Source organism: Ranitomeya imitator, chromosome 1, assembly GCF_032444005.1.
Source record: "Ranitomeya imitator isolate aRanImi1 chromosome 1, aRanImi1.pri, whole genome shotgun sequence".
Lineage (NCBI taxonomy): Eukaryota > Metazoa > Chordata > Amphibia > Anura > Dendrobatidae > Ranitomeya > Ranitomeya imitator.
In genome coordinates, this window is record NC_091282.1 from 614,707,009 (window position 1) to 614,851,187 (window position 144,179).

At 46.0% G+C, this 144,179-nt stretch overlaps 1 protein-coding gene across 1 annotated transcript; it reads left to right on the forward strand.

Annotated features, from left to right (window-relative positions):
- The first annotated feature begins 4,248 nt into the window (after positions 1 to 4,248).
- LOC138657967 (C-X-C chemokine receptor type 6-like) lies at positions 4,249 to 72,031 on the forward strand. The gene is made up of 2 exons (XM_069745552.1): positions 4,249 to 4,306; positions 70,885 to 72,031. The coding sequence occupies exon 2, from the start codon at positions 70,885 to 70,887 to the stop codon at positions 71,899 to 71,901; it is 1,017 nt and encodes a 338-aa protein (XP_069601653.1). The 5' UTR covers positions 4,249 to 4,306; the 3' UTR covers positions 71,902 to 72,031.
- The last annotated feature ends 72,148 nt before the right edge of the window (positions 72,032 to 144,179 follow it).

The window sequence follows — 144,179 nt, forward strand, 5'->3', positions numbered from 1 at the left end:
AGACATGGAGGGTTTATCTGCATCTCCAGAGATACAGCTTGGCTGCAAAAAATCCTTACACAAAGCTGGACAAGACAAAACAAGAAAATGCACAGAACTATTAAGCCCACAGCATGTGGACAGCAAAAACAAAGCCAGAACTTATCTTTGTTGAAAAGAACAGCAAAACAGGAGAGACCAGTCAGGGATATGAATCCTCCAAAAACAATGGACAACTGGCACTGACTAAAGGATCAAGCAAGACTAAATAGCCCAGCAATAAGTGGACACACCTGATAAATGCTGCGATCCAAAGACAGCAGCACTACCACTCATAACCACCGGAAGGAGCCCAAGAGCAGAATTCACAACATGGAGCTATGGCCGGCCTCAGCAATGTGCACTCAGTGGTGGGAGGGCAGTCCTGGCACACAACTGAAAAAAGAGGAGACTGCGTTACTTACAGCGCACGCAGCATCCTCTCTTATCTGTGTGCAGATTTCAGAATGTGACCGATCTGCCAGGACCTAGAGGGGGAGGATCATCAGTGTGCAGAGCGGCAGCACAGTAGGACAGCAGGACAAGATGAGCAAACTGCCCTGTGTGCCCACAGCCCTGCACACTCCAGGTCTCCAGCTGCCATCTCAGCTTTTGCTGTGCTGAGATAAGTAACAGGAAGGGGGGGCTGGGGGCATTTGACAAATGATAAATTAAACATGACAGGTTAGAGTATGTGTGTTTTCCTATGTGTGTGAGCTTGCGTTTGTGTGCAACTTTTGCAGTGTGTGTGTGAACATGCATGTGTGTGAGTGTGCTTGTGTGTGTGTCTTTTGCAGTGTGTGTGAACATGCATGTGTGTGTTTTGCAGTGTGGGTGAACGTGCATGTGTGTTTTCAAATATATGTGTAAGTGTAGGCAGCCCATAATTTTACTTTCAAATATCACATATTTAATGTATATATATCAGCCACAGCATATACCGTGTGGTAGATACACGTTGGCCCTTGCGTGTCCCATGTGGTGGGGACTCGTCGGCCCTGGTGTGTCCTGTGTGGCAGATACATGTCGGCCCTGGCGTGTCCCGTGTGGTGGGTACACGACGGCCCTGGTGTGTCCCATATGGCAGATATATATCGACCATGGCATGTCCCATTTGGTAGATACATGTCGGCCCTGGCGTGTCCCATGTGGTGGGTACACGTAGGCCCTGGCGTGTCCCATGTGGCAGATTCTGGTCAGCCCCAGTGTGTCACATGTGGCAGATTCTGTTCAGCCCCGGTGTGTCACGTGTGGTAGATTCTCATCAACCCTGGCGTGTCCCATGTAGCGGATACACGTCGGCCCTGGTGTGTCTTGTCTGGCAGATTCTTGTCAGCCCCGGCATGTCACGTGTGGTAGATTCTCATCAGCCCTGGCGTGTCCCGTGTGGCGGATACACGTTGGCCCCGGTGTGTCCCGTGTGATGTGTACACGTCGGCCCTTGCATGTCCTGTGTGGTGGGTACACATCGGCCCTGGTGTATCCTGTGTGACAGATTCTCATCAGCCCTGGCGTGTCCCGTGTGGCGGATACACGTTGGTCCCAGTGTGTCCCGTGTGGTGGGTACACGTCGGCCCCTGCATGTCCTGTGTGGTGGGTACACATCGGCCCTGGTGTGTCCCGTGTGGCAGATTCTCGTCAGTCCCGGCATGTCCATTGTGGCGGATACACGTTGGCCCCGGTGTGTCCCATGTGGTGGATACACGTCGGCCCTTGCGTGTCCCGTGTGGTGGGTACATGTCGGCCCTTGCGTGTCCCGTGTGGTGGATACACATCGGCCCCTGTGTGTCCCGTGTAGCAGATACACATCGACCCTGGCGTATCCCATGTGGTGGGTACACGTCGGCCCTGGCGTGTCCCGTGTGGCAGATTCTGGTCAGCCGTGGCGTGTCACATGTGGCAGATTCAGGTCAGCCCTGGAGTGTCCCATGTGGCAGATTCTGTTCAGCCCCGGCATGTCACATGTTGTAAATTCTCATAAGCCCTGGCGTGTCCCATGTGGCGGATACACGTCGGCCCCGGTGTGTCCCGTGTGGTGGGTACACTTCGACCCTGGTGTGTCTTGTCTGGCAGATTCTCATCAGCCTCGGCGTGTCATATGTGGTAGATTCTCATCAGCCCTGGCGTGTCCTGTGTGGCAGATACACGTCGGCCCCGTTGTGTCCTGTGTGGTGGGTACACGTTGACCCTGGCGTATCCTGTTTGGTGGATACACGTCGGCCCTGGCATGTCCCGTTTGGCGGATTCTCGTAAGCCCTGGCGTGTCACGTGTGGCAGATTCTCTTCAGCACCTGGCATGTCCCGTGTGGTGGATACATGTCAGCCCTGGTGTGTCCCGTGTAGGGGGTACACGTCGGCCCTGGTATGTCCCGTTATTATGTTTATTACTAATCATCGGGCTTGGTATTTATCTATCTATAGATATATCTATCTATTATCTATAGATCTATCTATCTAAATATCTATTATCTATCTATCATCTATCTATTGATATCTCTATCTATATCTATCTATAGATATATCTATCTATTATCTATCTATCTATCTATCTATAGATCTAAATATCTATCATCTATCTATCTATCTATCATCTAACTATAGATATATCTATCTATCTATAGATCTAAATATCTATCATCTATCAATTATCCATCTATCTGTGTGTGTAAACATTCTTCAATGGAGTATGCAAATGAAGAGGTTGGACAAGAAATTACATCACAATTCTTTTTTTTGTTCAATAATAGATCTTTATTTAGCTTTCAAAAACACATACAAATCCGCATGAAAATCCGCATAAAAAACGCGTGGATTTTTACCTGCGTTTTCTGCCAAGAGAGGAAGAATCTGCACAGAAAATTCCACAGGCAAATCCACAAATTGTGCACATACCCTAATGGTTTTTAGGGTTGATGTCAGCTGCATAATGTCAGCTGCCATTAATCCCTGGAGTAAGTAATGGAGAGGTGTCTATCAGACATCCCCACTACTAGCCCAGACCTGGCGAGACCCAGCGACTCTGAAGAGCGATGACGGTAGTAACAATACCGCTCTTCAGTCGCCGAGCTCAGCGCAAGACCCGGAATATCAGAAGAGTGGTGACGTTACTGAGATACTGATGTCACCGCTCTTCAGAGTCACCAGGTCTCGTGCTGCACAGCGGAACCAAAAGTGGCTGTAGGCAAAGTTTATGGAGCATCAGATTGAGGTTCTATAGCCTTTGGTCATCTCAATCTCTTCATTATCTACGAGATCTAGTTATGTAGGTAAAGTAGCTGCTTTTCTTGGTACTGCAACTAAAAGCCATAAATAGGACTGAGCTGAATTACTGGATACAGCTTTGATTATATGTTATATAGTCGTGTTACGGGTTGCGTTCGCTGTAAGCATGAGGGTCAGGTGACTACAGAGGTGAACTCTGGTGGATCAAGGCGTCCTCAACTTGTGTTGTTTTCTGGTGAGGTCCAGTGTTGAGGGTCCAGAGGCCCCTAATTGAAAGGGGGGTACTGTCACGATCCATTTTTGGATTTGTGGCAGCTCTGGTTCCACTCTGTTTAAAACCTTTTTTCCTTTTGGACCTTTGGGGGTTAATGTCAGTTTCTTTCCCCTGCTGGCAATCTGATGTTACTGCAGTGCTGCTATGTCAGCTGATGCAGGTGGTGACCACTCCCACCATCCTTTAAAAGGTAACCTCATGCATCAGCCAGTGCACTAGCCAGGGCTGTAATAGGTGACTACTAGGGATGAGGTATCCTGACAGTGGTGGAGGGAAGGACCCACACGGGGCATTAGGAGAGTGCCGGGACAGGCTCAGGTTTGAGCTCAAGTGGTGACCATCCTCCATTCCCTACAGGTAGGGTTTTCCTCTCACTTTTTCCATCCTGTTGTTTGTGAGTTGTGCCATCCGTTGACTGACCACCCGTTGGGTCGAGTCACACATGACATGCCCAGAATGGAGGCATTATTTAGGTGCTCAGTAAAAAAGGCATTAGTTAGGTGTCCAGTATGGAGGCATTATTTAGGTGTCCAGTATGGGGGTGTCCAGTTGGAAGGCATTATTTAGGTGCCCAGAATGGAGGCATTATTTACAGCTGCAGAACTCTAGAACACATCGTGTTTTTTTCTGCTATGACTTTTTTTTGCTAGTGGTGCTTTTCTAGGTGCAGGAAGTTGCTCATCATGGGTTCAAGTAAATAGGTGCTGAGAAGGGTAAAACACATCTAGACTGCAAATAAGCAGAAATACAGCTGAAGCGTCTGACTCGGCTCAAAAACATTCTCCAGCAGCGGTAAGTGGCAAATTATGATCCTTACATATTTCCTTCACACCTAGGTGCTCATTTCCAATTGAACCTACCATGCATCATTACTCTAAGCTTTCTAGCCTGAAGTCTGTATCACAACTAATCTACATGGATGGGGTACTGCTGAACAGGAGTATCTACGCATCTTGTGAGTGACACTGCTCGCTATAGTCTGTGTACCTAGATATTTCCCTAGATGGCTCTTAAATAGTGATGATTGAGTATACTTGTTGCTCGGGTGGTTTCTGAGTATTTGTTAGTGCTCGGAGATTTAGTTTTCGTTGTTGCAGCTGCACGATTTACGGCTGCTAGCCAGGCTGAATATATGTGAGGAATGCCTGTTTGTTAGGGAATTCCCATATGCATTCAGGCTGTCCAGCAGCCGTAAATCATTCAGCTGAGGCAAGGAAAATGAAATGTCTGAGCACCAACAAATACTCAGAGATCACCCGAGCAACAATGCTATTAGCTCATCACTAATCTTTAAATCTAAGCTCTAGCCAATCATTTTACTACTGGAGGTGACTTCAATAGCCAAGGACCTGGATGCAGAATTGTAGGAAACCAAAAGGGGAAGAGACACTAGTGATAATGATCCAATCAGTGTGTACAATCTGTTTTATCTATTCATGTCTCAAAAGGTGAGTAAATGAATAAGTGGAGTCATGGATCTGTCTGTAAATTAGCTATTGCCAGAGAGGAACAACCAAGACCAGGGCCGGACTGGCCATCTGGCAATTTTGGCAAATGCCAGAAGGGCCTATCTGGTTGTGCGCTGCCTTGTATGCTATGATGTTAACAGAATCGGTGTTTTCAAGACACCCATATTGTTAAAAGTTGTGACGGAGCACAAAGTCGCTGACTCCGTCACTTATCCCAGCAGGCCACCTGTATCATTAGAAATATTGGCCTTGTAGTAAATCTTGCTTTCTTCCATACCGGGTAATATTAGTAATATATCAACATCTGGTGCTCTGGGACGGGGATAACATGGGCCTGTGTGATTTTAAATGCCAGGGCTGAATTTCAGTCCCAGTCCGTACCTGACCAAGACTCACATAATTTGGTGCAATATCAAAAGGTATCCAAATGAAAATGCAAAGTTATCCAAATTATTATGAAAATGTATCTATCATTAGTTTGTTTCTTATAATATGCAAATTGCCTCTTCTGAGAAAAAGAGGACTTAACTCTATAGCGCCACCTGTTGGACAAGTCACAATCAACTCTTTAACGAGTCGTGCAATATGACTTAGGATAAAAGCCAAATTAGTATCTCAATTCGCAGACACGGTGTTTCGGGCTGTTGGCCCTCGTCAGTGCGAAGCATGAGAACTAATTTGGCTAGGTGAGAGGCTCTGGACGGGGGTCTAAGGGGTATCGTTTCTCCTTATGGAGAGTAACATACCAGCTGGCTTTTCAAGGTAAGGAAGCTTATTTGCCGTGCAATGCTCCCCTGGGAAATATAATATGCAAATTGCCTCTTCTGAGAAAAAGAGGACTTAAAGGGACACTGTCACCTGAATTTGGAGGGAACAATCTTCAGCCATGGAGGCGGGGTTTTTGGGTTTTTGAGTCACCCTTTCCTTACCCGCTGGCTGCATGCTGGCTGCAATATTGGATTGAAGTTCATTCTCTGTCCTCCATAGTACACGCCTGCGCTGTGCAAGATTACCTTGTGCAGGCATGTACTATGGAGGACAGAGAATCAACTTCAATCCAATATTGCAGCCAGCATGCAGCCAGCGGGTAAGGAAAGGGTGAATCAAAAACCCCAAAACCCCGCCTCCATGGCTGAAGATTGTTCCCTCCAAATTCAGGTGACAGTGTCCCTTTAAACTCTATAGCGCCACCTGTTGGAAGTAGCGATCCTACAAGTCACAATCAACTCTTTAACGAGTCGTGCAATATGACTTAGGATAAAGTTTGTTTCTTGTAATTTTTAAATCTAAATATAAACAATTCAATTTTAATCTACAAATAGTGATGGGCAAGCATTAAAATGTTCGGGTGCTTGTTGCTCCAGTAGAGCAAATTGGAATGCTCGGGTGCTCGACCTGAGCAGTGAGCCCAATGTAAATCTATAGGAAACCTGTGCATCTTTGCCGCTACCCCAGGGGTCTTTTTAGGGTCTAAAAACGTCTGAAATCGATGGGAACAGTGCTCAAATGACACGGGAACATCATGGGGAAGACCCCTGGAAGCATTTCTGACTCCCAGGTCACTGCTGTGAACAATGTTGTCAGAGTTTTACACCATTTTTCCGAGCGCACAATAAAACATACAAAAAATTTAACCAAACTTGATTTTTCTGGGAAATATGTTAAGGAACATCCTATCCAGGGTAATGATTTGTATGTAAGGCAAAATATATAACCCAAAACAAAAATGCTCCTCCACCACTTGGGCTATGCTCACCCACTTGGACTATGCTCACACGTAGCGTTTTTGATGTGTTTTTCAACTTTAGCATTGGATGAGGGCATTAAAAAAAAACGCATTACTGTCTATGGAAATGCATGCATACGCATGCGTTCTATGCGCTTGCGTACTTCGGACTGCGCATGTCCATGAACTCATTTAGACACGCCCATTGAGACACGCCCTCCTGGAAATATCAAACGCATGCGCATAAAAAGCGCAAATGCATGTAAAAACACATGCAAACGCTGTGTTTTTTTTGCCGGCATGCGTTTGCGGTTGCGGACGATACGCTGTGGACAGCAAATGTGAACCTAGCCTAAGCAAAGTAAGCTCACTATTTTCTTGTTGTAATCGGACTCACTCATCCCGAGATTGGCCCAAGACGCCCCCCTGAATAGGGATTTATACCTGGTCCAGCGATGTCACCACCATCCTGGTGTAAGGGGTTCAGAAACTGGTGTACTCCCTGCCCCTTTAAACATGTTCTGTGTATCTGTTTGTATATTGTTGTGTTTACTGTGCCATTGCAAGTGCTGCTGTGTGTTTATATATATATATATATATATATATATATATATATATATATATATATATATATATGCAAATGTGAAGAAAACAGCCGGACAGCACTACCGCCAAAGAATATAGTGGGAACCGCTCACCTGTGTCCTGAATGCCAAGATGTCCGGTCCTGGGTGCCGAGCTCCGCTGGATAAAGTCCACATGTGAATAACAGAGTAAAGAAATGGAGCGCACTTCCTGGACGTCCGGTGCAGGTAACTTTATTCAGACATAGTAAAAGACATCTTCACGACTGGGGGTGCTGACCCGTTGAAGCGCCAGTTAGGCGCGAAACGGCCGTCGTCTAGCTTCGCCGCACTCTTTGTACAGCACCCCCGGTCGTGAAGATGTCTTTTACTATGTCTGAATAAAGTTACCTGCACCGGACGTCCAGGAAGTGCGCTCCATTTCTTTACTCTGTTTTATATATATATATATATATATATATATATATATACTAGATTGTGGCCCGATTCTAACGCATCGGGTATTCTAGAATATACATGTCCCCGTAGTATATGGCCAATGATGATTTGTGCATATTTGTGTATGGTTGTCTGTTGTGCGACCTTTATGACATCATCGTCGCCATGGCAACCATTATGACATCATCGTCGCTGTGCTCGTCGCTGATTGGTCGAGGCCGCCAGGCCCGATTCTAACGCATCGGGTATTCTAGAATATGCATGTCCCCGTAGTATATGGACAATGATAATTCCAGAATTCGCGGCAGACTGTGCCCATCGCTGATTGGTCGAGGCAACCTTTATGACATCATCATCGCCATGGCAACCATTATGACATCATCGTCGCTGTGCCCGCTGCTGATTGGTCGAGGCCTGGCGGCCTAGACCAATCAGAGACGCGGGATTTCTACGTCGATGCTGTGCCGGTCTCTGATTGGTCGAGGCCGCCAGGCCTCGACCAATCAGAGACCAGGGATTTCCAGGACAGACAGACAGACAGACAGACAGACGGAAAAACCCTTAGACAATTATATATATAGATATATATATATATATATATATATATATATAAAGCTGAATGTGTGTGTGTATATGTGTATGTCCGGGATTGGCATCTGCACCGTCGCAGCTACAGCCACAAAATTTTGCACAGTCACACGTCTGGACCCCAAGAGCATCATAGGCTATGTTGTGAGGCGAAATTTTAACCCCGCGCGTTCCAATTCACCAAACAATTTTGCCCCTATCTACATAATGGGGAAAAAGTGAAAGGAAAAGTGTTGGAGGCAAATTGACAGCTGCCAGATGTGAACAAGGGGGACTTAAAGAGTGAGAGCGATGGCGCCAAAGAGTATATACTGTACAGTTGCTAAGGTGGGGCCCCGACATGGGATACTCACCACACACGGGGATATGAACACACACACAAAATGCGCCACACACTACCACGTGCTTGAACACATATTTCACCCTCAGCACACATTTCACCACACATACACCAACCTCGCCACATAAAAGTCGAAACCCAAAGTCGCCACTCAAAACTCGCCATGCGCAAAACTCGCCACATGCAAAACTAGGCTCACGCAAAACTCGCCACACGTGCAAAACTCACCTCATGGAAAACTTGCCACACGCAAAACTTGCACACGTGGAACATGCACAAAAGTTGCAACACATGCAAAAGTTGCCTCTCACAAAACTTGCACATACTCAAAACGCACCACACATAAAACTCGCCACGCGCAAATCTCGCCATGTGCAAAACTTGCTGCACACAACTTACTACACTAACCTGTCACATGAAACTCGACATAAAAAGTTGCTATATGCATGTCGCCACACAAAACTCATCTCACAAAAGTCGCTACTTGCATGTCACCACACACAACTCAACACACACAACTTGACACATGAAACTCGCCCTTAAACACACACAAGTCTGGTATTATCCTTCAAAAATAAAAATCTGATTAATAAGCAGACAAACTGTACCATAGGAAATACGGCAGCTGTCAGTCACATGACCTGTCTATTATGTGTATGTGTGAGCTAATATATACTGCCATATACTACAAGGCTACAAGGGGGGGAGGGCTTCCTGTTGGCTGGGGATTTATCAGGCTGCCAATTTAGCTTACAAATACTGAGGTAAAAATACTGACCAAATAACGTGTGAACGAGGTCTAATACAGGAGGAAATGACACACACATCTATATATATAAGAGGCATCGTGATTACTCGCTAATCCCGCCCCCTGCACAGTAGCTCTGCCCCCAACCACATCACCACACACAAGCCAGCCTCCACCCCATTACCACACACAATCCCGCCCCCACTACATCACCACACACAATCCCGCCCCCACCCCATCACCACACATAATCCCGCCTGCCCACCATATCACCACACATAATCCCACCCCCACCACATCACCACACATAATCCCGCCCCCCACCACATCACCACACATAATCCCGTCCCTCACCACATCACCACACATAATCCCGCCCCCCCACCAGATTAGCACACATAATCCCGCCCCCCACGTTACCACACATAATCCCGCCCCCCCAACACATCACCACACATAATCCCACCCCAACCACATTACCACACATAATCCCACCCCCCACCACATTACCACACATAATCCCGCCCCCCACCACATCACCACACATAATCCTGCCCCCCTTCACATCACCACACATAATCCCGCCCCCCAACACATCACCACACATAATCCCGCCCCCCCACCCCATTACCACACATAATCTCGCCCCCCACCACATCACCACACATAATACTGCCCCCAACACATCACCACACATAATCCCACCCCCCACCACATTACCACACATAATCCCACCCCCCCACCACACATAATCCCACCCCCCACCACATCACCACACATAATCCTGCCCCCCACCACATCAACACACATAATCCCGCCTCCACCACATTACCACAGATAATCCCGCCCCCCACCACATCACCACACAATCCCGCCCCCACCACACATAATAACACCCCCCACCCCATTACCACACACAATCCCACCCCCACCACACATAATCCCACCCCCACCACCACATAATCCTGCCCCCCACCACCACACATAATCCCGCCCCCCACCACATTACCACACATAATCCCGCCCCCTTACCACATCACCACACATAATCCTGCCCTCCACCACATCACCACACATAATTCCATCCCCCCACCCCATTACCACACATAATCCCACTCCCCATCCAATTACCACACATAATCCCATCCCCCGCCCCATCACCACACATAATCCCGCCCCCCAACACATCACCACACATAATCCCGCCCCCAACACATCACCACACATAATCCCGCCCCCACCCCATTACCACACATAATCCCGCCCCCCACCACATTACCACAGATAATCCCGCCCCCTCTCCACATCACCACACATAATCCTGCCCCCCAACACATCACCACACATTCCCGCCCCCCACCCCATTACCACACATAATCCCACCCCCCACCACATTACCACACATAATCCCGCCCCTAACACATCACCACACATAATCCCGCCCCCCACCCCATTACCACACATAATTCCGCCCCCCACCACATCACCACACATAATCCCGCCCCCCACCACATCACCACACATAATCCCACCCCCCACCCCATCACCACACATAATCCTGCCCCCCACCCCATCACCACACATAATCCTGCCCCCCACCCCATCACCACACATAATCCTGCCCCCCACCCCATCACCACACATAATCCCGCCCCCCACCCCATTACCATGTAATCCCACCCCCACCACACATAATCCCTCACCCCACCACATCACCACACATAATCCCTTCCCCCACCACATTACCACACATAATCCAGCCCCCCACCACATCACCACACATAATCCCGCCCCCCCAACACATCTCCACACAATCCCGCCCCTCCACCCCATTACCACACATAATCCCATCCCCCCACCACATCACCACACATAATCCTGCCCCCCCACCAGATTACCACACATAGTCCCATCCCCACCACATTGCCACACAAAATCCTGCCCCCCAACACATCACCACACATAATCCCACCCCCCAACACATCACTACACATAATCCCGCCCCCAACACATCACCACACATAATCCCGACCCCACCACATTACCACACATAATCCCGCCCCCCTCCACATTACCACACATAATCCCGCCCCTCCACCACATCACCACACATAATCCCGCCCCCAACACATCACCACACATAATCCCGCCCCCCACTCCATTACCACACATAATCCCACCCCCCACCACACATAATCCCGCCCCCACCACATCACCACATAATCCCGCCCCCCACCATATTACCACACAATCCCGCCCCCCACCACATTACCACACATAATCCTGCCCCACCAAATTACCACATATAATCCCGTCCCCCACCACATCACCACACATAATCCCGCCCCCACCCAATTACCACACATAATCTCGCCCCCCACCACATTACCACACAATCCCGCCCCCCACCACATTACCACACATAATCCTGCCCCACCACATTACCACATATAATCCCGTCCCCCACCACATCACCACACATAATCCCGCCCCCACCCAATTACCACACATAATCTCGCCCCCCACCACATCACCACACATAATCCCGCCCCTCCACCAGATCACCACACATAATCCTGCCCCCTACCAAATTACCACACATTCCCGCCCCCCACCCCATTACCACACATAATCCCGCCCCCAACCACACATAATCCCACCCCACCACATCACCACAAATAATCCCACCCCCCCACCACATTACCACACAATCCTGCCCCCCACCACATTACCACACATAATCCCACCCCACCACATCACCACACATAATCCCGCCCCCCACCATATTACCACACAATCCTACCCCCACCACATTACCACACATAACCCCACCCCCCTCCACATCACCACACATAATCCCGCCCCCACCACATCACCACACATAATCGCGTCCCCTCAACACATCACCACACATAATCCCACCCCCCACCACATTACCACACATAATCCCTCCCCCCACCACACATAATCCTGCCCCCACCACATCACCACACATAATCGCGTCCCCTCAACACATCACCACACATAATCCCACCCCCCTCCCCATCACCACACATAATCCCTCCCCCCACCACACATAATCCCTCCCCCCACCACACATAATCCCGCCCCCACCACATCACCACACATAATCGCGTCCCCTCAACACATCACCACACATAATCCCACCCCTCACCCCATTACCACACATAATCCCTCCCCCCACCACACATAATCCTGCCCCCACCACATCACCACACATAATCCCGCCCCCCACCACATTACCACACAATCCCGCCCCCCCACCACATTACCACACATAATCCCGCCCCCCCACCACATTACCACAAATATTCCCGTCCCCACCACATCACCACACATAATCCCGCTCCCAACACATCACACATAATCCCACCCCCAACACATCACCACACATAATCCCACCCCCACCACATCACCACACATAATCCCACCCCCCAACACATCACCACACATAATCCCACCCCCCAACACATCACCACACATAATCCTGCCCCCCACTCCATTACCACACATAATCCCGCCCCCACCACACAATCCTGCCCCCACCACATCACCACACATAATCCCGCCCCCACACCACATTACCACACATAATCCCGCCCCCCCACCACACCACCACACATAATCCCACCCCTCCACCACATCACCACACATAATCCCACCCCCCACCAAATTACCACACATTCCCACACATTCCCGCCCCCCACATTACCACAGATAATTCTGCCCCCACCACATTACCACACATAATCCCACCCCCCAACACATCACCACACATAATCCCACCCCCCAACACATCACCACACATAATCCTGCCCCCCACTCCATTACCACACATAATCCCGCCCCCACCACACAATCCTGCCCCCACCACATCACCACACATAATCCCGCCCCCACACCACATTACCACACATAATCCCGCCCCCCCAAAACACCACCACACATAATCCCGTCCCCCACCACATCACCACACATAATCCCACCCCTCCACCACATCACCACACATAATCCCGCCCCCCACCAAATTACCACACATTCCCACACATTCCCGCCCCCCACATTACCACAGATAATTCCGCCCCCACCACATTACCACACAAGGCTCCATCCCCACACATTACCACACGAGGCTCCGTCCCCACACATTACCACATGAGGCTCCGTCCCCACACATTACCACACGAGGCTCCGTCCTCACATATTACCATACAAAGCTCCGTCCTCACACATTACCACACAAGGCTCCTTCCCCACACATTACCACACGAGGCTCCATCCCCACACATTACCACACGAGGCTCCATCCCCACACATTACCACACGAGGCTCCATCCCCACACATTACCACACGAGGCTCCGTCCCCACACATTACCACACGAGGCTCCATCCCCACACATTACCACACCAGGCTCCATCCACACACATTAACACATGAGGCTCCGTCCTCACACATTACCACACGAGGCTCCGTCATCACACATCACCACACGAGGCTCCGTCCCCACACATTACCACATGAGGCTCCGCCCTCACACATCACCACACGAGGCTCCGTCCTCACACATTACCACACGAGGCTCCGTCCCCACACATTACCTCACGAGGCTCCGTCCCCCCACATTACCTCACGAGTCTCCGTCCCCACACATTACCACACGAGGCTCCGTCCCCACACATTACCACACAAGGCTCCGGCCCCGCACATTACCTCATGAGGCTCCGTACTCACACATGTGATTGTGTTTACAGAAAAATTTTAACTTAATTTACATTTCGTTATGAAATTTGTTTTGATGCTGGAATGAATAAAAAACACACACCGTGAATAAAATGTATTATTAGTATTATTCAGATTTTTAATGATTATTATTATTAACTTCATTTTAAGTTAATTTACCACCTGCGTAAGCGCTATTGAATGTTGTCATTGTTTACTTTAGTTTAATCACCAGCAGCGTTAATTAGATAGCAATGAGCGTGCCAAGCGTTAGCTGGCTGGAAACAGCTAGTATATACTATATTCAGGGGAGATGACACACAGGTCTATACTATATACAGGAGGAGATGACATACAGTTATATACTATATACAGGAGGAGATGGCACACATATATACTATATAAAGGGGAGATGGCACACAGGTATATACTATATACAGGAGGAGATGACACACTGGTAAATACTATATACAGGGGAGATGACATACAGGTACATACTATTTACAGGGTAGATGACACACAGGTATATACTATATACAGGGGAGATGACACACAGGTACAGTATATACTATATACAGGGGAGATGACACACAGGTATATACTATATACAGGAGGAGATGACACACAGGTACATACTATATACAGGGGAGATGACACACAGATATATACTATATACAGCGGAGATGACACACAGATATATACTATATACAGGAGGAGATGACACACAGGTATATACTATATACAGGAGGAGATGACACACAGGTATATATTATATACAGAGGAGATGACACACATATATACTATATACAGGAGGAGATGACGCACAGATATTTACTATATACAGGAGCAGATGACACACAGGTATATACTATATAAAGGAGGAGATGACACACAGATATATACTGTATACAGGAGATGACATACAGGTATATACTATATATAGGAGATGACATACAGGTATATAGTATATACAGAAGAGCTGACATACAGGTATATACTATATACAGGAGGAGATAACACATAGGTATATACAATATACAGGAGGAGATGACATGCAGCAGGTATATACTATTTTCAGGGGGGATGACATACAGGTATATACTGTACTATATACAGGAGATGACACACAGGTTTATACTATATATAAGGGAGATGACAAACATGTATATACTGAGGGGAAAATGAGAGGTGTGAGGTGAAAATGAGGGGTGTGAGGTGAAAATGAAAAGGTGTGAGTGCAAAATGAGAGGAGTGAGGGAACATAGTGGAGTGATCGGGAAATGACAGATGTGAGGTTGAAATGACAAGTGTTAGGGGGGAATGAGAGGAGTGAGGGGAAAATAAGAGGAGTGATGGGGAAAATGAGAGGTGTAAGGGAGAAAATGAGAGATGTGAGGGGGAAAATGAGAGGTGTGAGGGGGAAAATAAGAGAAGTGAGGTACTATAACTAACCACAGATATTTACTATGCCCAGGCAACACCGAGCTCTTCAGCTAATATATATATATTTATATATATATATATATATATATATATATATATATACTGTATATATATATATATATATATTACCTTCATGTATATGATGTTGTAGGGAAAGCGCAGTGCTAAATTTAGCCACTAAATGGGGGCACAGAGATTATTACACTACTGTCATAGCATTGTGCATAGTCATGATAGGAGGGGCCACTGTGGGATAAGATAGAGAGCTTCCAGTTTTTCAGTTCAGTGTAGCCTGGGAGCTGAACCGCTCAGGAGGGCCAGAGTGGGCTCGCAGTCCAGACAGGCTTAATGCCCAGGACAACATAGTGGCCACGTAACATTGCCAAGGGAGAAGCCTAGCCATCCAGGACCAGCAGCATTGACAGCGTTTAGTGAGAATTGGAGCTGCAGGAAAAGTTCACAGCAGCTATGAAATACTTGGATGTGCTAAGAAATGAAGATAGTCAGTTTAACCCCTTTCTGACATCGGACGTACTATCCCGTCCATGTGGGGTGGGCCCCTATGACCATGGACGGGATAGTACGTCCAGCGCGATCGGCGGCGCTCACGGGGGGAGCGCCGCCGATCGCGGCCGGGTGTCAGCTGTTTATCGCAGCTGACATCCGGCACTATGTGCCAGGAGTGGTCACGGACCGCCCCCGGCACATTAACCCCCGGCACACCGCGATCAAAGATGATCGCGATGTGCCGGCGGTACAGGGAAGCTTCCCGCAGGGAGGGGGCTCCCTGCGGGCTTCCCTGAGACCCCCGCAGCAACGCGATGTGATCGCGTTGCTGCGAGGGTCTCACCTCCCTCCCTGCTCCCTCCAGCCCCGGATCCAAGATGGCCTCGGATCCGGGTCCTGCAGGGAGGGAGGTGGCTTCACAGAGCCTGCTCAGAGCAGGCACTGTGAAGGCTGCAGCGCTGCATGTCAGATCAGTGATCTGACAGAGTGATGTGCAAACTGTCAGATCACTGATCTGTGATGTCCCCCCCTGGGACAAAGTAAAAAAGTTAAAAAAAAAAATTTCAAATGTGTAAAAAAAAAAAAAAAAAAAATTCCAAAATAATGAAAAAAAAAAAAAAATATTATTCCCCTAAATACATTTCCTTATCTAAATAAAAAAAAAAAAACAATAAAAGTACACATATTTAGTATCGCCGCGTCCGTAACGGCCCGACCTATAAAACTGGCCCACTAGTTAACCCCTTCAGTAAATACCGTAAGAAAAAAAAAAAAAAACGAGGCAAAAAACAACGCTTTATTATCATACCGCCGAACAAAAAGTGGAATAACACGCGATCAAAAAGACAGATATAAATTACCATGGTACCGCTGAAAACGTCATCTTGTCCCGCAAAAAACGAGCCACCATACAGCATCATCAGCAAAAAAATAAAAAAGTTAAAGTCCTGAGAATAAAGCGATGCCAAAATAATTATTTTTTCTATAAAATAGTTTTTATCATATAAAAGCGCCAAAACATAAAAAAATGATATAAATGAGGTGTCGCTGTAATCGTACTGACCCGAAGAATAAAACTGCTTTATCAATTTTACCAAACGCGGAACGGTATAAACGCCTCCCCCAAAAGAAATTCATGAATAGCTGGTTTTTGGTCATTCTGCCTCACAAAAATCGGAATAAAAAGCGATCAAAAAATGTCACGTGCCCGAAAATGTTACCAATAAAAACGTCAACTCGTCCCGCAAAAAACAAGACCTTACATGACTCTGTGGACCAAAATATAGAAAAATTATAGCTCTCAAAATGTGGTAACACAAAAAATATTTTTTGCAATAAAAAGCGTCTTTCAGTGTGTGACGGCTGCCAATCATAAAAATCCGCTAAAAAACCCGCTATAAAAGTAAATCAAACCCCCCTTCATCACCCCCTTAGTTAGGGAAAAATTAAAAAAATGTATTTATTTCCATTTTCCCATTAGGGCTAGGGTTAGGGTTAGGGCTAGGGTTAGGGCTAGGGTTAGGGCTAGGGCTAGGGTTAGGGCTAGGGTTAGGGTTAGGGCTAGGGCTAGGGTTAGGGCTAGGGTTAGGGTTAGGGCTAGGGCTAGGGCTAGGGTTAGGGTTAGGGCTAGGGTTAGGGCTAGGGTTAGGGCTAGGGTTAGGGCTAGGGTTAGGATTAGGGTTAGGGCTAGGGCTACAGTTTGGGTTGGGGCTAAAGTTACAGTTAGGGTTTAGATTACATTTACGGTTGGGAATAGGGTTGGGATTATGGTTAGGGGTGTGTCAGGGTTAGAGGTGTGGTTAGGGTTACTGTTGGGATTAGGGTTAGGGATGTGTTTGGATTAGGGTTTCAGTTATAATTGGGGGGTTTCCACTGTTTAGGCACATCAGGGGCTCTCCAAACGCGACATGGCGTCCGATCTCAATTCCAGCCAATTCTGCGTTGAAAAAGTAAAACAGTGCTTCTTCCCTTCCGAGCTCTCCCGTGTGCCCAAACAGGGGTTTACCCCAACATATGGGGTATCAGCGTACTCAGGACAAATAGGACAACAACTTTTGGGGTCCAATTTCTCCTGTTACCCTTGGGAAAATACAAAACTCGGGGCTAAAACATATTTTTTGTGGGAAAAAAAAGATTTTTTATTTTCACGGCTCTGCATTATAAACTGTAGTGAAACACTTGGGGGTTCAAAGTTCTCACAACACACCTAGATTAGTTCCCTGGGGGGTCTAGTTTCCAATATGGGGTCACTTGTGGGGGGTTTCTACTGTTTAGGTACATTAGGGGTTCTGCAAACGCAATGTGACGTCTGCAGACCATTCCATCTAAGTCTGCATTCCAAATGGCGCTCCTTCCCTTCCGAGCTCTGCCATGCGCTCAAACGGTGGTTTCCCCCAACATACGGGGTATCAGCGTACTCAGGACAAATTGGACAACAACTTTTGGGGTCGAATTTCTTCTCTTACCCTCGGGAAAATACAAAACTGGGGGCTAAAATATAATTTTGGGGGGAAAGATTTTTTTTTTTAATTTTCACGGCTCTGCGTTACAAACTGTAGTGAAACACTTGGGGGTTCAAAGCTCTCACAACACATCTAGATGAGTTCCTTAGGGGGTCTAGTTTCCAAAATGGTGTCACTTGTGGGAGGTTTCTACTGTTTAGGTACATTAGGGGCTCTGCAAATGCAATGTGACACCTGCAGACCATTCCATCTAAGTCCTCATTCCAAATGGAGCTCCTTCCCTTCCGAGCCCTCCCATGCGCCCAAACAGTGGTTCCCTCCCACATATGGGGTATCAGCGCACTCAGGACAAATTGGACAACAAATTGTGCAGTCGAATTTCTCCTGTTACCCTCGGGAAAATACAAAACTGGGGGCTAAAAAATAATTTTTGTGGGAAAAAATTTTTGTTTTATTTTTACGGCTCTCCATTATAAACTTCTGTGAAGCCCTTGGTGGGTCAAAGCGCTCAGCACACATCTAGATAAGTTCCTAAGGGGGTCTACTTTCCAAAATGGTGTCACTTGTGGGGGGTTTCTACTGTTTAGGTACATTAGGGGCTCTGCAAACGCAATGTGACACCTGCAGACCATTCCATCTAAGTCTGCATTCAAATGGCACTCCTGCCCTTCTGAGCCCTCCCATGTGCCCAAACAGTGGTCCCCCTCCACATATGGGGTATCATCGCACTCAGGACAAATTGGGCAACAAATTTTGGGGTCCAATTTCTCCTGTTACCCTCAGGAAAATACAAAACTGGGGGCTAAAAAAATAATTTTTGTGGGAAAAAAATTTTGTTTTATTTTTACGGCTCTGCATTATAAACTTCTGTGAAGCACTTGGTGGGTCAAAGTGCTCACCACACCTCTAGATAAGTTCCTTAAGGGGTCTACTTTCCAAAATGGTGTCATTTGTGGGGGGTTTCAATGTTTAGGCACATCAGTGGCTCTTCAAACGCAACATGGCGTCCCATCTCAATTCCTGTCAATTTTGCTTTGAAAAGTCAAACGGCGCTCCTTCCCTTCCGAGCTCTCCCATGCGCCCAAACAGTGGTTTACCCCCACATGTGGGGTATCAGCGTACTCAGGACAAATTGTACAACAACTTTTTGGGTCCAATTTCTTCTCTTACCCTTGGGAAAATAAAAAATTGGGGGCGAAAAGATAATTTTTGTGAAAAAATATGATTTTTTATTTTTACGGTTCTACATTATAAACTTCTGTGAAGCACTTGTTGGGTCAAAGTGCTCACCACACCTCTAGATAAGTTCCTTAGGGGGTCTACTTTCCAAAATGGTGTCACTTGTGGGGGGTTTCAATGTTTAGCCACATCAGGGGCTCTCCAAACGAAACATGGCGTCCCATCTCAATTCCAGTCAATTTTGCATTGAAAAGTCAAATGGCACTCCTTCGCTTCCGAGCTCTGCCATGCGCCCAAACAGTGGTTTACCCCCACATGTGGGGTATTGGCATACTCAGGACAAATTGTACAACAATGTTTGGGGTCCATTTTCTCCTGTTACCCTTGGTAAAATAAAACAAATTGGAGCTGAATTAAATTTTTTGTGAAAAAAAGTTAAATGTTCATTTTTATTTAAACATTCAAAAAATTCCTGTGAAGCACCAGAAGGGTTAATAAACTTCTTGAATATGGTTTTGAGCACCTTGAGGGGTGTAGTTTTTAGAATGCTGTCACACTTGGGTATTTTCTATCATACAGACCCCTCAAAATGACTTCAAATGAGATGTGGTCCCTAAAATAAAATGGTGTTGTAGAAATGAGAAATTGCTGGTCAACATTTAACCCTTATAACTCCCTAACAAAAAAAAATTTTGGTTCCAAAATTGTGCTGATGTAAAGTAGACATGTGGGAAATGTTACTTATTAAGTATTTTGTGTGACATATCTCTGTGATTTAATTGCATAAAAATTCAAAGTTGGAAAATTGCGAAATTTTCATAATTTTCGCCAAATTTCCGTTTTTTTCACAAATAAACGCAGGTACTATCAAAGAATTTTTACCATTGTCATGAAGTACAATATGTCACGAGAAAACGATGTCAGAATCACCAGGATCCATTGAAGCGTTCCAGAGTTATAACCTCATAAAGGGACAGTGGTCAGAATTGTAAAAATTGGCCCGGTCATTAACGTGCAAACCACCCTTGGGGGTAAAGGGGTTAAAGTTGGAATGGACTGCGTCTCAATTCTTGCAAAATCATCTGTAAACAGCCTTCAGTGGCGCAGAAAAGAACCTGACAATGTTTCTCCCCATAGGATAGAGGAGCAGTGTGGCCAAGTACGAACGGTCATAAGAACTTTTTTTTTGTGTATGTTTTGACCTTGAGGACTGTGAGCCTGGTGTTTATTTGAAGCATATAGAGTTTAAGTCCTCTTTTTCTAAGAAGAGGCAATTTGCATATTATATTTCCCAGAGGAGCATTGCACGGCGAATAAGCCTCCTTACCTTGACAAGTCAGTGCTGGTATGTCACTCTCCATAAGGAGAAACAATACCCCTTAGACCCCAGTCCAGAGCCTCTCACCTAGCCAAATTAGTTCTCATGCTTTGCACTGACGAGGGCCAACAGCCCGAAACACCGTGTCTGTGAATTGAGATACTGATTTGGCTTTTATCCTAAGTCATATTGCACAACTCGTTAAAGAGTTGATTGTGACTTGTAGGATCGCTACTTCCAACAGGTGGCGCTATAGAGTTTAAGTCCTCTTTTTCTCAGAAGAGGCAATTTGCATATTATTTGGAGCCTATGGACTTTTTGTTTTGTTGCGCTCATTGCACCCCTTCCTTCTTTGAAAGCAGGATTGGGTACTGTAGTACCATATTCAAAGGAAGGGGGCCGACTTCATTTACAGACTTATGGACTTGGCTCACATTGAGTCCAGCCAGGGCCGGCTCCAGGTTTTTGTGGGCCCCGGGCAGAAGAGTCTCAGTGGGCCCCCCCTTTAACACATACCACGATTCATGATCACATATAAACACAGCCATGTAGTGTATAACACAGCCCACGTAGTATATAGCAGCGCAGCCCACGTAGTATATAGCAGCCCAGCTGCCCATGTAGTATATAGCAGCCCACGTAGTATATAGCAGCCTGAGGGGGGGACATGTGCTGTACCAGGGCAGAATGAGTGGAGCCCCTGTGCCCTCAGGGCCCGGAGTGTGGCATCAGCAGTGGGCAAAAGGGCTCTCAGGCCGGCCTCCAGCACTCACAGGGGAATAAGTGCCCCCTGCAGCCAACTATTCAGGAGTAAGGTGGAAAGTTGCGCGGCGCCCCCCCATACCTGCTGATATAGCCGTCGCCGTCCGTCCCCATCACAGGTCTGGAAGATGCACCTCATGATCCTCTCCTCCTCGCCGGTGCTGGAGAAGTTGCTGCTACCTTTGCAGCTGCTGCTCTCGGTGACTTCCACAGCCGCTGCGCCCGATCTCCTGGACTAGTGCCCACCAGTATCCCTGGCTGCTCCCACTCCTCAGGGTGTGTCCTGCTCAGCGCTCTCCCCCTGGTCACCTAGAGGTCGCAGTCAGATCCCCGATCAGGCGCCCCCCGGCTCGTCTTGTGGGGGAGGTGCAGGCAGCACACGTGGGGGGAGTGTCGTGTCGTGTTGTAGTGTCTTCCTCAGACAGTCACTGATAGCAGCATGGCGGAGGACAGTGCCAGCACCCCTCTCCGGGGCAGTTGCTCCATGTCCCGGCTCTCCCAGGCCTTGTCACACACCCACCTGGACCTGCTGGAGCAAGAAGCCATGGTGGCGTCACCCCTGCTGTCCCCGCGACCCCCCGGCCCTGCTGCCAGCAGCCGCAAGAGGAAGCTGTCCAAGAGCCAGAGCCTGTCCGGCTCCCAGGAGAGTCTGAGCGGCCTCGTCAGCGAAGCCCGGGTGCTGGTGGTCAACACCGGGGGCACCATCGGCATGATGTACCAGAACGAAGGTGACCGGGGAGGGAAGGCACAGCTGACGGGGAACTACAGCTCCCAGCATGCACTGCCGCGCGCGGGATGGAGTTATTGCCAGTGTGATAGTGCACGGCTGGGCATCCAGACTGGCCACTGTTGGATGAGGAACATCCCGGACTGCTAGCTGCGGACACAGCCACCAGGACCCTGCCCAGCTCTCCTCTCTCCCAGGGGCTGTTCCTGTTCCTTTCGCGCTCCCCTGCCACACCATGCGCTGAGTGCGCTCCTCCCCCCGCTGAGGGGAATAGTGAGGAGGGCGGGACCGATGCAGGTCCCGGCGGCCCTGCTGAACAGTGTATGTGCGCAGCAGTATCCCAGCGCGAGTGGGCCCCCCCGTCTCGCCAGGGCCCCGGCATTTGCCCGGGTGCGCCGGGTGCTGACGCCGGCCCTGAGTCCAGCGCTTCTACCTCTGTTTTATCGTATTCCTCCTTGAATGGAGTATTGCTTGTATGTATTAAAAATTTCATGCTTGGGAACAACCATTTTAAAAGGAAGGGGGAATGCAAGGGGTGGCAGAAACTGGTGTACTTCTCACCCCTTTAGACATGCTCTCGGTAACTGTTTTTATATTGTTGTTTTACTATGCTATTGCAAGTGCTTCTGTAAATATATATATATATATATATATATATATATATATATATATTACCTTCATGTATATGATGTTGTAGGGAAAGCACAGTGCTAAATTTAGCCACTAGATGGGGTCACAGAGATTATTACACTGTAGTCATAGCATTGTGCATAGTCATGATAGGAGGGGCCGCTGTGGGATAAGATAGAGAGCTTCCTGTTTTTCAGTTCAGTGTAGTGATGGGCAGTCCGGCTCTTTTTGGTGATCCGGCTCTTTCGGCTCTGCTCACCATAAAGAGCCGGCTCTTTTGGCTCGCGAACCGGCTCTTTTTCAAAATAAAAATCCGTTTTCCATAGTCCTTGCTCCAGGTGTTTGCCTGCACAGTGAGGACCTCTTTATACACCTGAAGAAGTATCTAGTGAAGCAGTACAGACTGTTTTTTAGCATTGCTATTTCCTCAGATTGTTAGCTCTTGTGAACAGGGCCCTGCTACTCGGTTGTATTCTTATGTATTACTTTCTAAGGCTGGGATCACACATGCGAGAAACACGTCCGTGTCTCGCATGTGAAATCCAAGCTCTGGCGCCAGCACTTCGGAGCGGAGCGTGCAGCCGCATAGCAACACATGGAGCCGCACGCTCCGCTCTGGAGTGCCGGCGCCACAGCTTGGATTTCACATGCGAGACACGGACATGTTTCTCGCATGTGTGATCCCAGCCTAATATGTGGCATTTTTTTGTACATGTCCATTCTGATTTAGTAAGTGCTGTGATGTGCTGGCGCTGTATGAGATTATAATTCATAAAAATAAAGGCATGTTACAAACACTGGTGAAAGTGAAAGAAAATAAAAATTAGGCTCCATGCCTGCGCAGTATGACATCCACATACAGATTGGACGCAGTCATCCTGATTTGGGGGGCGTCTACATTGACAATCATGTTTATTGGATTCGCTGCCACGTACCAGGATGTCTGCAGATTTTTTAACACCCAAAATTCGCAACAAGCTGCGTTTTGGGAGCACATGACAAATCCTGATGCATCCTGATCCTGATGCAGACGCAGGTCCATGCGTCCCTATGTCAAATGTAGAGATGCAATCTGGCCCACGTAATATATTGGCCAGCCACGTAGTATATTGCCCAGTGACATATTATATTGCCCAGTCACGTAGTATATTGCCCACTTACGTAGTATATTGCCCACTTACGTAGTATATTGCCCAGTGACGTATTATATTGCCCAGCCACGTAGTATATTGCCCAGTGACGTATTATATTGCCCAGTGACCTAGTATATTGCCCACTTATGTAGTATATTGCCCACTTACGTAGTATATTGCCCAGTCACGTAGTATATTGCCCACTTACGTAGTATATTGCCCAGTGACGTAGTATATTGCCCAGTGACGTAGTATATTGCCCAGTCACATAGTATATTGCCCAGTCACATAGTATATTGCCCAGTCACATAGTATATTGCCCAGTGACGTAGTATATTGCCCACTTATGTAGTATATTGCCCAGTGACGTAGTATATTGCCCAGTGACGTAGTATATTGCCCAGCCACGTAGTATATTGCCCAGTGACGTAGTATATTGGCCAGCCACGTAGTATATTGCCCAGCGACGTAGTATATTGGCCAGCCACGTAGTATATTGCCCAGCCGCGTAGTATATTGCCCAGTCACATAGTATATTACCCAGCCGCGTAGTATATTGCCCAGCCGCGTAGTATATTGCCCAGTGACTTAGTATATTGCCCAGCCGCGTAGTATATTGCCCAGCCACGTAGTATATTGCCCAGCCGCGTAGTATATTGCCCAGCCGCGTAGTATATTGCCCAGCCACGTAGTATATTGCCCACTTACGTAGTATATTGCCTAGTGACGTAGTATATTGCGCAGCCACGTAGCATATTGCCAAGTGACGCAGTGTACAGCACAGAGCCACATAGTATATTGCACAGCGACGTAGTATACAGCACAGAGCCACGTAGTATATTGGCCAGTCACATAGTATATTGCACAGCCCACGTAGTATATTGCCAAGTGATGCAGTATACAGCACAGAGCCACGTAGTATATTGCACAGAGATGTAGTATACAGCACAGAGCCACGTAGTATATTGGCCAGTCACATAGTATATTGCACAGCCCACGTAGTATATTGCCCAGTGACGTAGTATACAGCACAGAGCCACATTGTATATTGCTCAGCCACGTAGTATACAGCACAGAGCCACGTAGTATATTGCACAGCGACGTAGTATACAGCACAGAGCCACGTAGTATATTGGCCAGTCACGTAGTATATTGCACAGCCCACGTAGTATATTGCCCAGCCAGGTTTGTCACAGGTTAAAAAATAAACATATACTCACCTTTCAAAGGGCCCCTTGTACTCCACGGCAGCTTCCGGTCCCAGGGCTGGTATGAGCGCAGGACCTGTGATGATGTCGCGGTCACATGACCGTGACATCATGGCAGGTCCTTCTCCCATACCATCTTTGCCACCGGAACCTGCAACGGAAGATGGCGGCCGGCACGAGCGATTACGGAGGGTGAGTATAGCAGGTTGTTTTTTTTAAATTATTTTTAACATTACATTTTTTACTATTGATGCCGCATAGGCAGCGTCAATAGTAAAAAGTTGGTCACACAGGGTTAATAGCGGCGGTAACGGAGTGCGTTACCCGTGGCATAACGTGGTCCGTTACCACCGGCATTAACCCTGTGTTAGCAGGGAGTATGTGGGCGACAGGCACTGACTGCGGGGAGTAAGGAGCGGCCATTTTTTTCCGGACTGTGCCCGAATGAATAACCGTGACAGAAAGAAAGGACAGACGGAAGTAACCCTTAGACAATTATAAAGTATATATCAGTATATAATGCCATGGATGAGGCCAGTAAAGTATATCTTTATGTGGGACTAAGGTAGCTCAAATCCTGACTCCAGCACTCACTGAAGGATGGTGGAACACTAATCCTTGCAGTCTGGGGGCACTTAAGGGTTAACAATCCACAGCTCCCTCTCTCCTCACTGCTCCTCCCACATGAGTCACAGTCACTTCACTACCCTGAATATGATAGGCTGCAGGCACCAGCAGCCAAGAAAAAAAAAAAAAGACTCGGCTCACTCACACTGCAGAGCCGATTTCTTTCGTTCACAGAAGAGAGCCGGCTCTTTGTGTCGGATCGTTCACGAACGACACATCACTAGTTCAGTGTAGCCTGGGAGCTGAACCGCTCAGGAGGGCCAGAGTGCCCTCACAGTCCAAATGGGCTTAATGCCCAGGACAACACAGTGGCCACATAACGTTGCCAAGGGAGAAACCCAGCCATCCAGGACCACTAGCATTGACAGCGTTTAGTGAGAATTGGAGCTGCAGGTAAAGTTCACAGCAGCAGGCTACAGCAGTGTTGGAACAGAGGTTGAAGGCCGTAGGAAGAACAGCAGGAAAAGTTACACCAGCATAGAAGGGCAGGTCACACACCATTTTGCAGCTGACTTCGGGGGCTGAAATTCTTGTGTCTGGGGCGAAACAGACTGCAGGACGACCATGACAGAGCTGGAAGGGGAGGATGCTGAGGGATCGAAAGGTACTGTCCATCCCCTATACGTGCAATAATACGGGGTGCAAATTGTCCAATATGTGGCAGGTCATTGCGTGGGCTGATATCCTTCATTCCAGGGCGAATTGGATGAGGAGAACCCCCAAAACAGTGAGTCTGGATATGGAGGACACTGTGGTACCGCCAAAGGCGCTTTTACCCCATAATATACTGGAGGACGTGGCAAGTAGTGCAGGGAAAGGTGAAGATACATGTGCTGTGCAACCTGTGGTCAATGCTGTGAAATACTTGGATGTGCTGAGAAATGTAAACAGTAAAGATGTTCTGTTTAAAGATGTTCTGTTTAAATGGACTGTTTCTCAATTCTTGCGAAATCATCTGCAGACAGCCTTCAGTGACATAGAACAGAACATGATGATGCTGGATCTGAAGACACAGGTATGCCGACTAAGGAGCACCATGTTTATGTGAGGGGAGGCCAGGGTGCGATGGAGTGGAAGTCCTCAGCCATGACTACTGCCTGGGCTGAACCTTACACTGGCGAGGTCTAGGAACCTGGGGACCTCCTTATTTTCCAGTTCTTCATCTCTATTCCGCTCAGATTTCACTTGTTTCAACCTAGATAGGGCATCTGCGTGAGTGTTTTCTGCTCCTCTTTTGTAAGCAATTTTGCAATGACACTTTGCTGTTCTGGCCGCCCATCGTTGTTCCAGAGCTCCCAGTCTCGCATTTTCCAGGTGAGCCAATGGGTTGTTGTCGGTGCGCACCAGAACTTCAGAACCAGACAAATATTCTGCTAACCTCTCCGTCATAGCCCCAACCAACGCCAGCAGCTCCAACTTAAAAGAACTGTAATTGTCCAGATTACGTTCGGAATCGTGAAGGGACCGGCTTGAGTAGGCGATCACAGCCCCAAGTCCCAGCAAACTCCCGTCAGTGTGGAGAATAAACGGTTGAGAATAGTCCGCATTGGTCAACACAGGAGCTTCCATCAATGGTTTCTTTAAATCTTGAATAGCTTCCTCCTGATGTTCCTTCCACCGAATGCTCCAGTTCTGTGTGCCCGAGGATGCCCCTTTAAGCAACTCCTGCAGCGGTCTTGCTCGGCAGGCAAAATTCTTCACAAAATGGCGGTAATATACGATTAATCCCAGAAGCGCTCGGACGTCTTTGACCATCTCTGGAGTAGGTCAATCCTGTATCACTGCGATCGATTTCGCGGAATGGTTTCACCCTGTCAGCAGAAACAACATGGCCCAAGTATTCAATCTGTGTGCGGAACAAATGACATTTTTGGGGATTCACCTGTTCTAGCCATCGGAGATGTTCCTCAAATGAAGTAGTGTAGACTATTACGTCATCTAGGTAATAAGTTTGGCTTCAAAATTCAAGTCGCCCAGGAGAGGAAAGGACGTGCTGGACAGGAGTTCCTGCAAAGACCAAATAAATAGTGGGATATAAGTGAATCTAAAGATCCCAATCGACTACCAAGAAAGACCTGAACTCACCCTGAATACTAGGGAAGAGGAATCAACGCCAGGGTGTGTTCCTGCGGCATTACTGGCCGAGCTGGGAGACAAACAGTGCAGACCAGATCGGAGGAGGATGGACGCCATCTTCTTGAGGGCTGCAGCTGCCAGAAGATCAGCTTGTGGTGTAAACCACGGAGGTAACATAAAGCGGGACTATCCGGCCCTCTCTCCACTCTTGCCCCTGAGTGCCCGGGCTGGAGCTGCCCCTCCACTCCATCTCTCCACTAGTCCCTGGCACCGGCACACCGAGCGGTGCAGAACCCTGCCACAATCTGCCCGGACATTTCCCACAAGCTCCTCTAAACCAGCAGGGAGGACACCACAAACAGGCAGCACATAGCGATCACTCACCGCTTAGGAGCTCTGCCGGCTTCTTCTGCTCTTCCCACCATACGTGATGGGTTGTCGGCAGGCTGGACCCGGGGCTGCGGTGGTGCTGGGAGTTTTCCCGCCACAAACTGGAGCCATATTGAAAGACGTCACAGAGCGCTGAGGACCTGTGGATTCCAACTGCAGTTAAAAGTGTGGTAGCACCTCATAGCGGTCCCTGCCACTCAAGAGGGGACATTTGAAGGAGGAAGAAGAGGAAAGTAATAATATAAAATAACAAGGAGAGGGGACAGTACACAATTGGGAGAAGAGAGCGAGGAGGAAGTGGAGGAGGAAAATAAAAGAGGTCAGAGAGGATAAGAAGGGACAAGGGAGAAAACGTCCTTATCGTTTAATTGGCCATTATCTCCAGAATTCACTGACTTTAAGATCTCTCTACAAGTTTCCCCAAAGAATATTATCTATATTACAACACCAACCATATAATTGTTGGAGATAAAGACTATTTACAAGTATTGAACTGTCCCTGAAACAACAGAGGCATCTAGTGGCTAACTTTAGAACTGCACTTAATAATAAACCATTAGCCATACACCGTCTTGCACTACTAGAGACTTTCTGCATTACAAGATTATACTGAAAATTATCTTTGCACGGGGTGGGCATACTCCAACTGTTAAGACTAATATTACCAACTTCAATGTTACAACATTTATTAAAACATCCATAGACCAAACTGACCTCTCACCCCCCTGAAACTCAACAAGGAAGGCATGGGCAGCCTTGGTGGGTTGTGACTATGACACACTAGGGCTGACACCTTGGGCACTAATATGCACTCAAAAATATAGTCAATCCCCATGTTTAGAGATGTTAGCTACATTAAGTCTTTAATTGATGCGCCCTAAAAGCCCATTGCACCTGAAACTAGCACCAGATCAATAACACAGTTGTTATCTCCAAAAGCTATCAGTCGCAGCATGTCAGCCACACAATCATCCTCAACAAATTCTAACAGTCCTCCTCAGAAGTCTCAACAGGCTGACATAACTATAATACCTATGACGATGAAAGAGCTTTTAAACACCATCCAGAATACTTTTAAAGCTGTAGACAATTCTACACAACAAATCCAAGAACCAATGATCTGGAGAAAAGAATGGATGATACTGCTGATGCTATTGAATATGACAGAGAACAACTACAAGAACAAGATGCTAGAATTGAGTTCCTAGAACTTAAATGTGAAGATCTGGAGAACCATTCATGACGAGAAAATCTTGGAATTAAAGGACTACCAGAAAATGATACCAATCTCATGGAAATGACCTCGAAACTCTTCAGTGCTCTCTTACCACAAACTGACTCTAACACCTTACGGATTACAAGGATTCACAGAGCACTAGGTGGACCTAAGCCAGATGCCTCGCCAAGATATATCATTCTAATCTACACCATGAAGAAACAAGAGACTTGATACTAAAAGCAGCACGCAATAAAACTAACTTGCCAGGTGTCCCAGACACTGTCTTCATATTCTCTGACATCTGCCCATCGACCTTAATGAGGAGAAGAGCTATGAAGGACACAACAATGGCTCTAATCAAAGCAAATATCAAGTACAGGTGGGGATTCCCACATGCATTAATCTTCTCACATGGTAACTCCACCTATTCACCAAAAAATCAGGAAGAGGGTAAAAAAGCATTGGAAAAAGCTGGAATCCCAGTATTCGACTCAAGTGCATTACCACGGAGACAAAGACCACGCAGAGAATGGACGGAGGTCCAACGTACCAAAAAACCATAACTCCACAGACAAACTGTTCACTGAGGACAAGCCCGCTAAAGACTTTAAGGTGGGTCTGGAAGACAGTTGATTGTTTAAAGAACTGATACACTCCATAAGGTGTTAAATATTGGGCTGTTTAATACTTGTTACATTTACAGAGTGTGGTGCCCCTGGAGCAAATATGCCACTCCACTTTGGGATATTACTGTTATTGGTCGCACTTTTTTTCTCCATTCCCTTTCCTACCAGAGTGTTGGAGAAAATAGAACTTTTAAATGTACCAGAAGCTGACGTAACACAGTCCATCATATGCACTGTTACATCAGGTGACTTAGCCAGACTACCTCACATGTTAAATGTATAAGATGTTATCACATAACATACGGGGATTTAATTCTACAGTCAAAAGAAAATGCGCTTTTATTGATTATTCAAAAAACTCCCCTGATGTAATATTCTTACAGGAAACCCACTTTCCAAATACCTCATTCCCAAATATTTTCATAAGTCTTATTCAAGATTCTATTTAGCCACGCATGACAAAAAAAACGAGAGGAGTTGCTATTTTTCTACATAATTCCCTACCATTTATACAAGAGGATATAATAGTAGATAAAGATGGCAGATTTATAATACTTTGGGGAGCCATACAAGAAAAGCGAATCTGCCTCGTAAGGCTACTTTCACACTAGTCCATCGGTACGGGCCGTCGCAAACCGTCGGCCCGACGTACCGACGGACAGTGTGATTGATTAGCACAACGTAAAACTGCATCCGCTGCCCATTGTGAGTTCCGGGGAGGAGGGGGCGGACCCAATGCACAAAAAAAGTTACATGGAACGTTTTTTGTGCGTCGCGGCCGCCAAAAACACGACGTATCCGTCGCACGTCGGATGCGACGTGTGGCAACACGTCGCTAAGGCAAGTCTATGGAGAAAAAACGCATCCTGCGGGCAACTTTGCAGGATGTGTTTTTTCTCCAAAACGACGCATTGCGACGTCCGTCACACGATGCTAGTGTGAAAGTAGCCTTAGTTGCTATGCACCCCCGACGTTGCAAATGAAGACTATTAAATTGCGAGATCCTTACACTCTGCTACATATGATGTTATTATATGGGGGCGAGACTTCAATTTAACTGTAGATAAAACTCTCGATAGCTCCAACAATCATCAATCTGACATGTCAGGGAAAGAAAAAAGGATTTTACAATCTCACCGCTTGGTTGACACATGGAGAGAAACCTACCATCAAACAAGAGCATATACTTATTTCTCTAGAGTTTATCACTCATACTCTAGGATTGATTGGATCCTTACCAATTCAGAAAATATACCATCTTTATTATATTCTAGACATATCCCCTCATCATGGTCAGATCATGCATGCATTGTCTACCAACGCACCAAATCCAAAACCCACAAGTTTTGAACTAAAATGTCTATATGACCCTTTGGGAAATGGCCTCATATCACATTTATACTCTACATTTAACCAACCAAGAGATGATTTGAAATTGAAGGCTATGGAACTGTGGGAGGAAGACCTACAAATAAGGGTATGTTCACACGTTCAGGATTTCCATCCTTTTTTTTTTCAGGACAGTTTTTTTTAAAAACTGCAGCTCTTGGCAGAAAACGCAGGTCCTTTTTTTGTCCTTTTTTGATGCGTTTTTGATGCGTTTTTTGATGCGTTTTTTGATGCGTTTTTTTATCCTTTTTTTACTGTGTGTTTCCTAGGAAGCTTTTTAGGGCTAAAATGGCTGAAAATACCCTAACCCTACCCCTAACCCTAACCCTACCCCTACCCCTACCCCTAACCCTACCCCTAACCCTAACCCTACCCCTACCCCTACCCCTAACCCTAACCCTACCCCTACCCCTAACCCTACCCCTAACCCTACCCCTAACCCTACCCCTACCCCTAACCCTACCCCTAACCCTACCCCTAACCCTAACCCTAACCCTACCCCTAACCCTAACCCTACCCCTACCCCTAACCCTACCCCTAACCCTACCCCTAACCCTACCCCTAACCCTACCCCTAACCCTACCCCTAACCCTAACCCTATTCTAACCTTAGTGAAAAAAAAAAAATTCTTAATTTTTTTATTGTCCCTACCAATGGGGGTGACAAAGTGGGGGGGGTGTCATTTACTATTTTTTTATTTTGATCACTGAGATAGGTTATATCTCAGTGATCAAAATGCACTTTGGAGCGAATCTGCCGGCCGGCAGATTCGGCGGGCGCACTGCGCATGCGCCCGCCATTTTGCAAGATGGCGGCGCCCAGGGAGAAGACGGCCGGACGGACACCGGGACGCCGGGTAAGTATAATGGGGGGAGATTAGGGCACGGGGGGGGCATCGGAGCACTGGGGGGGGGCATCGGAGCACGGGGGGGGCATCGGAGCACGGGGGGGCGGGATCGGAGCACGGGGGGGCAGCCACACTCCGCCCACGCACTTCCGCCCGCTCCCCCGCACTTCCTGCTGCAGCGGTTCTGCACATCAAATCGCAGTAAAACCCGCAGATATATTTTTGATCTGCGGGTTTTACTGCAATTTTGACCTCACAATGGAGGTCTATGGGTGCAGAACCGCTGCGGTTCAGGAAGAAGAATTGACATGCTCCTTCTTTTTTCCGGGAGCTATTCAGCGCGGCTTTTTTTTTACAATTTCCGGACCATGTGCACAGTGTGTCCTGTTTTCCATAGGGTACAGTGTACTGTACCCTGCATGGAAAACAGCTGCGGTTCCGCGGTAAAAAACGCACTGTGTGAACATGGCCTTACTCTCACACCTCAAAGATGGTTTAAATGTTATCAAAATATTTTAAAGGGAAGCAACCAAATTTCATTAACTGAGACATCTCTAAAAATTATTTAATAGAATACACTATGTCCCCAGCTTTTTACATAATATCTGTCATGCTAATAAATGTTTTAGAGGATGTACTGATGTGGGAGATACACTCCACATCTGGTGGACATGTCCAATAGTGAAGTCTCTCTGGAAGGATGTGATAAAGTTAATTAACACAGTTCTAAAAAAAGAATTGCCTCTTCCTCCGTCAGTACTACTGTACTTTTGGGAGACAGACCAGTTCATGCTAGCAATAAAACTTGTCGTTTAATTGATTTCATCACTATGGCTACCAGAAACCATAGAGCAGGTCAATGGAAAAAAAAAATATGTTATCAGTAATTCAGGTGAGGACAAGAATTGATCTAATAATGCTATATGAGAAAATTGAGGCTACTAAATCAGATACTGTTGGTTTGTTCCAGAGCATATGGGATCCTTGTATCCAAGTGAAGGATGCTGAAGATTTTTCTAGAACAATGACTCTAGCCATATAACTCATAGCTGGTACGTGACGTCTCTGAGCTGGTCCTGCAGCATACCTCCCAACTTTTGAAGGGAAAGAGGGACAAATATTAGGTCACGCCCCTGACCACACCCATTTCACAACTAGCCACACCCATACCCACGCCTCAACCACACCCATTTAGCACTGCTGATCACAGTGTTTCATAAACAATAATTATAAGCAGAAAAAAATATGGCCACACAGTGCTCCATACTGTATAATGGCCACACGGTGCTCCATACTGTATAATGTCCCCACATGATGCTCAATACTGTATAATGGCCACACCTGATGCTCCATACTGTATAATAGCTCCACATGATGCTCCATATTGTATAATGGCCACACATGATGCTCAATACTGTATACTGTGTTATGATCTGGTGGCCTAGGAGCAGCATGTGACGTACTCTGGAGAAGGTGGTACCTGTACTGACCGCAGACCCTGAACTTAGCAGCGCAAACTAGAAATAGCCGTGGGATGTACCTAACACTCCCTAGACACCTCGACACAGCCTAAGGACTAACTTCCCCTAAAGATAGAAACGGGAAAACTATCTTGCCTCAGAGAAAATCCCCAAAGGATAGACAGCCCCCCACAAATATTGACTGTCAGAGGAGAGGGAAATGACAAACGCAGACTGAAATCAGGATTAGCAAAGGAGGTTTTACTAGCTAAAAAGAAAGGACAGAGAACTATGCGGTCAGTATTAAAACACTAGAAAATATCCACCACAGAAAAAATACAAAACTCCACATCTGACTAAAGACATGGAGGGTATATCTGCATCTCCAGAGATACCGCTTGGCTGCAAAAAATCCTTACACAGACAAGCTGGACAAGACAAAACATGAAAATGCACTGAACTATAAGGCCCACAGCATGTGGACAGCAAAAACAAAGCCAGTACTTATCTTTGTTGAAAAGCACAGCAAACAGGAGAGACCAGTAAGGGATGTGAATCCTCCAAAAACAATGGACAACTGGCACTGACTAAAGGATCAAGCAGGACTAAATAGCTGAGTCCAAATTGCAAAAAGTGAACACACCTGATAAATGCTGCGATTCAAAGACAGCAGCACTACCACTCATAACCACCGGAGGGAGCCCAAAAGCAGAATTCACAACAGTACCCCCCCCCCCTTGAGGAGGGGTCACCGAACTCTCACCAGAGCCCCAGGCCGATCAGGACGAGCCAAATGAAAGTCACGAACCAAATTGTCAGCATGAACATCGGAGGCAACAACCCAAGAATTATTCTCCTGGCAGAAATCCTATAAGGACCAATAAACCGAGGCTTGAACTTAGGGGAAGAAACCTTCATAGGAACATGACGGGAAGACAACCAGACCAAATCCCCAACCCGAAGCCGGGAACCAACACACCGATGACGGTTAGTAAAACGCTGAGCCTCCTCCTGAGACAACACCAAATTGTCCACCACATGAGCCCAAATCTGCTGCAGCCTGTCAACCACAGAATCCACACCAGGACAATCAGAAGGCTCAACCTGCCCTGAAGAAAAACGAGGATGAAAACCAAAATTACAAAAAAAAGGCGAAACCAAGGTAGCAGAACTAGCCCGATTATTAAGGGCAAACTCGGCCAATGGCAAAAAAAGCCGCCCAATCATCCTGATCAGCAGACACAAAGCATCTCAAATAAGTTTCCAAAGTCTGATTAGTTCGCTCGGTTTGGCCATTTGTCTGAGGATGAAATGCGGAAGAAAAAGACAAATCAATGCCCAGCCTAGCACAAAAGGCCCGCCAAAACCTAGAAACAAACTGGGAACCTCTATCGGACACAATATTCTCTGGAATGCCATGCAAACGAACCACATGCTGAATAAACAACGGAACCAAATCAGAAGAGGAAGGCAATTTAGGCAAAGGTACCAAATGAACCATCTTAGAAAACCGGTCACAAACCACCCAGATAACAGACATCCTCTGGGAAACCGGAAGATCTGTAATAAAATCCATAGAAATATGCGTCCAAGGTCTCTCAGGGACCGGCAAAGGCAGAAGCAACCCACTAGCGCGGGAACAGCAAGGCTTAGCCCGCGCACAAATCCCACAGGACTGCACAAAAGAACGCACATCCCGCGACAAAGAAGGCCACCAAAAGGACCTACCAACCAAATCTCTGGTACCAAAAATCCCAGGATGGCCAGCCAACACAGAACAATGAACCTCAGAAATCACTTTACTAGACCATCTATCAGGAACAAACAGTTTCCCCACTGGACAGCGGTCAGGTTTATTAGCCTGAAATTTCTGAAGAACCCATCGTAAATCAGGGGAGATGGCAGAAAGAATCACCCCTTCCTTCAGAATGTCGACCGGCTCAAGAACCCCAGGGGAATCAGGAAAAAAACTCCTAGAGAGGGCATCTGCCTTAACATTCTTAGTACCAGGAATGTACGAGACCACAAAATCAAAACGGGAAAAAAACAGGGACCATCGAGCCTGTCTAGGATTCAGCCGTTTGGCAGACTCGAGGTAAATCAGATTCTTATGATGGGTCAGGACCACAATACGGTGCTTGGCCCCCTCAAGCCAATGTCGCCACTCCTCAAATGCCCACTTCATAGCCAACAACTCCCGATTGCTGACATCATAATTGCGTTCCGCAGGAGAAAACTTCCGAGAAAAGAAGGCACACGGTCTCATCAAGGAACCATCAGAATTCCTCTGAGACAAAACGGCCCCTGTCCCAATCTCAGACGCGTCAACCTCAACCTGAAATGGAAGAGAAACATCCGGCTGACGCAACACAGGGGCAGAAGTAAATCGGCGTTTAAGCTCCTGAAAGGCAGAAACAGCCGCGTAGGACCAATTCGTAACATCAGCGCCTTTCTTCGTCAAATCGGTCAGAGGTTTAACCACACTGGAGAAGTTGGCAATGAAACGACGATAAAAATTAGCAAAGCCCAAGAATTTCTGAAGGCTCTTCACAGATGTGGGCTGAATCCAATCATGAATGGCCTGAACCTTAACCGGATCCATTTCTATAGATGAGGGAGAAAAAATGAAGCCCAAAAAAGAAACCTTCTGCACTCCAAAGAGGCACTTAGACCCCTTCACAAATAAGGCATTATTACGGAGGATCTGAAATACCATCCTGACCTGTTTCACATGAGATTCCCAATCATCGGAAAAAAATCAAAATATCATCCAAATATACAACCATGAATTTATCAAGATAACTCCGAAAGATATCATGCATGAAGGATTGGAACACAGATGGGGCATTAGAGAGTCCGAATGGCATGACAAGGTATTCAAAATGGCCTTCGGGCGTATTAAATGCAGTTTTCCATTCGTCACCCTGCTTAATACGAATAAGATTATATGCCCCTCGAAGGTCAACCAGGTAAACCAGCTAGTCCCCTTAATCCTAGCAAAGAAATCAGTAAGCAAAGGCAAAAGGGTATTGAAATTTGACCGTGATCTTATTCAAGAGGCGATAATCAATACAGGGCCTCAAGGAACCATCCTTCTTGGCAACAAAAAAAACCTGCTCCCAATGGTGAAGAAGATGGCCGAATATGCCCCTTCTCCAAAGACTCCTTAATATAGCTCCGCATGGCGGCATGTTCTGGCACAGACAGGTTGAAAAGTCCACCCTTAGGGAACTTACAACCTGGAATCAAGTCAATAGCACAATCACAGTCCCTATGCGGTGGAAGGGAACTGGATTTGGGCTCATCGAATACATCCTGGAAATCTGACAAAAACTCAGGAATTTCAGAAGAGGGGGAAGAGGAAATTGACATCAAAGGAACGTGACCATGAACCCCCTGACAACCCCAACTAGTCACAGACATACAGTAGATCTCCAATCTAACACCGGATTATGTACCTGTAACCATGGAAAACCCAGCACAATATCATCATGCAAATTATGCAACACCAGAAAACGACAATCTTCCTGATGGGCTGGCGCCATGCGCATGGTCAGCTGTGTCCAAAACTGAGGTTTATTTATAGCCAACGGTGTAGCATCAATGCCCCTTAAAGGAATAGGGTTCTGCAAAGGCTGCAAGGGGAAACCACAACGTCTGGCAAATTCTAAGTCCATTAAGTTCAGAGCGGCGCCTAAATCCACAAATGCCATGACAGAAAATGATGATAATGAGCAGATCAAGGTCTCAGATAACAGAAATTTAGGTTGTACAGTACTGATGGTAACAGAACTAGTGATTCTCTTTGTACGCTTAGGGCAATCAGAAATAACATGAGCAGAATCGCCGCAGTAAAAACACACCCTATTCTGACGCGTGAATCTTTGACGTTCAGCTCTAGACAAAATCCTATCACACTGCATAGGCTCAGGGCTCCGCTCAGAGGACAACGCCACAGTGTGCACAACTCTGCGCTCGCGCTAGCGCCGATCAATCTGAATGGCCAGAAACATAGAATCACTCAGACCAGCAGGCGTGGGGAACCCCACCATAACATCTTTAACGGATTCAGAAAGACCCTTTCTGAAAATTGCCGCCAAGGCATCCTCATTCCATTTAGTCAGTACAGACCATTTTCTAAATTTCTGGCAATACGATTCTGCCGCTTCTTGACCCTGACACAGGGCCAACAAGATCTTCTCAGCTTGATCCACAGAATTAGTCTCATCATACAATAACCCCAATGCTTGAAAGAAAGAATCAACATTAAGCAAAGCAGGATTGCCAGTTTCCAGGGAAAATGCCCAATCCTGTGGGTCACCACGCAGCAGGGATATGATGATTTTAACCTGCTGAATAGGATCACCAGAAGACCGGGGTCTTAATGCAAAAAACAGTTTACAGTTATTTTTGAAACTCAAAAATTTGGATCTGTCACCAAAGAATAAATCAGGAGTGGGAATCTTAGGTTCTAAGGCAGGAGTCTGAACAATATAATCTGAAATACCCTGTACCCTAGCAGCAAGCTGATCCACACGAGAAACTAACTCCTGAACATTCATGTTATTACTAGGTTCCGCAGCCACCCAGAGATTAAGAGGGAGGAAAAGACAAAACAGGCTAAGGAAAAAAAAATGGCTCAAAACCTTTCCTCCCTTCTTCTGAGATGCAATTAACTCATTGTTGGCCAGTTGTACTGTTATGATCTGGTGGCCTAGGAGCAGCATGTGACGTACTCTGGAGAAGGTGGTACATGTACTGACCGCAGACCCTGAACTTAGCAGCGCAACTAGAAATAGCCGTGGGATGTACCTAACACTCCCTAGACACCTCGACACAGCCTAAGGACTAACTTCCCCTAAAGATAGAAACGGGAAAACTATCTTGCCTCAGAGAAAATCCCCAAAGGATAGACAGCCCCCCACAAATATTGACTGTCAGAAGAGAGGGAAATGACAAACGCAGACTGAAATCAGGATTAGCAAAGGAGGCCTTACTAGCTAAAAAGAAAGAATAGGACAGAGAACTATGCGGTCAGTATTAAAACACTAGAAAATATCCACCACAGAAAATACAAAACTCCACATCTGACTAAAGACATGGAGGGTATATCTGCATCTCCAGAGATACCACTTGGCTGCAAAAAATCCTTACACAGACAAGCTGGACAAGACAAAACATGAAAATGCACTGAACTATAAGGCCCACAGTATATGGACAGCAAAAACAAAGCCAGGACTTATCTTTGTTGAAAAGCAGAGCAAACAGGAGAGACCAGTAAGGGATGTGAATCCTCCAAAAACAATGGACAACTGGCACTGACTAAAGGATCAAGCAGGACTAAATAGCTGAGTCCAAATTGCAAAAAGTGAACACACCTGATAAATGCTGCGATCCAAAGACAGCAGCACTACCACTCATAACCACCGGAGGGAGCCCAAGAGTAGAATTCACAACAATAATGGCCACACAGTGCTACATACTATATAATGGCCACACATGATGCTCCATACTGTATAATGGCCACACATGATGCTCCATACTGTATAATGGCCACACATGATGCTAAATACTGTATAATGGCCCCACGTGATTCTCCATACTGTATAATGGCCCCACATGATGCTGCATACAGTATAATGACCCCACATGATGCTCAATCCTGTATGATGGTTTCCCATGATGCTCCATACATTATAATGGCCCCACATGATGCTGCGTACAGTATAATGGATGCTGCGTACAGTATAACGATGCCAGTGTACAGTCGGGGCTGTAGATGTGTCCCAGCAGCTCTGCTTACAATGCAGGCAAAGATTTCACCACCTGTTGCTGTCCACATTGCTGCCTCACAAATCCTGCACATTGCAATGTAGCCAAGCTCTGCAAACTCTGCATGCACTCAGACAACACCACTATCTACTGGCTCCACTCCATAACTGCTGTAGTATATAAAATATCCATATATACTGGGCCTATGACTAACAAGCTGCCACTACTCCTGGTTATAATGCATTGTGCTGTAAGCACAGCAGAGCAGGGCCAGCTGCATGTATGTGTGCAATACATGCACAAACACACGTACCTCAGAATGTCCTCTCTTCCTCTCTGAACCACTGGAGAAGAAGATATGGAGGGGGCGTGGCCTAATGCAAGGGGTGTGTCGGCTGCGTCTCCGGCTGCCTGTGCGGGAGAAGCAGGGTCCCATACGGGACTGCGGGGCACAGCCTCAAAATCGGGACGGTTGGGAGCTATGCTGCAGAAGGGTGAAGCACTGTCTCTGTATGGCGGCAAAGTATCCTGATCTTTTTTACACATGGTCTTGTGATCCTGGAATGAGGTGCAGAATGGGGAAAGGTCTGCTGCACAGCCAAAGAAGAACAAAGTCCCAGAGTGAAGGCCGCAGTCTCAAAGCTGCGAACTGCATGTGACAGCTGTTCAGCGTTACAAAAAGAGTCAGCAGGTGTACAATGCACCGACCAGTTAGTGCTGTTAGGGTCGGGGATTAATGTGGAGTTATTCTCGGGAGCTGCACAGTCTGTATGCGCGGGGGATGGAATGCTGCAAAGTTGGCGTTGGTCTGCAGAGAGGGAGTCAACCTTCTCATGTTGCGCATGCTGGGTCCCTGCCAAAAGCCCTGTTTCCGTGCGCACAGTCCTCTTTATATAACACCCGCCCCCAACAGTCCAGTGCAAAGGTCTTTTCCAGTCAGAAAATGCTTCCCCCGGCAACAATGGTGACAGTCCCGACAGTTCCGACCCGGACACGCAAAGGAGACTATTATTCTGCTTTATCTTCCTGCAATAACTATGGTGGGACACAGCAACAACAGTTCAATTGAGCCCCAAAAATGCCCCAATTTTTAGCACTCAGATAGGTGAGGCGTTTGACGGAGATACCAGACTTTAAATTATCTGGCCTGGAATTTTTTTTACAGCAAAATTGTGTTAATAAGTAGGCTAAGGCCAGGGTCACACTTAACGTATGAAAAATCGGTCCTATTCTCTCGGCCGAGAGTCGCACAAGTGTTCTCCGTATGGTCATCTGTGTGTAATACATTTGCAATGCTATGATGCGATTTTCTTGCACCTATCCATATGACATCTGTATGACATGCGTATGGTTTTACATTTCTCACTGCTTTTCCCCATTGAATTTAATGGCTCCTTGGGCGTAAATGAGGAAAATGTGTGCATATTTCTCGTTCGCAAATCACATGGGTGATCCGTGTGGTGTCTGATTTTTTTCTAGCCCCCATAGTCTTGCATTGCCAGGACTCGGGCGATACACGCCTACAATCGCAGCATGCTGCAATTTCACTCGCACGCTGAATATGCACCGAGAAAAAAAACAGTGATGGGAGCTGCCCCATAGATTAACAGTCCATATTCTACACTAGGGTGACCCTGGCCTAAGACACGGCAAAAAATATTCAATGGAGCCCTGAAATGGCACAATTTTGAACACAATGATAGGCGATCCGTGTGGCGGCACAAAACACAGTGTAAAATATCTGCCCTGTAGGTAAAGATTTTTGTTTAGGCCAACTGGTGTCAAGAACTTGTAAGAGACACTCCAAAAATTTTTTTACAGTTCCACAAAAATGGCAGAATTTTATGCGCACTCAGATGTGATAGCTGTGACGGCTAAACCCCTGTTCAAAATAATTGCATTTTATCGCTGTACTATGGAAAGGATCTGGCTGTATTCTGCATTGCCAACAAGCAAATGGAGAAAAAAACATATGCTCTAGATTGCTTTTAAATAAAATAATCAGGATGAAGATGCAAAACAAATCATTCCTGGCCACTGATACCTGGGGCTATGTTTATACAGTCAGTATCTGTAATAGGCAGCAGCAGCAGACAGTAATAGAATGGACCCTTTTGCTGTATGCAGTAAAGTATGCCACATACACTCCCCTGCCTACCTATCACTGATATCTATATACTAAGTAATTAGTCCTTAGAAGGACTGTTGGTTTAGCTGGATTTGTGGATTCAACAATGGTATACCCACACTGATACCCCTTCTATTCGGTCCTTAATGCTGCAGCAACTCTTCCTACTCTGGTGATTCCGGAGCTGACTAGGACAAGCAGGGCGGCGCTGGGTCTCTTATAGACCTGATGACGCTGTGTGGCCAACCAATCACTGTAATGCCACAAACAACATGGCTGCGACAGTGTGTGGCAGACAATCCCTGCATGTTGATTGCCTCTCTAAAGAGTGCCAAACAAGCAGGACGGGGACCCGTCGAACAAACCCAGAAATGCTTGGCACTCACTGAGCATCGCGAGCACTGCGATGCTCGGGTGAGTACCGAGCATGCTCACTCATCACTACCTACAAACCTTCAATCTGTCTAATTCCAACCACTGTGAACCACAGAGAAGAGATAGAAGAAAAAGAATCACATTCACAATCCATAAAAAGTATTTTAGATTGAAGGCCTCAGCTGCCGTATCTCATCTGTAGCACATAATCTGTCAAAGTAAAATAGCAGTCAATCACTTATGAGTCCTGTTGTGATCAGAAAACAAAAGAGTTTTGCTACAAAATGAATCCATTGTGAAAATGAAAAATGTTTATCAAATAAAATGTATGAAACATTCATAACCTGTCATACATCTCTGCCCTAATCTCCTGATACCCCCCACACATAATCCCCAGTATATAATCTGTCCTGTCCATACAGCTCTGTCCTAATCTCCTGATACCCCCCACACATAATCCCCAGTATATAATCTGTCCTGTCCATACATGTCTGTCCTAATCTCCTGATACCCCCCACACATAATCCCCAGTATATATCCTGTCCTCTCCATACATCTCTTTCCTAATCTCCTGATACCTCCCACACATAATCCCCAGTATATAATCTGTCCTGTCATACATCTCTGCCCTAATCTCCTGATACCCCCCACACATAATCCCCAGTATATAATTTGTCCTGTCATACATCTCTGTCCTAATCTCCTGATACCTCCTCACACATGACCTACAGTATATATCCTGACCTCTCCATACATCTCTTTCCTAATCTCCTGATACCCCCCACACATAATCCCCAGTATATATCCTGTCCTCTCCATACATCTCTTTCTTAATCTCCTGATACCTCCCACACATAATCCCCAGTATATAATCTGTCCTGTCATACATCTCTGCCCTAATCTCCTGATACCCCCCACACATAATCCCCAGTATATAATCTGTCCTGTCCATACATCTCTGTCCTAATCTCCTGATACCCCCCACACATAATCCCCAGTATATATCCTGTCCTACTCACAAATAAAGAAAGTAAATCAGATCCTCCTGATCGCAGCCAGGAAACAAAGACAGTTCGCAACTTTTTTCGTGGGGGACTGCACCGTCGTGTACTATGAGGGTGTCAGGCCTCTTTGCTCCACTCTGTGTTGCCTCACGCAGTTGAGCTCTGCAGAGGCTACCGCTCTGCCTGCATGCAAGACCAAAACTCACACCCAAAACCCTTCCTGCAGGGTTTTTCTCTCAAACTGGAATCTGTGGCCGTAGGCCACTTGCAAGACCCAGCCTGGAGGAAACGGACTGTCCCGCTACCTTCCTGCAGTCCATTTAAAAAATAAAAGCCCATAACGGCTGTTCCTGAACAATACCTGGGCCAAGTAGCTTCACCAGGTCCACACTTACTTTTATTTTGCGCTGTGACTCACAGGCATCCTGCTGTGACCACAAGGCACTCCAGTGGCTCTAATAATACTCCATCCACATCCTTGGCGATACATATCGACCCTGCCATATGATACCCCTACCTGCCTCACACTCCTAACACATAATCTCCAGTATATAAGATGTCCTCCCCATACATTTCTGCCCTAATCTCCTGATACCTTCTCACACATAATCTCCAGTATATAAGATGTCCTCTCCATACATCTCTGTCCTAATCTCCTGATACCTCCCCACACATAATCTCCAGTATATAAGCTGTCCTCTCCATACATTTCTGTCCTAATCTCCTGATACAACCTCACACATAATCTCCAGTATATAACCTGTCCTCTCCATACATCTGTGCCCTAAACTCCTGATAACTCAGCACACATAATCTCCAGCATATAAGATGTCTTCTCCATACATCTCTGTCCGAATCTCCTGATACCTCCCAGCACATAATCTCCAGTATATAACCTGTCCAGTGCAGCGCCCCAGAGTCCTGGTCGTTGCAGTAATGTCACTCTGCCACTAAGGGGAGTGATGTTATGTCTGATTGCACTAAAGTAGTTCACCTGACCAGGTATCACAGTCACACATTACACTTCACACTCCGGCCACCAGAGGGAGCAAAAGGCACTATGTATTAGGCCACTCCTCACACTGGTAAAACTGGGGGTCGGATAGGAAGTTAGAACAGAACGCAGCCTGGGAGAGCTCCAGGGAGGACCTGTCACGGGTGGGTTCCTGGCAGTTACCTAGCAGAAAGAGTAGAAAGTGATGGGGCCGCGCCTGCACTACCTTGCGGTGGCATCCTAAGAAAGGACATGAAGAGAAGGATATTGTGGAGAAGTGAGAAACTAGATCAAAGCACAAAGGAGAGCCAGTAGGAGTCGTGCCCCGAGAACGGCAACATCCTACTGAGGCGCGTAGCCGGAACACCGAGGAAGTAACTGACTCCAAGCATTACTTCAAACAGCGGTAGGACAGTTGATTATAGGTTGGCTGTCTACCATACATCACCTAAGAAGACATAGGGGGCAAGCGTGGAGAGGGGCGTCTCTAGGGTCCCAGAATAGCTCCGAGCCTTCCCGTCAAACGGGTGCGTCCTATCCAGATAAACTTGGGGGACGGAGAGAGAGAGAGAAAGAACGAATATGAAAGTTGTGAGGACTATCCTGAATGCTCAACAGGGAAGAACTACAACACACAGGCGCTAGTGGTAGGCACTGATTTCCACCTGCAAAGGGAACTCTGGATGTACCTTCGGACTGGCCGGTCTCAGCCAGCCCTGTTAACAGTGCTCTGGATTGCGGATCCCGAAGCCTTCAGTAAAAGGTAAAAAGACTGCAACCCTGTGTCCTCGTTATTAACCGCGCCTCACATCATCACCACCTACACCACTGGGAAGCACTGGGGATATACTTCACCTGTGGGAAGGTATACCATCTAGCTGCCATAACACCACCCCAGTGAGCCCCAAGCAGCGTCGGTCATCCTGACCGAATACCACAGGTGGCGTCATGAAACCTTGGCCGACTTTCGTCACCTTTCATTGGACGCCCCTTAGCAGGGTCACGGACCGGGTCCAGCCACCGTGACAACCTCAGAACCGAGACAGAGAGGACCGGTATCGAGTAACCTGCGGCCCTGCGTCTGGGGGCGCTCCACCTCTCCATACATTTCTGCCCTAATCTCCTGATAAAAGCTCATACATAATCTCCAGTATATAACCTGTCCTCTCCATACATCTGTGCCCAAAACTCCTGATACCTCCCCACACATAATCTCCAGTATATAACCTATCCTCACAATACATCTGTGACCTAAACTCCTGATGCCTCCCCACACATAATCTCCAGTATATAACCTGTCCTCTCCACACATCTGTGCCCTAAACTCCTGATAACTCAGCACACATAATCTCCAGTATATAAAATGTCTTCTCCATACATCTCTGTCCTAATCTCCTGATACCTCCCCGCACATAATCTCCAGTATATAACCTGTCCTCTCCATACATTTCCATTTCTGCCCTAATCTCCTGATACCTCCCCACACATAATCTCCAGTATATAAACTGTCCTCTCCATACATTGCTGTCCTCTCCATACATTTCTGTCCTACTCTGATACAACCTCACACATAATCTCCAGTATATAACCTGTCCTCTCCATACATCTCTGCCCTAATCTCCTGATACCTCCCCACACATAATCTCCAGTATATAACCTGTCCCGACAACTCAGCACACATAATCTCCAGTACATAAAATGTCTTCTCCATACATCTCTGTCCTAATCTCCTGATACCTCCCCACACATAATCTCCAGTATACAACCTGTCTTCTCCATACATTTCTGTCCTAATCTCCTGATAAAAACTCATACATAATTTCCAGTATATAACCTGTCCTCTCCATACATCTGTGCCCTAAACTCCTGATACTTCCCGACACATAATCTCCAGTATATAACCTGTCCTCTCCATACATTTCTGTCCCAATCTCCTGATAAAACCTCATACATAATCTCCAGTATATAACCTGTCCTCTCCATACATCTGTGCCCTAAACTCCTGATGCCTCCCCACACATAATCTCCAGTATATAACCTGTCCTCTCCATACATTTCTGTCCCAATCTCCTGATAAAAACTCATACATAATCTCCAGTATATAACCTGTCCTCTCCATACATCTGTGCCCTAAACTCCTGATGCCTCCCCACACATAATCTCCAGTATATAAGATGTCTTCTCCATACATCTCTGTCCTAATCTCCTGATACCTCCCCACACATAATCTCCAATATATAATCTGTCCTCTCCATACATTTCTGTCCTAATCTCCTGATAAAAACTCATACATAATCTCCAGTATATAACCTGTCCTCTCCATACATCTGTGCCCTAAACTCCTGATGCTTCCCCACACATAATCTCCAGTATATAACCTGTCCTCTCCATACATCTCTGCCCTAATCTCCTGATACCTCCCCACAGATAATCTCCAGTATATTACCGGTCCTTTCCATTCATCTGTGCCCTAAACTCCTGATGCCTCCCCACAAATAATCTCCAGTGTATAACCTGTCTTATACATATGAAGCGCCCCCAGACACAGGGCCACGGGGTACTAAATCCGGGGTTACCACGGTGGCTGGACCCGGTCCGTGACCCTGCTAAGGGGCGTCCAAAGAAAGGTGATGGTGCGTGGTGCAAGGTGCGAGGAATAACAAGGACACAGGGTTGCAGTCTTTACCTTTTACTGAAGGCTTCGGGATCCTCAATCCAGAGCACTGTCAACAGGGCTGTCTGAGACCGGCTGGCCGAAGGCACATCCAGAGTTCCCTTTGCAGGTGGAAATCAGTGCCTACCAACTAGCGTCTGTGTGTTGTAGTTCTTCCCTGCTGAGCATTCGGGATAGTCCTCACAACTTCTGTTCTCGTTCTTTCTAGATCTCTCTCTCTCTCTATCCCCCAGATAGTATGGCTAGGACGCACCTTTCTGACAGGTAGGCCTGGAGTTATTCTGGGACCCTAGCGACGCCCCTCTCCCACGATTGCCTCCTATGTCCTTCTTACGTGATGTAAGGTAGACAGCCAACCTGTAATTAACTGTCCTGCCCCTGTTTGAAGTAATGCGTGGAGACTGTTACTTCCTCGGTGCTCTGGCCACCGGCTACGCGCCTCAGTAAGATGTTGCCGTTCTCGGGGCACGACTCCTACTGGCTCTCCTTTGTACTTGATCTCTTTTCTCACTGTCCACAATATCCTTTGCTTCGTGTCCTTTCTTTAGATACCTGTTATGAACAGGTGATTCAGAACCACAATGGACCTAGTGGTTAAGAGCACACAAAGTGACCTGATAGTTACTAACATAGGACGAGCTCTGAGACGTGGGAACTCTGCTGACCGCAATCCCTAATCCTATCATACCACACTAGAGGTAGCCGTGGATTGCGCCTAACGCTCCCTATGCAACTCGGCACAGCCTGAGAAACTAGCTAGCCCTGAAGATAGAAAAATAAGCCTACCTTGCCTCAGAGAAATTCCCCAAAGGAAAAGGCAGCCCCCCACATATAATGACTGTGAGTTAAGATGAAAATACAAACACAGAGATGAAATAGATTTAGCAAAGTGAGGCCCGACTTACTGAATAGACCGAGGATAGGAAAGATAGCTTTGCGGTCAGCACAAAAACCTACAAACAACCACGCAGAGGGGCAAAAAGACCCTCCGCACCGACTAACAGTACGGAGGTGCTCCCTCTGCGTCTCAGAGCTTCCAGCAAGCAAGAAAAACCAATATAGCAAGCTGGACAGAAAATATAGCAAACAAAAGTAACACAAGCAAAACTTAGCTTATGCAGGGCAGACAGGCCACAAGAACGATCCAGGAGAAAGCAAGACCAATACTGGAACATTGACTGGAGGCCAGGAACAAAGAACTAGGTGGAGTTAAATAGAGCAGCACCTAACGACTTAACCTCGTCACCTGAGGAAGGAAACTCAGAAGCCGCAGCCCCACTCACATCCACCAGAGGAAGCCCATAGACAGAACCAGCCGAAGTACCACTCATGACCACAGGAGGGAGCTTGACCACAGAATTCACAACAGATACCGCCGCAAGGTAGTGTAGGCGCGTTTCCGTAACAATCTGTCCTTTCGGCTAGGTACCTGCCAGATTCCCAGTTCTGACAGGTCCTCCCTGGAGCTCTCCCAGGCTGCGTTCTGACTAACTTCCTATCCAACTCCTAGTTTTACCAGTGTGAGGAGTGACCTAATAAATATTGCCTTTTGCTACCCCTAGTGGCCGGAGTGTGAAGTGTATTGTGTGCTGTGATACCTGGTCAGATGAACTCCTTTAGTGCAATCAGACATAACATCACCCTCCTTAGCGGCAGAGCGACATTACTGCAACGACCAGGTCTCTGGGGCGCTGCACTCCCCCCCGCTTAAATCCAGTACTCCCGGACTGGGAAAAGAAGAATAACAATACATGTTAATAGAAAACACACAAAATTCTTATATACTATGAACAAATAAATATAACCGTGCTTTCCGTTATGGAAGGTAAGGACGCTTGAACGTTGCAAAAGATTGGTCATGCAAAGTCCATGACTCCCAGTTCAGTAGGTGCAACCATAGAACAGCAGGGACCCCGGGTAAACAAAGGGGCCCCAGTGAAAGTTTTGGAGTGATTCACTGTCCATCACACCATTGTCCATTTTTAAACCTATAACACAGATATTTACACAAGCATTTTCAACCAAATAGCAACTATCGTTAATATCTCCAAGGTTTATAGCGAAGTGGAGTCTGATTCTTTGTGCTACGCGTAGACCTCTGCAGCGCAGGGGTTGCTACTGGCCTGACAGGACCCGCTACGCTTGCTATCGCTAGTGTAGTGCACTGTCTTCTAGCTACACTTCTAGTGAGTCTGGGCAGCACTGGCATACTGGAGTCGTCAGAGCTGCCACTATTAGTGGTGGGCATGGCAGATTCACCGATGGCAGAGGGAGGGCCCGCTGGTTCGACCGTTGGCATCGCATCTTCTGGTGGGGTCGGCTGCGCTGGCGGGTCCAGATGCCCTGGCACCACATTGAGTTCTGGCGGTCTCGGTTGATGAAACGTTAAGACAGGTACCACAATGGCCTGATTTATTTGAGTCCAGGACTGGGGGAAATCGCCAAGAAAAGTGTGTATCATCTTCTCCTCTTCCACGGGCGGAGAAGTCCTGGGATCTGTTTCCCCATCTTTCAGCTTATCAGGGCATATTTTAAGGTGGTCTCTGGATATGGCCGTTGAGGTTTCCCCTCCGTCTTTACTGATGAGACAGACCTTCATATTGTCGAAATCGGAGGAGAGAATGGTATACAGTTCTGCTTCCCATTGATCATCAAGCTTGTGTAGTCTCTTCTTTCGTTTGAGTACCTGCTCACCAGGTGCCAATGGAGCCGCGGGAGCATACTGGTTGTAGTCCCTCTCTTGCTTCTGTCTGGATTGAGCGAGACTCCTTTCCACACATTCCTGTACTTTGCGGTACCTCTGCTGCCTCTCGGTATCCCAATCCGCATCTGGCGATATATTTCGGGGGTCAGGACCCCCATGTCCAGATCGACGGGAAACTTGCTAGACCTTCCTCGCATCAGGTACGCTGGGGTGCAGTTAGTGGAATTCACCGGGATGTGGTTGTACATATCTACCAAGTCTGGTAACTTTGTAGGCCACAAGTTCCGCTCCTCTACAGGTAAGGTCTTCAGTAAGTCGATCACCACTTGGTTCCATCTTCTCACACATCCCGTTGGTCTGTAGATGGTACGGCGTGGTTCTGATCTTCTTACACCCGTACAGATTGCAGAACTCCTGGAACACCTCCGCTTCAAATGCTGATCGGTCAACACCTTCTCTGGGTACCCATGGGTTACACAGAAGTACTGCTGGAAGATTTTAGCAGCCGTCCTAGCCGTTAGATCTTTGACTGGTATGACTACCAGGAATCTGGAATAGTGGTCCACAATGGTGAGAGCGTAGATATAACCTGACCGGCTAGGTGTTAGCTTTACGTGATCCAGCGCGACCAACTCGAGCGGCCGTTTGGTGATGATGGGCTGCAAGGGAGCCCATTGGCTGTCATGATCCTTCTGGCGTAGGCTACAGGGGCCACACTCTCAACACCACTTCTCAATGGCTTTCTTCATGCCGATCCAGTAGAACCTCCCACGGAGAAGCCTCTCCAGCTTCTTCCATCCGAAGTGTCCTGCCCCATCGTGGTACGCTCCCAGGACCATTGGCACATCTTGTCTGGGGACCACAATCTGCCACACCAATTCATGAGTGCGGGGGTCGATGCTCCTCCGGCACAGCTTGCCATCGTGGATAAACAGTTTGCCCCTCTCCTTCCACAACTGTAATGCCTCCAGGGGATCATCCGGGCCGGGATGCAAACCTGCCTGCGTCAGGAGCTCCTTCACTCGACGGACCGCAGGGTCATCATCCTGGTTCTCTGTCCACCCGTGGTGGGGCAGGGATTCAACGGGGCGCCCTGTTTGTTTCTGCGCCTGTTCTCCACCTGATGGGAACACTGAGTTGCCTTGGGGCGATGGAAAGCGGGCAGCTCCACTTCTTCAAATGCTTCTGGATCTTCCTCCGTTTCGGGTAGGTGAGGCATTCGGGACAATGCATCGGCATTTGCATTCTTGTGCCCCGCCCGGTACTTGATGGTGAAGTCGTAAATGGACAACCGGGCCATCCACCGCTGCTCCAAGGTGCCGAGTTTCGCTGTGTCCAAGTGCGTTAGTGGATTATTGTCCGTGAAGACGGTGAGTTTTGCTGAGGCCAGATAGTGCTTGAACCTCTCCGTCATGGGCCAAACAACGGCGAGCAACTCCAGCTTAAAGGAACTGTACTTGTCCGGGTTCCTTTCAGTGGGGCGAAGCTTCCTGCTGGCGTAAGCGATTACTCGTTCCTTGCCCTTCTGGACCTGGGACCGCACAGCTCCCAGCCCCACGTTGCTGGCATCCGTATACAATACAAACGGTTGGTCGTATTTAGGGTAGGCTATCACTTCTTCTCCCGTCAGTGCCGATTTTAAGCAAGTGAACGATCCTTCCAGGCCGTCGTTCCAATCCAATGGGGTATTCTTACCCTTGGGTTTCTTGGGCTTGCCCACCAACAGGTCTTGCAACGGTGCGGCCTTCTTGGTGAAGTCCTTGATAAACCTCCGGTAGTAGCCCACCAACCCAAGGAACTGCTGGACTTCATGAAGGTTACTGGGCTGCAGCCAGTCCTTGATCACCGTGACCTTGTCGGGGTCTGGGGCCACTCCTTCAGCACTCACCACATGGCCCAGGTACTGTACTTTGGGTTTGAGCAGATGGCATTTGGACGGTTTCACCTTTAAGCCAAAGTTGGACAGCGCTTCAAATACCTCGGCCAGGTGGTCTTCATAGGTCTTAGAGAAGACAATGACATCGTCCAGATACAGCAGCACGGTCTCAAAGTTCTTGTGTCCCAAACAGCACTCCATCACCCTCTGGAACGTCCCCGGGGCGTTACACAATCCGAAGGGCATGTAGTTAAACTTGCAGAGACCCATCAGCGTCGTGAAGGATGTCTGTTCCTTGTCCGCCTCTGCCACGGGAACCTGCCAGTACCCACTGGTGAGATCTAAGGTAGAGAAGTAATTAGCAGACTTTAACGCAGCCAAGGACTCCTCTATCCTAGGCAGGGGATATGCGTCCTTATGTGTAATGCGGTTTAATTGCCTATAATCCACACACATCCTCATGGTGCCATCTTTCTTCCTAACGAGGACTAATGGAGCTGCCTAGGGGCTACAGCTGTCTCTCACTACCCCAGCCTCCTTCATCTCTCGCAACATGTCCTTGGCACACTGATAATGAGTTGGGGGTACAGGACGGTATCTTTCTTTTACAGGTGGGTTATCTCCTGTGGGGATGTGATGTTGAATCCCTTTTACCCACCCGAAATCAAGGGGGTGTTTGCTGAATACCTGCTCATACTCGTGAAGCACCCTGTAGGTTCCCTGTATCTGGTGAGATGGAGTAGCATCAGTGCCCACATGTAATTCTTGACATCAATCTTTTGATTGCTCTGCAGAGCCGTTGTCCTCCGCTGACTTGGACGGAGCCAATGACCCGGGTGCCTGTATCACAACAAACAATCAGTAGATTTGGTTTCCAGTACCATCTCTATGCTGACGACACCCAATTATACACTTCTGCTCCCGATATCACACCGACCTTTTTAGAAAACACCAGTGATTGTCTTTCCGCTGTCTCTAACATCATGTCCTCCCTCTATCTGAAACTAAACCTGTCAAAAACTGAACTCCTCGTGTTCTCTCCCTCTACTAACCTACCTTTGCCTGACATTGCCATCTCCGTGTGCGGTTCCACCATTACTCCAAAGCAACATGCCCGCTGCCTTGGGGTCATCCTTGATTCTGACCTTTCATTCACCCCCTACATCCGATCACTGGCTCGCTCTTCTTACCTGCATCTCAAAAACATTTCTAGAATTCGCCCTTTTCTTACTTTCGACTCTGCAAAAACTCTGACTGTTTCACTTATTCATTCTCGTCTGGACTATTGTAACTCTCTACTAATCGGCCTCCCTCTTGCAAAACTCTCCCCGCTCCAATCTGTCCTGAATGCTGCAGCCAGGATCATATTCCTCACCAACCGTTACACCGATGCCTCTACCCTGTGCCAGTCATTACACTGGCTACCCATCCACTCCAGAATCCAGGGCAAAACTACTACCCTCATCCACAAAGCACTCTATGGCTCAGCACCACCCTACATCTCCTCCCTGGTATCAGTCTACCACCCTACCCGTGCCCTCCGCTCCGCTAATGACCTCAGGTTAGCATCCTCAATAATCAGAACCTCCCACTCCCGTCTTCAAGACTTTACACGTGCTGCGCCGATTCTTTGGAATGCACTACCTAGGTTAATACGATTAATCCCCAATCCCCACAGTTTTAAGCGTGCCCTAAAAACTCATTTGTTCAGACTGGCCTACCGCCTCAATGCATTAACCTAACGATCCCTGTGTGGCCTATTTATAATAAAAAAAAAAAAAAAAAAGGTTCCTCGCATCATGTTCTCATACACTTTATGCAGTATTAGCCCTCTGTGTCTGTACTGCTACATACTTAGGCAGTTAACTGGTTCATGCAGCTTTACATGAACACCTGAGCCTTACACTATAGCTGGTCCAAATAACTAAAGCAATTGTTACCATCCACCTCTCGTGTCTCCCCTTTTCCCCATAGTTTGTAAGCTTGCGAGCAGCAGGGCCCTCACTCCTCCTGGTATCTGTTTTGAACTGTATTACTGTTATGCTGTAATGTCTATTGTCTGTACAAGTCCCCTCTATAATTTGTAAAGCGCTGCGGAATATGTTGGCGCTATATAAATAAAAATTATTATTATTATTATTAACAGTAAACAGCTTGGCAAGTGTGACATATTTGTTTAGGTGGACTTCCTCCTCCCCGCAGTTAAGAACACGTACCGGCACCCTCCCCTTGCGGACGTCAACCACCCCTCTGGCTGTCAGGAAGGTAGGCCTATTCTTCGAATACACAGGTTCTACCAGGGCCTGATAGTCTTTACCCCCGAGGCCTATGGCTGCCTGACACCATATTAACATTTCACTCCTGGGGGGTATTGCAATGGGGTTCAAATCACTCACTGTGACCCGGCCAATTTCACCACCAGTCAGCTCCACCTGCTGTCTCCGCATTAGGGCTCTGATTTCTTTCTGCAAGGCACGTTGTTCACTGTAACCAGCTGTCTCTGCTACTTGCTGCAACAAGACAATAACTTCTGCAAGACAATTTTCTATGACATTAGTACCGATGGTCATCATGGGGTTACGTTCACGTCGGTCAATATCAACAATGACAATTCCTTGGGCCTCCAATTCTACCCGCCCCACCTTAATAGTGACCTCTTTATGCCCCACTTGCGGCAGCGGCTGGCCATTACTAGCTATTATGGTGAAATCATCATCGGGGGCACGGGTAATGTCGGTGTCCTCCCAATAACGTCTATAAAGAATGTAGGGCATAGTTGTCACCTGGGAACCGGTATCCAGCAAAGCGTTCATGGGGATACCGTCAATCACGATGGGGAGAACTGGACGCCTCCCGATGTATTTGGCTCTCCAATTTTGCGGGCCTGGGCGTTCTACTCCGGGGGGTTGGCCCTTGGCCCCAGGGGTTGCTCGTTTGACAGTGCCTGGCAAGACGGCCCACCTGGTGGCAGCGGCGGCAGATAGGTCTTCCATCCCGATGAAAACGATCATCGTCTCTGCCTCTGGTCGATGGAACTCTCCTTGGTCGCTGCCAGGGGACATCTTCCGGTTTGGAAGCCAGCTGGATCTTCTCCTTGGGGGCCTCCTGTAGGGACTGGATGGTCCGGGCTAGGGCAGCAACACTCCTGGTCAGTTCCTGTACCTGGAGGAGCAGTCCGGCAGGGGAGTCGTCTTCCAGGATCTGGGCATCGGCCTCGGCGGAGACGGGTGCGTCCAGCGCCACCTCCTGGTGGTACGTGAGGGCTTGACACCTGGGAAGTGTGGTGCGGCTGGGTTGTCGCTCTGGTAGTGCGTGGATAGCTTTATCTTTGAATTGCACAAAAGTCAGGTCTGGGTTCTGCATGGCCAGGAAGTGTAGCTGGGCCCTTTGGTTACTGCACAGGAGCCCTTCGACGAACCGCTCCTTCAGGAGTTTATCTTCATCTTGCATGCTGTTTGGGTCACTTTGCTTGATGGCCCACAACACTTCCTGAAGATTAAGGGCATAGTCCCATAAGCTGTACTGCGGCCTCTGCTTGCACCCATAGAACGTCAATTTAATTTCCGTAGCGGTGCGGTTGTCAAAGGTGGTTTTAAGCTTTGCAAGTACCTGTTGTGCAGTTTTCTTGTCTGCAGCGGGCCAGGACTTCACTTCCCTCAATGCCACTCCAAAGAGTTGGCCGGTTATCATATGAACTTTCTGAGGCTCTGTCAAGGGATAAAACTCGAGCAGGCTACAAATCCCCTCTTTAAAGTCAGTTAACGTATGAGCTTCTCCGGAGTATCGCGGGAGCCAGGCGGCCCCTGGTAGGTACGGCATAGAGAAGGGCATTATGGCTGTTGTAGCGGCGGCAGTGTCCGGCTGGTTGATGGGAGCGGCAAGCCCCGCGGCATCCGGCGGTGAGATCAGACCCGTGGCTGCATCTACCACGGAATCTGGAAGTGCTCCCGAGTCTGCAGCTGTGGCCACCGCCTCCGCTCCTCCGGGATCCGACATGGCCGTTCTTCCCCCCTTGCTAACCTGTCGGGGTCGGGGTTCTCCTTCCGGGGTCGGGGCTCTTCTTCCGGGATCGGCACCTTATCGCATCTTCCGCTCCGCGCTCTTTTCCAGCCGGCTCCACCCACGAAGCTATGGCTCCTTCCCTCGTGCTCCACACAGCGCGGCAATGGTGGATTTTTGGCGGCAAATAGCAATACACAGTCTTTGCAATAAGTCACAGTTCAATCACAGTTCCAAGGCACACATGACCTGATTCTTCAGGCTTAAGTAGATCCTGTTCGTGACGCCAAGTTGAAGCGCCCCCAGACACAGGGCCACGGGGTACTCGATCCGGGGCTATCACGGTGGCTGGACCCGGTCCGTGACCCTGCTAAGGGGCGTCCAATGAAAGGTGATGGTGCATGGTGCAAGGTGCGAGGAATAACGAGGACACAGGGTTGCAGTCTCTTTACCTTTTACTGAAGGCTTCGGGATCCTCAATCCAGAGCACTGTCAACAGGGTTGTCTGAGACCGGCCGGTCCGAAGGCACATCCAGAGTTCCCTTTGCAGGTGGAAATCAGTGCCTACCAACTAGTGTCTGTGTGTTGTAGTTCTTCCCTGCTGAGCATTCGGGATAGTCCTCACAACTTCTGTTCTTGTTCTTTCTAGATCTCTCTCACTCTCCGTCCCCCAGATAGTATGGCTAGGACGCACCTTTCTGACAGGTAGGCCTGGAGTTATTCTGGGACCCTAGCAACGCCCCTCTCCCACGATTGCTTCCTATGTCCTTCTTAGGTGATGTAAGGTAGACAGCCAACCTGTAATTTACTGTCCTGCCACTGTTTGAAGTAATGCGTGGAGACTGTTACTTCCTCGGTGCTCCGGCCACCAGCTACGCGCATCAGTAGGATGTTGCCATTCTCGAGGCACGACTCCTACTGGTTCTCCTTTGTACTTGATCTCTTTTCTCACTGTCCACAATATCCTTTGCTTCGTGTCCTTTCTTTAGATACCACCGCAATCAGACATAACATCACCCTCCTTAGCGGCAGAGCGACATTACTGCAACGACCAGGTCTCTGGGGCGCTGCACTTACATCTCCATGATTTTTTTATTGAAACGTTTCAGTGTAATTTCTGAAAGACACAAGAACAGCTAAAAATCAGGGACTAAGATACACCCTGTCATAGGGTCTGTGCACATGTTTCCGCAGCGGATTGGATGCTGCGGATTCGCAGCAGTTTTCCATGTGTTGTACAGTAGCATGTAAACCTATGGAAAACAAAATCCGCAGTGCACATGCTGCAGAAAATTCCGAGCGGAAACGCCACGGTTTATTTTCCGCAGCATGTCAATTCTTTGTGCAGATTCCGCAGCGTTTTACACCTGATCCATAATTGGATTCCGCAGGTGTAAAATTGCAGGCGAAATCCACACAAACTCTGGAGTAAATCCACTGTAAATCCACAGGTAATCCGCAGGTAAAACGCAGGGCATTTTACCTGCGGATTTTTAAGAATCTGCTCGGAAAAATTCGCAGTAGAATCTGCAACGTGTGCACATAAGAAAAAACCAAAAAACTAATATATACAATAACTTTTATTTCAAAACCAAAGGGATTAAAAAATAAGCACGACACCCAAACCCCTGATCATGGGAGTGGGTTAATAAAAGCCTGGTCTGGTTAAAGCGGGCAAAAATCCAGGGGACAAAAGATAGGGGAAAAAAAGGGGGCAAAAAAATTCTAAATACCCCTAGAGATTATTCCCTGCCTGTCTGCGGAGGTTGGCACCCTCTTGAACGCACTATGGCGCCCCCGCTCCACGACAGCTCACCCTAAAAGCCCTGTAAGTCCCTAAATGTGATGATGAAAGATGCCTAATGATATATCCAAGTGGCCCACAACACCGGGCCCAAAGAACAATAGAAACAGCCTACATAAACCAAATACCAGGTAGTATTTTCACCAACAATAAACAAATAGACCGGTCTGACCGCACAGGGCCCTATATCCTAATACACTACGTAAATAGCTAGAGCTAGTGCACCCTACTGAGTCCCTAGCAGAGTCCCTGCCTACCAGCGGAGGTTGGCACCCTCTTGAACGCAAAATGGCGCCCCCGCTCCTCGGCGGCTGTCCCTGTTGGCCCTTACACCGTCCCTAAAAACAAGGGACTATTCAACAAAGAATCATGAAGCGCAAAAGTACTATAGGGCCGAGAGTAGTGCAATGCATCTCTCCCACTCGTAATACCCAGATAAACTGGTTTAATAGGGCCACTCCAAGGGTCATAAATACTAACAAAGAAATGGAGTAAGAAAATCCCAGATACCATAGTAAAAACAAATACCTTTATTTATACCATATAAACATTACAAAAAGTTCCAAAAATATAACACCAATAAAATTGCAGATAAGCACCGTAACAGATGGAAACTAAGGAGGAAAAACTCTAGTAGTGCAGGTGTACATGGGGAGTATAGCGTACATCCGGGGATAAGAATGTTACTAGTGTAGGGCCATAGACATAGTTAAATCCTGCATATATCCCCCGCTGTCAACAGACAGTATTCTATGGGGTGAACCCTAAATCCATTAGTAAATGAACAATACCCACTGCATGCTTACCCATATGTAAACCGGACAGCTCACCCACTGCACACCAGGAACCCCTTGACGCACGTTTCGCCGCCAAGCTTTTTCAAAAGGGGATACTAGTCAGCTGTTCTGATGCCTTAATATAATGCCGAAACCGGAAGTGCCGCTAGGCTATTGGCGCATGCGCACCTGGATCCGGGCACCGCATCCCCAGCGGCCGTCACTGCCGTGCGAGCATAAAGGCGGAAGTCCGCCGTGTGACGTCATGACATGCGCACACACCAGTTCCAGATAGCCACAGGAGAGGCGGAGATAACCGCACCCAAGGAGCGCATGCGTCCACATAGCGGCCATTAAGATGGAGACCAAAGCTGCGGCCATACTTTGAAAGACCCATTAGTGTACGAACATACTATAGATACGGTGGGGGCGGCCAATGTAACCAAAGCACCTACTCTGCCCCACCTCAACAATGCGCTGCGAGAAGCCTCAAGATAGTAAGAATACCAGCAGGTACTAAGTGTGACACAGTGAAAAAAATATGATATACACATATAGTGATTATAAAATCTTAAATATACATAAGTGAACATATGTAGCTGCACCAACTACGGCTACAGCCACACATGGAACAATAAGGATATATAAGAAACATCCTAAACTAATAAACAACATGAAATACACCATGGTAGCCTAATATTATAAAAATATATATAGTGCAGTAAAGTACATAAGATACACCATAGTAACCTATTATTATAAAAATATATATAGTGCAGTAGATGAAACCACAAGGATTCATATCAGTGATGCAGCACAGGGGCGATTCTCCAGCAGCAAAGGAAGACGATAGATGAAACCACAAGGATTCGTATCAGTGATGCAACACAAGGGTGATTCTTCAGCAGCAAGAAAGGAAGGCGGTCTCTAATAGGTTCCGCAAACCGGCAAGGCAAGAAAAATAAAATTAAAATAAGGAAAAAAGAACAATAAAATTACATACACATTAAAAACAAAGCGGGGACGATCCCACAAAATATATTGAGAGAGGATGAGGACTCAGACTCCCAAATCTAATACCCTGCCCATATATATACCCCATCCAAGTAAAGAGGATAATTGAGATCATAAAAATGGGACAAAACTGATAGATTCATTTAGGCCCTTTGGGGCCATGGTGTCAAGGGTGACAATCCACCTACATTCACGTTGTGCCAACAATTGGTTTAGATTGCCACCCCTGACACCACCATGTACTCTATCAATACCCCTAATACTCAAGCCACTGGGATCGGACCGATGAAACTTTCTGAAGTGCCTCGGTAGAGTTTTAAGTAATGACACATCCAAGACATCCTTACTGGCTATAATATCCCGGACGTGTTCGCGTGTCCTAATCTTGAGTTCCCTAGATGTGAGACCCACATAAATGAGGGAGCAGGGACAAGTAGCATAGTACACAACATGGGTAGTACTACACGAAATGTAATCACGGATTTTATATTCCCTGCTCCCATCAGATGTTTTGAAGGTCCCACATCTAAGGATGTTAGGACACGCGACACATGACCCACACGGGAAACATCCAACGCGGGGAGGACAGTTGGTAAAAAAGGGTTTTTGTGCTGCCACATAGTGGCTATGCACCAAATTATCCCTAAGGTTTCTCCCTCTGCGTTGTGTCATCAATGGAGTCTGCGGTAATTGGGCCGCAAGAGTACTGTCAGTTTTTAAAATTGGCCAGTGTCTAGTCAGAATTTCTCGCATCCGATCCCAGTGGCAGTTAGAGGTAGATATGAACCTAATTTCAGATCTGCCCGTAGACCTCATCCTCTTTGACTTAATAAGGAGATCCTCCCTTGCTGTGGCCTTTGCCCGTCTATAACCCGCCTTGATACATCTCCGACTGTATCCTCTGTTCCTGAATCTCTCAGCAAGGGCCAATGACTGCCCCTCGAAGCGGGCACTGGTAGAGCAGACCCGCCTCCCCCTCAAGAATTGACCAACTGGGATGGCTTTAATGACAGAATAGTTGTGTGCCGAGGAGGCGTGCAACAACGAATTAACAGATGTTTCTTTCCGGTACAAATCCGTTTCAATGGTACCGTCCTCCGCGACACACAACGTAATATCAAGAAAATTAATTTCCTTCTGATGCCAACAATAAGTAAACTTTAAATTAAAACAATTATCATTAAGGTACCGCATGAATGTGGATAGGCTGGTCTCGTCACCGCTCCAAATCATCAACACATCATCGATGTACCGAAACCAGCCCACCACTTGGTCCGCGGCATGTGCCCCGTCTCCCTGGAAGATAGATCTCTCCCAGTATCCAAGAAATAAATTTGCATAAGCCGGGGCACATGCCGCGCCCATCGCGGTACCTTGTAACTGTAAAAAAAACCGATCTTTGAAAACAAAATAATTATGAGTCAACACAAATTGAATCAAATCCAAAATAAACTCAGAAAAATGGCCATCCCAGTTTGTCGCCTCGAGGAAGAAGCGGGCCACCCTAAGACCATCCTTATGCCTAATTGAGGTATATAATGACTCAATGTCTATGGTCACCAATAACATGCCCGCCTCGAGGGACAAGCCATTGACCCGAGACAGCACGTCAGTAGTGTCTCTGACATAGGAGGGGAGGGTTTCAACCAATGGTTTGAGATAGAAATCAATAAATTTACAAACCCCATCACTCAACACCCTTGTGTTGCATCACTGATACGAATCCTTGTGGTTTCATCTATCGTCTTCCTTTGCTGCTGGAGAATCGCCCCTGTGCTGCATCACTGATATGAATCCTTGTGGTTTCATCTACTGCACTATATATATTTTTATAATAATAGGTTACTATGGTGTATCTTATGTACTTTACTGCACTATATATATTTTTATAATATTAGGCTACCATGGTGTATTTCATGTTGTTTATTAGTTTAGGATGTTTCTTATATATCCTTATTGTTCCATGTGTGGCTGTAGCCGTAGTTGGTGCAGCTACATATGTTCACTTATGTATATTTAAGATTTTATAATCACTATATGTGTATATCATATTTTTTTCACTGTGTCACACTTAGTACCTGCTGGTATTCTTACTATCTTGAGGCTTCTCGCAGCGCATTGTTGAGGTGGGGCAGAGTAGGTGCTTTGGTTACATTGGCCGCCCCCACCGTATCTATAGTATGTTCGTACACTAATGGGTCTTTCAAAGTATGGCCGCAGCTTTGGTCTCCATCTTAATGGCCGCTATGTGGACGCATGCGCTCCTTGGGTGCGGTTATCTCCGCCTCTCCTGTGGCTATCTGGAACTGGTGTGTGCGCATGTCATGACGTCACACGGCGGACTTCCGCCTTTATGCTCGCACGGCAGTGACGGCCGCTGGGGATGCGGTGCCCGGATCCAGGTGCGCATGCGCCAATAGCCTAGCGGCACTTCCGGTTTCGGCATTATATTAAGGCATCAGAACAGCTGACTAGTATCCCCTTTTGAAAAAGCTTGGCGGCGAAACGTGCGTCAAGGGGTTCCTGGTGTGCAGTGGGTGAGCTGTCCGGTTTACATATGGGTAAGCATGCAGTGGGTATTGTTCATTTACTAATGGATTTAGGGTTCACCCCATAGAATACTGTCTGTTGACAGCGGGGGATATATGCAGGATTTAACTATGTCTATGGCCCTACACTAGTAACATTCTTATCCCCGGATGTACGCTATACTCCCCATGTACACCTGTACTACTAGAGTTTTTCCTCCTTAGTTTCCATCTGTTACGGTGCTTATCTGCAATTTTATTGGTGTTATATTTTTGGAACTTTTTGTAATGTTTATATGGTATAAATAAAGGTATTTGTTTTTACTATGGTATCTGGGATTTTCTTACTCCATTTCTTTGTTAGTAACTAAAAACAAGGGACGCCTAGACAGAGATAGTGCCTAAGGGGCTAAAGCGGTGACCCGTATTTCTATGTCCCTCAGCCTTCGGTCAGACCAAAAAACGAGATATAAACTGTATAAAGACACACAGACTGATATTAACTGTAATATATTTTTTAGATATACATATTTAGATATACACCCTGCACCTTCTGAGGTACTGAATATAAAATGGCTGCTGGGCCCTTTAAAGATATATACATAAATGAGGACACACTGGCCCCAATAGTGCAGCCAGAAAAAAAAAAAAAAAAACTCTCCCAACCACGATAGAAAACATTTAACATAAAAAATAAAGTAAAGTCCTATCGCAGATATTCAGAACACTGATGTCCTATGTGCGCCAATTGTATATCCACAGTATATCCACAGTTGGTGAAAAAATACCAAAAAACAGAAATAATAAAAAACCAGATCCACTTATCTGCGGTCCGGTTTTGCCTCTACGCGTTTCCCCCCCATGATATGGTTCTTCAGGAGGCAAATGGGAAATTAGACTTCCGTGTGTTCATATCACATCGGAGATGCATGCTGTGCCTAGTTGCAGGTGCAGGAAGTACATTGACCAGAACCCCTTTAAATAGCTCCCTCCATCACAATAGAAAATACAGGGGCTATACCCCTACAAATGCCTTATTGTTCAGGTTGTCCCATAGATATAAAGACTTGCAGGGCCTCATGTTTTACCTGAGTTCATCTTTAGCCGCCATTGCTGCGTGCCCCATCGGCGTCCTCACACCGCGCATGCGCCGATAGCAGGCACTAGAGGTCAAAATGCATAGCCGGCGACTCAGTACACATCACGCCGCCATCTTGCCGTGCACCGCTCCTATTCCACTGCGCATGTGCCGATATTAGGCACTAGAGGTCGCAATGCACGGATAGCGGCTGCGCATGCGTCCAGTCGCCATTTTCTTGTGTACAGCCCCTCATAAAAGAAAGGAGGACCGCACAGACTGCATACCACCAGAATAGAGCTACATACATACAGGTGCCTGCAATACGTTGTCCTGTCTAAACGGTGACCTACAGTGCACCTCGTTTTTCTTGACACACTTTTTACCAACTTAACTCTAATTATACGCCAAAATGCACAGCACATACCTGCACACGCATCCTGGCCACCATTCCCTTGTGTGTCATTTCCAACTAAGTAACGGCCATACAGGCACCGTACTATCAGTACTAAGCAACGACACCTAAAACTCTTTATCAATATTTATATGTGATAGTGTATTAATCTGCAGCTCAATATATAGGTTTACAAACCTATGTGTCCACAAGAGGATATACTCAGATGTACACAAGACCCTCAAATAATGCCCCCAAAAAATAAAATTACATTTGGATATCTCACTGGGATGATTATTCCAAAGGGTATTTTCTAGAACTGGGCACACGCGGTCCAATCAATTATATGAGGTACGGAAAATGTAAATCCACACTCACAACAACCTAACCCTAAATAGATAATATATTGATGCTTAGGAGTACACATAATTAATAGATAGACATCACACCCCTAAATATATACTATTTTTACTGCAAACCATCTAGTAGGTATGCAGTGCTGTCAAATCAATATCAGGGAAAAAGAAGAGGAACGAAAAACGAAATAGGCGAAAACAGTTCACACAAAGCAACCATAGGTTAACCGCTCGTTCAGTCCTCCAGGGACCACTGACTCCATCCTATATATCCACTGGGTTTCCTTTTGAAGGATAACCCTATCCCAATCACCCCTCCTTCCATTTTGTTTTACCACCTCCAGGACACAGAAGGAGAGAACCTTACTGTCACCCTGATGTGTCTCCCAAACGTGACGAGCTATTGGGGTATCTCTAGCATTTTTTATATCCCCTAGATGTTCACCGATCCTCCTTCTAAATTCTCTTTTGGTCTTCCCTATGTAATTCTTCGAACATGTACATGTGGCCATATAGACCACACCAACGGTCTTACAGTTGGCAAAGTCCCTACAAAAAAAGAGTCTTCCATTAAATGCACTGGTAAAGCTCTTGCCAGGTGCTACATAATCACAGAAGGAACAGTTACCGCACCTAAATGTACCATTGATACGTCTGTCCAACCAAGTTCCTTCACGTTTAGGTCTTTTGTAGTGACTGTGTACAAGTCGATCTTTTAGGGATCGTCCTCTACGGAAGGTAATTTGGGGTTTATCCGGGATAAAGTCTGTAAGGGTCTCATCCAACTGTAAGATGCTCCAATGTTTTTTGAGCACACCAAAAACCCGATTGGACTGGTTATCAAAAGTCCCAATAATCCTCGGAATGTTATCGGCCTCTGGTTTCTCATTAACCTGTAGAAGAGAACTTCTCTCTCTACCCAAGGCATTCCTGAAAGCCGGTTCTAGTACCTCATCCGGATAACCCCGATCCCGAAACCTCTCCCTCAGATCATATGCCTGTACCCTAAAGGTATCAGGACTGGAGCAATTTCTCCTTGTCCTCAGGTATTGGCCCCGAGGAATACCCCTTTTTAAGGGAACTGGGTGATGGCTCTCCCACCTTAACAGGGCATTGGTGGCTGTTGGCTTTCGGAACAAACTTGTGTCCAACGTCCCATTGATGTTAATTCTAATCTTTACATCCAAAAAGGGCAGTTCACATCTATCACTCTCTGATGTGAACATAAGACCAAACCCGTTGTTATTCAGACCCTGTGCAAAATTCTTAAACTCCGTTTCCGTCCCTCTCCATATGACCAGGACATCATCTATATATCGGTACCAAGCCGATATTTTGTTGGTCCACCATTCCTCTACTCCAGAAAATACCACGGTTTCCTCCCACCAGCCCAGGAGGAGATTTGCATACGAGGGTGCACAGGAGCAACCCATCGCGGTCCCCCTGAGCTGGTGGAAGTACTTACCGTCAAACAAGAAGTAGTTGTGGGTTAGAACGAACTCCATCAACTCCACAACGAATTTGTTGTGTCTCTCAAAGAAAATGGCTCTTGTCCTCAAATAGTACTCGAGAGCTCTCAGGCCCATGGTGTGGGGAATGCTGCTATATAAGGCTTCAACATCTATTGAGCCTAAAATCGTACCCTGTTCCACCACAATGCCAATGGTGGACCAACAAGATATCGGCTTGGTACCGATATATAGATGATGTCCTGGTCATATGGAGAGGGACGGAAACGGAGTTTAAGAATTTTGCACAGGGTCTGAATAACAACGGGTTTGGTCTTATGTTCACATCAGAGAGTGATAGATGTGAACTGCCCTTTTTGGATGTAAAGATTAGAATTAACATCAATGGGACGTTGGACACAAGTTTGTTCCGAAAGCCAACAGCCACCAATGCCCTGTTAAGGTGGGAGAGCCATCACCCAGTTCCCTTAAAAAGGGGTATTCCTCGGGGCCAATACCTGAGGACAAGGAGAAATTGCTCCAGTCCTGATACCTTTAGGGTACAGGCATATGATCTGAGGGAGAGGTTTCGGGATCGGGGTTATCCGGATGAGGTACTAGAACCGGCTTTCAGGAATGCCTTGGGTAGAGAGAGAAGTTCTCTTCTACAGGTTAATGAGAAACCAGAGGCCGATAACATTCCGAGGATTATTGGGACTTTTGATAACCAGTCCAATCGGGTTTTTGGTGTGCTCAAAAAACATTGGAGCATCTTACAGTTGGATGAGACCCTTACAGACTTTATCCCGGATAAACCCCAAATTACCTTCCGTAGAGGACGATCCCTAAAAGATCGACTTGTACACAGTCACTACAAAAGACCTAAACGTGAAGGAACTTGGTTGGACAGACGTATCAATGGTACATTTAGGTGCGGTAACTGTTCCTTCTGTGATTATGTAGCACCTGGCAAGAGCTTTACCAGTGCATTTAATGGAAGACTCTTTTTTTGTAGGGACTTTGCCAACTGTAAGACCGTTGGTGTGGTCTATATGGCCACATGTACATGTTCGAAGAATTACATAGGGAAGACCAAAAGAGAATTTAGAAGGAGGATCGGTGAACATCTAGGGGATATAAAAAATGCTAGAGATACCCCAATAGCTCGTCACGTTTGGGAGACACATCAGGGTGACAGTAAGGTTCTCTCCTTCTGTGTCCTGGAGGTGGTAAAACAAAATGGAAGGAGGGGTGATTGGGATAGGGTTATCCTTCAAAAGGAAACCCAGTGGATATATAGGATGGAGTCAGTGGTCCCTGGAGGACTGAACGAGCGGTTAACCTATGGTTGCTTTGTGTGAACTGTGTTCGCCTATTTCGTTTTTCGTTCCTCTTCTTTTTCCCTGATATTAATTTGACAGCACTGCATACCTACTAGATGGTTTGCAGTAAAAATAGTCTATATTTAGGGGTGTGATGTCTATCTATTAATTATGTGTACTCCTAAGCATCAATATATTATCTATTTAGGGTTAGGTTGTTGTGAGTGTGGATTTACATTTTCCGTACCTCATATAATTGATTGGACCGCGTGTGCCCAGTTCTAGAAAATACCCTTTGGAATAATCATCCCAGTGAGATATCCAAATGTAATTTTATTTTTTGGGGGCATTATTTGAGGGTCTTGTGTACATCTGAGTATATCCTCTTGTGGACACATAGGTTTGTATACCTATATATTGAGCTGCAGATTAATACACCATCACATATAAATATTGATAAAGAGTTTTAGGTGTCGTTGCTTAGTACTGATAGTACGGTGCCTGTATGGCCGTTACTTAGTTGGAAATGACACACAAGGGAATGGTGGCCAGGATGCGTGTGCAGGTATGTGCTGTGCATTTTGGCGTATAATTAGAGTTAAGTTGGTAAAAAGTGTGTCAAGAAAAACGAGGTGCACTGTAGGTCACCGTTTAGACAGGACAACGTATTGCAGGCACCTGTATGTATGTAGCTCTATTCTGGTGGTATGCAGTCTGTGCGGTCCTCCTTTCTTTTATGAGGGGCTGTACACAAGAAAATGGCGACTGGACGCATGCGCAGCCGCTATCCGTGCATTGCGACCTCTAGTGCCTAATATCGGCACATGCGCAGTGGAATAGGAGCGGTGCACGGCAAGATGGCGGCGTGATGTGTACTGAGTCGCCGGCTATGCATTTTGACCTCTAGTGCCTGCTATCGGCGCATGCGCGGTGTGAGGACGCCGATGGGGCACGCAGCAATGGCGGCTAAAGATGAACTCAGGTAAAACATGAGGCCCTGCAAGTCTTTATATCTATGGGACAACCTGAATAATAAGGCATTTGTAGGGGTATAGCCCCTGTATTTTCTATTGTGATGGAGGGAGCTATTTAAAGGGGTTCTGGTCAATGTACTTCCTGCACCTGCACCTGCATGCATCTCCGATGTGATATGAACACACGGAAGTCTAATTTCCCATTTGCCTCCTGAAGAACCATATCATGGGGGGGAAACGCGTAGAGGCAAAACCGGACCGCAGATAAGTGGATCTGGTTTTTTATTATTTCTGTTTTTTGGTATTTTTTCACCAACTGTGGATATACTGTGGATATACAATTGGCGCACATAGGACATCAGTGTTCTGAATATCTGCGATAGGACTTTACTTTATTTTTTATGTTAAATGTTTTCTATCGTGGTTGGGAGAGATTTTTTTTTTTTTTTTTTCTGGCTGCACTATTGGGGCCAGTGTGTCCTCATTTATGTATATATCTTTAAAGGGCCCAGCAGCCATTTTGTATTCAGTACCTCAGAAGGTGCAGGGTGTATATCTAAATATGTATATCTAAAAAATATATTACAGTTAATATCAGTCTGTGTGTCTTTATACAGTTTATATCTCGTTTTTTGGTCTGACCGAAGGCTGAGGGACATAGAAATACGGGTCACCGCTTTAGCCCCTTAGGCACTATCTCTGTCTAGGCGTCCCTTGTTTTTAGGGACGGTGTAAGGGCCAACAGGGACAGCCGCCGAGGAGCGGGGGCGCCATTTTGCGTTCAAGAGGGTGCCAACCTCCGCTGGTAGGCAGGGACTCTCTGCTAGGGACTCAGTAGGGTGCACTAGCTTTAGCTATTTACATAGTGTATTAGGATATAGGGCCCTGTGCGGTCAGACCGGTCTATTTGTTTATTGTTGATGAAAATACTACCTGGTATTTGGTTTATGTAGGCTGTTTCTATTGTTCTTTGGGCCCGGTGTTGTGGGCCACTTGGATATATCATTAGGCATCTTTCATCATCACATTTAGGGACTTACAGGGCTTTTAGGGTGAGCCGTCGTGGAGCGGGGGCGCCATAGTGCATGCAAGAGGGTGCCAACCTCCGCAGACAGGCAGGGAATAATCTCTAGGGGTATTTAGAATTTTTTTGCCCCCTTTTTTTCCCCTATCTTTTGTCCCCTGGATTTTTGCCCGCTTTAACCAGACCAGGCTTTTATTAACCCACTCCCATGATCAGGGGTTTGGGTGTCGTGCTTATTTTTTAATCCTTTTGGTTTTGAAATAAAAGTTATTGTATATATTAGTTTTTTGGTTTTTTCTTCTTTGATACTAATTTGGACTATTGGAGACTGTACTTTTTTCTGAACGTGTGCACATACCCTTACACATAGAGGCGGTCTCATACACAGTCCTGTCACATTGTCATGTATTGGTCTTCTAAACTCATAAAGGTTATGCATTTCTGATGGTAATATAACAAGGAAATGTCCTCCAGACCAGGGAATAGTCCATGGGTGAGCAATATAATATTGATAAGGGTATGTAGAAAAGTTGAGTAAAACTTTTGCACCATTTCTGTATCTCTAGGAAGGAAAAACACAACTACAAAAACACACGTTTTTGTTGAGTTTTGCCCTGCGCTTTTGGTCAATGGTGAAAAATGCAGAGCAAAAACTCACAGAAAATTGACATGCTGCAGATTGTTTTCTGCTACAAATCAAAAATACTTAACGTGTGCATGACAGGTTTCTCATTCACCTTGCTGGCATAAGGTTTTGCTTCAGGTAATAGACAATGGGCAATCAGTATAATACTGATACATTTTTAACAAGTTTTTTGAAGCTTATATAGCAATGAAATGTACTTCAGACTACTTAAAAATAACATTTTGAAAAAGTTTTTGGAGGGTTATATACCAACAAAATTTACCCAAGAACATAGTAATGTATGGCTGAGAAATGTATCTCGGCAAAATTTTAAAATGTTTTTTTAATCTTATATATCTCAAAAATTTACCGAACAACATGTAATAGTGTATGGGTAAGAAATAAGCATACAATTAATCATATACAATAAATCATATACCTGAGTTGACATGTCAACAATAATATAATTCCTCCCTAAATGTGCAATACTATAACAGATAACAAACGTAGCATATCATACGGTAATAGCCCACATAGCAGTCCTGTCAATGGGAGACCAAATCTCAATTATGGGTAAATAAAGTACTCTAGTGCCAAATGGACTACTGTAGTGATATAATTACCCATGGGGGATGCAATAAGTTCTATACTTGTATTAAACTTCCAACAACATTATAATTCCTCCCCATCCATCTAATAGCAAAGGTGAAAGGTATATGATACATTATACAATAATAAAAAGCATAGTAGCGCTGCCAGTTGGAAGATAGGATCCCAAATTATAAATATGTAAAGTGCTCTAGTGCCAAGTTATCCAAAAGATAAAAGGGACCCAACCCCGACGGTCAGAGACAACTTTTGTCCAATGTCACATTACCTTGAATGGATGTTTGCAGTGGTCACAGTGTCTAATACAGCGTCCCCTCACCCCTATGCACATTTTGCCACCTGCTTCTTCCACACTTCTTCCACACCCCCAGAAAATGCTGGCGGCGAAACGCGCATCGGGGTGAGGGGATGCTGTATTGGACACTGTGACCACTGCAAACATCCGTTCAAGGTAATATGACATTTAGAAAAAGTTTGCTATCATGTTACTATAATATGTTGCCGTGTCAGCACTTTATACTGTAAGTAAAATTTTGTTGGGAGATCCGGATATGGGACCCCATTGCTGTTGTTATTCTTTTAATTGTTTTTGTGTGTGTGTGTCAGCTTTAGTAAAAATTGAAAATTGTTATTTTCTTTTGTATATTGGAGTGTGCACATCTGTGGGGTAGTCCTTTTCTCCTAGCTTGTACAAGGTTAGGTCTGTAACCAAAGATAATATAGGTTTGGCATCTCCATGGTGAGATAGGCCTGTGACAGGTTAGGGAAGCAACCCCAGTCATATTTGCTAGGTTTTAGGAGTAATTCCATCAACTCCCTGATTCAATATGAGAATTTAGGGTTCAGGCAATGCAAACTGCAGCCCAGCAATACCCAATAGTAAATGTTAAAGGGGTTGTTTACTACTGCACAACCCCTTATTAAATGTTAAAGCGCCTCATGTAAGATAATAAAAACGTATGTTCACCTCCTGGACTGGCACCACACTGCAAATGTTGGCGCTGTGTCTGCAAGCACTTATGTGACATTGTTACAGGGTGTCAGTGCTATGACAGAACAATGGCAGACACCTCGTCATTCCAGGAGGTGAGTATATATACACTGTATATTTTTTATTTCAAATTTGTCACTATAATATCTAAGAAGGCTTGTCCACTTGACTTTCTGAGCCTTCTCTCCTGACAGAGTATAACTGCAGGGTCTTACTACTGTATTACAACTAACAACTAATACCTTCTTTCCAATTACTTACAGATGGGTGCTGAAGACTACCCAGAAGGCTTCAATAATATTAATAATGAGCATCATACAGTTGTTGCTGCCCACCCATGGCTCCACAGCCTGTTCTCACCCATTGCCTATTCCGTGACTTGTGTCCTCGGACTTATTGGAAATGTGCTGGTTATACTTGTGTTTGTGTTTTTTGAGAAGATAAAGACTCTGACCGACACCTTTTTGGTTAATTTGGCCATTGCAGACATCCTGTTTCTACTCACCCTTCCATTCTTGGCATATGAATCAGCACATGCCTGGGTTTTCGGAGACTTCCTGTGTAAAATCATAAGGGTCACATACAGAGTGAATTTATTTACGTCCATGCTGACACTCACCTCCATCACATTTGACAGGTTTATTTCTATAACCAAAGTCACTAAGGCAGCTAAATACCAGGTGACTAAACACAAGTGGCGGTACGGGGTGTGTGCCCTCCTCTGGACCCTGGCTCTGCTCCTTTCCATTCCTCAGTTCATATATAGCAACAGCCATAACCGGGAGCAATGTTTTGAGGAATACAACCCTCCCATCATGGAAATTGTGGTGGTTTCATTCCAGATGACAGTGGGATTTCTAATTCCCTTGACCTCAATGGTGTTTTGTTACAGCTTTATTCTCCGGACTTTGGTTAATGCCAGAGGTGTCCAGAAGAGGAAGTCAATGAAGATAATCGTGGCCATAGTAGTTGTGTTTATAGCCACACAGTTGCCTCATAATGCTCTTGTCCTGGCTCTAGCCCTCAATAAGGGATTCACATCTGGTTCAACCTTTGCAATCACGAGCGTTGTAATGGAGGCCATAGCTTACATCCATGCTTGTCTCAACCCAGTTCTGTACTTTTTTGTGGGTACAAAATTTAGAAAGAATTTCTGGAAAATGCTGAAAGGTTTAGGTCTCAACAGGATGCAAGATGAAACCTCAGATCATTTGCGGACAACAGATGGAGACTCCAGAAACGTTTCTGCCTCAACAAATATATGTGTAACAAATGTGTAAAACTTTTCTCGGGACAAGCAAACACCGTTATGGATGAAGAGTGAAGCAGTTAAAGAGTTATTTCTATTATTGGATAGTGCTTGTAAAAAATAATCGCTTTCTAAATGTTATTAAAAGGCAAACTTCAAACCATTATTGCGATATTAACACTTTTGTTGACAATTTGTTGCCTTGGAGACCGACTGGGATTTGTATCAAGTAGCATTAGTATAACATACATATGACATGCATATGCAATCCGTAGTGAATGCGTTTTTTTAACATCGACTTTTATATATGGTCATTCTTTATGTCATTAAAAGCTAATTTTCTAAGTAATAAAGAAATCTTATAGATAGATAGGTAGATACTGTAGACAGATAGATAGATAGATAGATAGATAGATAGATAGATAGATAGATAGATAGATAGATATCAATAGTAAAAAATGGAACAGCACACTTAAAAAGTACAATGTGGGTGCAAAAGCCTCCCAAACAAAACATCCAAATTTTGTGAGAGCATATAGAAGTAAAAAAAATAGGCACCGACCAATAGTAACCAAAATAAGTGGACTTTATTTTGCCCATATGGCATGGCAACGCTTCGGTTCAAATGAACTTAGCTTGAGAAAAGCTCATTTGAACAGAAACATTGCCACGAAGATGTAATTAAGGTTACTGCAGATCACAGGAGGTAATCTTAATTACATTACTGGCTTTCTGTTCAGATTTTGCTGGTTATTAAAAATAGAGGGACCTCAAGGATATTTTTTTGGGGGGTCCTACCTTTTTAATAACCACTAAAGGCTAAGCAAACAACTATCAGCAGTTATAAATAGGCTGAAAACCTTTATGGATATTGGCCCTTTCCCAGAATAAGAACACCAGTCAATAGCTGTCTGCTTTCCTTCAACTGGTTAATAAAACTAAGGGGGATCCCATGTCATTTTTTAAATTTAATTTTAAATTTATTAGCCAAATATATGTATACTAGCTGAAAAGCCCGGCGTTGCCTGGGCATAGTAAATATCTGTGGTTAGTTATAGCACCTCACTTCTCTTATTTTCCCATCACGCCTCTCATTTTCCCAATCACATCTTTCATTTTCCCCCTCACATCTCTCATTTTCTCCCTCACACCTCTCATTTTCTCCCTCACTCCTCTCATTCCCCCCTAACACTTGTCATTACAGCCTCACATCTGTCATTTTCTGATCACTCCACTATTTTTCCTCACTCCTCTCATTTTGCACTCACACCTTTTCATTTTCACCTCACACCTCTCATTTTCACCTCAGTATATACATGTTTGTCATCTCCCTTATATATAGTATACATCTGTATGTCATCTCCTGTATATAGTATATACCTGTATGTCATCTCCCCTGTATATAGTATATACCTGCTGTGTGTCATCTCCCCTATATATAGTATATACCTGAATGTCATCTCCTTCTATATATAGTATATATCTGTATGTCATCTCCTCCTGTATATAGTATATACCTGTGTGTCATCTCCCCTGTATATATCTGAGTGTCATCTCCTCCTGCATATAGTATATACCTGCATGTCATCTTCTATATATAGCATATACCTGTATGTCATCTCCTCCTGTATATAGTATATACCTGTGTGTCATCTCCCCTGTATATAGTATATATCTGAGTGTCATCTCCTCCTGCATATAGTATATACCTGCATGTCATCTTCTATATATAGCATATATCTGTATGTCATCTCCTCCTGTATATAGTATATACCTGTATGTCATCTCCTCCTGTATATATATGTACCTATATATCATCTCCTCCTCTATATAGTATGTATCTGTGTGTCATCTCCCCTGTATATAGTATATACCTGTGTGTCATCTCCTCCTGTATTAGACCTCGTTCACACGTTATTTGCTCAGTATTTATACCTCAGTATTTGTAAGCTAAATTGGCAGCCTGATAAATCCCCAGCCAACAGGAAGCCCTCCCCCTGGAAGTATATATTAGCTCACACATACACATAATAGACAGGTCATGTGACTGACAGCTGCCATATTTCCTATATGGTGCAATTGTTGTAGTTTGTCTGCTTATTAATCAGATTTTTATTTTTGAAGGATAATACCAGACTTGTGTGTGTTTTAGGGCGAGTTTCGTTTGTCAAGTTGTGTGTGTTGAGTTGCGTGTGGCGACATGCATGTAGCGACTTTTGTGAGATGAGTTTTGTGTAGCAACATGCGTGTAGCAACTTTTTGTGTGTCGAGTTGCATGTGACAGGTTAGTATAGCAAGTTGTGTGCAGCAAGTTTTGCGCATGGCGAGTTTTGCGCGTTGCGAGTATTATGTGTGGTGCCTTTTGAGTATGTGCAAGTTTTGTGTGAGGCAACTTTTGCATGTGTTGCAACTTTTGTGCATGTGGCAATTTTTCCGCGTGTGCAAGTTTTGCGTGTGGCGAGTTTTTCATGAGGAGAATTTTGCACTTGTGGCGAGTTTTGCAAGAGCCTAGTTTTTGCATGTGGCGAGTTCTGCGCGTGGCGAGTTTTGAGTGGCGACTTTTGTGTTTTGACTTTTATGTGGCGAGGTTGGTGTATTTGTGGTGAAATGTGTGCTGAGGGTAATATGTGTTCAAGCACGTGGTAGTGTGTGGCGCATTTTGTGTGTGTTCATATCCCCGTGTGTGGTGAGTAGGGTTGAGCGACCTTTGCTTTTATAGGATCGGGTCGGGTTTCACGAAACCCGACTATTTCAAAAGTCGGGTTGAGTGAAATCGGCCGATCCTATAAAAAAGTCGGGGTCGGCCGAAACTCGAAACCCAATGCAGTGCATTGGGTTTCCATGGTTCCCAGGGTCTGAAGGAGCGGAAACTCTCCTTCAGGCCCTGCGATCCATATTTTAGTGTAAAATAAAGAATTAAAATAAAAAATATCGCAATACTTACCCTCTGACGCGCCCTGGTACTAACCGGCAGCCTTTCTTCCTTAGAATCAGCCTTCCAAGACCTTGCGGTGACGTCGCGGCTTCTGATTGGTCGCGCGGCGGTCACATGGGCGGCCGCGCGACCAATCACAAGCCGCGACGTCACCGCGACGTCACCGAAGGTCCTTCCTAAGAATCAGCGCTTCCAGGACCTTCGGTGACGTCGCGGTGACGTCGCGGCTTGTGATTGGTCGCGCGTAGAGTTGAGCGACCTTGACCTTTTTAGAGTCGAGCCGGGTTTTGCGAAACCCGACTATGTCCAAAGTCGGGTCGAGTGAAATCGGCCGATTATGACGTAAAGTCGGGATCGACCGAAACACGAAACCCAATGCAAGTCAATGGGGCAGCATAGTCGGCAGTGAGTGGGGGCCAGGAAAACACCTAGAGTGCCCATTTTAATGTCAAAACCATCCATTCTTCTTAATGAAGCTTGTCAAGCGTAATTTACCTTAAAATAATTGGAAGGCATTTGAAATTGGGGGTCATTTGGCTAAAGTTGTGGGGGGTAGGGCTGGTTCAAGTAATTAGTGGGCCCAGTAAATCTGGACCACGTCACGGCAGTGGAGCAGGGAGAGGTAAGTATTTCAACTTTGCAAGTGCTGTGATCCTGAGCAAGCAGGGGGGGCCCACTCGTTGGCATTGGCACTGGCACAGGGCCCCTCAAAGTACAGCGGTGTGTTTGCACGGCGGGGGCGCCTCCCACCGGCAGCAACACTTTTGCGTACTATGAGAGGCCCTGTGCCAGTGACGTCGCCAACTAGTATTCCTCCCCCCACCTGATGAAGGAACCTGCACTTTCATCTGCACCTTCCTCTTTGTCCCCGTGTAAGGTGGTATGGTATGCGGGAAGAGCAACCTGACTTTCAGCAGGGTCACAATGTTGTTGTGTAGCGTGCACGGGGAATGTTGCGTTATGGGTCAATGTACCAGCAGACTCATCTATCACTGGCTGGGCAATGGGCACGATGAAGTGGAAACACAGATATAGGCCCAAAGAAGAAAGTGGGCTAAATGCAGTTCAAAATTGGTAACACAGGAATAACCAGGGGGCATTGCAGTGGAGGACAACTGGAATGAGAGGCTGACACAGAGAGTAGGGCCAAATCAGTAAGTAGTCGAAATGCAGTTCAAAATTGGCAACCGTAGTAAACAGGCGGCACAGCTTTGTTCAGTGGAGGAGAACAGCAAGGAGTGGCAGACACCGATAGTAGGCCCCAACCCAACTAGTAGGCCAAATGCAGTCTAACATTAACAACTACTTAACGAGAGGCTGAAAATGGAATTTCAGGACAGGAAACCAGGAGAACAGCAAGGAGTGGCAGACACCGATAGTAGGCCCCAAACCAACTAGTACGCCAAATGCAGTTGTTCCATTTAACCACAATTTAATGAGAGCCTGAAGATAGAAGCTCAGGAAAGGCAACCTGGGGAACACCTTGGAGTGTAACACACCATCTCTCTCCACCCCATACCCATTTTGTAGGCCTAATGCTGTGTACTTTTCTACAACTACTAAACGAGAGTCGGAAGACCGAAGCAATGGCAAGGAAACCTGGGGAACACCTTGGAGTGTAACACACCATCTCTCTCCACCCGATACCCATTTTGTAGGCCTAATGCAGTGTAGTTTTCTACAACTACTAAACGAGAGTCGGAAGATCGAAGCAATGGCGAGGAAACCTGGAGAACACCTTGGAGTGTAACACACCATCTCTCTCCACCCCATTCCCCATTTTTTAGGCCTAATGCAGCCTACTTTCCGACACCTACTAAACGAGAGCATGAAGATCGAAGCTCAGGAAAGGCAACCTGGGGAACACCTTGGAGTGTAACAACAACCTCTCTCTACACCACGGAAGGGCTGATTCTTAGGAAGGAAGGCTGTTGTAAATAAGCATTGCGCGCCCGAGGGTGATTATATTCTTATTCGGTATCTACTCACCCTCGGACGCGCCATGCTTCTTGATTTGTAATTAATGTTTATTTGCAATGTGCTTTTGACTTACTCAATTATTTTTTTAATTATTGATTTTATTAAATTAATAGTTTAACATCTTATTGGAAATAATTTAAAGGAGACGCGACAGGACAACACTCGGTGGATGCCATATCTGTGTTAACAACTCCAAAAAAACCTTTCAGTTAACTTCTTGCAGGAGAAAGTAATTGTAGCTGGTGGACCTTTTAGTACAGTTCCAGATTTTTGTTGTGTGTTTGTTTTTAATGTTAAAATGTCTGCATTTGAGATCTCAACACGATCTTATTTTTTATAATCAAAATAATTATTTTTTTATTTTAAGATGTTGGTTCAAGGGGTACACGGGCAGCAGTAGACAGGTCAGTGGAGGCCTAGTGGAAGGAGGGACCGCAGATGCGCCACTGTTTCACCCATACACAATTTGTAGGCCTAATGCAGCGTAGTTTCCAACAGCTAGTAAACGAGAGCCGGAAGATCGAAGCTCAGGAAAGGCAACCTGGGGAACACCTTGGAGTGTAACAACAACCTCTCTCTACACCACGGAAGGGCTGATTCTTAGGAAGGAAGGCTGTTGTAAATAAGCATTGCGCGCCCGAGGGTGATTATATTCTTATTCGGTATCTACTCACCCTCGGACGCGCCATGCTTCTTGATTTGTAATTAATGTTTATTTGCAATGTGCTTTTGACTTACTCAATTATTTTTTTAATTATTGATTTTATTAAATTAATAGTTTAACATCTTATTGGAAATAATTTAAAGGAGACGCGACAGGACAACACTCGGTGGATGCCATATCTGTGTTAACAACTCCAAAAAAACCTTTCAGTTAACTTCTTGCAGGAGAAAGTAATTGTAGCTGGTGGACCTTTTAGTACAGTTCCAGATTTTTGTTGTGTGTTTGTTTTTAATGTTAAAATGTCTGCATTTGAGATCTCAACACGATCTTATTTTTTATAATCAAAATAATTATTTTTTTATTTTAAGATGTTGGTTCAAGGGGTACACGGGCAGCAGTAGACAGGTCAGTGGAGGCCTAGTGGAAGGAGGGACCGCAGATGCGCCACTGTTTCACCCATACACAATTTGTAGGCCTAATGCAGCGTAGTTTCCAACAGCTAGTAAACGAGAGCCGGAAGATCGAAGCTCAGGAAAGGCAACCTGGGGAACACCTTGGAGTGTAACAACAACCTCTCTCTACACCACGGAAGGGCTGATTCTTAGGAAGGAAGGCTGTTGTAAATAAGCATTGCGCGCCCGAGGGTGATTATATTCTTATTCGGTATCTACTCACCCTCGGACGCGCCATGCTTCTTGATTTGTAATTAATGTTTATTTGCAATGTGCTTTTGACTTACTAAATTATTTTTTTAATTATTGATTTTATTAAATTAATAGTTTAACATCTTATTGGAAATAATTTAAAGGAGACGCGACAGGACAACACTCGGTGGATGCCATATCTGTGTTAACAACTCCAAAAAAAACTTTCAGTTAACTTCTTGCAGGAGAAAGTAATTGTAGCTGGTGGACCTTTTTAGTACAGTTCCAGATTTTTGTTGTGTGTTTGTTTTTAATGTTAAAATGTCTGCATTTGAGATCTCAACACGATCTTATTTTTTATAATCAAATTAATTTTTTAAATATTTTATTAGGTTGGTTCAAGGGGTACACGGGCCGCAGTAGACAGGTCAGTGGAGGCCTAGTGGAAGGAGTGACCGCAGACAGGCATCGAAGGCCTAAAATAATAACACATGGCTGTAGGCAATTTTAAATTGGTTCCAGGGTTACACGGGCAGCAGTGGTGTGGTCAGTGGAGGCCTAGTGGAAGGAGTGACCGCAGACAGGCATCGAAGGCCTAAAATATTAACACATGGCTGTAGGCAATTTTAAATTGGTTCCAGGGGTACTTGGGCAGCAGTGCCCTGGTCAGTGTAGTAGTAGTTGAAAGAATGTACCGCAGACAGGCATCGAAGGCCTAAAATAAAAAAATTGGGCTGGCTGTAGGCAATTTTAAATTGGTTCCAGGGTTACACGGGCAGCAGTGGTGTGGTCAGTGGAGGCCTAGTGGAAGGAGTGACCGCAGACAGGCATCGAAGGCCTAAAATAATAACACATGGCTGTAGGCAATTTTAAATTGGTTCCAGGGTTACACGGGCAGCAGTGGTGTGGTCAGTGGAGGCCTAGTGGAAGGAGTGACCGCAGACAGGCATCGAAGGCCTAAAATAATAACACATGGCTGTAGGCAATTTTAAATTGGTTCCAGGGTTACACGGGCAGCAGTGGTGTGGTCAGTGGAGGCCTAGTGGAAGGAGTGACCGCAGACAGGCATCGAAGGCCTAAAATATTAACACATGGCTGTAGGCAATTTTAAATTGGTTCCAGGGGTACTTGGCAGCAGTGCCCTGGTCAGTGTAGTAGTAGTTGAAAGAATGTACCGCAGACAGGCATCGAAGGCCTAAAATAAAAAAATTGGGCTGGCTGTAGGCAATTTTAAATTGGTTCCAGGGTTACACGGGCAGCAGTGGTGTGGTCAGTGGAGGCCTAGTGGAAGGAGTGACCGCAGACAGGCATCGAAGGCCTAAAATAATAACACATGGCTGTAGGCAATTTTAAATTGGTTCCAGGGTTACACGGGCAGCAGTGGTGTGGTCAGTGGAGGCCTAGTGGAAGGAGTGACCGCAGACAGGCATCGAAGGCCTAAAATAATAACACATGGCTGTAGGCAATTTTAAATTGGTTCCAGGGTTACACGGGCAGCAGTGGTGTGGTCAGTGGAGGCCTAGTGGAAGGAGTGACCGCAGACAGGCATCGAAGGCCTAAAATAATAACACATGGCTGTAGGCAATTTTAAATTGGTTCCAGGGTTACACGGGCAGCAGTGGTGTGGTCAGTGGAGGCCTAGTGGAAGGAGTGACCGCAGACAGGCATCGACGGCCTAAAATAATCACACATGGCTGTAGGCAATTTTAAATTGGTTCCAGGGGTACACGGGCAGCAGTGGTCTGGTCAGTGGAAGTCTAGTGGAAGGAGTGACCGCAGACAGGCTTCGAAGGCCTAACATAACAAAAATGTCAAAACAATGGTATTGTCAGTGCCAGTCATTGAAGGATGTCAGCGCCTAGACTACACATTGGTGAAGCTGTGAGAGATAATTTTGCTAGTGGTAGAGCACTGTTTGAGCTGGGGGGGGGGGGAACTGGCTTGTGGCCGGCGGTACAGGCACAGGGCCCCTCATATTACAACGGTGAGTCTGACGTTGGGTGCGCACCACCACCGCCAGAGACACTTTATTGTACTATGAGGGACCCAGTGGCAGTGCCGTCGACCAAAAGCGGGCTCACCCACCTCTTCAGACAAACAGCACTCTCAAGGGTCCAAGCGCAAAGTGGCGATAGCACGACCCCGTGTGGGGAGTTTGGCCATTTCGTGAGGTGGAAACATGTCGTATGCTGGACAATCAGGTGAAGAAAATTACGAGATTGGAAAAGTCATTCAGAATAGTCCACAGGCAAGACCTTTTCATAGGAAAGCTAGGTGTCAGCCGGGCAGGGTGGGGCAAAAGATTTTGAAATCCAGTTGTGGTTCATTTTAATGAAGGTTAGATCATCTACATTTTGGGTAGACAGACGAGTCCTTTTTTCTGTTAGTATTGAACCTGCAGCACTGAATACTCTTTCTGATAGGACACTAGCTGCCGGGCAAGCAAGCTCCTGCAATGCATATTCTGCCAATTCTGGCCAGGTGTCTAATTTGGATGCCCAGTAATCAAATGGGAATGACGGTTGAGGGAGAACGTCGATAAGGGATGAAAAATAGTTTGTAACCATACTGGACAAATGTTGTCTCCTGTCACTTTGAATTGATGCTGCAGTACCTGTCCTGTCTGCGGTCCTAGAAAAATCACTCCACAACCTGGTCAGAAAACCCCTCTGGCCAACGCCACTTCTGATTTCTGCCCCTCTAACACCTCTGGTCTGCTGGCCCCTGGAGCTCGTGTGAGAACGATCACGGGCGCTGTGTGCAGGGAATGCCAGAAGCAAACGGTCAACAAGAGTTGATTGTTTTGTTGCTAATATTAGTTCCAAGTTCTCATGTGGCATAATATTTTGCAATTTGCCTTTATAGCGAGGATCAAGGAGGCAGGCCAACCAGTAATCGTCATCGTTCATCATTTTTGTAATGCGTGTGTCCCTTTTGAGGATACGCAAGGCATAATCCGCCATGTGGGCCAAAGTTCCCGTTGTCAAATCTGCGGTTGTGCTTGGTTGAGGGGCAGTTGCAGGCAAATCTACGTCACTTGTGTCCCTCAAAAAACCAGAACCCGGCCTTGCCACGCCACCAATTTCCCGTGCCCCCGGGAAAGCTTCCTCATTAAAAATATACTCATCCCCATCATCCTCCTCATCCTCCACCTCCTCTTCGCCCGGTACCTCGTCATGTACACTGCCCTGACCAGACAATCGCTGACTGTCATCAAGGCTTTCCTCTTCCTCTGGTGCAGACGCCTGATCCTTTATGTGCGTCAAACTTTGCATCAGCAGACGCATTAGGGGGATGCTCATGCTTATTATGGCGTTGTCTGCACTAACCAGCCGTGTGCATTCCTCAAAACACTGAAGGACTTGACACATGTCTTGAATCTTCGACCACTGCACACCTGACAACTCCATGTCTGCCATCCTACTGCCTGCCCGTGTATGTGTATCCTCCCACAAAAACATAACAGCCCGCCTCTGTTCGCACAGTCTCTGAAGCATGTGCAGTGTTGAGTTCCACCTTGTTGCAACGTCTATGATTAGGCGATGCTGGGGAAGGTTCAAAGAACGCTGATAGGTCTGCATACGGCTGGAGTGTACAGGCGAACGGCGGATATGTGCGCAAAGTCCACGCACTTTGAGGAGCAGGTCGGATAACCCCGGATAACTTTTCAGGAAGCACTGCACCACCAGGTTTAAGGTGTGAGCCAGGCAAGGAATGTGTTTCAGTTGGGAAAGGGAGATGGCAGCCATGAAATTCCTTCCGTTATCACTCACTACCTTGCCTGCCTCAAGATCTACAGTGCCCAGCCACGACTGCGTTTCTTGCTGCAAGAACTCGGACAGAACTTCCGCGGTGTGTCTATTGTCGCCCAAACACTTCATAGCCAATACAGCCTGCTGACGTATGCCAGTAGCTGCCCCATAATGGGAGACCTGGTGTGCAACAGTGGCAGGTGCGGATGGAGTGTTTGTGCGACTGCGGTCTGTGGACGAGCTCTTGCTTCTGCAGGAGGACGAGGAGGAGGAGGAGGAGGGGGTGCGAACGGCTACAGACAACTGTTTACTAGACCGTGGGCTAGGCAGAACTGTCCCAAACTTGCTGTCCCCTGTGGACCCTGAATCCACCACATTTACCCAGTGTGCCGTGATGGACACGTAACGTCCCTGGCCATGCCTACTGGTCCATGCATCTGTTGTCAGGTGCACCTTTGTGCTCACAGATTGCCTGAGTGCATGGACGATGCGCTCTTTAACATGCTGGTGGAGGGCTGGGATGGCTTTTCTGGAAAAAAAGTGTCGACTGGGTAGCTCGTAGCGTGGTACAGCGTAGTCCATCAGGTCTTTGAAAGCTTCGCTTTCAACTAACCGGTAGGGCATCATCTCTAACGAGATTAGTCTAGCTATGTGGGCGTTCAAACCCTGTGTACGCGGATGCGAGGCTAAGTACTTCCTTTTTCTAACCATAGTCTCATGTAGGGTGAGCTGGACTGGAGAGATGGAGATCGTGGAACTAGCGGGGGTGCCGGTGGACATGGCAGACTGAGAGACGGTGGGAGATGGTATTGTTGCCGCCGGTGCCCTAGATGCAGTGTTTCCTACTACGAAACTGGTGATTCCCTGACCCTGACTGCTTTGGCCTGGCAAAGATACCTGCACAGATACAGCAGGTGGTGCGCTAAATGGTGGTCCTACACTGCCGGAAGGGATGTTGCGTTGATGACTAGCTTCATTGGCCGAGGGTGCAACAACCTTAAGGGACGTTTGGTAGTTAGTCCAAGCTTTCAAATGCATGGTGGTTAAATGTCTATGCATGCAACTAGTATTGAGACTTTTCAGATTCTGACCTCTGCTTAAGGAAGTAGAACATTTTTGACAGATGACTTTGCGCTGATCAATTGGATGTTGTTTAAAAAAATGCCAGACTGCACTCTTTCTAGCATCGGATACCTTTTCAGGCATTGCAGACTGAGCTTTAACCGGATGGCCACGCTGTCCTCCACCAGGTTTTGGCTTTGCCACGCGTTTTGGGCAAGATACGGGCCCGGCAGATGGAACCTGTGGCGATGTTGATGCCTGCTGCGGCCCCTCCTCCTCCTCTGCTTCAGAACTGCTGCCGCCTGCACCCTGTTCCCCCAATGGCTGCCAATCGGGGTCAAGAACTGGGTCATCTAATAACTCTTCTTGTACCTCCTGCGCAACTTCGTCTGTGTCACCGTGTCGTTCGGTGGTATAGCGTTCGTGATGGGGCAACATAGTCTCATCAGGGTCTGATTCTTGATCAGCACCCTGCGAGGGCAATGTTGTGGTCTGAGTCAAAGGACCAGCATAGTAGTCTGGCTGTGGCTGTGCGTCACTGCACTCCATGTCAGATTCAATTTGTAATGGGCATGGACTGTTAACTGCTTCACTTTCTAAGCCAGGGACGGTATGTGTAAAGAGCTCCATGGAGTAACCCGTTGTGTCGCCTGCTGCATTCTTCTCTGTTGTTGTTTTTGCTGAAGAGGACAAGGAAGTGACTTGTCCCTGACCGTGAACATCCACTAACGACGCGCTGCTTTTACTTTTACCAGTTTCACGAGAGGAGGCAAAAGAGCTAGAGGCTGAGTCAGCAAGATAAGCCAAAACTTGCTCTTGCTGCTCCGGCTTTAAAAGCGGTTTTCCTAATCCCAGAAAAGGGAGCGTTCGAGGCCTTGTGTAGCCGGACGACGAACCTGGCTCCACAGCTCCAGACTTAGGTGCAATATTTTTTTCCCCACGACCACCTGATGCTCCACCACTACCACTACCCTCATTACCAGCTGACAATGAACGCCCCCGGCCACGACCTCTTCCACTAGACTTCCTCATTGTTTTAAAAACGTAACCAAACTAACGTTATTTGTTGCAGTCACACAACTTACACGGTGAGCTATAACTTCAGTATGATTTAGCTACCCCTTTACAGGTTGGTGAGACCACCGCGAAAATCAGGCACAATGTTACACACTCTTTTTTTGGTGGCTGCAAATTAGAGAGATGCCCCACACGCAGGACTGTCACTGAAGCACAAATGTTAATATTAATGTCACACTATTATTTGTTTTTTATTTTTATTTTTTTCAGGAACACTTTAGAAACCCCCCCAAAAAAAAAAAAATTTGATTTTTGCAGGGAGAATTTAGAAAACAAATGTAACAAACTATATGCTTTCTATGGGCCACTGAGTGAGAGATGACGCACACAGGAATCAGGAGTGGCACACAAGCCCAGAGGCCAATATTTTTCTACCAATGATTGATGGAGTTATTTTCTCTGGTAGATTTTGGAACCCAAATCAAGGAAAAAAAATATAGGCTTTCTATGGACCACAATTGGAGAGAGAGAGAGAGAGAGAGAGAGAGAGAGAGAGAGAGAGAGAGATGGCACACCCAGGAGTCAAGACTGGCACACAAGCAGAAAGGCCAATATTAATCTCCCACTGTTTTTTTTTTTTTTTTTTTTTTTTTCAGGGAGACTTTAGAAAAAAAAATAATAAAAAAAATATGATTTTATCAGGAAGAATTTAGAAACCAAATAAAATAAAATGATTTTTTCAGGGAGAATTTATAAAACAAATAAAAACAAAAATAGGCGTTCTATGGCCCACTGACTGAGAGATGACGCACACAGGAATCAGGAGTGGCACACAAGCCCAGAGGCCAATATTTTTCTACCAATGATTGATGTAGTTATTTTCTCTGGTAGATTTTGGAACCCAAATCAAGGAAAAAAAATATAGGCTTTCTATGGACCACAATTGGAGAGAGAGAGAGAGAGAGAGAGAGAGAGAGAGAGAGATGGCACACCCAGGAGTCAAGACTGGCACACAAGCAGAAAGGCCAATATTAATCTCCCACTGTTTTTTTTGGTTGTTTTTTTTTTTTTTTTTCAGGGAGACTTTAGAAAAAAAAATAATAAAAAAAATATGATTTTATCAGGAAGAATTTAGAAACCAAATAAAATAAAATGATTTTTTCAGGGAGAATTTAGAAAACAAATAAAACCAAAAATAGGCGTTCTATGGCCCACTGACTGAGAGATGACGCACCCAGGAGTCAAGACTGGCACACAAGCAGAAAGGCCAATATTAATCTCCCACTGTTTTTTTTTTTTTTTTTTTTTTTTTCAGGGAGACTTTAGAAAAAAAAATAATAAAAAAAATATGATTTTATCAGGAAGAATTTAGAAACCAAATAAAATAAAATGATTTTTTCAGGGAGAATTTACAAAACAAATAAAAACAAAAATAGGCGTTCTATGGCCCACTGACTGAGAGATGACGCACACAGGAATCAGGAGTGGCACACAAGCCCAGAGGCCAATATTTTTCTACCAATGATTGATGTAGTTATTTTCTCTGGTAGATTTTGGAACCCAAATCAAGGAAAAAAAATATAGGCTTTCTATGGACCACAATTGGAGAGAGAGAGAGAGAGAGAGAGAGAGAGAGAGAGAGAGATGGCACACCCAGGAGTCAAGACTGGCACACAAGCAGAAAGGCCAATATTAATCTCCCACTGTTTTTTTTGGTTGTTTTTTTTTTTTTTTTTCAGGGAGACTTTAGAAAAAAAAATAATAAAAAAAATATGATTTTATCAGGAAGAATTTAGAAACCAAATAAAATAAAATGATTTTTTCAGGGAGAATTTAGAAAACAAATAAAACCAAAAATAGGCGTTCTATGGCCCACTGACTAAGAGAGAGAGAGAGAGATGGAACGCTTAGTACTGGCACACAAGCCCAAAGGGCAATATTAATCTCCCTTTTTTTTTCCAGGGAGAATTTCTAAAACCCCCCCCAAAAAAAAAATAGGCTTTCTATGGCCCACTATTTGTGAGAGAGATGGGACGCTCAGGACTGGCACAGATGGCACGCTCAGGACTGGCACAGAAGCCCAGAGGCCAATATTAATCTCCCTTTTTTTCTGGGAGAATTTATAAAACCAAAAAAAAAATTAAATAGGCTTTCTATGGCCCACTATTTGTGAGAGAGATGGCACGCTCAGGACTGGCACAGATGGCACGCTCACAACTGGCACACAAGCCCAGAGGCCAATATTAATCTCCCTTTTTTCAGGGAAAATTTATAAAACCAAAAAAAAAATTAAATAGGCTTTCTATGGCCCACTATTTGTGAGAGAGATGGGACGCTCAGGACTGGCACAGATGGCACGCTCAGGACTGGCACAGAAGCCCAGAGGCCAATATTAATCTCCCTTTTTTTCTGGGAGAATTTATAAAACCAAAAAAAAAATTAAATAGGCTTTCTATGGCCCACTATTTGTGAGAGAGATGGGACGCTCAGGACTGGCACAGATGGCACGCTCAGGACTGGCACAGAAGCCCAGAGGCCAATATTAATCTCCCTTTTTTTCTGGGAGAATTTATAAAACCAAAAAAATATTTAAATAGGCTTTCTATGGCCCACTATTTGTGAGAGAGATGGCACGCTCAGGACTGGCACAGATGGCACGCTCACAACTGGCACACAAGCCCAGAGGCCAATATTAATCTCCCTTTTTTCAGGGAAAATTTATAAAACCAAAAAAAAAATTAAATAGGCTTTCTATGGCCCACTATTTGTGAGAGAGATGGGACGCTCAGGACTGGCACAGATGGCACGCTCAGGACTGGCACAGAAGCCCAGAGGCCAATATTAATCTCCCTTTTTTTCTGGGAGAATTTATAAAACCAAAAAAAAAATTAAATAGGCTTTCTATGGCCCACTATTTGTGAGAGAGATGGGACGCTCAGGACTGGCACAGATGGCACGCTCAGGACTGGCACAGAAGCCCAGAGGCCAATATTAATCTCCCTTTTTTTCTGGGAGAATTTATAAAACCAAAAAAAAAATTAAATAGGCTTTCTATGGCCCACTATTTGTGAGAGAGATGGCACGCTCAGGACTGGCACAGATGGCACGCTCACAACTGGCACACAAGCCCAGAGGCCAATATTAATCTCCCTTTTTTCAGGGAAAATTTATAAAACCAAAAAAAAAATTAAATAGGCTTTCTATGGCCCACTATTTGTGAGAGAGATGGGACGCTCAGGACTGGCACAGATGGCACGCTCAGGACTGGCACAGAAGCCCAGAGGCCAATATTAATCTCCCTTTTTTTCTGGGAGAATTTATAAAACCAAAAAAAAAATTAAATAGGCTTTCTATGGCCCACTATTTGTGAGAGAGATGGGACGCTCAGGACTGGCACAGATGGCACGCTCAGGACTGGCACAGAAGCCCAGAGGCCAATATTAATCTCCCTTTTTTTCTGGGAGAATTTATAAAACCAAAAAAATATTTAAATAGGCTTTCTATGGCCCACTATTTGTGAGAGAGATGGCACGCTCAGGACTGGCACAGATGGCACGCTCACAACTGGCACACAAGCCCAGAGGCCAATATTAATCTCCCTTTTTTCAGGGAAAATTTATAAAACCAAAAAAAAAATTAAATAGGCTTTCTATGGCCCACTATTTGTGAGAGAGATGGCACACTCAGGACTGGCACACAAGCCCAAAGGCCAATATTAATCTCCCACTGTATTTTTATCAGGGAGAATTTATACACCCCACAAAAAAAAATACAGAAAAATGAAAAGGCTTTCTATGGCCCACTATGTGAGAGAGATGGCACACACAGGGATGGCACTCTAGCAGAAATGCCAAATTGCCAATCTTAATCTCCCACCAAAAAAAAAAAAAAAAAAAAACAGGGAATGTCCTACAATTACTATCTCCCTGCCTGCAGTAATCTCAGCCAGGTATGGCAGGCAGCTACTATCTCCCTGCCTGCAGTAATCTCAGCCAGGTATGGCAGGCAGCAATAAGGAGTGGACTGATGCACAAATGAAATAAAAAGTGTGGACAAACAAAAAAGATAGCTGTGCAGAAAGGAAGGAACAAGAGGATTTGTGCTTTGAAAAAAGCAGTTGGTTTGCACAGCGGCGTACACACAGCAATGCAGCTATCAGGGAGCCTTCTAGGGCAGCCCAATGAGCTACAGCGCTGAGGGGAAAAAAAAAAACTTCCACTGTCCCTGCACACCGAGGGTGGTGTTGGACAGTGCAAATCGCTGCAGCACAAGCGGTTTTGTGGTTAATGGACCCTGCCTAACGCTATCCCTGCTTCTGACAAAGCGGCAGCAACCTCTCCCTAAGCTCAGATCAGCAGCAGTAAGATGGCGGTCGGCGGGAACGCCTCTTTATAGCCCCTGTGACGTCGCAGACAGCAAGCCAATCACTGCAATGCCCTTCTCTAAGATGGTGGGGACCAGGACCTATGTCATCACGCTGCCCACACTCTGCGTTTACCTTCATTGGCTGAGAAATGGCGCTTTTCGCGTCATTGAAACGCGACTTTGGCGCGAAAGTCGCGTACCGCATGGCCGACCCCGCACAGGGGTCGGATCGGGTTTCATGAAACCCCGACTTAGCCAAAAGTCGGCGACTTTTGAAAATGTTCGACCCGTTTCGCTCAACCCTAGTCGCGCGGCCTCCCATGTGACCGCCGCGCGACCAATCAGAAGCCGTGACGTCACCGCAAGGTCTTGGAAGGCTGATTCTAAGGAAGAAAGGCTGCCGGTTAGTACCAGGGCGCGTCAGAGGGTAAGTATTGCAATATTTTTTATTTTAATTCTTTATTTTACACTTAAATCTGAATTCCGATACCAATTCCCGATATCTTAAACATATCGGGAATCGGTATCGGAATTCCGATTCCAGATTCAAAAGATCGCCGACTTCATGGCCGACCCCACACTGGGGTCGGGTCGGGTTTCATGAAACCCGACCTTGCCAAAAGTCGGCGACTTTTGAAATATTTCGACCCGTTTCGCTCAACCCTAGTGGTGAGTATCCCATGTCGAGGCCCCACCTTAGCAACTGTACGGTATATACTCTTTGGCGCCATCGCTCTCATTCTTTAAGTCCCCCTTGTTCACATCTGGCAGCTGTCAATTTGCCTCCTACACTTTTCCTTTCATTTTTTCCCATTATGTAGATAGGGGCAAAATTGTTTGGTGAATTGGAAAGCGCGGGGTTAAAATTTCACCTCACAACATAGCCTATGACGCTCTCGGGGTCCAGACGTGTGACTGTGCAAAATTTTGTTGCTGTAGCTGTGACGCCTCCAACACTTTTCCTTTCACTTTTTCCCCATTATGTAGATAGGGGCAAAATTGTTTGGTGAATTGGAACGCGCGGGGTTAAAATTTCACCTCACAACGAAGCCTATGACGCTTTCAGGGTCCCGACGTGTGACTGTGCAAAATTTTGTTTCTGTAGCTGCGACGCCTCCAACACTTTTCCTTTCACTTTTTTCCCCATTATGTAGATAGGGGCAAAATTGTTTGGTGAATTGGAACGCGCGGGGTTAAAATTTCACCTCACAACATAGCCTATGACGCTCTCAGGGTCCAGACGTGTGACTGTGCAAAATTTTGTTTCTGTAGCTGCGACGCCTCCAACACTTTTCCTTTCACTTTTTTCCCCATTATGTAGATAGGGGCAAAATTGTTTGGTGAATTGGAACGCGCGGGGTTAAAATTTCGCCTCACAATATAGCCTATGAAGCTCTCGGGGTCCAGACGTGTGACTGTGCAAAATTTTGTGGCTGTAGCTGCGACGGTGCAGATGCCAATCCCGGACATACACACACACACACACACACACACACACACACACACACACACACACACACACACACACACACACACACACACACACACACACACACACACACATTCAGCTTTATATAGTAGATTAAACTACACACGTACTGCACTAATTATATTTCTCCCTGACATTTTTCTATCTACAGGTGCTTCTCACAAAATTAGAATATCATCAAAAAGTTAATTTATTTCAGTTCTTCAATACAGAAAGTGAAACTCATATATTATATAGAGTCATTACAAACAGAGAGATCCATTTCAAGTGTTTATTTCTGTTAATGTTGATGATTATGGCTTACAGCCAATGAAAACCCAAAAGTCATTATCTCAGTAAATTAGAATACCTTATAACACCAGCTTGAAGAATGATTGTAAAATCCAAAATGTTGGCCTACTGAAATGTATGTTCAGTAAATGCACTTAATACTTGGTCGGGGCTCCTTTTGCATCAATTACTGCATCAATGCGGCGTGGCATGGAGGCAATCAGCCTGTGGAACTGCTGAGGAAGCCCAAGGTGCTTTGATAGCAGCTTTCAGCAAATCTGCATTGTTGGGTCTGGTGTCTCTCATCTTCCTCTTGGCAATACACCATAGATTCTCTATGGGTTAAGGTCAGGCAAGTCAGCAATCAAGCATAGTGATACTTTTGTTTTTAAACCAGGTATTGATACTTTTGGCAGTGTGGACAGGTGCCAAGTCCTGCTGGAGAATTAAATATCCATCTCCAAAAAGCTTGAAGTGCTCTAAAATTTCCTGGTTGATGGCTGCGCTGACTTTGGTCTTGATAAAACACAATAGACATACACCAGCAGATGACATGGCTCCCCAAACCATCACTGATTGTGGAAACTTCACACTAGATCTCATGCAGCTTGGATTGTGGCCTCTCCACTCTTCCTCCAGACTCTGGGACCTTGATTTCCAAATGAAATGCAAAATTTACTTTCATCTGAAAACAACACCTTGGACCACTGAGCAACAGTCTTTGGCACAAGTAAGACGCTTCTGGCATTGTCTATTGCCATTGAGTCACTTGCCACAAGGAATGCAACACTTGTAGCCCATGTTCTGGATACTTCTCTGTATGGTGGCTCTTGAAGCAATGACTCCAGCAGCCATCCACTCCTTGTGAATCTCCCCCAAATGTTTGAATGGCCTTTTCTTAGCAATCCTTTCAAGGCTGCGGTTATCCCGGTTGCTTGTGCACCTTTTTCTACCACACTTTTTCCTTACACTCGACTTTCCATTAATATGCTTGGAAACAGCACTCTGTGAACAGCCTGCTTCCTTAGTAATGACCTTTTGTGGCTTACCCTCCTTGTGGACTGCCTTCTGGACATCTGTCAAGTCAGCAGTCTTCCCCATGATTGTGGAGCCTACTGAAACAGACTAAGAGACCTTTTTAAAAGCTTAGACAGCCTTTACAGGTGGTTTTTGTTAATTATTCTAATTTACTGAGATAATGACTTTTGAGTTTTCATTGGCTGTAAGCCATAGTCATCAACATTAACAGAAATAAATACTTGAAATAGAGCCCTCTGTTTGTAATGACTCTATATAATATACGAGTTTCACTTTTTGCATTGAAGAACTGAAATAAATTAACTTGTTGACGATATTCTAATTTAGTGATAAGGCCTCAATTCACCCACAGTACAAATTTTAGAATGGTACAGCAGCAATCAGCCATGCATAAGGTATCAGGGTATGGGCCAGCATTTACAGCTTTGCATTGAACCTGCGTGAGACATCAGTATAGGCCTGCTGTACTGGGAGCCCTGATACCACATGCAACAGCTCAACCTGCTTGCCACACTCAGGTGGCAAAAATATCAGTTTCATAGACTATTATTGTTAGAAAAATGTAAGGATAGTAATACGGCAGTTAACTCAAATGTGGTGGAGTCCTGCCGGTCTCGGATGCCTACTGCTGTAGGCAACAAACATGAAGGAGAATCAACTAGGAGTCTAAACATTTCCAAACATTAGTGGCAGACACTACCAAAGTGGCATCAATTTCACCAGTGTAGAACTAGTATAATGGGAACAGAAACCTCTTCCACTACACTAATACCCAAAAAGAAAAGGAGTACTCGGTCCAAAATTTGTAAAAATGGATATCAGTTTATTACATAATCAGTTATTAACGTACCAAACTAGTATGACAAACATCTACATATAGAGGGATCAGGTCAGTCAGCTACGTAGCGGTGAGACACGGGACCGGCACCATACTACTATATGGGTAAGCATTGCTGACAAGCACCGCTATATACTATAATGTCGCCACCATGCAATGAATCTGTATTTGGATAACGCACTTTATGGTGGGTTATATTGCGGATGCTTCCCATAGTAATTATTTATGTTTTTATGACATTTTGCCGGTATACCTGTGACTGACCTGATCCCTCTATATGTAGATGTTTGTCATACTAGTTTGGTACGTTAATAACTGATTATTTAATAAACTGATATACATTTTTACAAATTTTGGACTGAGTACTTCTTTTCTTTTTGGGTATTAATGCATTCAGGAGTGTCCACTCGAAAGAGACTGCCTGAGACACAGGGTCATGGTGACATGTTTCTTGGGCATCATAATATCAAAAGTGTTCTATTTGGTTTGGATTTATACCTCTTCCACTACAGCCAACCCAGCAGATGCAGACCCAATCAGGAGTGTTCACATTTCCAACAAATAGTAGCAGACACCAACAAAGTGGAATCAATTTCACCAGAGTAAAAATAGTATAATAGCGACAGACATGACTTCCACTACAGCCAATCCATCAGATGAACACCCAACCAGGAGTCTTCAAATTTAAAAAAATAAGGGCCTGACAGCACTAAAGTGGCATCAATTTCATGAGAGTAGAAATAATATAACATAGACCAACACGTCTTCCACTACAGCCAACCCCGCAGATGGAGAGACCCAATCAGGAGTGTTCACATTTCAAACAATTAGTGGCAGACACAAACAAAGTGGCATCGATTTCACAACAGTAGAAATAGTATAATAGGGACTGACACATCTTCCACTCCAGCCATCTCAGCAGATGGACACCCAACCAGGAGTGTACACTGTGACAGGGTCAATGGCACAGTGTATGAGGGGAAATATGTGTCACTGAACATATTGGCATCAGTTATGTGAAATCAGGATATACAGGTCCTTCTCAAAAAATTTGCATATAGTGTTAAATTTCATTATTTACCATAATGTAATGATTACGATTAAACTTTCATATATTATAGATTCATTATCCACCAACTGAAATTTGTCAGGTCTTTTATTGTTTTAATACTGATGATTTTGGCATACAACTTCTGATAACCCAAAAAACCTGTCTCAATAAATTAGCATATTTCACCCATCCAATCAAATAAAAGTGTTTTTAATAACAAACAAAAAAACCATCAAATAATAATGTTCAGTTATGCACTCAATACTTGGTCGGGAATCCTTTGGCAGAAATGACTGCTTCAATGCGGCGTGGCATGGAGGCAATCAGCCTGTGACACTGCTGAGATGTTATGGAGGCCCAGGATGCTTCAATAGCGGCCTTAAGCTCATCCAGAGTGTTGGGTCTTGCGTCTCTCAACTTTCTCTTCACAATATCCCACAGATTCTCTATGGGGTTCAGGTCAGGAGAGTTGGCAGGCCAATTGAGCACAGTAATACCATGGTCAGTAAACCATTTACCAGTGGTTTTGGAACTGTGAGCAGGTGCCAGGTCGTGCTGAAAAATGAAATCTTCATCTCCATAAAGCATTTCAGCCAATGGATGCATGAAGTGCTCCAAAATCTCCTGATAGCTAGCTGCATTGACCCTGCCCTTGATGAAACACAGTGGACCAACACCAGCAGCTGACATGGCACCCCACACCATCACTGACTGTGGGTACTTGACACTGGACTTCAGGCATTTTGGCATTTCCTTCTCCCCAGTCTTCCTCCAGACTCTGGCACCTTGATTTCCGAATGACATGCAAAATTTGCTTTCATCAGAAAAAAGTACTTGGGACCACTTAGCAACAGTCCAGTGCTGCTTCTCTGTAGCCCAGGTCAGGCGCCTCTGCCGCTGTTTATGGTTCAAAAGTGGCTTTACCTGGGGAATGCGGCACCTGTAGCCCATTTCCTGCACACGCCTGTGCACGGTGGCTCTGGATGTTTCCACACCAGACTCAGTCCACTGCTTCCTCAGGTTCCCCAAGGTCTGGAATCGGTCCTTCTCCACAATCTTCCTCAGGGTCCGGTCTCCTCTTCTCGTTGTACAGCGTTTTCTGCCACATTGTTTCCTTCCAACAGACTTACCATTGAGGTGCCTTGATACAGCACTCTGGGAACAGCCTATTTGTTGAGAAATTTCTTTCTGGGTCTTACCCTCTTGCTTGAGGGTGTCAATGATGGCCTTCTTGACATCTGTCAGGTCGCTAGTCTTACCCATGATGGGGGTTTTGAGTAATGAACCAGGCAGGGAGTTTATAAAAGCCTCAGGTATCTTTTGCATGTGTTTAGAGTTAATTAGTTGATTCAGAAGATTAGGGTAATAGGTCGTTTAGAGAACCTTTTCTTGATATGCTAATTTATTGAGACAGGTTTTTTGGGTTATCAGGAGTTGTATGCCAAAATCATTAGTATTAAAACAATAAAAGACCTGACAAATTTCAGTTGGTGGATAATGAATCGATATATGAAAGTTTAATTGTAATCATTACATTATGGTAAATAATGAAATTTAACACTATATGCTAATTTTTTGAGAAGGACCTGTATTTCCTTCAGCACAATCAGTATTGAGAGGGTTAAATTAAAGTTGCATACATGTGCTGGTTTAATGTGGGCACGCATAGAGCAGGTGGGAGGGTGCTCACCATATCTCCACCTGCAGAGAAGACACCAGAACGTGCACTGATAGGACCTGTTATGATGTCACGGTAAGGTGATCATCTGGCTTAAATAGTCTGTCTAGAGAGTCAGTGTGTGTTGTGACTTGGCAGAGGAGAAACTCCCACGTAGCCCCAGGAGAAGCTGAGGACATTGTGTGGTGTCTGCGGGTGAATCCTGCAGGGAAAGGACTCTTTTGCACTTTATCTTTGTTTTGTTTTTCCGTTTGGCCAGAAAGGTCACATTTACTTTATTTAACCCCTCTATGGTTTATGCTGTGTTTTAATAAATTGGTTATTGGATGTTTCGCCCCCAGCAGTTCGCCCCCAGCAGTTCACCCCCGAGTACATTTTGCCCGCTCACATTTCGTCCCCAGCATTTGGCCCCCAGGATGATACTTGCCTGTCGCAGCTGCAGCTCCTTGGGTCACAGAGTGCAGTCTAGCGGTTCCCCGTGTCGTCAGATGGAAACAGTTGATTTAGCATATCACAAAAGTGAAGCACTCTGTACAGTATTTTTGTGACGTGGATTGATGACAGTTGGGAATTCATGAACCACAAGGACAAACTGGCAAAACATCCAAACACAAAATTCTGGGGGCAAAACAGGGTACAAACAGGACGAAATGTACCCGGGGGCGAACTGCTGGGGGCTAAACAGCCAAATCCCTAATAAATTAGAGGGTGATTTACCTCAAGTAGCATTCCTGAGTCTACCTTTGCAAGCAGCCAACTGAGTCCACCCCTCACACATGGTGTTTTGGATACTGGCAGCGCTACAGGAAAATACATAGTGGACAACTGTATGTCCTGGGTAAAATCCGCCATCCTGCACGAGACATCTGGCAGCAAGGAGGAGCTTATGAAGCATCTTGTCCAGGTACAATAGCAACACCATCTCACCAGTCAACAGCAGCAATTGGTGAAACAGGAAGCAAATAAGCTGTTAGCACAGCAGCTTCAACCGCAGTGACCGCAGCAGGAGGCACTAATACGGCAAATGGAGCTCCTCGCAGAGGCGGTTCGTGTGGGGCCAGTGGTCTCCTCCCCATCTCCAGGTGATGATTCGTACGTCCAGAAAACAGTAAGATGAGCCAAGCAGAAAATGACCCCGGGGGAAGATGTGGAAACCTTTTTGACTGTTTTCAAGAGGGTGACTGAAAGGCAGAAACTTCCGCCAAAGCAGTACGCAGAAGTGTTGGCACCATATCTGTCAGGGAAACCTCAAAAGGCTTATTATTACTTAGCCCTCTAGGATGCCAAAGAATGTGCCAAATTAAAATCTGAAATCCTGGCACACCTGGGGGTGATGATGTCTGTGAGAGCTCAGCGAGTCTACCACTGGGCGTATGCTGGTGACAAACCCCCTCGCTCACAAATGTTCGATTTGTTGCACCTGGTCTAAGAGTGGCTGTAGCCAGAGACTTCCACTCTTACCCAGATGGTCCAGCATGTTGTGATGGACAGGTTCATCCACTCCCTTCCCATTCCAATACAGACCTGGGTTGTCCAGGGTGACTCTCGGAATGCGGATGACCTGGTTAGCCTGGTTGGGAGATACCAGGTTGTTGAGAAATTCCTTGGGAAAACAGACATTGCTACTTCTCCATACTGGGATACCCAAAGGGGGGCGGGCTCACCACGGAGGAAAGCTAGATCCACAAATGGGGGTGTTCCAATCCTGCAAACGGGTCCCCTAAGACTGTTATGAAGGATGTGGTCTATTGGTAGTGTGATAATCTTGCACACGTAGCCGCCCTGTGCCATATGTCCCTTGAACCCATCAACTGCGGGCTAGGCCGTTGCTGCTCCTATTATGCCTATCTGGCCTGCAGTGTCGACTGTCAACCTGCTAAGGGGCCACAGTCATGTACCATGTCCATCAATGGGGTAATGGTTCTGGGACTATGAGACTCTGAAAGTCTAGTGACCCTAATCAGTGATACACTCTCCCAGTTAATCCCCAACAAGTTTGTGGGCATCTGCTGCATACACGGAGACGTCAAGGACTACCCTTTAGCCAGAGTGACCATGGCAGCAGACTGTGGTACCAAGTCCCATGAGGTTGGGGTAGTAAAAATGTAATAAATCCTGTCGTTCTGGGGTGCGATTTTTCTCTATTGTGGAACTTGTGACAAAAGGGGGCTGTACAGAGTGTCCCGGTCAAAAGTCAGGCCACTCTAGAAGAGGCTTTGTCAAAATTAAATGTTGAGGAGCTTCCCCTATGTGTCCCCGCTGGAGAGGAGGAGAAGAAGACTGTGGCAGAGGAGCCCAGCTTCCCTGACTTAGAGGTGCCCAAATAGAACTTTGGGATTGCTCAACTCTGAGACCTTACATTAAAGAGGGCATTTGATAATGTTAGTATACTGTATGTGATTGGGTTGCTCAAGAGACGGGGGCTGACACCAGGTTCCCTCTCTTTGCAGTCAATGGTGCTTTGTTGTATCGGATGACCAAACTGAGGGGAGGAGAGCTGGTAGAGCAGCTGTTAGTTCCAAGTCCCTACTGACGGAGGGTTTTAGACATGGCCCATTTGCATGTTTGGTGGGACATCTAGGGGTAGAGAAAATTCAGGAGAGAGTATTACAGAGGTTCTATTGGCCAGGATGTTATCGGGAGATCCTAAATTATTGTAGGTCCTGCCCCACCTGTCAGATAACTGTTCCTACTTATCACTTTCGAAGCCCCTTAGTCCCATTACCTGTGATAGAGATCCCCTTTCAGAGGATTGCCATGGACCTAGTAGGTCCCCTAGTTAAATCTGCACGTGACCAACAATGCATCCTAGTGGTCATGGACTACGCGATCAGGTACCTAAAAGCAGTGAAACCAGGATATTTTTCCTCCAGCACACTAAGTATTGAGGGAGTTAAACTAAAGTTGCATACATGGGCTGGTTTTATGTGGGCACCCATAGAGCGAGTGTGAGAGTGCTCACATTATTTCCACCTGCAGAGTCGACACTGGCCTGGCATGTGTACTGACTGACAGGACCTGGGATGATGTCACAGTCACGTGATTATCGCATGGTCTGGCTTAGGCTGTTTTCACATTTGCGTTTTTTGACGCTGCGTTTGTAACGCATATAAATGCATGCGTCGTGTTTTCCTATATTTAACATTAAAAACGCATGCGTTTTTTATTGTACACGTTTTGCCGCGTTTGACGACGCATGCGTCGTTTCGATGCTTGCGTCTTGGCGCGGAAATGCAACATGTAGTAATTTCTAGATGCTTTTTTTGCCGCAAAAAAACGCATGCGTTCGATTGTGTCAAAAGAACGTATTGCTGTCTATGTAAATGCATGCGTTTTTTAGCAAATGCGTTTGGTTGCGTTTTTGAACGCATGCGTTTCCATAGAGAATAACAAGTCTAGACACTAATAAGCCACCCCCCACCATCAAGGTGATAAAGGGATCCAAACCCTAACCCTAACCCTAAGCCACCATCAAAATGAAAAAGGGATCCAAACCCTAACCCTAGCCCTAACCCTAACCCCAAAGGGATCCAAACCCTAACCCTAACCCCAAAGGGATCCAAACCCTAACCCTAGTCCTCACCCTAACTCTAGCCCTAACCCTAACCCTAACCCCAAAGGGATCCAAACCCTAACCCTAGCCCTAACCCTAACCCCAAAGGGATCCAAACCCTAACCCTAACCCCAAAGGGATCCAAACCCTAACCCTAGCCCTAACCCTAACCCTAGCCCTAACCCCAAAGGGATCCAAACCCTAACCCTAACCCCAAAGGGATCCAAACACTAACCCTAGCCTTAACCCTAACCCTAACCCCAAAGGGATCCAAACCCTAACCCTAGCCCTAACCCTAGCCCTAACCCTAACCCCAAAGGGATCCAAACCCTAACCCCAAAGGGATCCAAACCCTAACCCTAACCCTAACCCTAGCCCTAACCCTAACCCCAAAGGGATCCAAACCCTAACCCTAACCCCAAAGGGATCCAAACCCTAACCCTAGCCCTAACCCTAACCCTAGCCCTAACCCTAATAGGAAAATGGAAATAAAAACATTTTTTTAATTTTTAAATTTTTCCCTAACTAAGGAGTTGATGAAGGGGGTTTGATTTCTATTTATAAGGGGTTTTCTAGTGGATTTTTATGATTGGGAGCTGTCACACACTGAAAGATGCTTTTTATTCCAAAAAATATTTTTTGCGTTACCACATTTTGAGAGCTACAATTTTTCCATATTTTGGTCCATAGAGTCATGTGAGGTCTTGTTTTTGCGGGACGAGTTGACATTTTTATTGGTAACATTTTCGGGCACGTGACATTTTTGATTGCTTTTTATTTCGATTTTTGTGAAGCAGAATGAACAAAAACCAGCTTGTGAAATTTCTCATCATGCGTACAAAAGGCGCAAACGCAGGAAAAACGCATGTAAACGCGTACAAACGCGTTTTTTTAACCGCATGCGACAACACATGCGTCTAAAAAACGCAGCGTTTGTATGCGTTTACATGCGTTTTTTTCACCACTTGCAGATGCGTTTAAAGCGCTGCGGATTTAAACGCAAATGTGAAACCAGCCTTAAATAGCTTGTCTAGTCAGTGTGTGTTGTGACTTGAGAGAGGAGGAACTCCCACATGGCTCCAGAAGGAACTGAGTACACTGTGTGATATCTGCGTGTGAATTCTGCAGGGAAATGACTCTTTTGCACTTTATCTTTGTTTTTCCATTTGGCCAGAAAGGCCACATTTACTTTATTCAACCCTGCTAAAGTTTATGCTTTGTTTTAATAAACTAGCGGGTGATTTACCTCAAGAGGCAGTCCTGAGTCTACCATGGTAAGCAGCCAAGTGAGTCAACAACTCACAACGCATTTCCAAAAATTAGTGTCAGACACCAACAAAGTGCATCAATTTCACAAGAGTAGAAATAGAATAACAAGAAATGGCACTGTCATGATCCAGACCGGGATATGGGTCTTTTCTCTCCTTTCCCGGTCTGGTCATGTCAGGGATTAACTTTCACAGCCTCGTTTCCGTTCCCGTGTCAGAAAAAAAACTACTGTATATAGAAAAGAAATACCATAAATATATGAATTGTGAAAATTTAAGAATACCAAAACACAATATATTACCAAAAAGAAGTATTGAAAGAAGCTATTAAAAATATGTATAACTTTATTGATAATTATAAAACATGATTACACAAAACGCCCAAAAAATTTGTATAAAATAATATATACATACAGCGCATACAAGAAAAAATTGATGTCACAAAAATAATTTTTATTAAAAAAAATGGCATAAAACAATGTTAAAATTTTTTGTAATAAATGTGTGGCAGGGGACATGGAAAAGCAGACTGAGTGGTAAAAAATATGTATATATAAAAACTATATACGGTAAATAAATATAAAATATTACCCCAATATGAACCCTATAACTATACCATGTGGGATCGAAAAAAAATCAACAAAGCCAGTAGCAAAACGTGCGTTGGAGTGGTGTGTGCAGGGTACAGTGGAGTTTTAGACTGGTATGATTGGATTTATGCTGGCTGACCACATGGTTGTTTATATGTACACTATAGCTATTATGCTTGTCTATTAATTTTCTTCATCTTATGGCATGATTTTATTTATTCATATATGCACTATAACTACTATGTATGGACACTAATTTTTATTAACTCATCGCATGATTTCCTGATTGATTGTTTTTATATGTTTTTCTTTATGATGGTGTATACACTTATTTATTATTAATTACCACTTGGTATTTATTATTTATTTTTCATAAATACACATATTTCCACATTTTTTCGATCCCACATTGTATAGTTATAGTGTTCATACTGGGGTAATATTTTATATTTATTTATATAGTTTTTATATATACATATTTTTTACCGCTCAGTCTGCTTTTCCTTGTCCCCTGCCACATTTATCATCAAATTTTTTAACATTGTTTTATGCCATTTTTTTATAAAAATTCTTTTTGTGACATCAGTTTTTTCTTGTATGTGCTGTATGTATATATTATTTTATACTAATTTTTTTTGGTGTTTTGTGTAATCATGTTTTTTTATAATTATCAATAAAGAGATACATATCATTAATAGCTTCTTTGAATCGTTCCCATGTCAGGTCTGCTATATATTTGTGCTGCTCCCTGTATTCAGTGCCAGTTATATTTCCTGCCTATGACGTGTGTAGCTGGCTCTGGTGAGACCCTGATTTGTCCTGCTGTGTTTAGCCTTCTTTGCCCATGTCTGTTCATTCCTCTCTTCCCACCCCAACTCTGTGTGTTCGGATTACCCGGTACTCGACTCTGCTTTGGCTTTGACCTGATTCTGTCTCTTTCCTTTGTTACTTCTGCTATGGACTGTTACTGACCTTTGGTGCTCTTCTGAAATTGAGTTTAGCATTTCCCTTTGTACTACGCTACTGTCTGGTATCGACCCGGCTTGTCTGACTTTTCTGTTGCCACCTGGTGGTAGCCTCGCTACAGTTCTGCTGGTCTGCTCTGAGCAAGTCTTTGAGCCCTCTTTCCACTCTGCTGCCATCTAGTGGAGTTTGCATTTAGCTTGTTAGGTCTCGAGTTCCCGCTTCTGCACAGGGGGAATCTCGAGCCATCTCCGCTGCGGTCTCCCATTCTTATCCAGCCGCAGTGGAGTCTGCTCAGCAAGGACGTCGGTCCCAGCGTCTTGCTCAGTCTCACTCTGTACAGAGAGTTACTGCTGCTTCTTCAGTTTCTGCCATTAAAGCCAGTGCTGGTCAGCAGCGAGCGGACTTCTCTGGGACTAAGTCCTTGTCTGCACACACTGAGCATGCCCAGGGCAAGATCTCCCGTTGGAGATCGAGGGTCATATGCTCAGGCTCTGCAGCACATTCCATTGGTCCTCTTGGCAGGTCTTGGAAGGGCAAAGTTTCTGTGGCCACTTCCTGTGCTGCAACTATATAAACTGCGCATGACCGCACGGCCATGCGCTAGTGTACAATTGTTAATGTGTGTATGTTGTGAGAGCAAGTCGTCCTTGGATACCCCTACCCTATTGAATGTCTGTTCGCGGAAGGTGTATGGTTGCTATCTAGCGCCCGACTTATCCTACAGCACGAATCACACATTACAGCGTCCAGTTGCTGTGACCGCCAGTACGGCGCCGTGCACTTCCTCTCTGCTTTCCTTACCCAAGCCTGGGTGGTTAGTGGCGTTCGTCAGTGCGGCACTGCATGCACTCTTGTGCCTTAATATTGTTATTGAGTTTCCTTACACACCCAGTTGCGGTGTTGTGCCAGCAAGGGTCTAATCGGACTTCAATCCTAGGTGGGGTTGAGTTCGCTGACTACTTGCTCGCGCTCTATGTGCGGTACCGCGGTCCTGTGACGCAACAGGATCGCTTCCTTCACGCTGGGTGAAGTTTAACCCACGTGTGTATACTTATGAGTACCGCCATATAGTCCGTCATTACTTGGCAGCAGGTTCCATCTCTGCACGGTGGACCCCGGACTGCGAACGCACCATACTCTATCTGTCTTATCATTTGGTGCGTTCCGCTAGCCCTAACATAGCTACAGTGCTGCAGTGTGACATTATAACTGGGCCTAGACAGACTTTTTTTCTCTTGTTCCTCTCTTTATGGATCCGCTTTGTTCCCTGGCTGATCAGATGTCTACTTTGACTCATGTGATGCAGGATTTGTCTGTGGAACATAGAGCCCTGACCACTTCCCATAATCAACTTCAGGGGGAACTTACGGAGACGGTTAAGTCTTTTCAGGGTTCTAAGACACAGTCAGACTGTAAGCACTCGGCCCCCATGGATGTCTTTTTACACTCTCCTGAACCTACGGTCAGGCTCCCAGATACTTTTTCCTGAGAAAAGGAGAAGTTCCGTACATTCAGGGAGAGTTGTAAACTGCTTTACTCCCTTAGACCCCGATTCTCAGGTGATTAGAGTCAACTGGAGGGAATAATTATTTCTTTAATCCTGGAGGACCCTCAAACTTGGGCTTTTTCTTTAGCCACTACTGCCCGTGAACATATGTCTGTGGATATGTTCTTTGAGGCTTTAGGACTGATCTTTGATGAACAAGACCGGGTCAGGGTGGCAGAGGACGTGATTATGGGTCTCTCGCAGGGTAAACTCACTGCTGAATGGTATTGTTCAGTGTTCAGACGGTGGTCCACCGAGGTGTCCTGGAACGACTCTGCACTAAGATGTCAGTTCAGGAGAGGACTGTTGGATCATCTTAAGGATGCTCTGGCTCTCCATCCACCACCCAGCTCCTTGGAGGATACCATGACTCAGGACATTTGTATGGCTCGGTGGTTATGGGAGTGAGGTGTAATTCAGCGAGAGGTTCCTTTACATCCTGCTAATTCTGATGTGATGCTATATACGGAACCTATGGAGGTTGGGGCCATTAACCTCAAGGAGAAGTAGAGGAAGCAATGACTTGAGGGGAGAATATGTCTTTATTGTGAAGGTCCTGGACATAGGAAAAAGGACTACCTCTCTTGCCCACCGACTAACAAGTTGCTGGGAAAACGCCTAAGTCTGGGTGATTGACGAGGAGGTCACCCAGACTCTCAGGTACCTTTTTCCTCATTTCAAAAGATTTTGTTGGAGGTGGAAATTTGTTGTGGGGATGGTTGCACATTCACTTCAGCTTTCGTGGACTGTGGATCATCCATGAACTTCATTGACTCAAGCTTGGTGTTCAAGAGTAAGATAGAGACAGTTAGGCTTGAAACCCCAATCCATATCATTTCCATTGATAATACATTGCTGGTTAAAAACATGGTTAAGCTTGTCTACGAGGAGTTTCTCCTCAAGGTGGGTTCCTTGCTTCAGGAAAGCATTTCATGTTATGTTCTGGATAATCTTCCAGCGGGACTGGTGTTGGGATTCCCCTGGTTACAGTTGCATAATCCTTTTATTGACTGGGAATCTCAGGATATTGTGAAATGGGGCCCTAATTGTTCAAATGGTTGTCTTTCTGCTGTTATGGTGTCGTTGGTTAATCTGGAGGGTATTCCGGAGTGCCTGAAAGATTTTAAGGATATGTTTTCTGAAAAAGAGGCTGAGGCCTTGCCATAATGTCGCCCTTATGACTGTATTATTGATCTCATTCCGGGTGCTAAATTGCCCAAGGCCCGTTTGTACAATCTTTCCGTCTCGGAACGTACCGCTATGAAAGATTATATCTCTGAAAGTTTACGTAAAGGTCACATTCGTTCCTCTGTCTCTCCTGTGGCTGCTGGTTTCTTTTTTGTCAAAAGAAAGATGGTGGTATACGCCCTTGCCTCAACTTTCTGTAACTAAATAAAATTAAGGTGAGAATACCTACCCCCTCCCTCTTATTCCAGATCTTTATAACCAATGATCTGGGACTAGGTGGTTTTCCAAGTTGGACCTCAGGGGAGCATATAATCTTATCCGCATTCAGGAGGGGGATGAGTGGAAAACGGCATTTCTCACCTCTGAGGGTTTGTTTGAAAATTTGGTTATTCCCTTTGGTCTCACGAACGCGCCAGCGGTTTTTCAAATTTCATTAGTGATGTATTTTCTGACTTCATTGAGCGCTTTATGGTGGTTTATCTAGATGACATTCTTGTATTTTCATCTGACAAAGAATTTCACATGAGTCATTTACGTGCAGTTCTTCAGAGGTTACGGGAGAACTCTGTGTTCGCTAAACCTGAGAAGTGTTCCTTTTATGTCCAAGAGCTGTCCTTTCTGGGGTTCATCCTTTCTACCAATGGGCTTCGTATGGACCCTGGAAAGGTACAAGCAGGGCCGGCATTAGCGGCAGACAGACCAGGCAGCTGCCTAGGGCCTACGCTCCCCCAAGGGCCTCCAGCAAGTCACCTGCCGCCATCACCGACTCCCCCCCACTAGCCGCATTGAACTATACCAGCGTCATAGACACCGGTACAGTTCAAAGCAATGATAGAGGAGAGAGCGTCAGCTGACTTTCCCTCTCACATCATTCCCCTCTGCCTCTGACACTGTGGGTGCGCAATGACGTTATTGCATCTTTTATCTGCTGTGTGCCGGCAGACTGCAGTCACTGAGACTGGAGCCGAGCCTGGAGCATCGGGAGCATGAGGAGAGGTGAGGATTGTGTTTGTTGTTTTTTTTTATATATCAATGAGTGATTACTGGACTGTGGGGCTATTCTCACGGGGGGTCAGCTACATTATATTCTATGGGGGAGGGCTGTATTATATTCTATGGGGGGCTGTATTATATTCTATGGGGGCTGTATTATATTCTAAGGGGGCTGTATTATATTCTATGGGGGGCTGTATTATATTCTATGGGGGAGGGCTGTATTATGTTCTATGGGGGAGGGCTGTATTATATTCTATGCGGGGCTGTGTTATATTCTATAGGGGGATGTATTATATTCTATGGGGGCTGTATTATATTTTATGGGGGGCTGTAATAAATTCTATGCGGGGCTATATTAGATTCTGCTTTGGCTTTGACCTGATCTGTCTCTTCTCTTCGTTACTTCTGCTACGGACTGTTACTGACCTTTGGTGCTCCTCTGAAATTGAGTTTAGCATTTAGCATTTTAGCATTTAGTACTACGCTACTGTCTGATATCGACCCGACTTGTCTGACTTTTCTGCTGCAGCCTGATGGTCTGCTCTGAGCAGGTCTTTCAGCCCTCTTTCCACTCTAGTGGAGTTTGCATTTACCTGCAGTGCTGCAGCATGACAGACACATCTTCCACTACAGCCAACGGACACCCAACCAGGAGTATACATATTTCCATATTTTCCCCGACGAAGGCAGAATGCCGAAATGCGAGTCGGGGTGGACACTATCCAGGAGATAGAGCTTTGTATTGTATCTGTAAGTACTTTCATTACTATTCGAGCTTCTCCACACCAATATAAAATACCTCCTTTATCAAACACTTGGCTAACATGTTTTTGCACTATGCCCAAATACTATTCTTTAGTACTATGGCTACATATATCAATATTGTGGATCTTTAGGGACACCTGCTAGAGTTGTTTTGCACTACCACTTTATTAATACTTGTACTATCTCTGTTTAACAACTCCTTGTATACATTTCACACACATAACAGATCCTTTATACACTTGAACGCATAGTTCTCAGGATTTTGACTATTTATATAACATTTAGCCTTTTCCTCCCTCTTTTCATGTCTGGGTGTGCGGCCCTGTTTTTAACATTTTTTATCTTTTTCATGTACATTGATTTATTTATCTCTTGTTATCACCTGATGTAATTTAATAAACTACTACTGTTTTTCACCACATATTGTGTATGGACTTCATTGTCGGCTTCTGTCCTGTTCCCGCAGAGTATTTCTGACTGTCCATTTATCTCATCGATGCCAATTCTCTCGGTTGCAGGATTATTATTTTCACATTATTACATACTTTATTAGTACAAGGACACCCTGTCCCAAGAACATTCCCTTGTTTCCATTTTTTCATATTCTTTCAGAGGGATAGCAAATCCCTTTTTATACTCATTTCTTTGGCACAGGTCATTATCTACAGGTCAGGGTGGAGATGGGATAAGTTTAACTCTCATTGTTTGAGTATTTTATCAATCTGCATAGTTTGTCCTCTGTTATGCAGGTCAACAAACCAGGTCTCCTGGTACAAAGGACAGGCCAGAGCGAGCCGTCCCCTCCCCCCATGGCCTAAGCGAAGGCCAGCATGACAATGGGTTGGAGAGGAGGGGGTGGGGCTGAAGAGGTTAATTACATTAGGGGGTGGGGGCTAGTGGTGGAGGGGTTAAAGAAGTGTCAGGGGGCGGGGGCCGGTCAGCTCCCACTCACCTTCACAAGAAGCATCCCTCCCTCCCGCCCTTTATTTTGTGGTTCTGTGGGGTTACATTACTCGCGGTGAGCGGGTAGTTTTAGTACTCGTATATGGTTCTTTTTGGGTCATTGCAGCCGGGGCGGCTGGGGGGAGTCCTTGGAGTTGGTGGAAATTGGTTTGGGGGGTCCATCGGTATATGGCTCCTCTGTTTTGGAGTTTAATATGTTTAGGATCTGGTGAATGGTGGTGGGGAGTTCCGGCAGGGGTGGTCGGATCTCCAGCCAGTTTTTACCGCGAACAGTGAACCCTCTTGTGGGGTTTTTGGTGCTCCCGAGCCAGGGTTACAACGGCTGGGAGTAAAATATGGTTTTAAGTTATGTTCGCGGTATGGTTAAAATCACCAGATTCTTGTGGGCTCCAAGGACTTCTCCTAGTTTTTGAAATGTATGCTTTTTTACATTCATTGTTAACTGTTGTTTTGTTTAATAAACAGGCTGCTGTGGCCTACACAATTCCAAAAGATATATCTGTCTCTGTTTTAATTGGGAAAAATGGGTTTGGGTGGTCGTGTTGGGACAAAAGGTAAGGGATTGAAAGGGTGTGAGCAGGAGGTATTACCCACTTTCCCATGAAGCGTCTTCGACAATACCAGGGTCATGTGTAATCAACATATTAACATACATCTGCTGTTCAACTACCTTGCGTCCCAGTTATCCAACAGACAATAAGTTACATCAAACATCAACTCAAAGTCAACATTAAACCCTTTCTGAAATCAAACGTACTATCCCGTCGAGGTGACCTGGACCCGTATGACCATCGACGGGATAGTACGTCATACGGGATCAGCCGCGCTCACGGAGGGAGCTATGCCGATGGACCGCTCCCGGCACTTTAACCCCCGTAACACTGCGATCAAACAAGATTGCAGCCTTCCGGTGACATAGAGAAGCATCGCGCAGGGAGAGGGCTCCCTGCGTGCTTCACTGAGACCCTCAGAACAATGCGATGTGATCGCGTTGTTCCGAGAATCTCCTGCAGTCTCCTCCCTGCAGGCTCCCAGATCCAAGCTGGCCGCGGGGTCCTTCAGAATCCTGCAGGGAGGTGGCTTCCCGGCAAGCCTCCTTCACTGCCTGATCTGACACACTGCTGTGCAAAGTGTCAGATCAGGGATCTGAGTTTATACAGTGATGTCCCACCCTGGGACAATGTAAAAAAGTTTAAAAAAAATATACTGTGTAAAAATATTTTTTTCAAAATTCCTAAATAAAGAAAAAAAAAATATTGTTCCAATAATTACATTTCTTTATGTAAATAAAAAAAACAATAAAAGTACACATATTTGGTATCCCCGCGTCCGTAACGACCCGACCTATAAAACTGTCCCACTCGTTAACCAATTCAGTGAAAACTGTAAAAAAATAAATAAAAAACTAAGCAAAAAACAATGCTTTATCATCGTACCGCTGAACAAAAGTGGAATAACACACGATCAAAAAGACAGATATAAATAAAAATGGTACCGCTGAAAACGTCATCTTGTCCCACAAAAAACAAGCCCCCATACAGATGTCAAATCTGTGTCTTTTGTGATGGAGAAATTATGTCTTGGCCATTGTCCTGTAGCGTGTTCCTGCCTATGGTTTTGTGTCAAGTCTCTCAGTCATTCAGAAGGATAGAAAATCCCTTTTTATACTCATTTCTTTGGCTCAGGTCATCATCCACAGGTCAGAGGGGAAATGGGATGAGTTTATCTCTCATTGTTTGAGTATTTAATCAATCTGTATAGTTTGTCCTTCTCTGTTCGTTCTGCAGGTCAACAAACTAGCTCTCCTGGTACAATGTGTAATCAAGATATTAACAAACATCTATTGTTCAATTACCTTGCGTCCCTGTCATCCAATATAACCGACAATAAGTTAAATTAAACATCAACTAAAAGTCAACATTAAAGGATCATAAAAACTCATTTGTTCAGACTGGCCTACCGCCTCAACGCATTAACCTAACGATCCCTGTGTGGCCTATTTATAATAAAAAAAAAAAAAAAAGCTCCTCGCATCATGTTCTCATACATTTTATGCAGTATTAGCCCTCTGTGTCTGTACTGCTACATACTGGTTCATGCAGCTTTACATGAACACCTGAGCCTTACACTATAGCTGGTCCGAATAACTAAAGCAATTGTTACCATCCACCTCTCGTGTCTCCCCTTTTCCCCATAGTTTGTAAGCTTGCGAGCAGGGCCCTCACTCCTCCTGGTATCTGTTTTGAACTGTATTTCTGTTATGCTGTAATGTCTATTGTCTGTACAAGTCCCCTCTATAATTTGTAAAGCGCTGCGGAATATGTTGGCGCTATATAAATAAAAATTATTATTATTATAACAATAATCTGTTTCTTGACCAACCAAAGAAAACCACAAACTAAAAAGCAACATAAATGTAATAGCGTATGTCTCCTGACCTTATGGATTTAAGTCTGGATGCATAAATATTTAGTAGACTGCAATTAAAACTAAGAAATTTGCTCCAAAATTCCATTGAGTACCAAGTTTTTGAAATATAATGTTGAGTGTTTTCATGGCAATGATAATGTCATAATGTGTGTTGTCATGGCGATGATGACGTCATAGTGGGCTGTAATGGCGAAAATGATGTCATAGTGTGTGTTAGGGTTGGTGGATCACACTAAATATAAATTAAGATGAAGTGTGATCGCAAACCCGGGGTCCACTGCAGCTAATGTGAACAATGGCGGAAAACACAGCTAGCGATAGCTGGCTCGCACTGAGTTAAAAGTCACTCAGTGTATAGAACACAAGGCTGTGTCACTCGCACACAGCAATGGAAAAGATGCTCTGCAGTAGAGCTGTGTCATTCGCACACAGTAACAGAGCAGATATGGCGCTAAACACGATGTGACGCTAGTCACTTCTCACGGCTAAGCCGTGAGTCAGAGTGGTCAGGGAGTCCAAGGTCATAAGCCAGGAGGGTACGTCATAAACAGAAGTTAGAGACAAAAGCATAGTCAGGTAACGTTCCGAGGACAGCGTACCGAGAGGATAATGGATCAGAGCTGAAGGGGTTAAACAGGTGGATGGTCAGAACGAAGTCAAAGGTCAGGCAACAGATCAAGCATATAGAACTCAAGGCACAGGGAGCACAAAGCACGAACCTCACAAAGATGAATGTACATCTGGCAGTGGTCTGGGAGAAGCTGCTCAGTTAAGTAGGTATGGCAATTACCCTGGATAGTGAACACTTGAGACAGCCGACGCCTCCCAGTCACAGATTGGCAAGTTGAACTGTCAATAAACACACTGACAGCTCAGCACACCCCTGAACCAGACTGGATGGTCATGCTGTTAATCAAAGTACTGACAGCTTCAGCATGCCCCTGTACTAGACTGGACAGCCGAGCTGTCACTAACTGCATCGCTGACACCCTGAGGGGTGGAACCGTGATACACGATCCCTGTTAACCTCACAGGAGAATGCAACCCTCACAGAGCCAAGGGAACAGATGGTGGACACAATCACAGCGTGTGCACGCACACAAACTCCTCTCCGAAGGTGCCGGAATTATAAAGGCTATATGCCTGCCCTGAATTCACCCAAACTCCTCTCCGGCGGTGCAAGAATTCTAAAGGCTATACACCTGCCCTGAGCACACGCAGACAAGTCCACACTACCGTTATGTTCCACACACATATGATATAAATCATCTTAGAGCGCTGACGCGTGCTCCAGGACACCTTTTATATGTTCCTGTTCAAGTCCAGCCAGACAGGACCTTGCTCGAGGACCAATCAGAAACTGCCACGTCACCCGTGCAGCTGACGACCGACCACCAATGAGATGTCTCTACCTCACGACCTCACGAGCATGCTCAGTAGGGTGATTTCTGGACTTAGCCTCAGGAACGCCTTTTCACTGCTGCCTATTGCTAGTTACTATAGCTTTGGCTGGAGCTACAGCAGTAACCAAGCGAACAGCATGAGTCTGGGCAAGACGCTGAGACCGACGTCTTTGCTGAGCAGCTCCCACTGCAGCCGAAACAGAATGGGAGACTGCAGAGGCAGACAAGGCTTGGGATTTGCCCCATGCAGTGGGAGAATCCCAGCGCCTAACATTGCCCTCCTCCCGGCGATGTTCTTCACGCTCGAAAGCTGCAATGAGCTGAGGGGCAGGAAACAATCAGCTCCCAGGTCTTTTCCTCTGGCCCATGACCCTTCCAATCCACCAAAAAGAGTTTTATGCAACACACGACCTTGGACCCAACAATGGCATTGATCTCGAAATCATCCGAGGACGTATCCGAGCTCCTGACAGGAGTCCCGGACGATTGGGTCATGTATACGGGTTTCAATAGAGAAACATGGAAGGTGTCGGCGATGTTCAGATGTGCAGGAAGGCTGAGACAATATTGCCCATAGGGTTCATCTGTTCCAGAACCTTGAAAGGACCTAGGTAGCAGGGAGAAAATTTAGTGGACTCTACACGCAGCCTGATGTAACGAGCAGAGAGCCACCTTAAGTCGCCAGGGGCAAAACCGGAGCGGGACAGCGATGCGCGTTGGCTGAGACCCTCATCCTCTCCTTATAAGCTTTAATAGCATATTGCGTCTGATGCCAGATGTCACACGCTTCCACTGCTCAATCCACCACCTTAGGATCAGAGGTTGAGACGTGCATGGGCGCAGTTACACAGGTAGATTCCTGCTCAAACACACACTTCTCTACCTTAGCGAAAAGGGAATTAGCGCATAAGAGTTTGAAGACTTTACAGACATCTCTTCGGTGAGTATCAATATCTGGAGAGTAAATAAGTATATCATCCAGATATACTACTACCGAGGTGGTTAACAACTCCCGAAAGATGTCATTAACAAAGTCTTGGAAGACGGCAGGAGCGTTACACAGACCGAACGGCATTACCAGATACTCATAATGACCGTCCCGAGTGTGAAACGCGGTCTTCCATTCATCCCCTTCTCGAATACATATTAAGTTGTATGCATGATCTAACTTGGAAAATACCCCAGCCACTCGCAGTCTGTCAAAGAGCTCCAAGATGAGTGGCAGAGGGTATTTATTTTTGATGGTAATAGCATTTAACCCCCTATAGTCAATGCATGGACAAAGTTCCCCGTTCTTCTGAACAAAGAAGAAGATAGCCCCAGGAGGAGACTCTGACTACCTAATAAACTCTCTATGCAAATTCTCCTTGATGTATTGGGACATAGCCTCCGGAGAGATAGCAGGTAAACATGCCATTGGGGAGGCTCAGAACCCAGCAAGAGGGAAATAGGACAGTCATATGGGTGATGAAGCGGAAGGGTCTTTGCGGCTTTTTTGGAGAACACGTCTGCATATTGTCAATAATGTTTAGGGAGAGAAGTTAGATCTGTGGTGACCTCAGATGAACTGAACAGAACATGGGGCCTCAGACACCATCCCTCACATGACCTACTCCATCCTAATATGCTCCCACCAGACCAGTCAATGTGAGGTGAATGGTGACGCAACCAAGGTATACCCAACAATACTTTGTCTATACCCTCAGGAATGACCAATAGGGAAATTATCTCCTGACGTTTTGGAGATATAGCAAGGGAAAGAGAAATGGTCTGATGCGTGATCTGAGAGGATAGAGCAGACCCATTTACCACCCGGATGGTGATCGGTTTGGTGAGCATTACTAGAGGCATTGCGTGCCGTTGGGCGAAAGCGGAGGACAGAAAATTACCCTCAGCCCTGGAATCCATGCAAACCTCTGTAGTGTGAGAGGTCGATCCATAAGAAAGTGTTGCCCAAAAAGTTAGTTTGGAGGACATCTCCGCTGTGTCTATTGAGCCTCCTCCGATAGCCACTAGACGCAGTCGTTTCCCTGCCGATGTGGACACCTGTTGGCAAAGTGTCGGGTGTGCGCGAGTGGAACGAGACCTAGATTCCGCTCGCGATAACTCCATGGCCTCCATTGATTTGCAAGACTTAGCCAGAGTCTCCAGAGGTTTGGCAAAATTTGGAGCCAGCCTAAACCTCTGCCTACACTGGGCTCGCTCCAACCTTTGCTCGGCATGCAGGAGGTCGATGCGGGCAGAGACTGATATTAGGTCCTCCAGTGTGGAAGGAATCTCCCTAGTGGCCAGGGCATCCTTTACATGATCAGCTACCCTTTTCCAGAATACCGGGATTAGGACTTTATCCGACCACTCCAACTCAGTTCCTAGAGTCCTAAATTAGATGACAAACTGGCTAACCATGGAGGAGCCCTGGGTTAACTCCAGGATTTGGAACGCTGAGTCGTGGGTAATACGAGATCCTAAGAAGACCTGTTTCAGAGCATTCAGAAAGCGAGAGACACTCTGTACCACAACGCCCTATCCGTTAATATAGAGACCACAAACCCCACCTTAGCCCACTCTGATGGGAAACGTGATGCCAGTAGCATGAATGAATAGCGCACTGGTTCACAAATCCTCAACAGACTTTGCTGTCCCTCGAGAACTTATTGGGCAGGGGAAATTGCATGAGAGACGGAACAGGGGTGGCAGTGGAACCTCTGGACACAGATTCATTGGCTGTATGAGCCACTATGGCGGTAACAACCACTGCTGTAGTCGTGCGCTCTAGAGCTGACAACCTGCTCTCCAGCTGTTGGATGTATCGCTGTAAATGCTGCTCGTCCGCCATTGCTAGACAGACCCTGGCACTAAGATACTGTTAGGGTTGGCGGATCGCACTAAATATAAATTAAGATGAAGTGCAGTCACGGGGTCTACCGTGCAGAGATGGAAACTACAGCTAATATGAACAATGGCGGAACACACAGCTAGCGATAGCTGGCTCGCACTGAGCTAAACGTTACTCAGTGTATAGAACACAAGGCTATGTCACTCGCACACAGCACCTGAAAAGATGCTCTGCAGTAGAGTTGTGTCATTCGCACACAGTAGCAGAGCAGGTATGGCGCTAAACACAATGCCTGTTAACCTCACAGGAGAACGCAACGCACACAGGGCCAAAGGAGCAGGTAGTGGACACAATCACAGCGTGTGCATGCACATGAATTCCTCTCTGGAGGTGCTGGAATTCTAAAGGCTATATGCCTGCCCTGAGCACACGCAGACAAGTCCACACTACCATTATGTTCCACACGTATATGACATAAATGATCTTAGGGCGCCAACGTGTGCTCCAGGAAGCCTTTTATAAATTCCTGTTCAAGTCCAGTCAGACAGGACCTTGCTCGTGGACTCGAGCAGCTGACGACCGACCACCAATGAGACGTTGCCACGTCACGAGCATGCTCAGTTCGCTGCTGCCTACTACTAGTTACTATAGCTTTGGCTGGACAGCCAGCAGTAACCAAGTGACAGCATGAGTCTGGGCAAGATGGTGAGACTAACATCTTTGCTGAGCAGCTCCCTCTGCGGCTGAAGCAGAATGGGAGCCCGCAGAGGTAGACAAGGCATGTGTAACGAATGGAAACGGAGGCACAGATGTAGAAGTTCATATTTGTATTTATTAACCCCTTTACCCCCAAGGGTGGTTTGCACGTTAATGACCGGGCCAATTTTAACAATTCTGACCACTGTCCCTTTATGAGGTTATAACTCTGGAACGCTTCAACGGATCCCAGTGATTCTGACACTGTTTTCTCATGACATATTGTACTTCATGATAGTGGTAAAAATTCTTTGATAGTACCTGCGTTTATTTGTGAAAAAAACAGAAATTTGGCGAAAATTATGAAAATTTCGCAATTTTCCAAATTTGAATTTTTATGCAATTAAATCACAGAGATATGTCACACAAAATACTTAATAAGTAACATTTCCCACATGTCTACTTTACATCAGCACAATTTTGGAACCAACATTTTTTTTTGTTAGGGAGTTATAAGGGTTAAAAGTTGACCAGCAATTTCTCGTTTTTACAACACCATTTTTTTAAGAGACCACATCTCATTTGAAGTCATTTTGAGGGGTCTATATGATAGAAAATACCCAAGTGTGACACCATTCTAAAAACTGCACCCCTCAAGGTACTCAAAACCATATTCAAGAAGTTTATTAACCCTTCTGGTGCTTCACAGGAATTTTTGTAATGTTTAAATAAAAATGAACATTTAACTTTTTTTCACAAAAAATTTACTTCAGCTCCAATTTGTTTTATTTTACCAAGGGTAACAGGAGAAAGTGGACACCAAAAGTTGTTGTACAATTTGTCCTGAGTACACTGATACCCCATATGTGGGGGTAAACCACTGTTTGGGCACATGACAGAGCTCAGAAGCAAAGGAGCGCCATTTGACTTTTCAATGCAAAATTGACTGGAATCGAGATGGGACACCATGTTGCGTTTGGAGAGCCCCTGATGTGCCTAAACATTGAAACCCCCCACAAGTGACACCATTTTGGAAAGAAGACCCCCTAAAGAACTTATCTAGAGGTGTGGTGGGCACTTTGACCCACCAAGTGCTTCACAGAAGTTTATAATGCAGAACCGTAAAAATAAAAAATCATATTTTTTCACAAAAATTATCTTTTCGCCCCCAATTTTTTATTTTCCCAAGGGTAAGAGTAGAAATTGGACCACAAAAGTTGTTGTACAATTTGTCCTGAGTACGCTGATACCCCATATGTGGGAGTAAACCACTGTTTGGGCGCGTGGGAGAGCTTGGAAGGGAAGGAGCGCCGTTTGACTTTTCAGTGCAAAATTGACAGGAATTGAGATGGGACGCCATGTTGCGTTTGGAGAGCCACTGATGTGCCTAAACATTGAAACCCCCCACAAGTGACACCATTTTGGAAAGTAGACCCCCTAAGGAACTTATCTAGATGTGTTTTGAGCGCTTTGACCCACCAAGGGCTTCACAGAAGTTTATAATGCAGAGCCGTAAAAATAAAACAAAAATTTTTTCCCACAAAAATTATTTTTTAGCCCCCAGTTTTGTATTTTCCCGAGGGTAACAGGAGAAATTGGACCCCAAAATTTGTTGTCCAATTTGTCCTGAGTGCGCTGATACCCCATATGTGGGGGGGAACCACCGTTTGGGCGCATGGGAGGGCTCGGAAGGGAAGGAGCTCCATTTGGAATGCAGACTTAGATGGAATGGTCTGCAGGTGTCACATTGCGTTTGCAGAGCCCCTAATGTACCTAAACAGTAGAAACTCCCACAAATGACACCATTTTGGAAACTAGATAAGGAACTTATCTAGATGTGTTGTGAGAGTTTTGAACCCTGAAGTGTTTCACTACAGTTTGTAACGCAGAGCCGTGAAAAAAAACTAAAAAAACTTTCCCCAAAAAACAATTTTTTAGCCCCCAGTTTTGTATTTTCCCAGGGGTAAGAGGAGAAATTCAACCCCAAAAGTTGTTGTCCTATTTGTCCTGAGTACGCTGATACTGCATATGTTGGGGTAAACCCCTGTTTGGGCGCACGGGAGAGCTCGGAAGGGAAGAAGCACTGTTTTACTTTTTCAACGCAGAATTGGCTGGAATTGAGATCGGACGCCATGTCGCGTTTGGAGAGCCCCTGATGTGCCTAAACAGTGGAAACCCCCCAATTATAACTGAAACCCTAATCCAAACACACCCCTAACCCTAATCCCAACAGTAACCCTAACCACACCCCTAACCCTAATCCCAACCCTATTCCCAACTGTAAATGTAATCTAAACCCTAACCGTAACTTTAGCCCAAACCCTAACCCTAACTTTAGCCCCAACCCTTTCTGTAGCCCTAATCCTAACCCTAGCCCTAACCCTAACCCTAATCCTATCCCTAACCCTAGCCCTAACCCTAACCCTAACCCTAGCCCTAGCCCTAACCCTAACCCTAGCCCTAACCGTACCCCTAACCCTAGCCCTAATGGGAAAATGGAAATAAATACTTTTTTTTATTTTTCCCTAACTAAGGGGGTGATGAAGGGGGGTTTGATTTATAGCGGGTTGATTGATTTTATAGCGGGTTATTTAGCGGATTTTTATGACTGGCAGCCATCACACACTGAAGACGCTTTTTATTGCAAAAAATATTTTTTGCGTTACCACATTTTGAGAGCTATAATTTTTCCACATTTTGGTTCACAGAGTCATGTGAGGTCTTGTTTTTTGCGGGACAAGTTGACGTTTTTATTGCTAACATTATCTGGCATGTGACATTTTTTGATCGCTTTTCATTCCGATTTTTGTGAGGCAGAATGACCAAAAACCAGCTATTCATGAATTTCTTTTGGGGGAGGCGTTTATACCGTTCCGCGTTTGGTAAAATTGATAAAGTAGTTTTATTCTACTGGTCAGTACGATTACAGCGATACCTCATTTATATCATTTTTTTATGTTTTGGCGCTTTTATACGATAAAAAATATTTTATAGAAAAAATAATTATTTTTGCATCGCTTTATTCTCAGGACTATAACTTATTTATTTTTTTGCTGATGATGATATATGGCAGCTCGTTTTTTGCGGGACAAGATGACGCTTTCAGCGGTACCATGGTTATTTATATCTGTCTTTTTGATCGCGTGTTATTCCACTTTTTGTTCGGCGGTATGATAATAAAGCGTTGTTTTTTGCCTCGTTTTTTTTTTTTTTCTTACAGTGTTTACTGAAGGGGTTAACTAGTGGGCCAGTTTTATAGGTCGGGCCGTTACGGACACGGCGATACTAAATATGTGTACTTTTATTGTTTTTTTTTATTTTATTTAGATAAAGAAATGTATTTATGGGAATAATATTTTTTTTTTCATTATTTAGGAATATTTTTTTACACATTTGGAATTTTTTTTTTACTTTTTTACTTTTTCCCATGGGGGGACATCACAGATCGGTGATCTGACAGTTTGCACAGCACTCTGTCAGATCACCGATCTGACTTGCAGCACTGCAGGCTTCACAGTGCCTGCTCTGAGCAGGCTCTGTGAAGCCACCTCCCTCCCTGCAGGACCCGGATGCCGCGGCCATCTTGGATCCGGGCCTGGAGCAGGGAGGGAGGTACGGAGACCCTCGCAGCAACGCGATCACATCGCTTTGCTGCGGGGGGTCAGGGAAGCCCGCAGGGAGCCCCCTCCCTGCGCGATGCTTCCCTGTACCGCCGGCACATCGCGATCATGTTTGATCGCGGTGTGCCGGGGGTTAATGTGCCGGGAGCGGTCCGTGACGTACTATCACGTCGGTGGTCATAGGGGCCCACCCCACCTCGACGGGATAGTACGTCTGATGTCAGAAAGGGGTTAAAGTTTGATGTGGAACCACTAGACCACAGTCTGGGGGGCTCCGAAGGGGGCGTTACTGCGTGAGCCCCAGACACCCGTAGTAAGTCCCCTCGAACAGGGACAGAATGGAATGCCTGGAGGACACGGGTGCTACCTTCAGTTAGACCTCGTACTCGTGGCGGCTGTCCCAGCGGAACAGACGGACCAGCAAGGTTAGCGGGTATTGCAGAGCCGACTGGAGGAAACCGGGTGTAGAAGCTGGCACCGAGGGTACTGGCGTAGTCCGGAAGTGAGGCTGGCGGACTGGCAGGACTAGATGGGTCCAGTGTAGATACTGCGGATGCAGTCCAGCATAACCGGGTAACTGGTAGCAGAAGATCTGTGGAGCTAGACAAAATAAGCGGAGTTCCTTGCAGATACTTCAGAAACAGAAGCGCAAGATAACAGGAACCGGAAGTTAGCAACAGTAGATACTTGTTGCTCCGGCGCCCTCCCTATGGAGGAAGGGCTAGAAATAATAGCTAAACATACGCCATTGGTTAGAGGCAACATTTGGAAAATGCACACTGTCTCTTTAAGAGACCGGGAGTGACTGCGCGTGCGGCCTAAAGGTACCATCACATTAGACGATATCGCTAGCGATCTGTGACGTTGCAGCGTCCTCGCTAGCGATATCGTCCAGTGTGACAGGCAGCAGCGATCAGGCCCCTGCTGTGCTGTCGCTGGTCGGGGAAGAAAGTCCAGAACTTTATTTGGTCGCTGGACTCCCCGCAGACATCGCTGAATCGGCGTGTGTGACACGGATTCAGCGATGTCTTCACTGGTAACCAGGGTAAACATCGGGTAACTAAGCGCAGGGCCGCGCTTAGTAATCCGATGTTTACCCTGGTTACCAGCGTAAAAAAACAAACAGTACATACTTACATTCAGCTGTCTGTCCCTTGCCGTCTGCTTCCTGCACTGACTGCTGGCCGTAAAGTGAAAGTGAAAGCACAGCACAGCGGTGAGTCACACAGCGGTGACTCACCGCTGTGGCTGTGCTCTGCTTTCACTTTCACTTTACGGCCAGCAGTCAGTGCAGGAAGCAGATGGCAAGGGACAGACAGCTGAATGTAAGTATGTACTGTTTGTTTTTTTACGCTGGTAACCAGGGTAAACATCGGGTTACTAAGCGCGGCCCTGCGCTTAGTTACCCGATGTTTACCCTGGTTACCGGGGACCTCGGGATCGTTGGTCGCTGGAGAGCGGTCTGTGTGACAGCTCTCCAGCGACCAAACAGCGACGCTGCAGCGATCCGGATCGTTGTCGGTATCGCTGCAGCGTCGCTAAGTGTGACGGTACCTTTAGAACCCTGCCAGGGAACCTGCTGGCTGCACGCCAGGAAGCAGGAGAGCAAGGAGGGGTGGGGGCTGCGTCCAGGCAGTGTGAAGCTGGCATAGAGCGAGAGTCCTGACAGAGACCCCCTGGAGGTACAGTAAACAGACCGGGTGTAACAGTATTCCCCTCTTTACGCCCCCTCTTTTTCAAGCCTGCATAGCATTCTTTCAGAAGAAGAGGAGCACGGATATTTTCCCTAGGCTCCCATGACCTCTCCTCAGGACCGAAGCCCCTCCAATCCACCAAAAAATAGCTCTTACTCCTTATCTTTTTAGTGGCCAAGATATTCTGTACTACAAAAACATCCTCCTCACTGACGGGATCCGGAGTGGAACCAGGATCTTTAAAAAATGGACTCAAAAGTACGGGTTTGAGGAGGGAAACATGAAAAGAATTAAGGACTCGTAAGGAAGCCGGTAGTCTCAATTTGTACGAGACTGCATTAATCTGTTTCAGGACTTCAAATGGACCGATGAAGCGGGGACCCAGTTTGTAAGAGGGCATCTTCAGACGGATATACTTGGAGGAGAGCCATACCTTATCCCCTGGTCGGAAAGAAGGAGCCTCCAGACGTCTTTTATCTGCATGCTACTTCATACGTAGTGAAGCTCTCTCTAAGGCAACCTTGGTGTCGCTCCATACTTTCGAGAATTCCTCTGCACAGGTATCAGCTGCAGGAACACCAGAAGGCCCAGAGATGGGAAGCGGAATCCTGGGTTGGAGCCCAAACACAATCTGAAAGGGAGATTTACCAGAAGACTCACTTACTTGATTGTTATACGAGAATTCTGCCCAAGGCAGCAACTTGATCCAGTCATCATGATGTACGTTGACGAAGTGACGCAAGAATCCTGTCAGAATTTGATTGGTCCTCTCTACTTGCCCATTGGATTGAGGGTGATATGCGGAGGAGAGGTCCAGCTCCACTTGTACAGACTTAAAAAGTGCTCTCCAGAATTTGGAGGTGAACTGGACACCTCTGTCGGACACGATGTGGAGGGGAAACCCGTGAAGATGGAAGATATGTTGAATGAAATGATCAGCGAGCTCAGAAGCAGACGGGAGACCAGGTAACGGAACAAAATGCGCCATCTTCGAAAAATGATCCACCACAACCCAGATGACTGAACAGCCAGAGGAGATGGGGAGATCAGTAATAAAGTCCATAGCGATGTGCTGTCAGGGTACTGAAGGAACAAACAGAGGTAATAACCGCCCAGGGGGCAAACGCTTATCAGTCTTGTTGCGAGCACACGAAGGACAGGCAGCAACATACTCCTGAACATCTTTGCCCATGGTAGGCCACCAGTAGAACCGGGAGATGAGTTGCAGAGTCTTCCTTTGTCCGGCATGACCTGCCAATTTAGAAGAATGACCCCACCGAAGAACTCATTTCCGATCTGAAGTAACATAGTAACATAGTAACATAGTTAGTAAGGCCGAAAAAAGACATTTGTCCATCCAGTTCAGCCTATATTCCATCATAATAAATCCCCAGATCTACGTCCTTCTACAGAACCTAATAATTGTATGATACAATATTGTTCTGCTCCAGGAAGACATCCAGGCCTCTCTTGAACCCCTCGACTGAGTTCGCCATCACCACCTCCTCAGGCAAGCAATTCCAGATTCTCACTGCCCTAACAGTAAAGAATCCTCTTCTATGTTGGTGGAAAAACCTTCTCTCCTCCAGACGCAAAGAATGCCCCCTTGTGCCCGTCACCTTCCTTGGTATAAACAGATCCTCAGCGAGATATTTGTATTGTCCCCTTATACACTTATACATGGTTATTAGATCGCCCCTCAGTCGTCTTTTTTCTAGACTAAATAATCCTAATTTCGCTAATCTATCTGGGTATTGTAGTTATCCCATCCCCTTTATTAATTTTGTTGCCCTCCTTTGTACTCTCTCTAGTTCCATTATATCCTTCCTGAGCACTGGTGCCCAAAACTGGACACAGTACTCCATGTGCGGTCTAACTAGGGATTTGTACAGAGGCAGTATAATGCTCTCATCATGTGTATCCAGACCTCTTTTAATGCACCCCATGATCCTGTTTGCCTTGGCAGCTGCTGCCTGGCACTGGCTGCTCCAGATAAGTTTATCATTAACTAGGATCCCCAAGTCCTTCTCCCTGTCAGATTTACCCAGTGGTTTCCCGTTCAGTGTGTAATGGTGATATTGATTCCTTCTTCCCATGTGTATAACCTTACATTTATCATTGTTAAACCTCATCTGCCACCTTTCAGCCCAAGTTTCCAACTTATCCAGATCCATCTGTAGCAGAATACTATCTTCTCTTGTATTAACTGCTTTACATAGTTTTGTATCATCTGCAAATATCGATATTTTACTGTGTAAACCTTCTACCAGATCATTAATGAATATGTTGAAGAGAACAGGTCCCAATACTGACCCCTGCGGTACCCCACTGGTCACAGCGACCCAGTTAGAGACTATACCATTTATAACCACCCTCTGCTTTCTATCACTAAGCCAGTTACTAACCCATTTACACACATTTTCCCCCAGACCAAGCATTCTCATTTTGTGTACCAACCTCTTGTGCGGCACGGTATCAAACGCTTTGGAAAAATCGAGATATACCACGTCCAATGACTCACCGTGGTCCAGCCTGTAGCTTACCTCTTCATAAAAACTGATTAGATTGGTTTGACAGGAGCGATTTCTCATAAACCCATGCTGATATGGAGTTAAACAGTTATTCTCATTGAGATAATCCAGAATAACATCCCTCAGAAACCCTTCAAATATTTTACCAACAATAGAGGTTAGACTTAGACTTAGGTTAGATGCAAAAGTTTTACCTGGAGGGAGTCGAGCAAGATTAACTGCGGCCACCGATACAAATCTGGATGGTTCAATGATGTGGTGCGGTCCTTCCACAAAATCGGGAGGCAAAAATGCTTTGGAAAGTGCATCAGCTTTAATGTTCTTATCAGCTGGTCGGAAATGAAGAACAAAATTAAATCGAGCAAAAAACAATGCCCACCGGGCTTGACGAGGATTCAGTCTCTGAGCAGATTGAGGATAAGCAAGATTCTTATGATCTGTGTAAATGATAACCTGATGAGCAGCACCTCACTCCTGCAGAGCTAACTTGATAGCCAATAATTCATGATCTCCTACGGAATAATTCCTCTCTGAAACAGAAAAGACTTTTGAGAAAAAACCACAGGTGACCATCCGGACGGACGACGACTTCTGGGTGAGAACTGCACCAGCACCTATGGAGGAAGCGTCTACCTCAAGCAAAAATTGTTTTTTGGAATCCGGTCGATGAAGTACGGGTGTGGAGGAGAAGGCCTGCTTTAAGGAAGTAAAAGCCTCCTCAGCTTCAGGTGTCCATTCCTTGGTATTTGCGCCTTTCCGGGTCAAGGCCGAAATTGGTGCCACTCGAGTGGAAAAATTTGGAATGAACAAATGGTAATAGTTGGCGAACCCCAAGAACCGTTGTATTGCCTTCAAACCACATGGGCGAGGCCACTTTAAAATGGCGGATACCTTCTCTGGATCCATTTTTAAACCTGTAGACGAGACAATATAACCAAGGAAAGGCAGAGAGGGTTGCTCAAAGAGACATTTTTCAATTTTAGCATAAAGTCTGTTCTCCCTGAGTCTTTGTAAAACCATACGTACTTGTCTCCGGTGGGAAGCTAAATCAGCAGAGAAGATCAGAATGTCGTCCAGGTAAACAACAACACAAGAATAAAGCAGATCTCTGAAAATGTCATTTACAAATTCCTGAAACACTGCTGGTGCATTACTTAGCCCAAATGGCATTACCAAGTATTCATAGTGTCCACCCCGGGTGTTAAAAGCGGTCTTCCATTCGTCTCCCTTACGAATGCGTATTAGATTGTAAGCCCCTCTGAGATCCAGTTTGGTGAAAATTTTGGACCCCCTAAGACGATCAAACAATTCAGAAATTAAAGGCAACGGATACCTGTTCTTTACCGTAATCTGGTTCAGACCCCTATAATTGATACAGGGTCGTAGAGATCCATCTTTTTTCTTCACGAAGAAGAATCCAGCTCCAGCGGGCGAGGAAGATTTCCAGATGAATCCTCTGTCCAGGTTCTCCTGAATGTACTCAGACATAGACTGAGTCTCTGCTTGAGAAAGAGGATAGATCCGTCCACGTGGAGGAGACGCTCCAGGAAGCAGATCTATGGGGCAATCATACGACCTGTGTGGAGGTAATCTCTCTGCCTCTTTTTTCCCAAATACATCAGCGAAGGACCAGTAAGGAGACGGCAAACCCGGCAAGGCTTCAGGTTGTACCGGAGGAGGAGCAGGACGAACCGGAATGATACATCGATCAAAGCAAGAATCTCCCCAGCGCAGGATCTCTCCCATGCTCCAATTTAGAACAGGTTCATGCATCTGGAACCAGGGTAGACCTAGAAGCAAGGGGTGAGACAAATCTGGCAACACATAAAAACAGATACTTTCAAAATGGGTTAGACCTACCCGGAGTTCCAAAGGCACAGTCTGGAACCATATGGACTCCGACAGTGGTCTGCAATCCACAGATGTCACTTGCAATGGATCCGATAAACGCTGGACTGGAATCTGATAACGATCCACTACCGCTTGCCGAATAAGGTTCCCAGCGGCACCAGAATCCAGGTGACAGAACTCTGAAAATCTTGTTTTGCCGAAGACCACAGAGACTGTTATCTGTAAAGCCGGAGAGGGATGATCCTTACCTAGGGTAGCCTCTCCTACAGACCCTAGGCACTGGAGTTTCCCGGTCTCTTAGGACAAGAGCGGATATAATGCTTGGCACTGCCACAGTAGAAACAACTCCCCTCCAGGCGACGTGCCTCCTGGCGACGGTTGACCAGATTAACACGGTCCACCTCCATAGCCACAGGAGCTGGAGACAAAGTTGGAGAGTTTGCAGATTTAGGAGCACAAGCAACCTGGTGATTGGATTCTTTTTCACGTCTGATCTCGTTGGAGAGTTCCTGAAACCGTAGATCAACCCGGACTGCCAGAGAAATCAGGTCATCCAGAACAGTAGGCAAGTCACGTCCCGCCAACTCATCCTTAACTCGTCCAGAGAGTCCCTGCCAGAAGGTAGCCACCAATGCCTCATTGTTCCAAGAAAGTTCAGACAAAAGAGTACGGAACTGCACCGCATACTGAGCCACCGTAAGAGCCTCCTGTCGTAGTCGAAGAAGAGCAGAGGCTGTCGATGTAGTACGACCAGGTTCGTCAAAGGTCTTGCGAAATGCCTCTAGAAAAGACTGGAGATTAGTAACCAACGGGTCCACCCTCTCCCACAGCGGATTCATCCAGGCGAGCGCCTCTCCATCAAGGTGGGACATGATGAAGCCAACTTTGGCCAGATCAGAAGCGAACCTATGCCCCAATAGTTCGAAGTGCAGAGTGCACTGATTTATGAACCCTCGACACAGAACGGGGTCGCCTCGGAAGCGGGTGGGAGCAGCTAAGCGAAAATCCTTACTTGCTGTGAAGTTTGATACCTGAACACAGGTGGCAGGAGTCGGTGCAATCGAAGAAGCCAGACTATCCAGGCGATCAGATACATTGTGCAGGAAAGGCATGATCTTATCCTGTTGCTCCTTCAGCTGGGAGATCTCCTGACGTAACTCCATGACTGGGGATTTCTGGGATCCAGCGGGTTCCATGGCCGGAGCAATCTGTAACGAATGGAAATGGAGGCACAGATGTAGAAGTTCACATTCGTATTTATTAAAGTTTGATGTGGAACCACTAGACCACAGTCCAGGGGGCTCCGAAGGGGGCGTTACTGCATGAGCCCCAGACACCCGTAGTAAGTCCCCTCGAACAGGGACAGAATGGAATGCCTGGAGGACACGGGTGCTACCTTCAGTTAGACCCCGTACTCGTGGCGGTTGTCCCAGCGGAACAGACGGACCAGCAGGGTTAGCGGGTATTGCAGAGCCGACTGGAGGAAACCGGGTGTAGAAGCTGGCACTGAGGGTACTGGCGTGGTCTGGAAGTGAGGCTGGCGGACTGGCAGGACTAGATGGGTCCAGTGTAGATACTGCGGATGCAGTCCAGCATAACCGAGTAACTGGTAGCAGAAGATCTGTGGAGACAGACAGAATAAGCGGAGTTCCTTGCAGATACTTCAGAAACAGAAGCGCAAGATAACAGGAACCGGAAGTTAGCAACAGTAGATACTTGTTGCTCCGGCGCCCTCCCTATGGAGGAGGGCTAGAAATAATAGCTAAACACACGCCATTGGTTAGAGGCAACATTTGGAAAATGCACACTGTCTCTTTAAGAGACCGGGAGTGACCGCGCGTGCGGCCTAAGAACCCTGCCAGGGAACCTGCTGGCTGCACGCCAGGAAGCAGGAGAGCAAGGAGGGGTGGGGGCTGCGTCCAGGCAGCGTGAAGCTGGCACAGAGCGAGAGTCCTGACAGAGACCCCCTGGAGGTACAGTAAACAGACCGGGTGTAACAGCATGGGATATACCCTGTGCAGTGGGAGAATCCCAGCGCCTAACAGTGTGTTGTCATGGTGACAATTATTGGGGGCCAGTAATCCCTTAAATTGGCATCCAATAGAATGTTAAATTTGTGTCTCTTGTGATGGAAAAATGATGTATTTTCCTTGTGAAGAAAACTGGTTCCTCCCACGTCACCAATCCGTGACGTAACTACACAGACACAGCTCTCAGGTGCCCCCTTTGTCTCTCAAGTCAATAAGGGAACTGCACCTAGAGCAAATGGCGGCTGGGGAGACTGTCCTGTTACCCACGCTGGGTATTCTAAGATTCGCAATCAGAATAAAAGGATCAGCCCAAAAATAATTTATGGTTTAATTGCCTTAAGGGCACAGTAGATAATTACAAGAAATATACAGTAAAAATATACCAAGCGTTACAGTCAGAGTAAAATATAACAATAATAGTACAAGGCTTAGAGGTATAAAGCTGGAGGTCAATTTACCAGGTTGAAGGTCGCTTGTGGAGGCCGTGGAGCTCTGCGTTCCACAGGTACAAGACTTCTAGTTGCCGGGCAGCCCCCAAAAAGCATGTGCTTGCTCCCCTCTGGCTGGCATATACCCTGTTCCTTATTTCATCATCATCTTCTTCAGTTGTGACTCACTCTCCATGTGTTCTCAGCTCTTAATCCTTCTGTGTCCCTCCCCTCTGTACCTGGGTGGACTAACAATCTCCACCCTTCAGCTTCCCTGCAGAATCTATTCCCAATACCTAATAAATGGAATAACTCCTCTCAGGATGATCGGATCAGTACACGGGCTGTACCAGCGCATGTTTTTTTTTTCTGCCGGTTGTACAGGGATCAAACCTGGACCCATTCAATCACTCTGGGAGGCTGATCTCTATATCTCAGGTTCCAGAACTCTCACTGACCCGGGATTTGCACTGTCAGATGCGCAATTTCTTCAGGGCTATGAGGATATTTTTTATGAGCCTGTACCTCGGAAGATGCATCCATAATTCATAATTTCATGTTGTGGACGGTCCGGCTGGGAAGACAATAGACGTGTCCTGTAGCCATCTGACATGCATGCTTTAATTGAGCCCCCAGGCACCTCCATGCCCCCTGCTGGCGTGGCTTCCTCATTCAAGCTTTGAAGTGCCATCTGCCTGCTACACTGGTCTCAGACCATTACCATACTAAAGGGTCTTCATTCAAGTAGGGAAAAGGAGTGCTCATGTCCCTGCAGACGTGTGACCAGGAGAATTCTGATATGAGACAAAATGAAGTCAGGCCGATCTCTGATAGGAGGCCAGCGTTATGCCCCATATCCAAGATGGTGGCTGCTCCCTCATCACACCTCCCTGCTTTAGAGGGCGCTAGGGGGTATCACATTCCTGTGTTCCCCCATGCGCCCTTCCACACCTTCTCTTTGCTGGGACAACTCATCAGTGTTACCATGGTCTATGCCTCTTCGGTGGCGAATGGTGAAGTGATACTGCTGGAGAGTGAGGCTCCAGCGTAGCAACCTCCCATTCGTCCCAGAGACCATGTGTAACCAGCTGAGGGGGTTGTGGTCTGTTTCCACAGTGAATTGGCGTCCGTACAAGTATGGCTTCAGACGCTGCAGGGCCCATACAATTGCCAGACATTCCTTCTCCATCGTGGAATAGGCCACTTATCTTTGCAGGAGCTTCCGGCTCAGGTACAAAATGGGGTGTTCATGACCTGTAGTGTCGACCTGGCTGAGCACAGCACCTAGGCCAAAGTCGCTGGTGTCAGTCTGTACTACGAATGGACGCGTGAAGTCGGCTGCCTGTAGTACAGGAGAGCTAGAAAGGTTGGTTTTGAGCGCCTGGAAAGCTGTCTCGCAGGCGACTGTCCAGTTGACTGCAACGGGTACCTTCTTCTTGGTGAAGTCCATCAGGGGCTTGGCCAGGGTACTATAGTGTGGAACAAACCTCCTATAGTACCCAGCAGTCCCCAAGAAGGACATCACCTGCTTCTTGGTCCTGGGGGAGGGCCAGGAGGTGATGGCATCCACCTTCCCGGGCTCTGGCTTCAGAGCTCCCCCACCTACTCGGTGTCCCAGGTATTGGACCTCACTCATACCCAGCTGGCATTTTTCCGGCTTAATGGTCAAGCCTGCTCCTTGGATCTGCCCGAGCACCTGCGCCAGGTGCTCTAGGTGATCCTTCCAGGTGGGACTGAAGATGGCAATGTCATCCAGGTATGCGGTCACATACCCTTCTAGTCCCTCGAGCAGCGTGTTGACCATCCGCTGAAAAGTGGCAGGGGCATTCTTCAAGCCGAAGGGCATCACTGTGGACTCGTACAGTCCAAAGGGGGTGAAAAAGGCAGAGCATTCCCATGCCTTAGGGGTCAGGGGAATCTGCCAATATCCCCTGCTCAGATCCATGATGGTCATGTACTTGACCCGGCCAGCTGATCGAGGTCATCGATGCGCGGCATTGGGTACGCATCGGGGACCGTCACAGCGTTGAGCCCCTGGTAGTCCATGCAGAACTGCATAGTTCGGTCCTTTTTAGGGACGAGGACTACAAGCGAAGCCCCCGCGCTGTTGGATGCTTGGATCACCCCCAGCTTCAGCATCTCGTCTATCTCTTGGCGCATGTGCTGCTGCACCTCGAGAGAAACCCGATATGCTGAACGCCGGATCGGGGGGTGATTGCCGGTGTCCACCTCATGGACGGCTGCCTCAGTCCTTCTGGGCAGGCTGCTGAACAGCCCCCTGAAAGGGGTGTAGGGTGACCCCCAGTTGGGAATGTTGGTCCTCTGAGAGCTGGTGGCCAACCCCCACATCCTCGATGGATCCACCCGTCTTGGCTTGGGTGAGCAGATCCAGGAGGGTTTCTACCTCACCTTCCTCGGGAAGGTTGAACACTGGGTGGGCTCAAGCCTCCCGCTCATGATGTGCCTTCATCATGTTAAAATGGAAGGCCTTCTGTCATGATCCCAATGGCAGGGGATCACAAAAGGACAAGCACACAAAAAACAGAACAAGCTCTAGGGTGATGGAAACTGAGCTGACCGCGATCCTGAACCTAATTCACAACACTAGCAGTAGCCAGGGAACGTGCCTACGATGATTCTAGACGTCTCGCGCCAGCCGAAGGACTAGCTTCCCCTATTAGAAGAAACAAAGACCTCTCTTGCCTCCAGAGAAACACCCCAGAGAAATAGCAGCCCCCCACATGTAATGACGGTGAAATGAGAGGAAAGCACATACGTAGTAATGAAAACAGATTCAGCAAAATGAGGCCCGCTAAAACTAGATAGCAGAGGATACAAAAGTGAACTGCGCGGTCAGCGAAAAACCCTACAAAAAACCATCCTGAAATTACCTGAACTCATGTGCCAACTCATGGAACAAGAGGAGTAATATCAGCCCACTAGAGCAACCAGCAACAAGGAATCACATAACTGCAAGCTGGACCAAAACAAAAATAAAGCAAAACGTGGAACAGGAAAATCAAAAACTTAGCTTGTCCTGATGACCACAGAAGCGGAAAGCAGAGGTAACAAGACACACTGATTACATTGATCGCCGGCGAGGAAATGACAAGAAAGCCAGGTTAAATAGGAAACTCCCATATCCTGATTTGAACAGGTGGACACCAGAGACCGCAGAGAACACAAGTCACCCAGTACCATCTGTAACCACCAGAGGGAGCCCAAAAACAGAATCCACAACAGTACCCCCCCTTGAGGAGGGGTCACCGAACCCTCACGAGAACCACCAGGGCGACCAGGATGAGCCCTATGAAATGCACGGACCAAATCAGCAGCATGAACATCAGAGGCAACCACCCAAGAATTATCCTCCTGACCATAACCCTTCCACTTGACCAAATACTGAAGTTTCCGTCTGGAAACACGAGAATCCAAGATCTTCTCCACAACATACTCCAATTCTCCCTCCACCAGCACCGGAGCAGGAGGCTCAAGCGAAGGAACAACAGGTACCTCATACTTCCGCAACAACGACCGATGGAACACATTATGAATAGCAAACGATGCCGGGAGATCCAAACGAAACGACACAGGGTTAAGAATTTCCAAGATCCTATAGGGACCGATAAACCGAGGCTTGAACTTAGGAGAAAAGACCTTCATAGGAACAAAACGAGAAGACAACCACACCAAGTCCCCAACACGAAGTCGAGGACCCACGCGGCGACGGCGATTAGCAAACTGCTGAGCCCTCTCCTGGGACAACTTCAAATTGTCCACCACATGACTCCAAATCTGATGCAACCTATCCACCACCATGTCTACTCCAGGACAATCAGAAGGCTCCACCTGACCAGAGGAAAAACGAGGATGAAACCCTGCATTACAAAAGAAAGGAGAAACCAAGGTAGCAGAACTAGCCCGATTATTAAGGGCAAATTCGGCAAGCGGCAAAAAGGTAACCCAGTCATCTTGATCAGCAGAAACAAAACACCTTAAATAAGTTTCCAAGGTCTGATTAGTTCGTTCCGTCTGGCCATTCGTCTGAGGATGGAATGCAGACGAAAAGGACAAATCAATGCCCATCTTAGCACAGAACGTCCGCCAAAATCTAGACACAAACTGGGATCCCCTGTCAGAAACAATGTTCTCCGGAATCCCATGCAAACGAACCACGTTCTGAAAAAACAGAGGGACCAACTCAGAGGAGGAAGGTAACTTAGGCAAGGGGACCAGATGAACCATCTTAGAAAAGCGGTCACACACAACCCAGATGACGGACATTTTTTGAGAGACAGGGAGATCCGAAATAAAGTCCATGGAAATGTGCGTCCAAGGCCTCTTTGGGATAGGCAAAGGTGACAACAATCCACTGGCCCGAGAACAGCAAGGCTTAGCCCGAGCGCAAACTTCACAAGACTGCACAAAAGCACGCACATCCCTCGACAAGGAAGGCCACCAAAAAGACCTGGCCACCAAGTCTCTAGTACCAAATATTCCAGGATGACCTGCCAACACAGAAGAATGGACCTCGGAGATGACTCTACTGGTCCAATTATCCGGAACAAACAGTCTTTCAGGCGGACAACGATCAGGTTTATCCGCCTGAAACTCCTGCAAAGCACGTCGCAAGTCTGGGAAGACAGCCGACAAAATCACCCCATCCCTAAGGATACCAGTGGGCTCAGAATTTCCAGGGGAATCAGGCACAAAACTCCTAGAAAGAGCATCCGCCTTCACATTCTTTGAACCTGGCAGATATGAAACCACAAAATCGAAACGGGAGAAAAACAGTGACCAACAAGCCTGTCTAGGATTCAGACGCTTGGCAGACTCAAGGTAAATCAGATTTTTGTGATCATTCAAGACCACCACACGATGTCTAGCACCCTCAAGCCAATGACGCCACTCCTCAAATGCCCACTTCATGGCCAAAAGCTCCCGATTACCAACATCATAATTCCGCTCAGTGGGCGAAAACTTTCTAGAAAAGAACGCACATGGCTTCATCACCGAGCAATCGGAGCTTCTCTGTGACAAAACCGCCCCCGCTCCAATCTCAGAAGCATCAACCTCAACCTGAAAAGGAAGCGAAACATCTGGCTGACGCAACACAGGAGCAGAAGAAAACCGGCGCTTAAGTTCCTGAAAGGCCTCCACAGCCGCAGGAGACCAATCAGCAACATCAGCACCCTTCTTAGTCAGATCCGTCAAAGGCTTAACAACACTAGAAAAATTAGTTATGAAACGACGATAAAAATTAGCGAAGCCCAAGAACTTCTGTAGACTCTTAAGAGATGTAGGCTGCGTCCAGTCACAAATAGCTTGAACCTTGACGGGATCCATCTCAATAGTAGAAGGGGAAAAATATACCCCAAAAAAGAAATCTTCTGGACTCCAAAGAGACACTTTGAACCTTTTACAAACAAAGAATTGGCCCGCAGGACCTGAAACACCTTGCTGACCTGCTGAACATGGGACTCCCAGTCATCAGAAAAAACCAAAACATCATCCAAATACACAATCATAAATTTATCCAGATATTCACAGAAAATATCGTGCATAAAGGACTGGAAGACAGAAGGAGCATTAGAAAGTCCAAGAGGCATCACCAAATACTCAAAATGGCCCTCAGGCGTATTAAATGCGGTTTTCCACTCATCACCCTGCTTAATCCGCACAAGATTATACGCACCCCGAAGATTAATCTTAGTGAACCATTTAGCCCCCTTAATGCGAGCGAACAAATCAGTCAACAATGGCAAAGGATACTGATATTTGACCGTAATCTTATTCAAAAGACGGTAATCTATACAAGGCCTCAAGGAACCATCTTTTTTGGCCACGGAAAAAAAACCTGCTCCCAAAGGAGATGAAGATGGACGGATATGTCCCTTTTCCAAGGACTCCTTAACATAATCCCGCATAGCAGTATGCTCTGGCACTGACAGATTGAACAAACGACCTTTAGGAAATTTACTGCCAGGAATCAAATCTATAGCACAATCGCAATCCCTGTGAGGAGGAAGCGAATTGAGCTTAGGCTCCTCAAAAACATCCCGATAATCAGACAAAAATACAGGAACCTCAGAAGGAGTAGATGAAGCGATAGAAATCGGAGGTGCATCATCATGAACCCCCTGACATCCCCAGCTTAACACAGACATCGTTTTCCAGTCCAAGACTGGGTTATGAGTTTGTAACCATGGCAGACCAAGCACTAAGACATCATGTAAATTATACAGTACCAGGAAGCGAATCACCTCCTGATGAACGGGAGTCATACGCATGGTCACATGTGTCCAGTACTGAGGTTTATTCATAGCCAAAGGTGTAGAGTCAATTCCTTTCAAAGGAATAGGGACTTCCAGAGGCTGCAGACTAAACCCACAGCGGTTGGCAAATGACCAATCCATAAGACTCAGGGCAGCGCCTGAATCCACATAGGCATCGACGGAAATGGCTGATAATGAACAAATCAGAGTCACAGACAGAATGAACTTAGACTGTAAAGTACTAATGGCAACAGACTTATCAACCTTTTTTGTGCGTTTAGAGCATGCTGATATAACATGAGCTGAATCACCACAATAAAAACACAACCCATTTTTCCGCCTATAGTTTTGCCGTTCACTTCTGGACTGAATTCTATCACATTGCATTGTCTCAGGTGCCTGTTCAGTAGACACCGCCAAATGGTGCACAGGTTTGCGCTCCCGTAAACGCCGATCAATCTGAATAGCCATAGTCATAGACTCATTCAGACTTGTAGGCGCCGGGAACCCCACCATAACATCTTTAATGGCCTCAGAAAGGCCATCTCTGAATTTTGCAGCCAGAGCGCACTCATTCCACTGAGTAAGCACCGACCATTTCCGAAATTTCTGACAATATATTTCTGCTTCATCTTGCCCCTGAGAGAGAGCCAATAAAGCTTTTTCAGCCTGAATCTCTAGGTTAGGTTCCTCATAGAGCAAACCCAATGCCAGAAAAAACGCATCCACATTGAGCAACGCAGGATCCCCTGGTGCCAATGCAAATGCCCAATTCTGAGGGTCACCCCGCAGGAAAGATATTACAATTTTGACTTGCTGAGCATGGTCTCCAGAGGAGCGAGATTTCAAAGAAAGAAAGAAAGAAAGAAACAACTTGCAATTGTTCCTAAAATTCAGAAAACTAGATCTATCTCCAGAAAAAAACTCTGGGATAGGAATTCTAGGTTCAGACATAGGAGCATGTACAACAAAATCTTGTATATTTTGAACCTTAGCAGCAAGATTATTCAGGCTGGAAGCCAAACTCTGGACGTCCATGATAAACAGCTGAGGTCAGAGCCATTCAAGGATTAAGAGGAGGTAAGACGCAGCCAGGCTGCAATTAAGGCTAGGCAGCAAATTCTGAGGGAAGGAAAAAAAAAAAAAAAACTTCCTCAGACTACTTTTCCTCCTACTTCAGCCAATACGATTACCACTTTTCGGGCCGGCGATACTGTCATGATCCCAATGGCAGGGGATCACAAAAGGACAAGCACACAAAAAACAGAACAAGCTCTAGGGTGATGGAAACTGAGCTGACCGCGATCCTGAACCTAATTCACAACACTAGCAGTAGCCGGGGAACGTGCCTACGATGATTCTAGACGTCTCGCGCCAGCCGAAGGACTAGCTTCCCCTATTAGAAGAAACAAAGACCTCTCTTGCCTCCAGAGAAACACCCCACAGAAATAGCAGCCCCCCACATGAAATGACGGTGAAATGAGAGGAAAGCACATACGTAGTAATGAAAACAGATTCAGCAAAATGAGGCCCGCTAAAACTAGATAGCAGAGGATACAAAAGTGAACTGCGCGGTCAGCGAAAAACCCTACAAAAAACCATCCTGAAATTACCTGAACTCATGTGCCAACTCATGGAACAAGAGGAGTAATATCAGCCCACTAGAGCAACCAGCAACAAGGAATCACATAACTGCAAGCTGGACCAAAACAAAAATAAAGCAAAACGTGGAACAGGAAAATAAAAAAACTTAGCTTGTCCTGATGACCACAGAAGCGGAAAGCAGAGGTAACAAGACACACTGATTACATTGATCGCCGGCGAGGAAATGACAAGAAAGCCAGGTTAAATAGGAAACTCCCATATCCTGATAGAACAGGTGGACACCAGAGACCGCAGAGAACACAAGTCACCCAGTACCATCTGTAACCACCAGAGGGAGCCCAAAAACAGAATCCACAACAGCCTTCCTCCTTCCATGGGCGTGGTCCAGGGTGACCAGATAGGTGATGGCGTTGAGCTGCTGGTGCACGAGGTATGGACCCTCCCAGGCCACCTGAAGCTTGTTTTGTGGGACAGGGACCAGTACCCACACCTTTTGACCAACGTGGTAGGTCCTCTCACAAGCATTCCGGTCGTACCACCGCTTCTGGTCAGCTTGGGCCTGGGCCATATTGTCATGCACCAGCCGTGTCAAGGCCGTCATTCTGTCCCGGAACGCACAACATACTCAATGACCGACACTCCAGGGGTGGCCAAATCTCCTTCCCATGCTTCCTTCACCAGGGCAAGGGGCCCCCCTACACGTCGCCCATACAGGAGCTCAAAGGGGGAGAACCCCATTGAGGCCTGTGGAACCTCCCGGTAGGCAAATAGAAGGTGTGGCAGACACCGCTCCCAGTCTCTCCCGTGGGAGTCGACCAACATCTTAAGAATCTGCTTTAAGGTGCCTTTGAACCGCTCAAACAGGCCATTGGTCTGTGGGTGATAAGGGCTGGCTACCAGATGTTGCACCTGTGTCTGCTTACAGAGACTCCATCAGCTGTGACATGAACTGGGTCCCTCGGTCAATGAGCATTTCCTGGGGAAATCCCACTCTGGAGAAGATCTCCAGTAAGGCAGTGGCCACTTTGTCAGCCCGAATGGACGACAAAGCTACCGCCTCCAGGTACCGGGTGGCATACTCCACTACCGTTAATATGAAGCATTTTACGGAGCAGCTGGGAGTGGACAGAGGTCCAATGAGATCCACAGCCACCCTCGAGAAAGGCTCTTCAATGATGGGAAGAGTTACCGGTGGGGCTTTGGGGCGCCGCCCCGACTTCCCCACCCTCTGACAGGTGTCACACGAACGGCAGTAGGCAATTACCTTGGTTCTCATTCCAGGTCAGTAGAAATGCTGCGCTAGCATGGCCTTGGTTTTAGTGATTCCTAGGTGTCCAGCCATGGAAATCTCGTGTGCTATCTGCAACAATTCCGCCCTGAACGGATAGGGTACCACTAACTGTCGGTCCCAGGGCCACGCCTCCGATGAACCCTGGTGGACCGTTAACCGCTACAGCCGTCCCTGGTCCCAGACCACCCACTCACGGTCTGACTCCCTGGGAGGCTGTGCCGCCTGCTCCTTGAGAGCTTTCAGGCTAGAGTTAGCTTCCAAGGCTGCCTGAAATCCCTGACTCGATGTGGCAAGAATGGATGACACTGCCACATCCGCTGTCAGCTGCCCAGGATCTGTCTCTTGGCCGCTGTCTGACTCGGCAGCCACTTGTTCGGGGAGGGGGAAGCCATCAGACCTCTGAGAGGCTCCTTTGGCTCTGGCGCTCCCACTCCTGGTGACAGTGGCCACGACCGCTGTGCCCACGGGTAGCGCCTGCATCCCCTCGGCTCCTGACCAAGTCGCCAGGTCAGGCAGACTTCCCTGGCCTCCGGCACCCGTTCTGACTAACGGTGGACACAGCGTCATGCTCCGGACTAATCCAGCTCTTAGCCCATCTCGCTAGTGAGAGCGCGATTTTATCCTTTAAGTGACTCTAACCAGATTGATTCTGCACTGATTCTGCACTGCTACCAAGATTCAACTATTAACTCTCTGAGTACGTAACTGAAGAAGGTCGATTAGACCGAAACGTTTTATCGGTACTACACAATAAAAATCCAATTACGTGCATTTGAGTGCCAGGTTCTTTTACATTTTTTTCCCTGGCCTCCTGAAATCCCGGGTGTGGGAAACTCCTGCCCTGGGGTCTTACCTGGTGGCTCCTCTCACGGGACGCCCCCTCCCCCATGGCCTGTTCCTCTTTCTGCAGAGGCCCTAGACTCAGCAGGCTGGATTCACTTAGGGGCCCTACACTGTCCATAGCAGCCCCTCCCTCTGAGCTCTCCCCTACAGTCTCTCCACCTGTCCTCACTATGAGCCCTGTGTGTGGGGTGTCAGTGCATGGATTACCATCAGGTTTCACTCCCTCCTCCACTATTGGAGGCTCATTCAACACATCAACATTGGCATTCACAGTAGAGTCATGTCATTCTTGGGGAGCCGAGCTTGGGGGTTCAGTGGCCACATACTGAGACACTAGCCGCACCAAATTGGTCCCAAGTAACACATTGGCAGGAATATTTGGATTTTCTCCAACCTCCTGCATTCCCCTCCTGGCGCCCCAGTCGAAAAACACCTTTGCGACAGGCAGCGCTGGTTCCACGCCTCCAATTCCGGAGACAGAAAGGGTTTTCCCCTGTACCAAGTCTTGAGGGGACACCACCTCAGGACGTACCGGGGTTCGTTCAGTTTCTGTGTCCTGCAGTCCCATGAACGCTGAGCGGCCGATGGTGATGGGTTGGTAATTGTCCAGGGACCTCCCACCACCCCCTCCCACACATAAAACAGTGGACGGTTTCTGGGACAGGGATGGAGCCTTATGACGCTGGGGACATGCAGCCTTGAAGTGTCCCGGCTAGTGTTGAGCGATACCTTCCGATATTCAAAGGTATCAGTATCGGAAGGTATCGGCCGATATCCAAAAAATATCGGATATCGCCGATACCCGATACCAATGCAAGTCAATGGAACACAAATATCGGAAGGTATCCTGGATGGTTCCCAGGGTCTGAAGGAGAGGAAACTCTCCTTCAGACCCTGGGAACCATACGCACCGCACATGCCGAAGATGACTGGGAACACTTCCGATTCTGATTTCCGATATCGCAAAAATATCGGAACTCGATATCGGAATTCCGATACAGCAAATATCGGCCGATACCCGATTTGCAGTATCGGAATGCTCAACACTAGTTCTGGCTGCTTGCAGTGATGACAACGTCTGGGTTCTGCGCCTGGCCTGGAGAGGGCAGCAGGGGGGTACACCCCTTCCATTCTGGGGGCTGGGGAAACAGGGGCAGGATTGGGCTTTCCCCCTCTCCGGGTGCTGCTGGCAGGCTTCTTCGGCTCAGGCGCCCTGTTATTGCCATACTCGTCTGCCAGGGCGGCTGTAGCAGAAGCCCCCTTCGGTATCCAGTCACAGAGGAACTGCTGGAGGTCTTCTGGGCAGTTCCACAAGAACTGCTCCGTGATGAACAGTTCCTGGACCTCCTGGCGGATGGTGAGCACTAGACCCAAAGTCCAGTGCTCTGCAGCTCTCAGAAACGCCCGCATGTGGTCGGTTCAGGTGTCCTTTGGGCCCGGCTGCAGTCTCCGGAACTTCTTGCGGTTTGACTCCGGAGTGAGCTTGTAGTGCTGGATCAGGGCCCGCTTGATGCTGTTGTAGTCCTGCTCCGCCACGGCAGGTAAGTCCACCAAAACTTCCAGGGACTTACCCCTCAAAGTCAGGTATCTTGCCCACTGATCCGGGGCCAGATGGTGTTGGAGGCAGGTCCTTTCAAAGGCCAGCAGGAAGGAATCCAGGTCTCCATCCTTCTCAAGCAGAGGGAAGTCCTCGGCCCGGACTTTGGAAGCCTTGCACTCTGGTGGTGCTGGGGTGTCTAGTGGGAGCCCGTGTTGAGGCATCGCCAGTCGGTGCTGGTGCTCCGCTGCTTTCTCTGCCGCTGCTTGCTCCGCTGCCCGCTCTGCAGCTTCACAGCGTTCTACACGCTCTCGTTCTGCTGCATCATGGCGTTCTGCACGTTCTGCCTCCACTGCTTTCTCTGCAGCTGCCATGAGTTTTACATAGGCATCTTCGTTACCCGCCTCGAGACATGCCACTGCCACTGCAACAAGGGCCGCTGATGTCGACAGGCTGGGGCGGGTAGGTGGTGGGTAGTCCCCTGCGAGACTAAGCACGGGTGGCTGGCTCCTTGGGGAGTCCTGGCAGAGTTCCCCCTCGCCTTGAACAGTAGCGTCCACCACCACCTCCTCATAGACCATAGCACTGGCCTGCGCCCTCACCGCACTCCTGGTGCCATCCACCATCTTTGGAACCTCTGGATACTGATACAGCAGTAACCCTGACCTTGCACACAACAAAGCCGGAGGAGTGACTGCTACAGTAAGCAGGGAAATAGGAGAGCAGGGCAGGCCAGACAGGTGCTGGTAGTGGGGGACTCAATTATTAGGGGAAAAGATAGGGCAATCTGTCACAACGACAGGGATCGTCAAACGGTGTGCTGCATACCTGGTGCTCGAGTCCGACACATCGCTGATTTGGTGGACAGATTACTGGGAGGGGCTGGTGAGGACCCAGCGGTCATGGTGCACATTGGCACAAAAGACATAGTTAGAGGTAGGTGGAAGGTCCTTAAAGATGATTTTAGGGAATTAGGCTGCAAGCTGAAAGCAAGACCTCCAATGTAGTATTTTCTGAAATACTGCCTGTACAACGTGCCACGCCAGAAAGGCAACGGGAGATTAGGGAGGTTAATAAGTGGCTCAAGAATTGGTGTAGGAAGGAGGGGTTTGGGTTACTGCAGAACTGGGCCGACTTATCAGTTGGCTACAGGCTCTACGCTAGGGACGGGCTGCAGCTCAATGGGGAGGGTGCAGCTGTGTTGGGGGAGAAAATGGCTAGAAGGTTGGAGGAGTGTTTAAACTAGGGATTGGGGAGGAGGGTATTCATTTTATAGGAGGGAAAGATAGTGCAGATAGAGACCTGGGCACAAATAAGGAAGATGGGGGTGGCAGTGGCATGGGGGGTGGGGTTAGAACAGTTAATAATTTAAGAAAGAATAGAGGTACAGAGAGGAACATCAAGTGCATGTATACTAATGCCAGACGCCTTGCCAACAAAATGGATGAATTAGAATTAATGTTGTTGGAGCATAATTATGACATGGTGGGGATATCTGAAATGTGGCTTGATGAGAGCCATGACTGGGCTGTTAACTTGCAGGGTTATAGTCTGTTCAGAAATGACCGAATAGATAAGCGAGGGGGAGGGGTATGTCTATATGTAAAATCATCCCTAAAACCCATCCAACGTGACAATATAGGTGAATCTAATGAAAATGTAGAGTCCCTGTGGGTGGAGATAAGGGGAGGGGGGAAAAATAATAAATTACTGATAAGGGTTTGTTATAAATCTCCAAAAATAATGGAAGCAATGGAGAATATCCTCGTAAAGCAAATAGATGAAGCTGCGACTCAAGGGGAAGTCATTATTATGGGGGACATCAACTACCCTGAAATAGATTGGGGAACGGAAATCTGCAGTTCCAGCAAAGGTAATCGGTTTTTGACAACTATGAGAGACAATTACCTTTCACAACTGGTTCAGGACCCAACAAGAAGGGGGGCACTGCTAGACCTAATATTAACCAACAGGCCAGACCGCATATCAAATATAAGGGTTGGGGGTCACTTGGGGAATAGTGATCACAAAATAATAAGTTTTCATGTATCCTTTAATAAGATGTGTTGTAGAGGGGCTGCAAGGACACTAAACTTCAGGAGGGCAAATTTCCAATGGATGAGAGAGGATCTTGGTGCAATTAACTGGGACGATATCCTGAGACATAAAAATACACAAAGAAAATGGAAGACATTTATTAGCATCCTGGATAGGACCTGTGCACAGTATATACCGTATGGGAATAAACATACTAGGAATAGGAGGAAACCAATATGGCTAAATAGAGCTGTAAGGGGTGCAATAAGTGACAAAAAGAAAGCATTTAGAGAACTAAAGGAAGTAGGTAGTGATGAGGCATTAAATAAATACAAAAATTAAATAAATTCTGTAAAAAGCAAATCAAGGCAGCAAAGACTGAGACAGAGAGACTCATTGCCAGAGAGAGTAAAAATAATCCCAAAATATTCTTTAACTACGTAAATAGTAAAAAACTAACAAATGATAGTGTTGGCCCCCTTAAAAATAGTCTGGGTGAAATGGTGGATGAGGATGAGGAAAAAGCCAATATGCTAAAAGTAGTGTATAATCCAGATGATTCGTCAAACTCAATCTGACAGGTGCCCCGCCCCTATCAAAGTGTATCAAAGTGTGTAACCCCTCCCCTCCCCTTGTCTGACGGCTGGTATCCAGCTGTCCCACCTTGTTTGATTTCCCCTTTTGATATAGTTTGATATAGTTTGATATTATTCCCGTATTTGTTTTATATTAGATTTTATACGTAGCTCGAGCTTGATTCTGTAAGCTGTGTTTTATTCACAGTGTACACATATAGTGCAGAACTTTGTTTTATAACACACCCAGCTGTTTATTTGTGTCTCTACTGACCATTAACTAAATGATGGTCACCTTATTTACACAAACAGAAAAGACAGATTTTCTGTTTGTGCCTCAGAGGTCATTTGCCGGGCAGTGTGTTTTATTTATGTTTTTATAACGCAGCTGTTTATTTGTGTCTCTGCTGACCATTAACTAAATGATGGTCACCTTATTTACACAAACAGAAAAGACAGATTTTCTGTTTGTGCCTCAGAGGTCATTTGCCGGGCAGTGTTTTTATTTATGTTTTTATAACGCAGCATGTTTGATATTGTTAATTTGATTCTGGGATAACACTTGTTTAATGTCTCAGGCTTATTTTTGTACAAATCCAGGCTGTTTGCTGTTCGATTTTTTGTATTTGCTTTCTCTTTGTACATGTAGTTGTTATCTGAGGGGTCATTTGTTTTTGTATTCGCTTTCTCTCTGTGCCTGTAGATGTTATCTGTGGGTCATTTGTTTTTGTATTCGCTTTCTCTTTGGGGCTGTAGGTGTCATCTGAGGGGCAGACTAGGGATCTCAGGATCCCATGTTTAGTACTGTCATATGTTGCATAATTTTAGCACATTTCCTGTACCACAGTATATTTTATCATGTGCATCATTATTAGTCATTTAGGACTTATTTATGTTATCATGTTTTTGCACTTTATTAATATGCTGACCACATAGGTCAGTGATTTTTTGCACTTTATTAATATGCTGTCCACATAGGTCAGTGATTTTTGCACTTTATTAATATGCTGTCCACATATAGTATGTTTTGATATCTCAAAAAAGTGTGACACATTCCCATATATTATTCCAGCTTTCTTTAATTCTACATTATTTTAGCACATATTAATTTTACAGGTGCCTGTGCTGTCTATAATTTGACTCCTTTTTATTCAAAGACATCTAACATATACAGACTTTTAAAGCTTTTTTACATTTCTATTGGTGTTACATTTCTATTGGTGTTACTTTTGCACATGTATTACTGGCTTCTTTAAAAATATGAATATTATCTAGTTTACTTATGTTGCAGATTATGTTGCAGTATTTTATTTCCCTGGTGTTACTTTTGCACATGTATTACTGCCTTCTTTAAAATATGAATATTATTTAGTTTACTTATGTTGCAGTATTTTATTTTCCTGGTGTTACTTTTGCACATGTATTACTGGCGTCTTTAAAAAATATGAATATTATTAACCTTATGTTTTTGCACTTTGCCTGTGCTGCCTACATTTCTATTGGTGTTACATTTCTATTGGTGTTACTTTTGCACATGTATTACTGGATTCTTTAAAAATATGAATATTATCTAGTTTACTTATGTTGCAGTATTTTATTTTCCTGGTGTTACTTTTGCACATGTATTGCTGTTTTTCTTGTTTTTGTGTAAAATCTCAGTCAGGCAGGCACGAACACACACACACACAACACAGAACCCACACACAACAAACACACATAACATACAAAACACACACAACACATACAACACACACGACAAACATACACACACAACATACAGAACACATACAACACATGCGGCACACACAACACACACACACACAGAACACACACACACAAGAAATAGACATTTAGGACTTATTTATGTTATTATGTTTTTGCACTTTGCCTGTGCTGCCTATAATTTGACTCCTTTTTATTCAAAGACAGCTAACATATGCAGACTTTTAAAGCTTTTTTACATTTCTATTGGTGTTACATATTGGTGTTACATTTCTATTGGTGTTACTTTTGCACATGTATTACTGTTTTTCTTGTTTTTGTGTAAAATCTCGGTCAGGCAGGCACGAACACACACACACAACACAGAACCCACACACAACAAACACACATAACATACAAAACACACACAACACATACAACACGCACGACAAACATACACACACAACATACAGAACACATACAACACATGCGGCACACACAACACACACACATACACACACACACAAGAAATAGACATTTAGGACTTATTTATGTTATTATGTTTTTGCACTTTGCCTGTGCTGCCTATAATTTGACTCCTTTTTATTCAAAGACAGCTAACATATGCAGACTTTTAAAGCTTTTTTTTACATTTCTATTGGTGTTACATTTCTATTGGTGTTACTTTTGCACATGTATTACTGGATTCTTTAAAAATATGAATATTATCTAGTTTACTTATGTTGCAGTATTTTATTTTCCTGGTGTTACTTTTGCACATGTATTACTGTTTTTCTTGTTTTTGTGTAAAATCTCGGTCAGGCAGGCATGAACACACACACACACAACACAGAACCCACACACAACAAACACACATAACATACAAAACACACACTACACATACAACACACACGACAAACATACACACACAACATACAGAACACATACAACACATGCGGCACACACAACACACACACACAACAAACACACAGAACACACACACACAAGAAATAGACATTTAGGACTTATTTATGTTATTATGTTTTTGCACTTTGCCTGTGCTGCCTATAATTTGACTCCTTTTTATTCAAAGACAGCTAACATATGCAGGCTTTTAAAGCTTTTTTACATTTCTATTGGTGTTACATATTGGTGTTACATTTCTATTGGTGTTACTTTTGCACATGTATTACTGTTTTTCTTGTTTTTGTGTAAAATCTCGGTCAGGCAGGCACGAACACACACACACACAACACAGAACCCACACACAACAAACACACATAACATACAAAACACACACCACACATACAACACGCACGACAAACATACACACAACATACAGAACACATACAACACATGCGGCACACACAACACACACACATACACACACACAAGAAATAGACATTTAGGACTTATTTATGTTATTATGTTTTTGCACTTTGCCTGTGCTGCCTATAATTTGACTCCTTTTTATTCAAAGACAGCTAACATATGCAGACTTTTAAAGCTTTTTTTACATTTCTATTGGTGTTACATTTCTATTGGTGTTACTTTTGCACATGTATTACTGGATTCTTTAAAAATATGAATATTATCTAGTTTACTTATGTTGCAGTATTTTATTTTCCTGGTGTTACTTTTGCACATGTATTACTGTTTTTCTTGTTTTTGTGTAAAATCTCGGTCAGGCAGGCACGAACACACACACACACAACACAGAACCCACACACAACAAACACACATAACATACAAAACACACACAACACATACAACACACACGACAAACATACACACACAACATACAGAACACATACAACACATGCGGCACACACAACACACACACACAACAAACACACAGAACACACACACAAGAAATAGACATTTAGGACTTATTTATGTTATTGTGTTTTTGCACTTTGCCTGTGCTGTCTATAATTTGACTCCTTTTTATTCAAAGACAGCTAACATATGCAGACTTTTAAAGCTTTTTTACATATCTATTGGTGTTACATTTCTATTGGTGTTACTTTTGCACATGTATTACTGGATTCTTTAAAAATATGAATATTATCTAGTTTACTTATGTTGCAGTATTTTATTTTCCTGGTGTTACTTTTGCACATGTATTACTGGCGTCTTTAAAAAATATGAATATTATTTAGTTTACTTATGTTACAGTATTTTATTTTCCGTGTGTTACTTATGCACATGTATTACTGGCGTCTTCAACAGTTATGATCCATACCTTTTCTATATAAATATGGGTAAATGAATACACCATTATAGAACCATTTCGAATCCATGTTTT

Coding starts and splice junctions, on each gene's coding strand:
- LOC138657967 (XM_069745552.1), top strand. CDS start 70,885: ATGGGTGCTGAAGACTACCCAGAAGGCTTCAATAATATTAATAATGAG.